General features: G+C 43.5%; 1 protein-coding gene across 5 annotated transcripts; it reads right to left on the bottom strand.

The window, feature by feature from the left end:
- Positions 1-714: 714 nt before the first annotated feature.
- On the bottom strand, positions 715-112,328 carry CD99L2 (CD99 molecule like 2). 5 transcript variants are annotated; one of them, XM_073641202.1, is made up of 11 exons: positions 111,941-112,318; positions 60,938-60,997; positions 56,753-56,797; positions 50,549-50,626; positions 48,544-48,603; positions 35,980-36,039; positions 32,736-32,783; positions 29,122-29,238; positions 14,570-14,689; positions 11,359-11,424; positions 715-5,440 (listed from the first exon to the last, which is right to left on the bottom strand). In XM_073641202.1, exons 1-11 carry the CDS (start codon positions 111,987-111,989, stop codon positions 5,376-5,378), a joined length of 768 nt encoding a protein of 255 aa, XP_073497303.1. In that variant the 5' UTR covers positions 111,990-112,318; the 3' UTR covers positions 715-5,375. The 5 variants fall into 5 exon arrangements, with proteins under 5 accessions (XP_073497303.1, XP_073497307.1, XP_073497305.1 ...); XM_073641206.1 differs by lacking the exon at positions 14,570-14,689 and having other exon boundaries at positions 111,941-112,328; XM_073641204.1 differs by lacking the exon at positions 48,544-48,603 and having other exon boundaries at positions 111,941-112,327.
- Positions 112,329-121,896: the final 9,568 nt, after the last annotated feature.

Genomic DNA, 121,896 nt, shown 5'->3' with positions numbered 1-121,896 from the left:
GATGAGCGCAAGTGCTCGTTACTAGAGTTTGCCTAGAGTATCGCGGGTGCTCAAGTGAGATTTTCGAGTCCCCGCCCCACATGTTTCACGGCTGTTAGACACCCACAAAACATGTGGGGATTGCCTGACATACACTTGCGCTTATCACTAGTGAAAACTTGTTTTCATTGGACAACCCCTTTAAGGGGTGGAATAAGATGCACAGGAGTCTGTATTCACCATGGCTTCATCATCAATATTCATACTTTTTGTGTAGGGTATCACAGGTCAGGATGAACTATTCGGAGATCTTCCTCACGGAACAAACACATTATAGGCAGGACGACTATTACAATTACCTGGACAAAGACGTCAGACTCCCATAAGTAAATAAAACACAAATCCATGAATGTCCCTCTGCCCATTAGCAACTATAACACCGATCTGATAAATGATTGCTAAGCCTACTAACACAACCACTATATACTTTCATAAAGAAAATATAAGACTAACCGCTTACTCCTAAAGAAATACCGGTATATGTCTATGAAGAAGCAGCGCTACATGGAAGCTTTGCCCCAAGAAGCCTTCACAGTATTGAGAATTTTTTTACTCAAACCAAACAGTAGGCATAGAGGGGCATTAGTATAAAATGTGGTGCAAACAAAACAATAGTGGTGTCAATGTGAACCAGACACGTTGGAAAATAAAAGCATCTGGTCACTAGATCATCACTTTTTTTTTTTTTTTTTTACAGTATTTTTAATACATTTCCCCCAGCAGTTGCTGAAATCACATCTCACCTATGATCATGATGTCAAATGCCACTCTTGTCAAGCCACAAAGTTTTATCACTCAGAAACAGTCCGTTGCCTACGACCAGGCTAGACAATTTGTTACACAAAAGCTTCTACCAATAGTTGTGAAACCTGAAGAGATTGTCCTATGATAAAATCATCATTTCCTGCGTCAGATCCTGCAGACCGCTATGGCCGTTACCGACCTGGTATTTCGCTCCCCTGCTATTTCTCTTTCAGAACACCCAGATTTCTGATAGAGAATCAAAGGAACAGTAACCGGTGCCACAACAAGATGTGATGACAGAGTCTAGAACAAGTGTCAGCGCCAGATCTAACAGAGAAATATATGTTACATATAATTGTGGGACAAGCCCTTTAGGGGCAACTTTCATCATCAATTCCTTTATTATTCAAATTCTGTTGCGCAATGTTCTGTGTTATTACTATTGGATTTGCCGGTCACATTACAAATAGTCTGAAGCTTCCATAGATATCAGCAACACTTATTTGAAGAGTAACTGTACATTTAAATTAAACTAATTTTTGATATGTCAGATTTGGGTGTTAAAGGCCAAAAACAATCACTAAACTAAAGGCGTGGAAGCACTCACCTAAACTCTGTATGGGGACTTCATTCTTTGAGGAGAGCAGACTAATTGTCAGCCAAACCCACTGATATTGACCCTTTCGGTCTAATGTGTATGGGGGGCCTCAGACAATTAATTTTGAAGAGATTTAAGGATCCGACAGGTCTACTGATCCATGAGATAATCCATCACCAGAAATATCTAGCAGTGGTTCTACCATACACAGGAGCGCTCCTGTGTTCTCTATGAGAGAGGTAGCCAAAATTAGCAGAACCATCATTTGTTCGACAGCCATCTCAATGGGCATAGCAGGCTTAATGTCAGATTCAATAGAAAATCTATGGAGTCCATCTTTATTGTCGAAAGATAAGAGTTTGTCCGCTTCTTTAGTTTAGCAAATAGGGGGTCTTAGGGAGACATGTCAGAAATTTTGATTGTTAGTACCCAGGAGCCCACCAAAGACTAGAGATGGACCCTGATCCAGCAGCCAAGTTGGTAGTTTGTGGCTGCCAGACCAGAATCCTGAGGCTCTCCTCCTTCTAGCCACCATCCCCGGTGCCGCCTCGGATTTGTAGGTGCAACATGGTCATTGTGATGTGATGCACATATGATGTCACCCTAGGCCTACAACTCAGAAGAGGCACCAGGGTGGTGCCGGCAGGTTGGAGGTTCACAGGGTTCTGGTCAGGCAGAAGCGGACTTACCAACCTGGTCACTGCACCAAACTCCTGCAAATCATTTTGCTTGACTCCTAAAAAGACGAAAACATAAAGAAGCATAAATTCTTCAATAAAGATGTAAAAATCTTTGATACCCAATGTCACTAATGGGGCAACAAAAGCATTGGAACAATCCAAATATAGTCCTAAGGTAAGATGCTCTAGATCAGGGTTCCCCAACTCCAGTCCTCAAGGCCCACCAACAGGTCATGTTTTCAGGATTTCCTTAGTATTACACAGGTGATAATTGCATCACCTGCACAGGCAATAATTCCATCACCTGTGCAATACTAAGGAAATCCTGAAAACATGACCTGTTGGTGGGCCTTGAGGACTGGAGTTGGGGAACCCTGCTCTAGATCAGTGTTTCCTAAACTCCAGTCCTCCTTCATGACCCCAACAGATCAGATTTTCAGGATCTCCTTGGAATAATCAAGGCAGCAGAAATTGCCCCAGCTTCTGTACAATACTATAAAGTGGAATACTAAAGAAATCCCGAAATCGGGATCGGCTGGTGGCCGTCAGGACTGGAGTTTGAGAAACACTGATTTAGATCAATGGTAAACTCGAGCTTACATATTTTGGCCAAAATATCAACGAATACCTCATATTATATTTATGTATTTTTGCACTTTTTTATTCCAGGGTGCAGCTGGGCCCATCAGTGCAGGCATTGTAAACTGGGGTGTCTATTCCCATGGGGGTGCACTTGGATAGTACCGGGCAGCCCGCCTAATCTAATAGTATGGGTGTTACTAATAGGCTGAAAGCCAGACACTGTGCACTACCCTAGTATGAACAGCGCCATATACAAGCCTTTTTGTGTGCAATTCAAATACTAAGCAGTCACCCCCTCCATGAAATGGTAGGTTGTGAGTGACTGTCTCATCAGTATTTTGCACCTGTGCTGCCTCCATCTTTATGTGGGTTTGCTGCACCCTGGTAGTGCATTTAGTTCTGAAGATCTGGGCAGGTAAACACTGCTGCCTTATTTTGCTGTGTTTTTTCTTGAATTTTTGGGGGAATTTTAATTCTCCTTAGTGTGGCTTTGCTTTATGTGTTTACTCGAGTAGAGACCTCAAATTTTTTTTAAACAGTACAATTACACTTCAGTATGTATGAGGAGTAGTTTCTCCTGCTATGGAGTTTGGATCAGGGACACTGCTCAATATTTTGTGATTTTCATTCTTTTCTTAATGATAAATATAAGATGTCTTATACCCATCACAGGATTACAGTGCTCAAAAAATGTCTTCTTCACAATCTAATGGGACATAAATTTAGCCTTAACCAGAATATCTATTTTTTACCCATTTATTTACATTTAAGTATAGAATGTGCTCAGAAAGAGCAGAGAAATTCAAGAATATGTGAGTGACACAAAATTAAAAAAAAATATTAGTGTTAGATTTTATCAAAATGATCAAATTAGCAAGGCACCAAATTTAGAAACACTCATTACTTAAAACAGGGGTGAAATCGATGACAGGTGTCAGGATTAGAAGAAAAGAGCATGATTCTTTTTGTGAAAATCAGCACGATACTACAGACCGTGTCTAGTAATGCAGCTCAGCCAAACTGAGCGAGTAAAATCTGCAATGCCGGTGTTAGCCCAAGGATGACAGCGGCACTGTTTCTGGGAAACGAGACCTTTTTTTTCTGATCCTGGACACCCCTTTATTATATTTGCAGGGCTACATCCAGTGTCAAACATGAAAGAAAATATACTTTGCGCTGTACCAAGTCTCATCCAGACAGACAGTGGTTTGAGAGAACACCGGAAATAAGAAAATTGGCAAAGTATTAAAAATGCTAATAAGTCTTTACAAGTCAAACACAATAAGTATGCAGGTTAGTGCATTAACAAGACATTGCTCAAGCAAATGCTTTCTTGGGTTTCCTTTTTGGTAGAATTTAAATATGTAACGTCAGCTTTAATAAATGTTGGTGGCATCGTCCGTAAATGTAAAAAGCATATTTCTACATTTACTACCTGGAAACCATCAACAAGCTGCATTGGTCTTATTTTTACGTACTCGTTACCTTTACTTCCAATTACTATCTTTCTCACTATGTAGCAAGAGTATGATGTATAGGAGCACGCATCGTATTCTCGGAGTGCTATATCAATACATGAAGTGTCACTGTCACACAGCGGCTTAATGAAATGAAAGTATAAAAAAAATAATAGTTCTGTACATGATTCTTATTATTACTGAGAAATTCTCTGAGGACCGTTATCTTCATAGACGGTGTAGCACAAAAGTGTGTGTTTTATGGCAGCTATAATGAGTGTGAGATAATGGTAGATGCCTACAGGGATATTGGTTACACCTTCATCTATGTGTATAGTGTTACTAGAGTCCCTACTGTTTAACTGTAATGAAATGACTCTGCTAACCCTGCCCCATTCTACACACTCAAGTCAGGCATTGGTTATTTACTTGGATGCTGAAGAGTAAATGAACATCGGCTATTATTGTGATATTGAGCAGAGCAGTGCTTATATTCAGTCATAATTAAAAGTAAAGCTATAATAAAAATGTGCTTGCAATATAGCAAATATTAATTAAAGGTGATGTTTCAATGGCTATGAACACCCTGAAAAGTATTTTTTTTATTGCTCCAATACATCCAAAATGAAAAAAATATGAATTAAGGGTACACATAGCTTAATTTTCCAATTGTTTTGCTTGCAACTCCATGGTAACAGACAACAGATGTGTAGTCAGATCTCACAGGTCATACTGTTCATACAAAAAACTTCCAAACCTAAATGACTGCAGGATCATACTATGGTGGTTGTCTCTTACCATAGATATATATGGACACTTGTTCATTCCCTACAGTTTCATAATGCATTGGTGCTATAAAAAATAAGTCATAAAGGTGCACATAGCTTTTAAATAATGTTGGTTTAGTAGCAACTCATATTAAATAAATAAAAAAATATAACCCTAAAAAGCTAAAATGTAAACTAGCAGCACATTAAAAGGAATTATTTAATACCTTGGACACAAATCCTAAGCTTAAGATGAGCGATGAAGCCCAATAAATAGGAAACAAATCTACAGTCCCCCAGAGAAAATGAAGGGGTAGCATTTATGTTAGAGGGTGGCAAGGAAACCAGATTTCCCACAGCTACCAGAGTCTGTCATTTTGGAAGTGAAGACAATTGTCATTGGCAGCTATGGGAAAGTTTACATCTTCCTACTCGGCTTTTTTCCACAAAGGTTCCCATAGGTGCAGCTGGTAATATAACTGGTGTGGGAATCCTAAGGCTATGGTGTTCACACTTTTGATGGGTCTCCTGTTGGCGTAGCAGCAGACTGATGTTCCAAAGCAGAATATTTCACTGAAAAAGGAACAGTAATTTCGTTAGTCCATGAGATAACATCCATCATATACTCATCACCAACATCTTATCAGGTGTAACATTCACATCTGCAATGGGCCATTCTGTGGAAAGTTCTGTTGCACTATACTTCAGCGAATGGAGTAAAAGGCGCTGGAGGCGCAAGAACGACAGCAAAGCCACTGGCGGTTTCCTGAAGCGACTTACCATGGGAAAACTCAGCGGCTGTGCCGGCGTCTAATAAATAGCCCAAGTAAATGAAGTCCATTGGGCTCCAATTTTGCATGTTGGATCAGGCGCACAGTTTTGGCTTTGGCTGTAAATGTACACCACATCATACATGTGAATAGATCCTCAAAAGGGATTCTCCGGTTTTGGAAAACCTATCTTCCTGGCTTTTATTCCCCCCTCCCTAGCGCTAGATCTAGCGCTGAGTTTCGCCGATGCTCCCGGTGTCTATTATTGTTTGGAGTGCCGAAGTCACATTGATAGTGCCGTAGCCAATAATGGAGCTCTGCCAGAGATGACGGCACAAAAACGCCTTTAAATTAAACATGTTGAGACCATTTTTTCTACTGAAACTAGAGGTACAAGTTTTATAGGTCCTAGAACAGCAATAAAAAAGCATACCCATTCTGTAGTACTCCAATGTGCCAGCACCAAGAAATAAAGCTTTGAAGCCGCATGCAAATTTACCTGGAAGTGCTTTGGGGGCGAGTGAGTGTATGCCGAGTGGCATATCAGATTACTACAAGTGTCGGTTTTATTGTTGGACTGGGAACCTTCACTGCTAGAGTCATTGGTAAAATTGTCCTGATAGGTTCCCTTTACGCTGGCTACACACATAAGATAACAGTGTTGCAGTGGTGTACGGACTGCTTGTTTGGCCAGTAGATTTCTTTACTCCCCCATACATATGAATGCTTGACAGAGTGTTCATGTGTTTTCTATGAGGAGAGAGGAGAAAGCCACTGCCAGAAGCTTCGGGCAGCAGCTTATTTCCAGGAGAACAAGGTGGTCAGTCATTTCAATTTAAAGTGAATGATCCTTACTCCCCCCCAACGCCATATAGAGTCAATGGTTGGCCAATCCCGCTGATATTGGCACGTTCTGTGGACTTTAATCAAATGTGTATCATGGCCTTTAGGAAACTGATCATTCAACCAGTCTAACTCTGGCAATATTCTACACCAACATTTTGTGACAAAACAGTCAAATGAATGAATGACCATTTATTATTTTACTTTTCTTGGCCAGGCTCCTTTTTCTGGACACTTTTCAAAATTGGGAAGGTGCATTAAAAATGTATTAGGGAATATTGCCATCTAAAAGTATGCTTACCCTGGCTAGGACAGCAGAATATTGGCGTTTCTGAAGCTAGTATTTGCCTGCAACTACGTGAAACTGGGGTACAATTCCGCATCCATGTTTGTTCACTCTTCCAAAGTCAGAATATTACACGTAGTGTAATGAAAGTTACTGGTTCCAATACAGACTCCTTGTGTACTAAAATGATCAGTGGATTCCCGCCTGACGAGAATTTTGTATCTCACATTTATCCAAACATAGAATTGATAAGTGAGGAAGAAATACTCCCAGCATATGCTTTGTGTTCGTAAACCCTTATGGGACAACTGGATGTCAAAACGTAGGTGTTGGTATACCTTTTTTCCTCCCCAATGTTTATTTCGTAGTAAGAAATTTTTTTTTTTTTCCAGGAACAGATTAACTTTGAAGAGGACCATTGAGGAAGGTCAAAAGTGTCCAATTTTTGCTCTTCTTTTATGCCTTCTGCTCCCCTGGAATATTCCCTTAGTTGATTTTTTTTTCAATCCACTTTACCATTCGAGAGATATGGGCTTTTGTACTTGGTGATAATTTTTATGGTCTTTACCAAGGGGGGGTTGATTACAGGGTAACAAAGCAGAGCAGCCTAAATACACGCCCCACATGATCCTCTGAGACATGCCCCCTTTGTAAATGACAAAAAATATTTGCACTAAATAAAAAGGCCAGTCTCCTATGGCAAATAAAAAAAAAAGGAGAGAATACTAGAGCAGCAAAAATAAAATAAAAGCAAAAACTGGTCACTTTTGATCTGGTGAAAGGTTCTCTGTAAGGTTAACAGCCCATAGTCACTATCTAAGTATAGTTAATTTTGGTTTCTTACATGCATGCAAATAGTCTACTGTATTCAGGACACACAGTCCATTTATATGGTAGACCGCCAATCAGAATTACATAGTGTTCACATGATTTAATTTTAAACATATTACAAAAAAATGCATATAATTATAATAGAAGCAATACAAAACATTTAAAATCTAAACGACATTTGAAGTGACATGTAAGATCAAAAACTTAGTAATGGAACATCAATTCTTGTCGCATGTTCAGTCCATTTGGGTGGCATGTATTTAAATAGTACATCCAATAAGCCTCCCGGTCAAATAGACGCCTTCTGGTATCACCGCCCCCGATACCAGAAGGCGTCCCTCGCTAACCTGGTATTGTCCTAACGGGAACTTGAATGTCTGTACACTCCAATTAATCCCTTTTTGCATCATTTGTTTTGGTATGGCAGATATATCGATGACCTCATCTTCATCTGGAGGAGTGATATGTCTGCCATACCGGAATTTATACGAAATATCAATGACAATGCATATAATTTGCTGTTTACATATGACTTTCCCCCTACATCCATTATCTTTCTAGATCTCAAATTGGAGGGAGCTGATGGCTGTATTTCCACTTCTTTTTCCAAACCATTATTGGGTAATACAATATTACATGCTGCGAGTGGACACCCACAGCATACCCATTGGAATTGCTTTGACTGTGAGTTCACCAGAATCAGTGTAACTGTAGTGACACAGGTAAATTAAATAGTGAAACTGCAGAATGCAATACAAAACTTAGAAATAGGGGACATCCATCTTGGACCATGAACATAGCATCAAATATAATAAAAAAAGAAAATAGGATTAAATCTAATTAAAATTCCTGACCAGAAAAATAATATTTCCACACTAAAAAAAAACCTGTGTTGTCTTTAAAATGAAGTCCTCAATTTTGTCAAATCAAAAAAATCATTATGAAATACTTACCAATTCTACATGAGGACATTACTATGTCCAAAATCTTAAATTCTGGTTGCTCAGTGGTAGCCAAAAGGGGCACAAACATTGGGAAATATTTTATCCCCTAGGCTTTGCAGTTCTACAAAGCAACGCCATACCTGGCTTAATTGCAAGGGCTTTTATAGATGCGGCTTTAGCCGCTGCGGTATGTGTTGCTTCGTTTCATTTACTAGACAGCAAATATAGTGAGAATCCAAAACATAACTTTTAATATATAATAGTGAAGAACAATAAACAGAAAATGCCACCCATAAAAAGAGATGGGTCTCAATGCTGGAATGATTACTACCATTAACACAGCCAGGGGACCATCTCTATATTAAATATGTGTAAAAATACATAAAGAGCTTGAAATCTGTCTTCAGGTGTGAAGACCAGGCTCTGGATAGAATCTGTAGAAGGAAGATGGTGTATACAGGGGAGACAATTAATCGCCCTCCCCCGAAACACCAACTTTTTAGACAGATCCATCAATTAAAGTAGGGGGAAATCTCTGTTCTTCCCTTTATTCCATGGATTAATCATTTATTTCTATCTCCAGGAATCCAGACACTTAAATGAAAAACAGAGATTTCTTGAAACACAAATGTGAGGTCTGAGTGCAGACCCTACACATTCAAAATAATTCATACTTGATTAAGTCAACAAAATGGAATTCTCTCACCCATTCTTTGTTTCTCAGGGATGGAGGTTGCTATCTGTGGAGTTCCTTCTTGACCAAGTAGTTATATAAGCTGGCCCCTATTGGTCCCTTTAGGCTCAAGATTAAACTATCCCCACAAAACTCCCGCCCTGACAAGGGCAGTCCACAGCTAGCCCTATATGGAGACCCTGCACTTTCCCTATTAGGTGTCCCTACGAGTTTCATCCAAGTGAAATCCTCAGGGGACTATTTTGTTTTCAGAGAAGTCACATGCTAAAGTGCTAGGTGCATAATCAATGAGGGTCCCTCCACTCTCTGTCCTGGTCTCCTAATGGTCTCCCCCGTATACACCCTCTGGTTGTGTTAATGGTAATAATCATTCCAGCATTGAGACCCATCTCTTTTTATGGGTGGCATTTTCTGTTTATTGTTCTTAACTATTATATATTAAAAGTTATGTTTTAGATTCTCACTATATTTGCTGTCTAGTATTGATCCAGAGTGAGAACATATCTCAGTATTGGTGGGTGTTACTCTCGCTGTTTTGCTTGTTGTATTATTTGTTTCAGTTACAAAAACAGACAGATTGCAGCGGTTCAATATACAGAATTACATCAATTGCAATAGTGACCGTGTTGTCTATGTAATTAAATGCGTTGCATGTAATAAATTGTATGTAGGATGTGCTATACGCAAATTAAAGAAGCACATTGTGGAACACGTAGCAGATATATACAATTTAACTGAGACTAAATCGCAATATCCCTCATGCTTTCAGGCCACAGCAAGGATATCTCCTCTGTACAGGTATATGGCATAGAAAGGGTGCCTGCTAACCCCAGGGGAGGTGATACCAGAAGGTGTCTATTGGACCGGGAGGCTTATTGGATGTACTATTTAAATACATGCCACCCAGATGGACTTAACATGAAACGGGAATTGATGTTCCAGAATTGATGTTCCATTACTAAGTTTTTGATCTTACATGTCACTTCAAATGTCGTTTGGATTTAAAATCTTTTGAATTGCTTCTATTAAAATTGTATGTATTTTTATTGTAATATGTTTAGAATCAAATGATGTGATCACTATATATGTAATTCTGATTGGCGGTCTGCCATATAAATGGACTGTGTGCCGTTATACATGCAGCCAGGGCTGTGGAATCGGTAAGCAAAACCTCCGACTCCTCAATTTCCATGACACAGACTCCAACTCCACGACTCCGACTCCCTCATACATGGCTCATGTTTAAGTGATAAATTTACTGTAGCACAGATTCATCTCAGCTAAAAGTCTAGACCTTTAGATCAAGAATAGGACAGACATATATAGGACATTTCATAACTTTCCCAAATTCTTATGAAAAAAATATTCCCAACAAACTGCATTGAACTACTGTACCCAATTTATTATATATTTTAGGAGTCGGAGTTGGTACATTTTATACCGACTTTACAACTCCGACTCCACAGCCCTGCATGTAGCTCTGATAAAGAACGCAGGTTTGGGGAATTCGAAACGCGTTGCTTCTTGACTATGGAATCTATTTTTATGGAATAAACGTTTTTTTTTTTGCAAAATTAATTTAGCTGAAATCCTCCCTTTCTTTTCTGGAATTGTACTACGAGAAGTCCCTCGAGTTCGGTGCTTTAAGATGCCGGAGTCTGGATGAGCTGGTGTTTTCTTTATTTTATTGCTACAATATTCATGCAAAGACTGATAGCCTTTGCTTCAATGGTATTCTGCCTTTTAAGAGGAACATAATGGCCCCACATAAGCAATAAATATCTGACCATCAAGACCCCCCCCCCCCCACAAACTGCTAGTCTAAGGTCTGTTCCTTGTCAGTGCAGAGCCACAGTAAAAAGGTGATTGAATGGAGTAGCATTTGACCATGCACTTTGCCACTTCATTTAGTATCTGTGGGGCTGGTGCATATATGGCTAGACTCCTTTTTCTCCATCAGTCGAATAGACATTGACAGGAGAGGCAGGGGACTTGTGTGACCATAGCTCCATCATGGTGGTCTTGCAGTGAGAAGGAAAGTGGGGCTGGTTACAGCTATGCTACTATGAGAGCTACATGCCGATCCATCTAGTGGCAGCTCAATATTGTCACTGGCATCTCACCTTGAGGTTCTTCTACCATCACAGCCTCCATGTTTTCTCCTTTCACATACTCAGCATTTAGTCCTTCTGTGGAATAAGTAGAGGACAATTATTCAGGGTCTGATCCAGCAGCTGTCTGCGGAAAACAGACCCACTGTTAATAGCCATTACGGGTAGAAAAGACCATCATGTGGGTAACTAAATAGAGATGCCCAGCAACGGTTGTATCCCTTCAGACGTGTCTACACCACTCTATACAGTTATCTACAAGAGCCATTATCTCCTATTCTGAGCCACATTAATACAGCAGGCCTTGCCTGCTTCACATATCATTTTCTTTGTCCTGGAGGCAAAAAAAAAAGAAAAGAAGCGTTTTTTCTGCACGGCTCATTTGATGTTTTCTGTAGCAGGGATACAATGATGCTGAGCTGCGGTGGAGACACCGGTATGAAAGGCTTCACTGATACGGGGGCTGCGAGGAGCGGTGCAAACTTTAAAGGATTACAGCAGATGACTGAATTGAGATAACATTACAAAACCAAGTCTCTAGCGAGGAAGTAAATGAGAGGATATAATTAAATCAGCAGCGAATTCACTAATGTTTGACTTTCTAAGCCCTTCGACGATGTATTAATAAACATTTTATACAATGATTGAGCCCAGCATTCACCAAGAGATTTTAGTCCTATGGAAAGGACGTGGTTAAAAATGACGTATGGGTTTAGGTAGGAACAGCGAGTTGGCCATAGTTGTGCTTGACTGTGACTTTAGTGATTGTCAGAGCAGTCATGTGACGGTCGCAAGTAGAAAACAAGACAGTTGGAAGCATTTCGCACAACATTTCTGCCAGAACCAAGGACTACACAGAAAGAACCATCTCTTGGGATTCAGGCCTTTAACTGAATAAATGGTAGATTATATTATTTGTATAATCTAAGTCTAGGTGACAAAAAACAAACAGTCATCATGGGCTGGTCCTGACCGATTTACAGACCAGACTAGTGCACGTAAATAGTAGGCAGCTCTGGCACTCATCCACTATGCGGAAGAGCACAATAAGCCGGGCACCTCCGCAATTTTTGGACATGACTGGTCTGCAAAGTTCAGCACTCGTCTGAATTTGGCTTTCAACTAAAAGAGCCTTTGGCCAGAAGAAGAGATGACTCCACTGTCTAGTTTCTTGCATCTGCCTCCTCCTCGTTACAACTACTGGTGTGTTTTTTTGCTAGACACCAAACACCTTGGCAGCTGTGTCATCAGGTCTTAGGCCGTATGTTGAATACAGAAATGATAATTTACACATAGTGAAGGGAAGCCGGCACCACGTGTCCCGAGAAGTGTTACTGTATAAACAGCTTCTGTTCTAGCGTATGGACTAAATGACTCATATGCCATGTGCCAATCCAATAATGGCATTCGTCTGGATCTGGCAACCAGGTCATTAGCATTCTGTCGGCACCCTTTACTAATTATTGGAAAAGTCCTAGAAAAAAAAATCTGAAATGAAAGCTCGTAGGTTAGTTTTATAAGGTTAGATATTAATATTCCTTGTCATTTATACACCCGCTCCAGCCTCGTCACTCAGCGCTCTAAACGTGTAATCCAGGATTCAGTAATGCAGCATTACCACTGGTCTGATCCCGCTTCTGTTCTCTACAGGTTGATGCAATTTTACTCTGGTGATGATTACATGGGAAAGAACGTTCCTCTGAACGTTTGTTCTGCCAAACACGATTAGCAATTAGCTCACTAACAAGCTAATCACAACAGTTAGGCTGTCAAAAAGGAGATCCACTGATGGCAGCAGATTATTTTTTAAAGAGGACCTGTCACCAAATTTTTCATGCGATTGGACACAATGCGATAGTGGCTGCTGAGGAGAATAAAATATATACCGTATTTTTCGGACTATAAGACACACCGGACCATAAGACGCACCCCAAATTTTGGGGTGGAAAATAGGGGAAAAAAATATTTTTTTTATAAGATGGTGTCCGTCTTATAGTCTGATTAGGTATCTTACCTGGGGTGTGGTGGAGCAGGAGGCAGGGTCCTTCAGGAAACCGGCCCGGTGGAAGTGGAGGAATGTTGCGGACCCTGGATACATGAAGCAGGTGCTCCAGCAGCTGTGAGTTGCGGTGATGGTGGAGCAGGATCACAGGTCCCTTATGAACCCGGCAGCAGCAGAAGAGGTGAGATGCCGGTGTCTGGCTGGGGCCTGTGGACCGGCTGGGGCCTGTGGACCGGCTGGGGCCTGTGGACCTGCTGGGGCCTGCGCACCTGCGCGGGACCTGCGCATCGGCCTGGGGCCTGCGCACCTGCCTGCGGACTTGCTAGGGCCTGCAGACCTGCCTGGGGCCTGCGGACCTGTGAGCGGCGTCCGGCAGTGAAGCAGAGGAGCCAGGTCCTGTGCCGGGCTGTGAGCGGCGTCCGGCGATGCGGCAGAGCAGCGTGTGTGGCTTCCGGTGGCCGCGGCCATCCTCCTGAGGTCGTGATCTACAGGAAAATGGCCGCCGGAGCTCCCAGTCAGCACATGCGCCGGCTCAGGCGGCCATTTTCCCGCCGGACACCACTCACAGCCCGGCATAGGCCCCGGCTCCAGCCGCATCTCACAAGTGCATCTTATGGTCCGAAAAATACGGTACATTTTTTTTATTATTTATTTCACCTCACCTTTAAGGATATATTAGCAATCAAATATTTGGCACGTGATGAGTTAAAATATTTGTTAAAGGGATTATATTCCATGAACAAAGCACATTTTAATTAATACATCTTGGAATCATAATTTGTTAGTGGGAAAACCCCTTTAAGTCCAAGTGGGTGTTAGATATTTTTCACTGGGGGCGTGTACTTCTGCCTCCTCTATAACACTAACCAATCATAAGCAGCCAGCAACATAGAAGTGCAGAAGGTCCTGTGGTGATAGGTCATGTGACCCTGATAATGAGTCCACTGGTCCTGCCAGCCAGTGTGTGAAGCCTATATAAGCTCTGAAGATCTATTATATATCGCTGAAACCCACAAGATTGTACCTTTCTTATTTTTTTCATAATGTACCTCCATACCAGCTGCTCTGGCTATAGTTCAGCCCATGAGTCAAGCCCTGTCTTGCCTATATAGAAGTTTGAAAATGAATGTATTTTTCTAGGTGACTCCTTCATTTCTACATATATACTAGACCACTTATACCGCCCCCCTTACTCCCCATGATAGATGAAAAAACACATACGCTGAATACTGAAGCAAAATTTCTTCTGTTGATAGGAGATATAGCTGGATACAGCCCCGACTAATGCCATCACCAGAGCGCTTGCAATCCCTGCAATGGTTCCAGTTTCGGCTAAATTTCCTATAAAGAGGAAAAGTGAAGATTATAATGTAAAGTTTAATCTAAGTAGCATTTCCCCCAAAAAGCAACCATAGCTTAATACTGACGTGTCATTTCTTATTTTTGGGAAAGGTGACAACCAATATTTCTACCTAGCTATGAGGGCTATAGAAACAAAGGATATGCTGGTGTAAAATAAGAAAGATTACAACTCCCAGTAGCCTAAGAGGGAATTTTCAGTTGACACTTAGCCTTTCTATAGACGTGTACTGTATACCCATAAACATGTTGTAGAGTGTTACTACAGCAAGTCTTGGAATCTAAGATAGAACAAAATGAACATATACCCTGCTATAAGTACAAAGCAATAGTGCACATAAACAACAGAGGGTACTTCGTAGACACAGTTTATGATAAAAAAAAAAAAGCGTAAAAGCCATCCCACCAGTGGCAAGGTGCACCAAATTAGGGATGGTCCTAGCCTCTGGTAAGACCTTACCATTTGTCAAAAATGACCTGAATGTGAATACAGGCCGAGCAGGACTGGGGCCCAACTGTGGACACCCAGTAATGGGAAGCTAAATAAGCGTAATGCCCAAAGAAAGGGAGGCTGCACTTTTTTTTTGGTTTTCCTTTAGGTTATTGCACACAAGGGTGCGGCCTCCCTTTCTTTGAGCTGAGCATTATGTTGATATAGCTTCCCATTGGTGGGTGTCCATAGTTGGTCCCCAGTTCTACTCGACCCTTATTCGCATTGAGGTAATTTTTGACACATGGTAAGGTTTTAATACTAGAGGTTAGGACCATCCTGACTGGGTACACCTTGGCGCTGGTGGGATGGCTTTTACACTTTTTTTGATCAAAAAGAGTGCTTTCCAAGTACGCCATGGTATATATATATGCACTATTGCCTTTTACTTACAGCACGGTATATGGTAATTTTGTGTCTATCTTAGGTTTTGTCTGTTTAACCCCTTAAGGAACGAGACACTTTGTAGGTTCATTAACCTACCAGGCCTTATTTTTTATTTCTGACCATTGTCACTTTATGAGGTAATACCTCTGGAACGCTTCAAAGGATCCCACTTATTCTGAGATAGTGGTAAAATTTATTCGACATGACTTGCGTTTATTTGTGAAATAAACAGAAATTTGGTGAAAATTTTGAAAATGTTGCAATTTTCAAACTTAGAATTGTTATGCCCTTAAATCAGAGAGAGATGTCACACAAAATAGTTAATAAATAATATTTCCCACATGTCTACTTTACATCAGCACAATTTTGGAAACAACTTTTTTTTTGTTAGGAAGCTATAAGGGTTAAAAGTTGACCAGCAATTTCTAATTTTTCCAACAAAATTTACAAAACCGTTTTTTTTAGTGACCACATCACATTTGAAGTGACTTTGAGGGGTTTATATGACAGAAAATACCCATAAGTGACACCATTCTAAAAACTGCACCCCTCAAGGAGCTCAAAACCACATTCAATAAGTTTATTAACCCTTCAGGTGTTTCACAAGAACTGAAGCAACGTGGAAGGAAAAAAAATTAACATTTAACTTTTTTTCACAAAAAATAAAATTTAGACCCAATTTTTTTTTTATTTTCACAAGGGTAACAGATAAAATGGACCCAAAATTGTATTGTGCAATTTCTCCAGAGCATGCAGATACCCAATATGTGGCGGAAAACCACTTTTTGGGGACATGACAGGGCTCGGACGAGACAAAGCGCCATTTGACTTTTTGAATTCAAAATTTGCTTGAATAATTAGCGGACGCCATGTTGCGTTTGGAGAGCCCCTGATGTGCCTAAACAGTGGAAACCCCGCACAAGTGACACCATTTTCACAACTAGACCCCTCAATGAACTTATCTAGATGTGTGGGTGAGCACTTTGAACCCCCAGGTGTTTCACAGAAGTTTATAACATAGAGCCATGAAAATAAAAAAAAAAAACGATTTTTTCCACAAAAAAATTATTTTAGCCCCAAATGTTTTATTTTCACAAGGGTAACAGGAGAAAATTGACCTCTCATTTTGTTGTGCAATTTCTTCTGAGTACATGAATACCCTACATGTAATTGGGAACTACTTTTGAGGCATAGTGCAAAGGTCAGAAGGGAAGGAGCACTATATTATGCTGCAGATTTTACTGTTGTGGTTTGCGGGTGCCATGACCCACTAGGAGATCCCCTGAGGTGCTATAACAGCAGAATTCACCATAAGTGACCCCATTTTACAAACTACACCTCTCAATGAACTCATCTAAGAGTGCAGTGATCATATTGACACCACAGGTGTGTCACAGAATTTTATACCATTAGGCAGTGAAGAAAAAATAATTACATTTTCACTGCAAAAATTTTGTTTTAGCCCCAGATTTTACATTTTCAAATGAGGATAATGGATAAAACTGGCACCAAAATTTGTCCCACAATTTCTGCTAAATGTGGCAACACCTTATATGTGGTTGTACAGTACTGCTTAGCCACACAGCGAGACTCGGGAGGGACGGAGCGCTATTTGCCTCCGGGAGCGCAGATTTTCCTAGAATAGTTTGCGGACTCCATAAACAGAGACCCTAAGTGCTAGAAGAGCAGAATCCCTCCCTCAAATGACCCCATTTTGGAAATTATACCCCTGCCAAACATGTGGATGCTAAATGTGGTTTAGGCACACACTGGAGCACAGAAGGGGGGGGGGGGGGGCAAGAGAATTTCAGAGCGCAGAATTTGCTGAATTTCTTTTGGGGGCAAGGAGCCATTTTGCTTTTGTAGTCTTTGTGCTACTAGTAACGTGGAAGTGTGACACCCCAGGGGTCTGGTTGCCACAGTAATAGAGATATTACGTCTGAGAGCAGGTGGGAGGTCTCTTGGTCAGGAATCCTATGCATGCCACACCTCCTGCCCAGTCCTGGGAGGGGAAGAACTTCCCCTATATAAAACTGGGGCTGAGGCAGGGTTAGTGAGTTGAGAAGAGAAGAAGCAGCTATAGGAAAGAGAGATCAGGAGCTCTGGGGAAGTCGTGCTAAAAGGAATCAGGGGCTGGCAGCTGTAGAGCTCGCCCTGATTGAAGAGTTACCACCGGACCCGGAGTCCGAGGCTGTGGGGACTAATCCTTACCCAGCAGCAGAAACCGACCGGCAGGGGATTTCAGGTCCTCTGGCCAAGAAACCCGAAGGCACGGTCACACGCGTGGGACCAGCACCGCCGTCGTGGAGCGGAAGCCACTAGAAGGCCCCGAGTCACCGGCCATACGGGTGAGCACCACACGGTACACTCAGGGACGTGGGCTACTTTTACCCGCCTCTAGCAAGGTAGCCAGAAGAGTACAATTAGTTGGGGAGGCCTACAACTCCGCCTGGCCAGGGGAAATCCCATCTGCTCAAAGACTGACCAGGCCCCGATCGCTAGCCAGTACTCCGGGAGGGTCTATCTTTATCACCAGTAAAGACCCTGAACTACACCGCATCGTCTCTGAGTGGTTCCTGCTACCCCCATCATCCACGTCGGCTGCCCTGAGGCCATACCCCTCCCGTTGGGGGTTATACCATCTACGCTGCACAATCGTACCACCGGCCTCAGCGGTCTGTCCTGCAGCGGCAGCTCCATAGCTGCATTCAACGGGTGGCGTAGTCGTCCAACATCTACTGCTAATACTCAGCCACACAGTTTGACTCCCTGGGCACGGACCGGGTCACCGCCACGAGACTACTACCCCCAACAGGCCCGGCTCCGGGTAGTCCCCGCGTGCGCAACGCTACACCAAGCAGGCCCAGGGGCGCGTCAGAAGCCCCCTATATTTCCATTGACAGATGATGGACCTGAGTGTGTTTTTTTTGTGGACTGATTTGAAGCTTTTATTGGGAACATTTTACATAACATTTGGGATCACATTTATGCAGCGCTCTACGCTGAGCAATTGCTTTGGGGTTTCCATCTAAATCTCAGAATGAATTGATTCAGGTGACACCCCCCCGGGGGATCCATTCACTATAGTGAGGCAGCAGAGTTAAGTCCCCGTCACACTAAGCGAGATCGCTAGCGAGATCGCTGCTGAGTCACAAGTTTTGTGACGCAACAGCGACCTCAGTAGCGATCTCGCTACGTTTGACACTTAGCAGCGACCAGGCCCCTGCTGTGAGATCGCTGGTCGTGTCGGAATGGTCTGGACATTTCTTTGATCGTTGAGGCCCTGTTGGGTAGCATGCTTCAGTGTGTTTGACACCTTACCAACGACCTTGTTGACGACTCAGACACAGAAACACATAGGCATGCATCGTTATACAGATCGTTAAGGGTCGCTGCATCGCTGCTGCCTCGTTGGGAAGATCTGACTGTTTGACATCTCACCAGGGACAACATAGCGACGCAGCAACGATCCGTGACAGGTCGTATCGTCGTCGGGATCGCTGTAGTGTCGCTTAGTGTGACGGGGCCTTTACTCTGGGCTCCGTCTGGCCTCTGTTCAGTGTTGTCCTTCTTTTCAGAGATTCACAAAACTTCGGCCGACCACACTTTTATGCACGCATAAAGACGGACACCACCGGATCACAGGTCAGACAGCGTCCACAGTGCCTCCATCTGCCTCATTATAGGGAATCTTCCTCCGCGACACTCATGTAAGGGCTTGTTTTTTGCGGGACGAGTTGACGTTTTTATTAGTACCATTTTCGGGCACATGACATTTTTTGATCGCTTTCTATTCCAATTTTTGGGGAGGGAGAATGAACAAAAACCGGCAATTCAGGAATTGTTTTTTTATGCCGTTCTGCGTGTGGTAAAATTGATAAGGTAGCTTTATTCTTCAGGTCAGTACGATTACAGCGGTACCACATTTATAGCGTTTTTTTTTTATGTTTTGGCGCTTTTACACAATAAAAACTTTTATAGAAAAAAGTTTTTTTTTTTGCATCGCTGTATTCTGAGAGCTATAACTTTTTTAATTTTCCGCTGATGGAGCTGTATGGTGACTTGTGTTTTTGCGGGACAAGATGACATTTTCAGCGGTACCAATTTTATTTATATTCTTTTTTTTTTTATTGCGTTTTATTCCACTTTTTTCCAGCGGTATGATGATAAAGCATTGTTTGCCTCGTTTTTTTTTTTTTTTTAACGGCGTTCACTGAAGGGGTTAACTAGTGTAACACTTTTATAGGTAGAGTCGTTCCGGACGTGGCGATACCAAATGTGTGTACTTTATTTAATTTTTTTTTTTTACTTAAAAATGTGTATTTATTAGTGTAATATTTTTATCATCATGTAATTTCTTTTTCACATATTTTAAACAAATTTTTTTTTACCATTTTTTTTTTTTACTTAGTCCCTCTAAGGGACTTTCACTTTTTTCCCTTTGATCACAAGGATAATGTATTGCAATGCACTAGATTGCAGCGCATTATACCTATAGTGAAACCTCTTGAGACCATGCTGTGAGCATGGTCTCAGCAGATTTCCATAGCTTGGTGATCCGGGGGTCGTCATGACGACCTGGTCACCATGGGAATGATCGCTTGGGTGCCGTTCTGATGGCAGAGGGAGCTCCCGTCCCTCTGTCTGCCTCCTGAACGCTGTGATCGCACTCACTCGCAGCATTTAGGAGGTTAACAGCGAGGGGCGGCGCTGACACCGCTCCTGGATGTTTACTGAAGGAGCTCAGCCACTGGCAGCGCTGACCTCTGGCACTGATCGGGCAGGAAACGCTGATATTACAGCATCTCCTGCGTGATCATGCTGAGATCGGTCAGTCAGGTTGACTGACTGATCGCAGCGATCTGGGTGCGGGGACTGCTGGCATGGGTCCCTGCACCTCTGCCCCTCACACGAAACTGCGTGTTTACATGCAGTGACAGTTCAAAGTCATGACGGGGATAACCCATCCTGGTGCGTGAACTAGCATCCTGCCATGATGAGTTATCCCCGTCATTCTTTCGGTTTTGCTTCAAGTCTTGGAATCAGTAGGAATTGTCTAATTAAACAATATTTCTGATGATACAAACAGATTTTACATGAACCCTGTTTAAAAAGAATTTCCCCAAAGAGGCAATTCTAATGGCTCATCATGGTGTACAGACCTAATAGAGGGGATCCCCTGCTTTATACCTCCTCTATTAGTCAGAACACAAAGCAACTGGAAAGAGCGCTCCCATGCCGGAGGATTCAATATGATCAAGTATTACATGGCTGCCTGCTCACATAAGTGGATGCCATACAGTTCTACATATCCCCTGGAGCACAATATTAGCTGACTGCCGAGGAGAAAATTAGACTTTATTCAAGGAGGGGTTGTCCTGTTTAGGTATCATTGGCTAAATGGACTCTATAATAGATGAGTCCACAGCAGGAGATAATATTTACACAGTAGTTGATGATATACTGTACATACAATTTTAGTAAAAAAAAAAAAAAAAAAAAAGCCCATTGAGTTAAAAATAAGAAAATCACTATCTCTTGCTGTCTACGACTTGTATCCTGCATTTTCACCAGTTTTCCCCCTCTGCAGGCTCTCTCCCTAAATTTCAGCTGGACCTGAACTAGTGGGCAGAGACTAGCAGATATGATGTCTCCCATACACAGCACACACAGACATGAGGGATTCCGGTGCTGCTGTCTATGTAGCACATGCTCAGAAGGAGCAGCAGTACGGAGAATCTTATTCCGCAATACTGAGCATTGTAGCTGTGAATCTGTCTCTCGCATAAGGGAAAACACTTACTAGAAAACTGCAGAAGGATCTGGATCTCACTGGGCGCCTCCCTTCTCTATGAACTTCAATTCACGGCTGTAATTTATAATCTCAGTGAGCCAGCTGCCAGTTTTTTATTACCAACAGATTTTAGTTGTTTTTTGTGTGGATGATAAGTACGGGAGATGCAGAGGGGAAGAAGTGTCTCATAAGTGGAGGGAATAAAAGCAGATATATCGTCTAAGATATATTGCAATGTTTCTTATACTTGCTTGTACTGCTGATTTATGCAAATTTTGTGCAAGTGACTCTCTGGTCTTCCCCTTACTTTGCCCATCTTATACTTAGATGAATAAACCTATTACTGTATAAAAATAATGTTCTCACTGGTGGCCCTGTAATTGGTCAATTATAAAAAATTCTACCCATGATTAGAAATCTACCTGGTGAGTAGACCGGTGATAAGCAGAGCAGCCAATCTGAGAAAGCAAAGCTACAGGTGGAAGAAGAGCAGTAGTGTGAACCAACGATGAGCCAAGTTGTGTTTCTGACTACTTTACATTGCCGCAGACGCTGTAGCCAAACTGCAGCCAAAAGATCACAGCTCTGTTCTACATTGATAGTTCATGCTTAATCTCATACAAAAGATAAAACCACTGATACAAGTGTCTTAAAGCTCTACTGAAAACGTATGTACACTTGGCCAAGTATACAGATGTATCCAAATTCGGCAGATAGCTTTTGTAAGCAGGGCTGAAACAGGTTACTGCCTAGGGCAATACCTAGTACCAGGTGTGGAGGAGGGATAATTTTATTAAAATGGACAAGGTAAGCAGGGGCAACATCGCTCACTACTCCTCATTCCCTATTTTGCCCACTGTAACATTGGGTGCTACACCAGTCCCGCACCCGAACACAACGTGCAAGGACACACAGATACATAAAACGTCCTGCAGTTGGCTAGCGTCTGGACCCGCTATACAGGTGTAATTGTAAACTTACACGAGGGCTTGCATGCATATTATTCAGCCATTACATGCATTTTAGCCTGCAATGCTGCTGATATGTGGTGCAGGTGCAGTTATTGACAGCGAGAGTTGAACATTTGTAACATTTTTGGGATGCACCACATAGCTAATCTGCCGAGGGCACCTGGATACCTTTCTTGGCACTGATTTTAATGAGGTTGCCCACTACTTTTACATTGATGGTCTATCCTTACGATAAGTCATCAATGTCTGATCAGTCGGGGTCTTTATTTTTCGGTCAACATGGCCATTTTTCAGTACACGATATGGTAAAACCAATGGTGTCGTTCAAAAACACAAGTGCGGTGAAATTGCAAAAAAAAGTGCAATTCCACAGGTTTTCAGCAAACATGTATAGGTTAATTTTTATTTAAGTGGTGAAAAAAAAAATCCAAAGTTTATTTAAAAAAAAAAATAAATAAATAAAAAAATCGCCATTTTCGGAGACCCATAGCGTCTCCATTTTTCGGGATCTGGAGCCGGGTGAGGGCTTATTTTTTGTGCGCCGAGCTGACGTTTTTGTTGATACCATTTTGGGGTAAATACGATGTTTTGATCTCCTGTTATTGCAATGACCAAGAAAAAACTAATTCTCGCGTTTTGATTTGTTTTCTTATTACTCCGTTTACTGATCGGATTAATTATTTTTATATATTGGTAGACTGGTCGATTCTGAATGTGGTGATACCAAATATGTGTATATTTCATTTTTTTTTTTTTTATGGTTTTATTTTGAATGGGCGAAAGGTGGGTGGTTTAAACTAGACTAGAAGCTGCGATTGTTGGATCCCCTGTAACAGAATTGCCCACTGGCTATGAGCGACGACCGATGGGCGGCGCTCATAGCCTCCTGGCAATGACAACCGCAGGGGTCTCCTGCAGAACCCGGGTTGTCATGCCAACCCATCGGCGAACCACATAACCAAGGTCATGTTGTAGCACCCTGAGGATTCGGCTGCTACAGGGGTATTGCACCTCAACCCAGAGGTGTGATATTCCACTCCCGGGTAAGGATGGAGTGTGGATCTGAGCTCGGTAGGCTGCATGCACTACACACATCCCATTTCCGAGGAGCAGACCGACGGTACTCCCACTTAGAAATGTGCAGGTACGACCGAGTCTGTTCCTGGCTGGAGTGGGAGGGGGGTGGTACATCCCAAGTAGTGTAGGGGCAGATAGGGGGAGCAGCCTGGGTAAAGTTAGGAGCTCATTGGGTGCTGGTCACCTGAGCTCACACATAGAGGGTGTATATAAGGTGGGCACCAACTAAGAACAGGGTCAGATGCAGAGAACAAGTCAGCGAGCAGAGGAGAAGGAAAGACCCAGAGTGAGAGAGGAGAGAGAGAGACCCAGAGGCACAGAAGAAAAGGACTCTAAGATCCCAAATTAAAACCCCGGGTGAAGAGTCGGCATCAGGGTACCGGAACCCAAGCTGGTGGGGGTAAAAACATTCCCCAGCCAGAGACCGGAGACCGTGGGCAGCGTTTGCCACGGTCACCCACCACATCCACCCCGAAGGCACACCACATGAAGGGTCAGGGAACCCAGGGCCAAGGGTGTCCCAACAGAAGGCCCGAGGGAGCTGGACCTAGGTGGATCACTGGTGGGGACGGCCAGAGAACGGGACAGAAGGAGAGCTCAGGGCCACGCTCCGGACTTGTTTGGGGGTTGGCTGGATCCAGGACCTGGTGGACGCAGCACGGCTCGGGTGGTCACTCGAAGCTGGAGTGACCAGTACAACATCTGCAGTAAGTAAACACCCTTAACTGCACAACCCGACTCTGTCTTCACTGCCGTCTGCACTGCACCACCACAACCCCCATCCTCTGCACCTGTCCCCCCTGAGGCTATACCCCACCCGTTGGGGGTTATATCATCACAAGCTGCACCTGCACCATCAGCCTCAGCGGACCCTGCTGCAGCGGCGGCCACAGTGACCGCATCACAACGGGTGGCGTAGTCGACACAAAAGAACTCTAAATAACATCTGTAGGACTGCCACATAACACTGAGCTTGACGCCCTGGGCACGGGCCGGGTCACAGCCGCTCGGAGACTACAACCCCCCATCTGATCCGGTGCCGGGTATTCCCCTCAAAAAGGAATATGTCCCAGGGGGCGCGTCAACTTTGGCGTAGTCGGCAGGATTACGTGCCCGCAACACCCGGGTACTGCGTGCCTGAAGAAAAGAGCAAGTTTACCTCAGAAAGAAGTCTCCCGCCGGTTCCGGAGGGTCCACGCCATCGGACCCCATCACAGGTCGTTTCCCGCCGATTGTCCGCCATTTCCAGCTTGTTCCCGCCATCTGCAGAGTTTCCCGCCACTGGGCGACGCTTCCCGCCAAATCCGAAGATTTCCCGCCTTGGAAGAGCAGCGGACGCCATTATGGGCGTGCCAAAGGAGGGCAAGAGGCCGCCTCCCATCGTGGGCCGGGACAGAAAATGGCGCCAAAAGTGGAAACCGCCCCCACCAACAGAGACTGTGATGTTGGAGGTGTCTGTCAGCGTGAAAGAACTACCCCTGGAGCTGACAGTCACCGAGTTGCCCCGGGACCGCCCTCGAAGTGGGAGGAGACGAGAGAAAAGAACGAAGATGGGTGCCGCCTGGAGCAGTCTGGAGTGAGCGCACCCGGAGGCAGGAAGCCTGGAGAGGAGTAGCAGAGAAGCTCACCCGGAGATGTCCAGAGAGCAGAGCAGCACCGGCCCGCTGGCCAGGAGCCTGCTGGAAGAAGAGCAGAGCAGCACCGACCCGTTGGTCAGGAGCCTGCTAGACACCACGACCCCACTAGGCCTAGTGGAGGTCCTTGCACAGCTCCCCCGAGACCGGGAGTGTGCACAGACTGCCCTGGAGGGCCTCGCACGGAGGATGGCCCGGGTACAGCGCGAGATATTGGCGGAATGGAGCCGGGAGATGGCCCAGCAAGCTGAAACCAAGACCCGGAGCACGCCAGCCAAGATGAGGAGACAGACCGCCTCTGAGGATGGCGCGGGAGGACCAAAGGCCGGAGACGGCGCCGAGAAGGGAGCCGAACGCATGGAGGCAGGTAAAGGGGACGTCTACACCCCAAGCCGGGACACCGCCCACCTGCCCCAGCTCCCCGTCGCAGAGCCCGAAAGTCCCCCTGCTGTGCCCGAAAACGCCATGTCACCGACGCAGACTAGGCCCCAACCGGAAGCCGCCGCCGCGACCCCTGTGACGTCACACGTCTCGACCCCGAGCGTGACCAAGCAGGAAGTACCACCAGCCTGGTCGCAAGGCCTAGTACCCCCGGGCGCCGCAATACCAACAGCGCCCCCTACCTCCGCGGAGCCTCCGGCCTGGCCGCAAGGCCAGGTAGCCCAGGGTGCCGCCGTCCTAACGGTGCCCTTCACCTTCCAGGTGCCCCAGGCCTGGCCGCAAGGCCTGGGCAACCCGGGCGCCACCACCACCGCGCCCGCACCCGTAAAACCAAGGGTGCCGCGTCTGGGAGAGGACTTGTTTGCCCAGCACACGTGGCCGGACGGGCAGCCTTTCATCTGGCCCCAGAAGTATTATGAACTGGAGCACCAGAGGAGAGTTGGGGCCATGTGTGCACCCCTGATTCCGGTTCCGAAGCCCGTGATAAGGATCTCGCCTCCTCTGGAAGAAGCCCAATTTGAGTGGGACCCCACCGGAGAAGACTTGATGGGGTTCACTCAGGAAACCAGGGCAGCTGCAGCAGAGCGTGCTGAGTGTTGCCGACAGCAGCTTGAAGAGTTTGCGAGGGAGCGGAGAGAGAGGCGGGTCCGGGAGCAACAGGCCCAAGTACGGAGCGCCGAGCAGAAGAGCCGAGCCAGGAGGGACCCCCGTGCAGCGCATTGTCCCCGCACCATCGGGACAGTGATCAAGTTCAACCAGCAGCATGGGTGGGGCTCCATCAGAGACCACAACACCCCCGGCGACGTTTTTGTAACGCGCAGAGACGTTGAGTCCCATCTGCCGGAGGGTCACAGAGGTCGTGACCTCTACATCGGAGACGAGGTCACCTTCACCCGGCACAAGTGTGCCAAAGGACCTTACGCCCTCCACGTACACCGCCTGACGGAGGAGGAGTTGCGGTGCGAGGAGGAGGAGCAAGAGGACCCGGACGGGTCTGAAGTTACCACCAGCTACAAGCAAAGAGCAGGAGGAAGACGCCGTTGAGTGCGGCAGAGCAGTAGATGTAAATAGTTACCCAACCGGGTACCAAAGAAACTGTTGCTACATATATATAGTCCCCGTTGGGACCAGCTGAGTGAACTGTTCACCCGTTTAACCCCTTAATCCCACAGGCTGAGGACTGTGAGCAGCCATTCCCTTTCCCTCCTTACTTGGCCGAGGACTGAGAGCGGCCAACTTCCCCTGTATATAGTTGCGCGTCCTAAAGCGCCCCCTACCGGTTTTATAGAAAACCAGTTTTTCTAAGAGACTGTCGCACTTTTCCCGGACACACGTTGCACAGTGTCCGGAGGAGGAACCAGAAACAAGAGACGACGAGAATGTTATATGAAAAGTTTTATATATATATAAGGTTTTATATGTTTTATATGTTCATATGAAAAATTTGTATGTTTTGGTGATGTTTTATGTCTTACAGCCCGAGGGCGTGCTGTGATTTACCAGGGGGGAATGTAGCACCCTGAGGATTCGGCTGCTACAGGGGTATTGCACCTCAACCCAGAGGTGTGATATTCCACTCCCGGGTAAGGATGGAGTGTGGATCTGAGCTCGGTAGGCTGCATGCACTACACACATCCCATTTCCGAGGAGCAGACCGACGGTACTCCCACTTAGAAATGTGCAGGTACGACCGAGTCTGTTCCTGGCTGGAGTGGGAGGGGGGTGGTACATCCCAAGTAGTGTAGGGGCAGATAGGGGGAGCAGCCTGGGTAAAGTTAGGAGCTCATTGGGTGCTGGTCACCTGAGCTCACACATAGAGGGTGTATATAAGGTGGGCACCAACTAAGAACAGGGTCAGATGCAGAGAACAAGTCAGCGAGCAGAGGAGAAGGAAAGACCCAGAGTGAGAGAGGAGAGAGAGAGACCCAGAGGCACAGAAGAAAAGGACTCTAAGATCCCAAATTAAAACCCCGGGTGAAGAGTCGGCATCAGGGTACCGGAACCCAAGCTGGTGGGGGTAAAAACATTCCCCAGCCAGAGACCGGAGACCGTGGGCAGCGTTTGCCACGGTCACCCACCACATCCACCCCGAAGGCACACCACATGAAGGGTCAGGGAACCCAGGGCCAAGGGTGTCCCAACAGAAGGCCCGAGGGAGCTGGACCTAGGTGGATCACTGGTGGGGACGGCCAGAGAACGGGACATAAGGAGAGCTCAGGGCCACGCTCCGGACTTGTTTGGGGGTTGGCTGGATCCAGGACCTGGTGGACGCAGCACGGCTCGGGTGGTCACTCGAAGCTGGAGTGACCAGTACAACATCTGCAGTAAGTAAACACCCTTAACTGCACAACCCGACTCTGTCTTCACTGCCGTCTGCACTGCACCACCACAACCCCCATCCTCTGCACCTGTCCCCCCTGAGGCTATACCCCACCCGTTGGGGGTTATATCATCACAAGCTGCACCTGCACCATCAGCCTCAGCGGACCCTGCTGCAGCGGCGGCCACAGTGACCGCATCACAACGGGTGGCGTAGTCGACACAAAAGAACTCTAAATAACATCTGTAGGACTGCCACATAACACTGAGCTTGACGCCCTGGGCACGGGCCGGGTCACAGCCGCTCGGAGACTACAACCCCCCATCTGATCCGGTGCCGGGTATTCCCCTCAAAAAGGAATATGTCCCAGGGGGCGCGTCAATGTGACATGGGTGCCGATGGGCGGGACTTTTGACGTCCTTCCGGCGCGGCCATGTTAAATGCCGCTTTCAGAGATTGACAGCGGCATTTAACATGTTAGGGGCACATGACAGCCGATCAGATCAGCTGTCATGTTCTCGGAAAGGTGCGGGCTCATCGCCAGAGCCCACACCAAAGGGAGAGACACGCCATGTGCCGTACATGTACGGCACATGTCTGAAAGGGGTTACCACCATTACCTAAATCAATAGGAGGCGGATGTGCAGTAACAAGCCCACAGGTAAGTACTTCCGGCCAGAGGCCGCCGAATCTGATAACAGTTGATCGACAGTGGTGCCAGGTGACGCCGGCCAATCAGATATTCATGAACTATCCTAAGGATAGGCCATCAATGTAAAAGTAGTGGACAACCTCTTTAAGTTTCACACAATCAACACTGACTGCACAATGTCCGAAGACGTATTCACACATTTCGAGGAGAAACATCAGAGAAATGGCACACTGCATTGTAAGCTTTGTAGGATACAGACTTTATTAAATATACATGACAATATAGTTGAAATTACTTATTTAAAGGAACAATACATCTTGATTCCACAGCCTTTAAAAGTGCAGGTTATAAAAAACAGTCTCTCAAATACATTTACATAGGTGGAAATGATACTAAACGGCTGCTTATTGCAGAAAGAAACAGCATGCTAATAACTTACTGTATCAATCAGAATAGATTTTATTGGTTATGGCCGGGCTTTCCGTCATCATGTGTAACACATGTATTAGTACTTTAGTAAGTTACAGTAAAATGTTTATGTCCCATGGGCACTTGGCTGGAGGGGTGGTGGTCGGTGGTGCATTTTGTAGGCAACAAGCCTGTAGGGACAAGTGATATTATTTGTAACTACACAATGGCAGACTCTACCTTGTCCTTGGTCTCGATCATCTGCTTGGTGTCTCCCGTCTCCTTTGTCTCTACCTCTTCCTTTGTCTGGCTTGTAGCCTCCATTCATTATATCGTCTAAATCAGAGTCCGAAAAATCTGCAATATGAAATAAATTGTGTTATTGGTCAAGGACCTTAGTGTTTTCGGCTTCAGTGTACAAAATCCGGCCAATATTATGATTTCCAGGAACACTCTCGTGAGTTAGTCCATTTGTAGCCACAAAAGCCTTCTGATCACACATTGAATATAGCTTTTTATAGCAAGAAAAAGAGGAAGAAGTATTAATAGGAAAAGCCACAAGCCAACATTACATTACCACCTGTATCAGTCACCAGGAAAAAAGGAAACGACTCCAGTAAACCCCCGCTCAGGCAGAAGACCCCTGTATTAGTTGCTTTCCCCAACTGTATATGGCTACTGTTATGTCAAGTGTTATAAACCACTCCACTTAATAACTTTAACCCTATAACAATGCGCCATTTTTTTTTTTGTTTTTTGCATTTTCATTTTTTTACTCCCTTATTCCAAGATACAGTACAGACCAAAAGTTTGGACATACCTTCTCATTTAAAGATTTTTCTGTATTTTCATGACTATGAAAATTGTACATTCACACTGAAGGCATCAAAACTATGAATTAACACATGTGGAACAACTGAAAATATGTCTTATATTCTAGGTTCTTCAAAGTAGCCACCTTTTGCTTTGATGACTGCTTTGCACACTCTTGGGATTCTCTTGATGAGCTTCAAGAGGTAGTCACCGAAAATGGTTTTCACTTCACAGGTGAGCCCTGTCAGGTTTAATAAGTGGGATTTCTTGCCTTATAAATGGGATTGGGACCATCAGTTGTCTTGTGCAGAAGTCAGGTGGTTACACAGCTGATAGTCCTACTGAATAGACTGTTAGAATTTGTATTATGGCAAGAAAAAAGCAGCTAAGTAAAGAAAAACGAGTGGCCATCATTACTTTAAGAAATGAAGGTCAGTCAGTGCGAAAAATTGGGCAAACTTTGAAAGTGTCCCCAAGTGCAGTTGCAAAAACCATCAAGCGCTACAAAGAAACTGGCTCACATGAGGACCGCCCCAGGAAAGGAAGACCAAGAGTCACCTTTGCTTCTGAGGAGAAGTTTATCCGAGTCACCAGCCTCAGAAATCGCAGGTTAACAGCAGCTCAGATTAGAGACCAGGTCAACGCCACACAGAGTTCTAGCAGCAGACACATCTCTACAACTGTTAAGAGGAGACTTTGTGCAGCAGGCCTTCATGGTAAAATAGCTGCTAGGAAACCACTTCTAAGGACAGGCAACAAGCAGAAGAGACTTGTTTGGGCTAAAGAACACACAAGGAATGGACATTAGACCAGTGGAAATCTGTGCTCTGGTCTGAGGAGTCCAAATTTGAGATCTTTGGTTCCAACCACCGTGTCTTTGTGCGATGCAGAAAAGGTGAACGGATGGACTCTACATGCCTGGTTCCCACCGTGAAGCATGGAGGAGGAGGTGTGATGGTGTGGGGGGTGCTTTGCTGGTGACACTGTTGGGGATTTATTCAAAATTGAAGGCATACTGAACCAGCATGGCTACCACAGCATCTTGCAGCGGCATGCTATTCCATCCGGTTTGCGTTTAGTAGGACCATCATTTATTTTTCACCAGGACAATGACCCCAAACACACCTCCAGGCTGTGTAAGGGCTATTTGACCAAGAAGGAGAGTGATGGGGTGCTACGCCAGATGACCTGGCCTCCACAGTCCCCAGACCTGAACCCAATCGAGATGGTTTGGGGTGAGCTGGACCGCAGAGTGAAGGCAAAAGGGCCAACAAGTGCTAAGCATCTCTGGGAACTCCTTCAAGGATTGTTGGAAGACCATTTCCGGTGACTACCACTTGAAGCTCATCAAGAGAATACCAAGAGTGTGCAAAGCAGTCATCAAAGCAAACGGTGGCTACTTTGAAGAACCTAGAATATAAGACATATTTTCAGTTGTTTCACACTTTTTTGTTAAGTATATAATTCCACATGTGTTAATTCATAGTTTTGATGCCTTCAGTGTGAATGTACAATTTTCATAGTCATGAAAATACAGAAAAATCTTTAAATGAGAAGGTGTGTCCAAACTTTTGGTCTGTACTAAAAATTACTTTTTTATATTTCCATCTATATAGCTGTATGAGGATTTGTATTTTTGACCAAAGCTGTAGTTCTGCATGACACCATTCACTTTTCCAAATAATATATTGAAAAGCAGGGGAAGAAAAAAAAAAAAAAAAAAAAAGAAGGCGGCGTTAAATGGTAAAAACCAAAAATAAAACATGCAATTTTACTATTGTTGGTTTTTATTTTTATTTTTACAACATTCATTGTGTTGTAAAATGACCTGGTAACAAAATTCTATAGGTCAGTACGATTATAAAGATATCAGGACTTAAAGATTTTTTTTTACTATTTTTAATGTCTTAAAAAAAATCATGAGACTCAAAATAGCGACACAAAACATTTTGATTTCTCCAGCAATGAAGATGTGTGATGGCTTATTTTCTGAGTGCTAATCTATAGTTTTAATTGGTGAAACATATACTACATGGTATCTAATCTTTTTGTGTTTTGCATCTTTAAAAACAGCTTTGACAACAAAAAAAACTACAGTTCGGGCATTTAGATTTTTTTCTTCTTTATGGCGTTTACCACAGGGGTTAAATAATTTTAGATTTTGATTGAGCAGACATGAGACCAAATATACTTATTTTTCATCTCTTTATTTTTGAATGGAAAAAAGAAAAGGCAATTCAGTTTTTTTAAAATATACTTTTAAAAGTAATTTCTATTTTTTTAGTTCTTCAAAGGAATTTAAACTTGCAGTCATTGATCAGTTGTACTATATATTACAACATTTCAGTATTGCAGTATACAGTGAAAAAAAAACAAAAAAACACTGTCTCCTATGAGGACCAGGAGAGGCTGGTGGCGGCTGTATAACACAGCTGGCTCCTGTCCTGTATGGTGAGGGCTCAGCTTCTGAGCCCGCATAATACACTCCGACCAGCTACATGATGGATATATTGTCATGGAGTGTGAACAGTTACAAATCACTGACTACCAGAATTGATGCAATTTGCCCTAATGAGTATGGTGCATGGTAATTAAAGTATTACTAGAGAATGCTACTGGCTGGGTGCCCATGGCCAAAAGAATATACAGTACATGCACAACAACTTTAAATAAATTTACATAGACATGAGATTTAGGTTAACAGATGAAGAAACAAAGTTTAGAAAGTTTGGGTTTTACGTTCCTAATGTTTTTTTCAATGTCCCTGCTTCTGCAGAAATAATAGACTGAAATTGGTAATTTTTTTCCGTAGGCCAAATGATTATAACCAACATCCTTCTTACCAGGATCTGCCCTGCTGTCCTATGACACATGCATTAATGTAGAAAAGCAAACAGCCATAAATCACCTGCCGTGCTCAGACAATCCAGCCAAGCTCAGAGATTGTTAAGCAAGAGAGCCTGCAAAGTTAGTACAGGAGACCTGATAAAATGGAGATTACAGAACTAGAAGAGACTGGAGTCAAATGAAGGATGTCTCACCTTTGTTTCCACCTCCCTTAGGTTTATCTTTATCTCCGATAGTAGAGCCTATGGTCATGGAAATGTCAATTGAAAATGCTTCTCAGGAATAAGCACAACACAAAGCACGAGTTCCAAAATCCTCACCTTCATATAGAACACATTAGATGCAGCAGAATATACACAATTATGTGTACTTCTGTATTAACTTCTTACACGGTCTTTGCGTCTATAAATGGCTGGTTTTCAACTTAGTGACTTATTATAAACCACTATCTAATAAATGTCTTTAAAGATAACTAAACTTTTATTTAAATTTTGATCAGCCTTTGCAAACTTCTGAATCATTGTAATATACTCTATTAGCAAATTTTGCAGATTCTTCTCCCAAACTCCATGTGAAAATGGTGTTGTAGCTGCCTTGCTCATGCACTTAAAGTAGCTCATTTTAACTGCAGCTCGACCAAGAATCCATATTGCTATGTGAGCTTCTGTCACCTCCTCCCCCGAGCTCACAGACTAATTTACAACACACTCTTACTATCGGTGCATGGGGAGGAGAGACACTCACATTGGAATATGGATTCTTGGTACTGCTGCAGTTCAAATCAGCTTCTTTAAGTGCATGAGCAAGGCAGCTAAAACAGCACTTTCACATGAAGCTGGGGCAGTATGAATTATACACTGGTGGCCAGCTATCTGCAGCATTATATACTTTTCTCTCCGTGACTGACTGGTCTTTAACTATGTACACACAACTTGAGTCGGGTTGGGAGAAGCTGACCAGGGACCTCATCTGACTAGTCAACCACGACTTTTTAAAGTATGCTTACTCTGAAATGCTGCAAAGTGTCAGAGTAAATATACCTGGCTGTAATCGGGCAGCCAATGTCTGACTTATGTTGCCCAGGGCTCAGGCAGCATGAACAGAATCATAACGTTCCCTCCGTGTGGGCACTACTTAGCCCTTCAAAGATCCTTGTTTCAAGTGAAAAAGCAGAAACTGCTTCACTACAGCAAATGTGAGGTTTAAAATCTAAGTGATCAGTTTTTCAGAAATAATCTTTATTATTTGAAATGTCATATTGACTTGATGTAATAAAGCAACCTCCGCTTTTTCACTTGAAATTGTGGGATGTGATTTCATAAATTGTATCCTGTAAAAAGGGTGCCCAGCTAAAAGGCACAAAGATTTCAGGCACAGCAAGAAGATAATTTGCAATGTGAGCCCCCATCAGCGCTCTACTAACAAAGAGGGGTCAGCTGAATATTATACAGAGAGTAGAGAATGTATCTAAATGTGTATAATTGGGAGTGGGGCACTCCAATACCTTATTAGTAAAGGTGTGCTTACATGGTCCAAAAAAACTAAAAATAATTAAAAAAAATAATAATAATAATAATAAAAAATTAAAAAAATCGACGAATAAACACTTTGATTGCTGATGATCACCTGTGGAAATGGCAAAACACTCATCCCATTCATCAGATGATTGGATCATTTACTCCAACATAAAAATCATCATTTTTGGTAGCACATCGCTGATGTATACAAGGGATATGCTGCCGATAACATGATGCTGTATGGGGACAGAATTCTCGGAGCACTGATCGTAGTGTTCCCATCAGTTATCATCATCCTGTGTAAACAGGCCAGTAAATGAGCGCAGAAAGACTTGTATACGGGCTAATGGACCTCATCACGTCTTATAGATGCCTTCAAATACAGATATATTCCAGATGACTCATTCATTCTAATTAGGAAAGAATTTTTGGATTATTTATATGGTTTTTACCATAATGGTTAAATCATTATATATTTTGATAGATCGAATTTTTGCGGACATGGCTATACCAAATATGCTTAATTTTCTTCTTATTTTTTTATACAATTTTTAATATGCACTTTGATCGCTTGTGTAACAGTTTTGCAGTATGTAGTAAAAATTAAGGCAATCAGGGTTTTTTATGAAAAATTATCAGGAACAAATCTAACATTTTTAAACCAAATCATATCCTAAGTCCATAAAAAAAATGCCAAAAATAAACATTTGGTATCACTACATTTGTGCTATGAAAAAAAAAAACACCTGAAATTGTAACCTGCATTATAAAGAAAAAAAATGCAATAAGAGTGATCAAAGCATAGCTTGTACCCCAAACCAAAGTGTGGTGCCTGCTCTTTTCACAGTCTGCGGTGCTGACAGGACAGCTACCACTCCATTCACACAGGAACGCTCATTGTGAGTGGTAGAGGCCATGTGGCTGTCCAGTCAGTCCCGTAGACTGAGAAAACAGCAGGAGTCACACAATGGATTGGACTATTTTTTTTTGTAAATGGTGGATGTCCCAGGGCATAGACCTTCAGCCACCATACTATTCACCTATTCTTTGGACAAGTGATATATACGTTACTTATGGGGAAAAAAAGTATTTTTGAAGACAAACAAGAAGGAAACTGACTTCTAATGCTAAACGCACCTTTAAAAATCCATAAACTGCAGATTTCGCAACCATACTTTTCAACAGTACCAATAGCTGGACACCTGAAATGATTTTCTCAGGGGAGCCCAAAGAGCCCCAATTTGGTGTTGTTTTGTTTAAAATGTTATTGTTATCAAACATGGATAACTCCTATTCTTTATGTTATTATAGGGAAGACTATTATAAAATATCATCACATAAGCGTCATTTCATTTCACCTGGGAGCTGGTTTCACTTGATAAGACAACTGGTAACGTGTAGGGTTAACCCCAAGAGAAAACTGATCTACCTACAAGAATAGTCATCGAAAGGGAGAAACTCCTTAAGAACATTGTTATAGATATTTAATAAGAAGCGGACAGGCAACAATACTTCTAAAATAATTAAATATCCCTTTACTCACCCTGTGCCCCAAAAGTCCCCAGCTGGTCCGGTGTTTATCTTGCCTGCAGACATCATGTCCAATTAGCTCACATGACCACAGCAGCCAATCACTGGTTTCAGTGGTGTATACCGATGAGGCCAGTAACTGGCTGCAGAGGTCAGGTGAGCTATACTGGACTTCACCACTAGAGGCAAAGTAAACAGAAGACCCCAGGTGCATGGAGGCATGGCACTGGAGTTCTGTGGAGTTTTACGGCAAGTACTGTACATATTACATATTGCTGCCAGTCATCTTGGACAATCCCCTCTAGTCGATCATCAGGATTAATAGACATGATGTAATTGAAAGGTAACAGACCATTTGGTCATTATGTTCTTGTACCAGCCCATAACTTACCTCCTTTATTCGGGTCATTTTTAGGATCTAAGGCGTCTTCCAAGGAGAAATCATGAGGGTCTTTGAAATTTAGCAAAAAAAAAAAAAAAACCTCAGATAAAAATTAAATCATAATGCAACAGCACAAAATCAGCTTTAAAAACAGGAAAGGCAATCTTTGGCGGCAAAAGCAGGGCATGCATAGATTTTGAAGGCAGCTTCATATATTATATTGGGTTACTCCCATCTCTGTCTTCCATGGTCAACACAGTAATAACTGCTGCTAGGTCTTGGCCACCAGAGGCGAGGCTACAAAATCAGTAGAGTCCAGCTGCTCTGCGCTCTTTATGTAAGGGTACAGTGGGTACGGAAAGTATTCAGACCCCTTTAAATGTTTCACTCTGTTTCATTGCAGCCATTCGGTAAATTCTAAAAAGTTCATTTTTTTTTCTCATTAAAGTACACTCTGCTCCACATCTTGACTTGCAGAAATTTTCTACATTTGTTTTTTTTTTCAATTTATTAAAAAAAGAAAAACTGAAATATCGCATGGTCATATACTTAACTCAGACACTCATATTTAAGTCACATGCAGTCCATTTCCTTGGATCCTCCTTAAGATGGTTCTACTCCTTCATTGGAGTCCAGCTGTGTTTAATTAAACTGATAGAGGACTTGATTTGGAAAGGCACACACCTGTCTATATAAGACCTCACAGCTCACAGTGCATGTCAGACCAAATGAGAATCATGAGCTAAAAAGGAACTGCCCAAGTAGCTCAGAGACAGAATTGTGGCAAGGCACAGATCTGGCCAAGGTTACAAAAGAATTTCTGCATTACTCAAGGTTCCTAAGAGCACAGTGGCCTCCATAATCCTTAAATGGAAGAAGTTTGGGACCACCAGAAGTCTTCCTAGACCTGGCCACCCAGCCAAACTGAGCAATCGTGGGAGAAGTACCTTAGTGAGAGAAGTAAAGAAGAACCCCAAGATCACTGCGGCTGAGCTCCAGTGATGCAGTAGGGAGATGGGAGAAAGTTCCACAAAGTCAACTAGCACTGCAGCCCTCCACCAGTTGGGCCTTTATGGCAGAGTGGCCCAACGGAAGCCTCTCCTCAGTGCAAGACATATGAAAGCCTGCATAGAGTTTGCTCCAAAACACATGAAGGACTCCCAGACTATGAGAAATAAGATTCTCTGGTCTGATGAGACAAAGATAGAACTTTTTGATAATAATTCTAACCGGGATGTGTGGAGAAAACCAGGCACTGCTCATCACCTGCCCAATACAATCCCAACAGTGAAACATGGTGGTGGCACCATCATGCTATGGGGGTGTTTTTCAGCTGCAGGGACAGGACAACTGGTTGCAATTGTAGGAAATATGAATGTGGCCAAGTACAGAGATATCCTGGATGAAAATCTCTTCCAGAGTGCTCTGGACCTCAGACTTGGCCGAAGGTTCACCTTCCAACAAAACAATGACCCTAAGCACACAGCTAAAATAACAAAGGAGTGGCTTCAGAACAACTCTGTGAACATTCTTGACTAGCCCAGCCAGAGCCCTGACCTAAACACAATTGAGCATCTCTGGAGAGACCTGAAAATGGCTGTTCACCAACGTTCACCATCCAACCTGAAGGAACTGGAGAGGATCTGCAAGTAAGAATGGCAAAGGATCCCCAAATCCAGGTGTAAAAAACTTGTTGCATCATTCCCAAAAATACTCAAGGCTGTACTAGCTCAAAAGGGGGCTTCTACTCAATACTGAGCAAAGGGTCTGAATACTTATGACCATGTGATATTTCAGTTTTTCTTTTTTAATAAATTTGCAAAAATTTCTACATTTCTGTTTTTTTTCAGTCAAGATGGGGTGCAGAGTGTACTTTAATGAGAAAAAAATGAACTTTTTAGAATTTACCAAATGGCTGCAATGAAACAAAGAGTGAAAAATTTAAAGAGGTCTGAATACTTTCCGTACTCCTTGTTTGTGCACACATCTAGTATTTCCAGCAGGGAAAAACACTGGGTAAAATATGTGCATTTTTACTTGTGATTTCTTTCCCATTCATTTGAATGGTTGAAATACACTGTATGAAGTAAAAAATAATGCCCTGATGGCTCAAATCAGCAAGAAAAAAAAATAAGGAGCTTGTGTATGAGATTTCAGAAATCTCATTCACTTTGCTGATACTATACACTGTGGAAAAAAAAAACGCAAGGAAAAGCGTAACTTGTGAACAAGCCCCTAACTCCCTTAGAAATTCATGAGATATGGAAAATGGGGGAGCAAACTGAACTATGTTGTTTTGGCGACTTGAGACTCGAAAGGCAGAAATGGGAATAACCCTGTAAAGAAAAAAGTGACCTGAACCCACCAATTTGGGCAGGGCTGGCAATCTTTCCAACATGTATCTCATGGGTCTCATTAATGCAAGTGCAAGCATCAGTCATATATAATAAAAACAATACAAAAAGGTGTAAAAAGCGCAAACGAGGCTGTTAATGTCACTCATCAGTCAGTCAGTGTGGAGGTTTACAGTTTACCCCAATCACAATAAGAAAATGCCTACATAGTACTCCTATACAGTGCACAGGTAATACCCAAAATATAGCTATTAGTTAATTAATGGTGCCAGTTAGTGATCGTAAACTGATTGTATAGTAATAGTATTTGCCATTATTTTATGATCAAACTTCTCAGGTGCCCGCCAATTCTGCAGCACTGATTGTTTTGAGTTATTTATTTTTTTCAAGCAAATGGAGCTGTGCAGCCTTTCCTGACACAGCCGGATGCTCGGGAGCGCTGCTCTGCAGGCTGAGGCTATGTGCCCACGATGCAGAATTGAAGCAGAAAATTTCCGCAGCGTTTCTGCATGTTCTTGGCAGTAAAAACGCTTGCGGATTTTACACGCATTTTTACATGCGGATTTGACTTGCGTTTTTCAAATGCATTGTGACCTCAAATCCGCATGCGGAAAGGCACAAATAATGGACATGCTGCGGATTTTTCCGCAAGGAAAATCCGCTGCGGAAAATTCCGCAGCATGTGCACAGAACATGCGGATTTTCATTGGGGACCATGGATCACGGATTACCAAGCGTTTTTAAAGCATTTACGCTGCGGAAATTGCGCATCAAAAACGCTTGAAAAACGCATAGTGGGCACACAGCCTAAATCAATCCCCTTTATTCTTAGGATTAACAGTTTCCATCTTCTCAAAGGCATTAGATGAAAGTCGGCTGAAAAGTCAGATTTCAACCAATGACTTATGTACATTTGTTCTTTTTTGCTGTTCGAGCAGGGTTGGATTTTTTCAGCCAATGATGAGCATTAACTGTCGGAAAAAAACTATCCAACATGGCCGATCCAGTCCAAGGTTTTTTTTTTCCTCAATCAGCAAGAAATGATGGTTTGCGAGCTACGTTTATTTAACCACATGGGAGGCTTTAGGCACCAAACGATTTCCTGTAAAGGTGGTAATATTATTATATAGTGTCAGTCCTTGCTGACAACACCAAACTATGTTGGATATTAACATCTGATCTTGATATTACAATATTGCAGGACGACCTGGATAAGATGACTGAATGGGCAAACACTTGGCAGATGAGGTTTAATGTAGATAAATGTAGAGTAATGCACCTAGGACGGAGTAATCCTATTGCCACATATACATTGCATGGGAGTATACTCGGGACTACAGAACAGGAGAAGGGCTTGGGTATTCTGGTTACAAGTAAGCTGAGCAGCAGTACTCAATGTCAAGCAGCAGCCGCAAAAGCAAACAAGATTTTAGGATGTATAAAAAGAGAAATAAAATCCTGTGATCCCAACATATTGCTACCCATTTATAAATCACTGGTGAGGCCACATCTAGAATATGGGATCCAGTTTTGGGCTCCACATTTTAAAAAGGATATTCAGAAGTTAGAGTCAGTTCAAAGGTGGGCAACTAGATTATTACAAGGGATGGAGGCCTCTCATATGATGAGAGGTTGGAAAAGTTGGGCTTGTTTAGCTTAGAAAAAAGAAGCCTCAGAGGAGATCTCATTTACATGTACAAATATATGGGTGGTAAATACAAAGGACTAGCACATGACTTATTCCTTCTAAAGATCATACTAAGGACCAGGGGACACTCATTACGGGTGGAAGAAAGGCGATTCCGGCACCTAAACAGGAAAGGGTTCTTTACAGTCAGAGCAGTAGAACTGTGGAATACCGACAACAAGGGGTAGTGATGGCCGACACTAACAGCTTTTATACAAGGGTTGGATGATTTCCTCGATACACATAACATTGTGGGTTATAGTTAAATTAGACAAAATGTACCATTGGTGGAAGAAGGTTGAACTTGATGGACATAGTTACATAGGTTGAAAAAAGACCTATGTATGGTAAAGCGCTGCACAATAGTTGGCACTATGATAATAATATAATGGCAATCCCGTATTCTGATGGCGTCCTCTAGTGGTGACTGGAAGCAGCCAGCAAGTGCATTTAAATCTAAGACTATCAGGGAATAAAGAGGAGAAACAGATCACTGGCCGCCATCAATATACATGAAGAAATTAACCAGCAAATAATAGTGAACCTAAAAAGTCATATTTCGGGGATTCATTGTAAGATGGATCAATGCTACACCGTCTTCTCACATTTTTCCTTACCTAAACAGTTCTATACATTAAAGGAACTGTACAAGATTTGATTTCTTACAAAACAGCGATATATCTGTCTATGTTGTGCTGTGGTAATGCAGATCAGCACCATTTATTTCAGTGTAGTTGAGTTACAATACATGGACAGGTATGGCGCTGCTTTGGTTAAAACCAGATTTGGAAGGAAAATGGAGTTGCGTCTTCTAGTCTGAATGTAGCTTACGGGGGGGTGGGGGTACAGCAGAGCGGGGTCACAGGAGGCAGAGTCGCCGCTGCAGGAAGCCAGTGGCGGCAGGAGTGGGGCGATACTGCGGGGCACAAGCTGGGAAGAGGGGGTGTCCCGGAGGTGAGCTTCAAGAAAATGTCGGAGGTGCGAGGCAGGAGCGGCATCTCCGCTCAGCACATTGCTCTCCCGGCAGTAGGCTTCAGGAAAATGGCCCCCAGAAACTGAGCATGCGAAGATTTAGGTCTCAGCTCAATGACGAGCCGAGCTCTCAATCTGCGCATGCACCAATTCCGGAGCCCATTTTCCAGAAGCCCACCACCGGGAGAGCAATGTGCTGAGCGGGGACGCCGCTCCTGCCTGCACTGCCGACATTTTCTTTCAGCCCACCACCAGGAGATCAGTGGCTCCTACCTCGCACTGCCGGGGACACCACCGCCTCCCTGCCCAGGGCTCGCAGCATCGCCCCTCTCCTGCTGCCGCCGGCTTTCTGCAACGGCGATACTGCCTCCTGTGACCCCGCTTCACCGCTGCCGCCCCCACCAGTAAGCAAAATTCGGACTTTAAGACAGACCCCTATTTGACACATTGAAAATGTTTTTTCCCTATTTTCCTCCTCAAAATTTGGGTTGCGTCTTATGGTCTGGTGCATCTTATAGTCCGCAAAATACGGTAAAAATAAATAAATAAATAGAAATCTTCCCAATTTTCTCTAACTTCCTGTTTCAGGAAACAGATGTACATAGCCGCAATGAACAGTTCCCCAACTTACAGCAGGTGAAATAAGTATTGAACAGGTCACCAATATATTTCTAAAAGTGCTATTGACATGAAAATGTTCTGTCCATTTTGTCTAGGACTAAGTTGACTTTGCCTTGGTTCACGGTTTGTGCATTCCAAGCAGCCATTCTATCAGCTTTATTTTCTCTTTCTCTGAAACCAATTGAGAGTTTCCTTGGCTGTGTGTTTGGGATCATTGTCTTACTGAAATGTTCACCCTCGTTTCATCTTCATCATCCTGGTAGATGGCAGATTTTTTTCAAGAATGTCTCGGTACATTTGTCCATTCATCCTTCCTTAAATCATATGAAGTTTGCCAGTGCCGTATGCTGAAAAACGGCCTCACACCATGATGTTCCCACTTCCAAACTTCACTGTTAGTATGGTGTTTTTGGGGGGATATGCAGTGCCTTTTGACCTCCAAAGAGTTCAATTTTTGTCTCATCTGACCAGACTATATTCTCCCAGTATTTCACAGGTTTGCCTAAATGTTGTTGAGCAAACTTTAAACACTGTAAGGCAACACTAGTCATCATAATGGGGGATACTCGCTGCACCGGGTAAATTAGGCACACGTGCAATGTCCTTCCGGTATTTTCTCAATACAGCAGTTTATTATCTGATCATAAACCGCATATCACACAGTCCTTCTTAGTATATCACCGGCATGTTTACACACTTCACATCCGGGAGTCTCTCAAGTAGCAGACAGGCCCAATTGGCCCAAGTTACAGCCTTCAGCAAGGTAACACTATAGCAATGTCTATATAAGTGTCCATATAACAAACTGTATTACCTTTGCCGGGTTTAGTTGCTGCAGTCCATTTAATTTGCCACCACTGTGGCTTTAAGGCTTTCCCAGGTGGGGGTCTCTAGCCGTCGTCCCATCTAAGGCTACTGGAATGTTTCACTCACACCCATCCAGTCTGCGCCTTTCCGGATTCTTCACCAAGCCGCTGCCTTCCAAGGCCACTGGCATCTACACAAGATCCAGGCTCGACCATTCAGGCTGCCAGGCTTCACGGTATCACGTTGTCCCACACACACAGAGAACAGGCCTCATACCGAACACACCTGTCTCCCATCCAGCAGGGTTTATATATGCATCCCGTGCACACACACACACACATACTGACAGGACCTTGCTGATGTCACAGTCATGTGATCAGACAGACATTCTGTGCGTGCAGGACCTGTGCTATGTCACAGTCATGTGACCAGTCACCTGAGGTGGAAGGTACATGGTCAGGTAAAACACATCCTGGACCATTACCGTAATGCCAGCAAGTCGCTGCATTACATATCCCCCCCCCCCCCCTCTGTTCAAACTTGTGGGGTTGAACACATAATATACACAAGCACTATAACCCCCAGCTCACATAGAGACCATGTACTTTACAATTGTGCTACTCAGCCCCTGGAACATTAGTCAACGACATTAGCCCATTCCTTAGGGACCTACCATTTGTCACTGTCACTGACTTCGTCAGGTCACCTTTCCGGGTCGTAACCTTGTCAGAGCTGCCCCGCTCCCAGCGGTCAGTTGTAACCTTATCAGGTCTCCCCCGCTCCCAGCGGTCAGTCGTAACCTTGTCAGGTCTCCCCCCGCTCCCAGAGGTCAGTCATACAGCGGTGTGACTCACATGCCCTGGTATCCAAGGTCCGCTTCGACTCCGTAAGGTCTCATCCTCTATTGGGTCGTTTGTATGGGCTGCTCAAACCTGAGTTGCTGGAGGTCTCACTACCTCTAAACCCACGCCCACTACTCTCAGGACATCTTGAAAGGTCCCTAACTCCAGCTATAGCTGTTCTGTTATTTAGGGGGCCCTTTCTCTGTCTGGTCTCATAATTTCTAGACGGCTGCCATCTTCTGTTACTCAGATGATGCTGTCTATCCACTCGCAGTCTAGCGAGATTCAACTGTTCTACCTCTCGCAGGTAGGTCACTCGGTACTCCAACAGCATGCGCATATATCCCAGGCTTTCTTCTGTTCCTACAGCGGAGAATGATACCATGCCGTCTTCGTCTGGTATCCAGTCCTGACGATCACGTGGACTGCTTACTTTCACCACACCAGACTTCTTGACCATCATCTGCATGGCTCGACCATTTCTCCCAATGAGCTTTCTCACCAGAACATGAGGCACCCGGATGACCTCTTCACGCATACTGTGAGCTTTCCTCATCAACTCCAGTTGTCTAACGGCTTGTTCCGTCTTCAACCGGAGAAACCGCTTCGTGTGAATACATCGCCAGTGCATGTCACTTAGGATAGCCACCCTCTTCACTGTGACTTCGGTCGTGGACAGGACCACCAGCTGTTTAGCTTCTGGAGGTCAAGTACACCTTACAGGCTCCCACGGCCTTCTTAAACTCCTCATGCACGGACTCACTGGTGCATTCTTCCCTCAAATCCTCGGGCACATCTACGAGGCACTTGTACCAAGACGTTTCGGTCTCACCAGTGGTTTCCATACGATCAACCAGCTCAGGTTACAGGGACAACTGACCTCCAGCTTCTTCACCCTGTATGCTTTCCCGGAGCTGACTCACAGCTACAACTTCACGAATTTCCGTCTTGACCACTTCCATCTCATATTTATCTGTGGTTAACACTCTCTTAGCTCTCCTCAGGTCCACCTCCTCATGGTATAAGGGAGTGAGTGCAACGTGCTCACCCTTTTCCTTCTCCAAGAAGGCCTCGTTCACTGAGTGATACTTTGTCAGGCGACTTTTGAGCCCGGAAACTTCTTCCTCTAGCTCCGCCACTCGCCTCTCAGCGGCCCGTCTCTGAAGCTCTTCCTGCTTCCAATGGGTTTGTAGCGACTCCTTGAGCTCCTTGATCTCGGCTCCTACATCCACCGAATCATCCGAGCTCACATCACTCGAGGAGGTATCTGCTTTATACCTCCCATCTCCAGTGACCAACTCCTGGCCCTGGTCTGTGGCTTCTCCAATAGACTCCATCATCATTTTCCGCTCAGCTTCCATCTTGCTGACAGTTTCCTTAAGGCACGTCACCGCCCTCTGGAGAGTATCACAGGACATCTGTAGCTCCTTCACCTGAGCTTCCAGACCTAGGGTCTTCCTGCAGAGATCACCATTTTCATCACGGGTGTCCTGCAGGGTGGTCTCAACCACTTGGCGCACGTGCTCTGCACCTGCCTTATCCTCCTCTAGTTTTACTTTAACCTTGAGGAGATCCTCATAATCTCTCCTACGTTGTTGCAGTTCCTTACCGAACTTTTCATCGCACTCCTTCTTGGAGTCACACAGTTCCTGGTGGAACTGTTCGCGCAGTCGTTCTAGGTCTTGTTCACGCCCAGCAACTTCATGCTGCAGCGCCTCTTTGAGGGCAGACAGCTCTAACTGTACCAGGGAGAAGCGATCTTTCACCTCGCATAACTCATCTTCACACACCGCTTTGTCAATCTCTAATTGAAAAACCTCCTCCTTGATTTTGCGGCGGTCCTCCTTAATTCCGTAGAACATTTCCTTCCACTGGTTAATTTCCGCGTGGCTTTGCTCCACGTCTCGCTACCAGTTCCTCATAAGCTGGTGTATTTTCTGCTGTTCAGACTCCGGGATCAACTGGTCTGAGGACACGTTCCCCAGGTTTTCACATAATTGCTGCACGTCACTCTGACCCTGCTGGCCGATAGGCTCCAGCTCTTGGTCACGACTGGCCGCCTCCTCTTTCAGGGCTGTCAGATCCTTCTGACTCGGTACCGTACCGGAGGTTGCTACTGGCAACGTCACCTCCTCTTCTACCTCTAATGGAGGATCCACACTTGAAGCAAAGGCACACAGTACTACATTCTCTTTATTTTCATTTTCAGCCAAGTCTACAGGAGCAACCTTTATGTGGCCCTTGCGCCGTCTACGAGAGGGGGACTTTCTCACCTCGTCTAGCCCCTCCTGACTGACCTCTCCTTCTACTTTCGTAGTGTCACCGTCAGCTACGGGGTCTGTGTCACTCCCCATGGTGTTGTGGACTAACAGGTCACCGCCCACTTTGACGTCACCCCCTTCTACTGGAGCTACCCCGTTATCAATGGTCACATTGTCATTTTTAGGAGGTACCAACCCACCACCAGTAATTTTTTTTGATTTTCTATCCTCCACGCTGTTTTGAACAACCGCCCCTTTTTTAGACTCCGCCCCCTTTTAAACAACCACACCGGCAGGGAAATTTTTACAAGAAAAATCAATAATAGTCTTAGGACTCAGTTCACAACAGCTCTTACCACCTCCCCGGGCACTCTGGGACAACACTGGCGCCCCCGGAGAGTTCATAGAATGGTCCACTGCCACCATTCTATACGGTGCCCACGGTTCCTGTGGTTCCTGCACCATGTCCAGTTTCAAGTCCAGTAGACGTTTCTCAAATACCTGCTCCGCTTTTAACAGGCACTTTAATCGCTCTAATCGCTCAATAGCTTCAGACTCAGTTGCTGCTCCTTTCACAGCCATTTTTATCTGCTCCTGCATTTCCTCAGGACACTATTCACACACCGCTCTCCCCGGAAAAATTTCGTGGCCCCGCCGAGCCACAGCAAAACCGGATTTGAGTGCGACGACAACCTTCGCAACCCTGCCGAGTTGCAGCAAACAACCGGATTTGAGTGCGACGACAATCTTCGCAACCCCGCCGAGTTGCAGCAAGATGCTTTATCCACACTCGTCGTCCTGCGCCGTTGCCCCTAGCAACCGGACATCAGTTGCCCCTAGCAACCAGACTGCAGTTGCCCCTAGCAACCAGACTGCAGTTGCCCCTAGCAACCAGACTGCAGCTGCCCGCATTCTCCACCACATGTAAGGCAGCACTAGTCATCATAATGGGGGATACTCGCTCCACCGGGTAAATTAGGCACACGTGCAATGTCCTTCCGGTATTTTCTCAATACAGCAGTTTATTATCTGATCATAAACCGCATATCACACAGTCCTTCTTAGTATATCACCGGCATGTTTACACACTTCACATCCGGGAGTCTCTCAAGTAGCAGACAGGCCCAATTGGCCCAAGTTACAGCCTTCAGCAAGGTAACACTATAGCAATGTCTATATAAGTGTCCATATAACAAACTGTATTACCTTTGCGGGTTTAGTTGCTGCAGTCCATTTAATCCGCCACCACTGTGGCTTTAAGGCTTTCCCAGGTGGGGGTCTCTAGCCGTCGTCCCGTCTAAGGCTACTGGAATGTTTCACTCACACCCATCCAGTCTGGCATTTCTGGATTCTTCACCAAGCCGCTGCCTTCCAAGGCCACTGGCATCTACACAAGATCCAGGCTCGACCATTCAGGCTGCCAGGCTTCACGGTATCACGGTGTCCCACACACACAGGGAACAGGCCTCACGCCCAACACACCGAACACACCTGTCTCCCATCCAGCAGGGTTTATATATGCATCCCGTGCACACACACACACATACTGACAGGACCTTGCTGATGTCACAGTCATGTGATCAGACAGACATTCTGTGCGTGCAGGACCTGTGCTATGTCACAGTCATGTGACCAGTCACCTGAGGGGGAAGGTACATGGTCAGGTAAAACACATCCTGGACCATTACCGTAATGCCAGCAAGTCGCTGCATTACAAGACGCTTGAACATGCTTTTTGCTCAGCAATGGAGTCTTGCGTGGCGAGCATGCATAAAAGCCATGGAGGGTGAGTGCATTACTTGTAGTTTTCTTTGAAACAATTGTACCTGCTGATTCCAGGTCTTTCTGTAGCTCTCTAAAGGTGGTCCTTGGATCTTGGACAACTCTTCTGATAATTCTTTTCACTCCTCTGTCTGAAATCTTGTGGGGAGCACCTGGTCGTGGCCAGTTTATGGTAAAATGATGTTCTTTCCCCTTCTAGATTATGGCCCCAATAGTGCTCACTGGAACCTTCAGTATTTTAGAAATTCTTCTGTAACCAATGCCACCACTATGTTTTGCAACAATAAGGGAGACACCTTTTTATAGGCCATCAGTTGAACCAGCTGATATTTTTCATTAAGTGGCAGGATTGCTTTCTAATTACTGATAGATTTCAGCCAGTGTCAAGATTTCAGCCAGTGTCATGACTTTCCATGGCTTTTTGCACCTCTCTTTCTTCTTGTGTTCAATACTTCTTCCCTGTTTCATTTCTCATTATCACACATTACTTAATTTAAGGACATCTATGATTTGATTTCTTTGCCTTTGTGGATTGGATGGATTTTTACAGACATCTGGTGAGAATTTCATGTTAATAGCACCTTTAGAAATATATCTACTTTAAAAAATTGGGAATGTGTTTAATACTTATTTCACAGGCTGTGTGTGCTGAAGAATCTAATGAGCGTGTGGAAAAATCATTGTGAAGGGGGCGGGAGTTGAGACATTGCCTATTGTGATTGGTAGATCCTGCGTCAATCAGCTGTATATAGAGGTGTTTCTTATCATTCTAATCCTGCCACCACTGATAATGAGACTGCTGAAACCACTTCCTGGAAGGATAGGTAGTAGGAGTCTAAAAAAGCCCCATTAGGCAGTGTGAAAATTACAAGATTAATAATTTTGTTTTGTTTTTTAATACGTATAGTAGTTTGTGGAAAAACAAACAAACAATAAAGCAGGATTATTTGTTACATGTATGTTTTAAACAATAGATTACCGTACGTTCCTTTAAGGCTGAGGCTACATGATGACTTTGGCCACAACACAGATCACGAGGCCAAAGATCACGCTGCTTGCAGCTGCTACTTCGTGACCCACAGGAATATATAAAAAAAAATTCTGACTAGTTCCAACTTTTTTTATCGCAGTCCTTCTGGGTTGAAATATGACCGTATTCACTTACATTCTGCTGCGATGTAATAGTGACATAGCACAATCTTGTATTGCGGCCAAAGTCACCCAAAAAAAAAAAAAAGTTCTAGTACCTGGTTGTTTTCGTGGCTTAACACTTGATACACGTGGCTTCTTAGTTGTGATAAATACATCTAAAAATGACATATTATAAAACATTATACATTAAGAATGGAAGTGTTCACTTGTTAATTACAAAAAGTTTTTTTTTAGGAAAGACAATACAAATTGTGGCTTTTAACCCTCTTCTTCTGCTTCTTCCTATCAGGTTCTCTAAACACACAATTATTATCTTAACCTCTTGAGTAACCACTACCTTCCTTGACTCAACAATCGGCACTACTGTGTACTACTTGGATAACTGGTCTGTGCACTATTTGTTTTCCTAACTTTTTTTTTTTTTTGCTCTTAAAAGGAATATGTCATCAAAAAAAAAGTATTAATGTTTTCATTTGGCATAAAATATGAAAAAAATTTTTAAGGAGGGATCATCTAATGAAATATGCCATGAAAACCTAGAGTACTTCTAGCTCGCATTACGACTGCAGTAAATGTGGACGGGGTCTGCTTACATGTGTCTGATGTCACCGCTTCCCTCCCCTTCATGGTGTTTGCAAAAGGAGAAGGGAGGATGAAGTTTAGGATCACAGTGCGGAGACATTTTGTTGGTGACTGCAAAGTGATACTGACATGTGGACGATATCACAGGACGGCTGGCAGCGCAGATTCTGTTAATTGGCTCGCACATGATAGACTGAGCAGAGCCACCTACCTAATCCTATGTAAAGCCTCATTCAGATGTCTGTGCAGCAGGGATGTCTAAATGAGGCTTTACTTCTGTAAAGTGCATCAGAAAAGGTTATTATGTGACGGGCATTTCTTCTGATGCGTTTTGCAGATGCAGTAGTATCACTAGTACAACACCAGGCTGCCCAGCCGGTGCTCACCGTCGCGGCCCTGGACCCCTTGTCACAGCTGAACAACACTGTGAGCATGGGAAAATTTGTAACTCAGAGAAAAGTTCTGGGCTACAGTAAAAATGGCGTCTTGCTCCCCCCACATCTGTGAACCGGAGAGCCTAGGGGGGCCTGCCCAGTTCACAGCACAGGAGATGCGGTCGTCCACTGACCGTAGTCTCCTACGGTCTGGGGGGTGCAGTGTTTAAGGTGTGTAAGTGTCGTGCTCAGACACACACCAGCAAATAAAAATGGAAGTCACCAGCGGGTGCAGAAAAAAATACATTTTAAAAACACTTGAATTTTGTTTTAAAAATAATAACTATACATTATAAAATAATTTGAATACAAAAATAAAACTTGCGACACATTCCCTTTAAAACCAATAAAAAGAAAAAGGGTTAGTAAAAGATAAAAGCCACAAACTTTTTTCATACTGCTAACGTAGCTCATACACCTTACAAAGCAAGCAGCCTCAATAGATAATTTGACAGTCAGCTATGACCCCTAACCCAAATATATACTTGGCCAAGCGTGCATGGGTTTTCAAATAGGAGTGGGAATTAATCCACGGCCACACCTCTGGGCATGCCTAATTTCTGTGCAAGCAAATGATTGAGCAAGCAGAAAGCTAACATGCACAATCCTTCTTTCAGTGGTCAGATGAGAAACACATGGTGAAAAGTTTCAACTGACATTCACCTACTGTGTAGGGTCTCCTTAAAAAGGAACTTCAGCTGTTATTAAAGTTTCAAATGAGAAGTCATCCCAATAAAGGAGGCGGGGGGAGGGGGGGGAAGAAACAATTACAACCCTCCCCACCCGCTTGCTCCAAAGCTGCCACTCCAATGGTCTCCACCAGACTAGAAGTGATGACATCACAACTACTGATGACATCACTGCTGGAGCCACTGACTGACTGCAGGGTCAGATGACTACTGGTCAGATATTCAATATTTCCAGGCAGGCTGAAACCAACAAGACTGCCGTGCTGGAGTAGGTGGATTTTGACGGTAAATATTTTTTTTCTTTAGTGGGGATGGCATTCCACCGGTAACAACATAATGGAAAACCCCTTTAACATATAAAGCACTTACACACATCATACAGCTTTTAGAATTACCTGGCTTCTTTGTTGGACGTTTAGGGACGACTTTGGGAGGGTTTGTGGTATCAAAAAAGTCTGACAAGTCGAAATCGTCTGCGTAAGAAAAGGAAAAGATCAGATTTATCTTGTATCAGTTATTTTGGTTCGTTAAATATGTTCATGGACAACCTATCACCCCGATTACCTCTACATCAGTACTTTTGGAAATGTCTTAGATCTCATGATGCATTACATGTAGGTTTCCTTGCCTTGATACGTACGCCAAGTGTGACATTTTTCTTGGGCCGGCAGCAAAAGCTTACACTGCAGAACTTGGAAACAGATCCACGACAGATCATCTTTACGCTCAGCTGCTGGCCAGTGTACATTCTGGGCGCACAGTCTGTGCCACTGCCCGGGATCCCGGCTCTACAGATATATATCATCCAAACCTCAATAACGTATGGAAATGGGAGGCTGTGCTTACCCCATTAACAGAGCAGAATGTCTAAAAGGTATTTTTGGGTGTTACTTTCAATGTCATCGTTCATGACCAAATCTCTTTTTATATACTCACCCAATATACATTTGTGGACATCCTCTGATATTTCATGGTTGTGCACTAACAGTGGCCACACTTACTGATATAATATATTATACACTACGTTCCAATTTATTATGCAAATTGGATTTAAGTGTCAAAGACTACATTTTTGTCTTTGCAGATAAACTCATGGATGGTATTGTGTCACTGAAATCAACCTCAAAGACCTGCGATAATTAGTTTTCCATGTCAGCCCAATAAGGGGAAAACTATTTAAGAAGGATGTAGCATATTATTAAGCAGGTCATAGGTTTCAATGAACATGGGAAAGAAAAAGGATCTCTTTACTACCGAAAAGCGTCAAATAGTGCAATGACTTGGTCAATGTATGAAAAGATAATTTTTCGTGAAATATCTAAAGCATGGTCATCGTATTGTGAAGAGATTTGTGACGGATACAGAGTACAGACGGGTTTGTGCAGAGCAAGGCATAACGAGGAAGGTTTCTGTCAGACAAATTTATCAGATTAAGAGAGCAGTTGCTAATATACCATTACAAAAGGACATAATTGAACATTATACTGACTCATTCGCATCAACCATTTTGGAAAATCAGTGCAAAAGTGCATTTGCATAATAATTTGGAAGAAAGTGTATATAAATATACCTGTTATATTGATATTTTATCAATTTCTGCACGCTGTGAGGATTCTCCGGTGGCAACGGCAGGAGTGTGACCACAAATATTCAATTTACATACATGCGGTCACATGCCGACTAGATGGGCGCAGCCTCATTAAATGCAAGTGTATACAAGTCTAGTCAGAATGTGGCTGGAAGTATGCAAATTGTATAGTTGCAGTCACATGAAAGCCGGCACCGAAGAATCGTCACAACATGCAGGGCGTGCGCTGTGTGGGTTCACAAGTCTGCAGTCACAGTGTGATTGCAGACTTGTACCCTAACGCCAGACAACCCCTTTAAGTAGACTTCGATTCTTCTACAGTACTTCTCTCTCTCTTCTACTATAATCTTTTCAATTTATTTTTTGCAATATTTATCATGTAATAATAAACATTACTATTTTCAATGGTCTGCATTTTCTTTATGTTGGTTATAGGCTTGTGCCACTTATATTGCAGTTTGAGTCACCCGAGGCCTGTACTATTGTGTTAATTTTACGAAGCTGAAAAATATTTCTAGAGGAAAAATAAAATAAAAAATAATGTATAAAAGCAGATATGGATGACATCCAGAAGCTTGTGCAGCCTCTGTGCTGTAAATCCGCAGACTCATCACAGCATTGCCTATGCTGTAGAATATTAGATCAGTGATGCGGCTCACCTCTAAGTAATAGGGGCTGGCTGCGGAGAGCTGCAGAATGAGGATGAAACCTCATGAAGATCGGGATCAAATCAGTATCTTCTGAACCAGTAGCTCCTTTATCACTGCCAAATGCAGGGAAACTAATGGGCTGCATTCTGGGTGTTGTAGTCGCTGGATAGTTATAGGGACGCACGACGGGCTGTCACTGATTTAAAATATTAAAGCTATTGGAATACTGTATAAAAAAAAAAACCAAACCCCATAATCAGTCTGTGGCCTCCTGACAGTGTGGAGGATTAAGGGTTTGTCCAGTGCCCAGTACATTCAGATCAATCTCATAAGTGGGAAGGATTTTGATAATATCCTATTATGATTGTTATTTAACAGAAAGCTCTTATAGGTTAGTAATAGATGATGCCTAGATGTACAACATGTTAGTGTCCGACATTATAAATAAGACCCGTCCAGTGCTCCTTAACGCGCGTCAGCTCAGCAATGACGTATCAATCACATGGAAGCACAAGTTTGAGATTCCGGCACATGCAGACACATATGCTCTTCTCAAATAGTCAATAACTGAATATTAGCAGGTGCCTCTTTTTCCCTATACTTGACTGTAAGAGTATATTCACACTGGGTCTTTCACCGCTCAAAATAAAATGAGGAAAAAGCACTAACAAACCTATCAGAGCTACGGTCTTATTAATTTATATGGAAAACGACTTGCTGTTCATATGTTCTGACTAGACGTGCACGGCCTCTATCAATTCACTTGTACTGAGTGAGAACAAGTAGGTCTAGTCCCAATATGGCCAGGACTATGTATATCACATACATGCAGTCACATAACCACTCAGTCTTGCAGCAGACACCGGAGAATCCTGTGTGACTGCAGACTTGCGAATCCTAGCAATGTATACCTCTCTCAGACCTTGTTCTCCACCCACTGGGTGTGAGTCCCACAGGCGGAGCAGCAGCCATACATTGCATACACTATCACACTCGTCAGAGTTGTGCCGCACAAATCCCGTCCAGGTGAACGGCTTATTGTCAGTTCACCCTCACATATTACCTGCGATATCACACTAGGAGAGCCTCTTTTCTTCCCTCCTTAGCTTATACAGAGTGACTGCAAAAACCCCGAACAACTCCGTTTAGGGCTTTCTCATATGAAGACATAGAAACAAGTTACTTTTTTTACAATCTGTTTTTTAATTTGTTTTATCTGTTAATTGCTGCTTGTAGAAGGAAACAGGGCTACTTCTTTCACTGTCTGGAAGGACAGCAGATGCTGATGGGTAGAAGGCAGGCTTTATACACAGGACATGTTAGGGCATACAAGTCAAACTCGGACCCGTGGGCCAAATCTGCCCGCAAGGTGGTTTTATTTGGCCCAACACCAGAACCGCCAACCCTATGTGGGGCCCATTATTCTGTATGGAGGACTATGTGGGGCCATTATTCTGTATGGAGGACTATGTGGGGCCATTATTCTGTATGGAGGACTATGTGGGGCCCATTATCCTGTATGGAGGACTATGTGGGGCCCATTATTCTGCATGGAGGACTATGTGGGGCCATTATTCTGTATGGAGGACTATGTGGGGCCCATTATCCTGTATGGAGGACTATGTGGGGCCATTATTCTGTATGGAGGACTATGTGGGGCCCATTATCCTGTATGCAGGACTATGTGGGGCCATTATTCTGTAAGGATGACTATGTGGGACCCATAATACTGTATGGAGGACTATGTGGGGCCATTATTCTGTATGGAGGACTATGTGGGGCCCATTATACTGCACGGAGGACTATGTGGGGCCCATTATTCTGCACGGCGGACTATGTGGGGCCCATTATTCTGCACGGCGGACTATGTGGGGCCCATTATTCTGTATGGAGGACTATGTGGGGCCCATTATTCTGTATACTGGTTGGCCTGCAACTTTGTCGAACTTTTTCATTTTGGCCCTCTGTGTGTTTGAGTTTGATATCCCCGTGTTAAGGGATTATTTATGAGGGTGCGAATAAGGAAGACTATAGCAGCCCATATGTATTGGATGGCTGTTGGTAGAATGATGCTTCGGCACATTACCCCTGAGGAAGCCACAAGGGTGGCGTAACGCGTAGGGTATGGTATCCCTTCTACCAGAAGCACTTCTGGAGGTTTGTCTTTGAGGTGTGTATATGTTTATAGCATTAGGATTATATTCTATACCTCTTCCCTCTTGGGTAACCTTGCCCCAAATATTCCCCAGTGACTTTATAGCTGACCTTTAACTATATTATATAGGTTGTATTCTCTTTCCATTGGGGATATCCAGTTATCTAATGGGATTTATTATTGTCTATATAACATAATCTACGTGTGCTAGTTACAACTTGAAGGGCACCTTTTGAATGGATACTTGTATTGTTATCATACATTCTTACTATTCTTTATGTAGGAGATAATTTCTTCTTATGTTTGTCATGTTTTAAGGGTTTTTAATTGTAGGTCTACATGTGTTTTTGAATAAAGACCTCTTTTTGCATTATACAACTCATTAAAGTTGTTATGCATTCACTTATTGCAGCATGACCAGTGCTAGTTCACCATTTTCTCTTTTCTTAATTATCCCATACATGTTAGGTAATCAATATCGGCAGGTTCGAGCAACACTAGTCCAATGTGTATGGGGGCCTGGACACTGTATACTATGATCATCACTATCACTGCCTACACCAAAGGGATGCAGGTCACAGTCCTACAGCAGTCAGGGTCACTATCAAGACGGTAAATCAAAATTGCCACCAAAATATCCTTATTGAAGAAGGTTAGGTGAGCAAATTCAACACCCAAAGGAATGTATTAAAAAAAGAATTATATTTTAACGAAACAACACAAGATATGTAATAAAACAGGTGCCTCCAGTGGGAGGGACAATGAAGTATACACTAATGCATACAGCGTTATTTTTAGAAGCAATAAAATCAATAATTCCCATGAAACTGCAAGTGCATGTAAACAGAATAACTTTAATATCACTGTTAAAAACACACTAAGGAAGTGTCACGAAACGCGCGTCGAGGCAGAGGGATGTGCTACTGGCTCTGCTACAGTGTGCACCTGAGAGTCTCTCTACCCAAGGTAATGTTTTTCCCCCATAGCAATTAGGCTATTTAGCCTTCCCATGCACTGACACTTTATTAACCATTGGCAACTATATAAAACTAGGGATTGCTTAGCCAATATGCACTTGCACTTTTGATATATATGCTATTTAAGGGTTCCTTACCTTGGGATATCTCCTTCCTGGTATTATGATACAGTTTTCTCTTTACATATACAGGCGTTGATACCCTAAGTATTTTCAACAGTGACATTGCACTTTTATGGGAATTATTGAATTTATTGCTATATGAGCTTCCGGCACGCTTCTAAAAATACAACTGTATGCATTAGTCTATACTTCATTATCCCTCATACTAGAGGCACCTGTTTTATTGTATATCAGGTGTTATTATGTATTGTTTTGATTATTCAATAAAATATCTTTTTGAAAGAAGTTGTCCACTACTTTTACATTGATGGCCTATACTTAGGATAGGGCATCAATGTATGATCTGCCGGGGTCCCGCACGCGGCACCCCCGCCGATCAGCTGTTAACGGTGCCAGCGGCGGCCGCAGGCCAGAAGTCCTTACCTTCCGGTGCCTGGCTGTCTAACTGTAGTGGCTGGCGCTTGTAACTGCACGTCCGCCTCCCATTCAACTGAATGGGAGGCGGACGTGCAGTACCCCGCGGCGGCCTCTACAGTTAGACGGCCAGGCACCAGAAGATAAGGACTTCCGGCCTGCGGCCGCCGCTAGCAGCAATAACAGCAGATCGGCGGGGGTGCCGCGTACGGGCTCCCTGCCGATCATACATCGATGCCCTATCCTATGGATAGGGCATGAGTGTAAAGGTAGTGGACAACCCCTTTAATACATTTCTTTGGGTGTTCACATTGCTCACCTAACCTTCTTCATGTAGGATATTTTGGTAGCAATTTTGATGTATAGTTCTATTAAATATGAACAACCACAGCAGACACCCAGACCCTGATGAGACCCCCTCAGTCCAGAGTCAGCGGCCGTCGCACATTCAAGGAATCTATTTTCTCAATGTAGCTTCATACCATGCTACCTATCTGAGTAACCTATTGCTAAGTGATGTTGGGACATGGCAGAAATAAGTGCAAGAAACAGAAACAGAGACAGTGGATATTATCGGAAGAAAATAAGTCACCAAATCTGCAATGTGAGAACAAGCCTTTAATGCTCAGGAACTCTGTACTCCCCGAAAATAAAATGCATCCAAGTGCACGAAATTAAAATAAATGTTCTTACCTGTGTTGCGTGTAGGAATTTTAGGAGGTTTTGGTGCAGGCTTAGCTATAGGGGAAAAAAAAAGTTATGAGTTCAAATATTTGCTATGTCCATAGAATGGCTGCTTGATGTATATTCACATTCATACATTTCACTCATGCAATATTCTATACACCCTGCTGTACAACAGCAGTTCAAGCAAAGTTATGAATATGGTAGCAATAAAGTTGGGAGTTGTGACCCTAAGTGCTCATTCAGGAGAGGGTATTTTCGATCAATGTGATGTTCAGGTGCTTAACGGACTGCACACTGGCCCAATAAGAACATCTGTTCCAGTGCACATAAGCAATCTTACATACAGACCAAAAGGAAAAAAAAAAAATTTCCAGATTACAGCAGGTCACTAAGGGTTCGTGCGCACGACTGTAAATCGGACGAGTGATATCCATTGTTTTGAAGGATAGCACTCCTACCCATATTATTCAATGAGGCAGTGCACGTTTCATCTGTTCCTCGGACCTTTTCGTTCCGAGGAAAAAGTCGCAGCATGCACAAGTTGTCTCCGATAACACAGGTCTGCAAAAAATAAAATTTCAAGAGCTATTTTGGTTATTCCACATAATCGTTATGTTTTTTGGTGCACTGAATCTCAAAAATGACCTCCGTTTTGTCATAGGACATCACGTTTCCTGACAATTTAGGTAACTATGTTAAATAAGGCAATACCGCGAAATAAATTAAAATAGGCTTACACTTTTCATTACAAATTTTTCATGAAAAACATTTTTGAACTGAAATGACCTCACTAAAAGTGATTTTTTTTCCCTTTGAGGCTCCTCACGATACATTTACGTTTGTGAGCAGCATCTGGGATGTCTCTCTGAAGCATCCAACAGTAGTCTGCCATCATTGTAATGCACAATTTTCCCTGGCATCTTCTTTCCATCTCTTTAATGTCCTGGTGGAATCGTTCACCTTGCTCTTCACTCACAGCTCCCAAATTTTCAGGAAAGTAGTCAAGGTGGGAATGGAGGAAATGCACTTTCAAAGTCATCAGGCAACCTAAAGCTTGAAATGCTTTCAGCATTCGTCCAACGATCTTTTTGTAGTCAGGATCTTTTTTATTGCCTAAAAATTTCTCTATGATCTCTTTAAATGCAATTCACCCTTCTTTTTTGAGGATCCGTCATGGTGTTGACAAACTCTTTATCAGCTATAAGCCTTCTAATATCAGGTCTGACAAACACAGCTTCCTTCAATTTTGCCTCCAAGAGGCTTGGAAACTTGGTGACCAAGTATTTGAAGCATTCCCCATCACTTGGAAGTGATTTTAAGAATTGCTTCATCAAGCCCAATTTTATGTGGAGAGGTGGTAGAAGATGGAAGGTACCAAAGTTTCTCGGAGGACATTTTTTTCACCGACTGTGAGCACCCTCGGCTTCCAACTCTTCTTGGTCCAATGATTTTGTCGGTCTCGACTGTCCCACAGACACAGAAAACAAGGTTATTTGGTATACCCAGCTTGTTGCCCAACAAGCATGCACAAGACCTTCAAATCCCCACACACTTGCCAACTGTGGTCTTCATATTTAAAGTTTACGAAGAACCAATTCCAAGTTCTCGTAGGTTTCCTTCAAGTGTACGGAATGACCTACAGGGATGGAAGAGTAAAAACAGCAGTGGAGTAAAACGGCTTTGGAGATTTCTTTATGAAGAATCTTTGAAAAGACGCCATTGCGCTGAATCATATTGGATTTTGAATTGACCCAACAAACCTTCGACATTGATGCAATAAACCAACTTGTCTTCCTGGGCAAAGTAAGGGACAAACTCCTTTTCACGGTATCAAAACCATGAAAAAGATGCTCCTGGTAACAATAAATTCCTGCTTTTGAGCCTTGATCAGAGTAACTCAGCGGCATCTTTGGGAAGATTCAAGTCTCTTACTAAATCCTTCTTGTATCATCTTCAAAGTCAAAACTTGATTCGTCATCTGGTTCAGGTATGATTCCACCTCCATCGGAGCTAGGTATCTCTTCCAAGGTAGCAGAGCCCTTGGGTACAGAAATATCTGTGCCATGGGGGATGGGACGAATTGCTGAGTGAAGATTGGGGTATGAAATGGAATGCTTCCATTTGGAATTATACCCTTTCACATTGCATGAACAAAAGTAACAGTTGTCACTATAGTTCTTTAGCTCTCGTCATACCATAGGAATCCCATAACGGAAAGCTTTTTTTTTTTTTACCCTTGAACCAATTTCGGAGGTTCTCAACACACCGTTTGCACACTTTGAGGCGCCAAAACTTTATCTTCATCTCCAAGTTTTAGTCTGAAGTATGCAAAGTATACTGCTTTCACAAAGTCTGTAATATTCAGCTGTTGATTCAACACTATATATTCACCACAAATGAAACAGAAATGGTCAGGAGAATAACGCTAATTTGGGGAAAGACGGTTGATGAATGAAATTCCAACGCAAGTTTCTTGAACACATAACGACCTTTCATTATGTCACTAACCACCTGACTGCCACCAGCCAATCACGCAGTTCCTATCGATGTTAATGGGGAAAGAAAATAAGCGGCCTGCCGATGATTCACACCAGAGTTTGCAGAAGAACCTATAGGTTTGTGGCAAGTCCTGACATTTAGGATTTTTTCAATATTTTTTTCGTTATCAAAACACCAAAATACATGGAAATTATATGAAAACCAAACAGATTTTTAGTCGCAGACCTGTGTAATCAGATGGCACTTGACCATTCACATCTATGGTCCATGGAAACATCAGACCGCACTCAAATGATACCAGTGTGCGGTCAGATTTTCACTGGCACACTGCATGTAAAAGATGGAGACCACACTCTGACCACACTCTGACCACACTCTGACCACACTCTGACCACACTCTGACCACACTCTGACCACACTCTGACCACACTCTGACCACACTCTGACCACACTCTGACCACACTCTTCTTGCATGAGAGAAAATCTATTTTGTGACCCTAGTCTTAATAGGCAGTTCCTGCACATGTCCGCCATGTGGACAACACAATGTGCTGCACACTGAGACACGCAATTTGCACACATGACTCTTATGCAAAGTTTAGCTTTCATCTGAACTTTGCCTCAGCCAGGAATTGAGACTAATTCATTTTTTAATCACAGATCCAGAAATTACGGCACACTCTAATTAACTGCAGACACCAATTTAAAGTTAAGAAATCCACCCTAAATTAGGACAAGGAGTTAAGGTTTCTACCCTGTCAGAGTTGGGCTTGGCCTACACACATTAGTTTGTACCAGGTATCATTCATCCTTTAGACTATATGGTTCTCTGTACAATAAGGCCTCATACATTAAAAAAAAAAAAAAAACGGACACATTTTCATTGTTTTGGATCAGATTTTCATCAGTATTTGGGCAGTGTGTCAGTTTTTACTATCAGAGTTTCATCGGATTTTTCTTCTATGCAAACTTCCCGCTACAAAAAAAAACAACCACCCACTAATGGAGGTTTCTTAAATTTCTATCAAACAGTCTGTGAAGATGAACAGTGCATGGCTGCAACCATGATGTCATCGGTGTCCAGTGCGAGTTTTTCATGGAAGTCTACGTTTTTTTGAGTAGACACTCCATTGACAAAAAAAATAAGACATAAAAAACACGGACATGTGATCTTCCCTATAGACTATAATGAGGATGTGCTCTAGTCGTGAAAAACAAAGAATATACCTGACTCACAGACCTCTGAATGAGGCCCAAGATGGATGACTGCACTCTACATAATGAGAAAACTTACTCCTTAGATCCCAATCTTAGCCTCTCACTCAGCCGAATAAGATCTCATACTTTGCATTGATGAGGGGCAATACCTTGAAACATCGGGTCTGCAAATAGAGATTCTGATTTGGCTTTTATCCTAAGTCATACTGCAAGCCTTGTTAAAGGGTTGATATTGACGTTTAGGATCGCAGCTTCCAACAGCTGGCATTAGAGTTCATGTTCTCTTCCTCTCTGAAGAGGCAATTTGCAGATTTCATTTCCCAGAGGAGCATGCAAGGCGTATAAGTCTCCCCATACTGGAACGCCAGACCTGGCATGTCACGCTCCACAAGGAGAAACCTTACCCCTTAGATGCTAAATGTGTAACATTCACATATTTTAACTCCATTGTGAATACTATATTAGTTTACTTACGCTTTGGAGTCGGGATATCATCGAAAGCATCTTCCAGACTGAAGTCACCTTGTCCATGAGCTAAAATGCAATAATAAATGTATATTAGCAAAACACAAAAAAAACACCTCGTTCTTTACCATTTACCAAAGGGCTAGAGGAGATAGCCTAAAGCGACCTTGTAGCTTTTGTACAATGTTCACATGTTGCATTTTTTTTTTTTACAGCATTATTCTTTTGCACCAAAAACCAGAGTGGTGGCAGCAAAACTGCTGTGAGCAGTACACACATTTTTTTTGTCACTTTTTAGGAGCGTTTTTTTCACGCAGGAGTGTAGAAGGCTGCAAAAACATTGAAAGAATTTACATCGTGTGTCTTGGCAAAAACGCCACAAGAATCAAAGTACAAGTGGGGAAAGAAAAAAGCTTCAGTATGAGATTTCAAATATATAATGTTTTACGCTGGTACTGTAAAACGCTGCATATATTATGCACTAAATATGCTGTATAAAACAAACGCCAAGTGTGAACATGTACTTTTGAGCATGTATTGCAATTAAGGAGATCACCCATTATGTATATGGGAATTGCATTATAAGCAATTCCCTAAAATAAAAATATCCTCTAATCACTATATCTTTACAAAGTACCAGAGATCCATACAATAGGAAAACGGACTGGAAAAAACTGCTCTCCCAGACCAGTACTGTATGCAAAGTGCAAAGCGCCTGACGTGGGTGTAATGTTCAGACCCTTTACTCCCCTGCAAAACACAGCCAGGCATAAACAGCGCTCATGTTCTGGGGGTAGTTCCTCTCTCAATAAATATGTATTCTTGTCTCATCTATTAGACATTTAGGAGGATTGGGGGGAGATATGATGGATATATTATTTAGATAGCCAAAAAGCTAAGGCTAGGGGATACAGCGGTATATACTGCTCGACAGCAATTGTCAGACAATATACACACACCAGGGGATAGGGCAGATACAGATCACAGTCATACAGCCGTTATGTCCTAACATGCAAAGCGTCTCGTATATTCGTCTTAGACTTAAGATATTAATAGGATTATTCCCGTTATCCAGGCCTCTAATAAATGTGTACAACCACAGCAGACACCCCCACACTGAGCTCAGCCTGATGAAGCCCCCTCACTACAGACTCGGCAGCCGCATATCAAGGAATCTTTTCTCAATGTAGCTTCAGTGTAAGATGAAGCAGCAGCTTCTTACCACCATTAATATGAATTATAGATGATTCCAACCTGCATACAATGTAATGTATTGCTAGGGGACGCCGGAACATGGCTGAAACGAGTGCCGGGAAACAGAAGCAGAGACCGTGGATACGATCGAAAGGAAGACGTCACAGTATCGGTATGGGTATGTTCATTTACACAATCAGATCTGAGATTAGTAAGAATTATCGGATTTATTTGGTATAGAAAGTCATTAGTTCTTCACTTTCACATCCCTTAACCCCTTCTCGCCGCAGTCATTTTACCCTTCCTGACACAGCCCCATTTTCAAATCTGACCTTTATCCCTTTATGTGGTGAGAACTCTGGAAAGCTTCTACAAGACGATTTTTTCGTGACACATTGTACTATATGTTAGTACTGAATTTAGGGTTTATGAAAATACATGAAATTTGCAAAAATAGGTAAAAAAAAAAAATTGACGTTTTCAAACTTTGGAAAATGATAGTTTGGGGCCCACTTTCCTGAAAGTTGACAACCCCTTTAAAACAGACATTTCTTAACTATTTTGTGGTATGACGGACATATACCTTGCCTACTTTACGTCAGTATCATTTTCCAAAGGTCATTTAATATTTTTTGGAAGATGTTCAAAAAAAAACTCAAAAATTTTTAATACAAATTTTTCATATTATAATGGAACACCCCAAAAGTGACATTTTAATAACTGCACCCCTAAAATGGTTAAAAATCTTACTCCTGAAGTTTATTAACCCTTCATCTGCTTCACAGGAATTAAAAAGTGAAAAAAAATTGTTTATTTTGCTTTTCATTTTCACAAGGGGCAGTAGGAGAAAGTGGACATTGCTATTAAGAACCCCATTCCTCCTGAACACGGCAATAGCCTGTACGTGGTTAAAAACTAGTGTTTGGGCTGAGATGTGAAGAAGCACTTTTTGGCTTTCACAGCACAAATTTGGCTTTTAGAGTTTTTAGACACCATTTATTTAGGGGTGCATTATACTACATGGATGACTATTGGAAGTGCATTATACCATATGGAGGACTATTGGGGGTGCATTATACTATATGGATGACTATGGGAAGTGCATTATACCATATGCGGGAATATGGGGAGTGCATTATACTATATGAAGGATTATGAGGTGCAGTATGCCATATGGAGGATTATGAAGTGCAGTATGCCATATGGAGGATTATGGGGGGTGCATTATACCGTATGGAGGATTATGGGGAGTGCATTACACTGTATGGAGGATTATGGGGAGTGCATTACACTATATGGAGGATTATGGGGAGTGCATTACACTATATGGGGGATTATGGAGTGCAGTATACCATATGGAGGATTATGAGATGCAGTATACCAAATGGATGATTATGGGGTGCAGTATACCATATGGAGGATTATGGGGTGCAGTATACTATATGGAGGATTATGGGGTACAGTGTGGGCCATTATAATATTTGGTGGGCTATGTGGGGGCCATTATACTGTATGCAAGCAATTATACAGTGTGAAGGTTTGTGTGGAGTCCATTATGCTGTCTGGAGGGCTAATGGAAACATTATACAATATGTAGGCCCATTATACTGCATGGAGGGCTGTGATGGGGTCACCATACTTTGCCGGGGGAGTTGAGGTGGGGTACAGTAGGGTCATCATACTGTGTCTGGAGGGTACTGTGGAGGAATTCACTGTGGGGGAATCATACAGTTTTAGTGTGGCACTTTTGGTGGCATCATACTTCATGGGTGCAATGAAAGGGAAATCTATGACTTCAGTAGGAGGAAAATTACTTTGTAAGGACTGCAATGTTTTGAGATATGCTCCTCCGTGAGCCCGCTCTTTATATAGCTCCATCACTTTTCCTTGTAGATGCATGGTAGTAATAAAAATGGTTGCAAGGGTGTATGTACATTAATAAGAATCTTATCAAAATATCTTTAGTATTTTCTGTATAGCCATCTGCATATAAAAGCTTAGAGCTAAAAAAAAAACCTATCATAAAAAAATCCTGAGCATTTCTGCATCGTGGGCACATAGCCATACTGAATTTTTTTTGTTTTTTTTTCCAATTTGGAGGAAATCGCTTCAGCTAAACCCAATATCACAATTCAGCTTTGGACAAATAACATTTGTGGATATTAATTAGGGAAAGCAGAAAGTGATCACATGTGTACATAACAAGCCGGCGTCCGGTGCTATGCAGGGCGAGTCCCCGTTGTCCCTGCACCATCTGCACACCCCTTCTTCTGGCAGAGCTCTTCAGACGAGATTTTCTGTGGGGTGCCGTGTTCTACCGTAATGGACTGTGACAGAAATAGAGATTTTTATGGTCTTATCTTTGCTTGCAGCAGTGATAAACAGAAAGGTTAACATCTATTTTCTCCTCCAATGCTTTCCTGTAATTCACACAGACAAGAAAACTGAATCTATCCAGTTGTTCTGCAACTACTACAATCACAAACTGCATATTTAATTTCCCAGAGGACAACTGAATTGCTTATAAGCCTCCTCACACTAGCATGCCTAGTCCAAGCATGTCACTATTCACAAGGAGAACTGTTGCCCCTTAGATCTCACTAAGAAGCCTCTTATACAGCCAAATCAGATCTCACACTTTGCACTGATGAGAGACAACAACCTGAAACACCCTGTCTGCATATTGAGATTCTAGTTTGGCTTTTATCTTTAAGTCATATGGCAAGGCTTGTTAAAGGGTCGATAATTGACTTTTAGACAATGCGCCCACGATGCAGAAATTAAGCAGAAATTTTCCTGAGCATTTCTGCATCTCCTTGGCAGAAAAAACGCATCTGGATTTTACATGCGTTTTTTCTGCCAGAGATGAGCGTTTTTTAAGCATGTTTGCATGCATTTCCTCATGCGTTTTTTCAAGCGCTTTTCCATGCGATTTTGAGCATCACTTTTAAAAGTGCTTGACAAGTTGGTCACACAATATAAATCCATGCAAACGGCATGGATTTATATTGTGTGACCAACTTATTCTGCTTTAAATGTAGCATCAATAGTAAAAAAAAAAGAAAGAATTAAAACGTAAAAAATAAAAAAATAAAAAACATTATACTTACCTCTCCTCCGGCGGCCCCCGATCTCCTTCTCCTGTGGCGTCCTCTGTCCTCAGCGTCCCGCGGTGTTCTGAAAGGACCTGCGCTGACGTTATTTAGTCAGCTGACAGGTTACGCGACCGCTGTAGTCAGCAGTCGTGTGACCATCACATGACTAAATGACGTCAGCGCAGGTCCTTTGAGAACACCGCGGGACGCTGAGGAGAGAGGACGCCACCGGAGAAGGAGACCGGGGGGCTGCCGGAGGAGAGGTAAGTATAATGTGTTTTTTTTACGTTTTCTTTTTTTTTTACTAATGGTACCCGTGTCGGATGAGAGTCTCCTCTTCTCCAGACCCGGGTACCATCCGCGCATTGAACCGCATAACATCTGCATGCATACATGTAAACATGGGATGTTATGCGGTTCAATGCAAGTCAATGACAGCGATTTCACCGCGTTTACGCACAATAAATGGTTGTGCTGCGGATTTTTACACAATGATAATCCACAGCAGAAATTTCCGCAGCATGTGCACAGCACATGCGGATTATCATTGGGAAACATGGCAGACAACTTAACAAGCGTTTTTAATGCGTTTTCGTGGCGGAAACGTATTAAATACGCATTGTGGGCACACAGCCTTAGGATTACTACTTCCTATAGGTGACACTAGAGTTCAAGTAGTTTTCCTCTCTGAAGAGGCAATTTGCTATAGGACCTGAAAATAAGGTGTTATATTCTTCATATAGTTAAAACACAAGAAAATAACACTGCGTTGAGTCCAGAAAGAGCCTTTTTATGCACCTACAGAATTTAATGATCACTTTGCCTTGTTATATTGAGAAAATAAGCAGCAAGACACGGATAATTCGCTTCTAGAAAAAGGGGGGAGGATTATCATTAAAATTTATCTGAAATTGTATTTTTTTTGCCTTTGGAACAAAAAAAAAAATAAAAAAACAACATATATAAAATTGTAAGGATTCCTGTGAATGAATGCAAAAATCCACAACAACATATATTCAAAGTTTTTTTGTTTTTTTTCTACATTGATTTTGAAGTGGATCTGCCACAAAATCAGGACTGTAACGACCACGGTCGCAGTGGTCGCCACTGCGACTATGTCTGGTGGGTCAGGGGCCCACCAATGCTAGCACGTACTTCAGCTGAAGTGTATTGCTGCGTACAGACTCATCAGGTCCATGCCAGAGGCCAGCAGCTGACGTCAGCGTGCACATGACCAGGGGCGCATGGTAGTAACGTCATGCACTCCCGTCACTTGTCAAAGTCAGCTGCCTAACAAGAGGACGCGGTGCGGCGTGGGTGCGCTAGGAAGGTGAGGAGCGTTTTTGTTTTTCTGTGTATTCGAACCACATCGGGGCCATATACCAAGATGGGGGCCAGGATGAGGGCCATATATACACAGAAAAGGGCCATATACTAGGATGGGTGCCATATACCAGAATGAGGTCCAGGATGAGGGCCATATACCAGGATGAGGTCCAGAATGAGGGCCGTATACCAGGATGGGGCACGAATGAGGGCGATATACTTTGATGGGGCGACATATACTGAGGCTGTGCATTATACTATATGGATGACTATGGGCTGTGCATTATACTGTATGGAGGGCTATGGGGGACATATTGACACATTATACTGTGTGGAGGAGTATGGAGGGTGCATTATATTATGTGGAGAACTATGGGGGGTGCATTATACTATATGGAGAACTATGGGGAGTGCATTATACTTCTGCTATGGGGCCCCATGACTTCTATGTTCACTCCTGGTGAGTATAATGGTTTACTTTTTTCTAAACATTAAAGAACAGCGGAGATATATATATACCTAGAGTCCGATGGGCCTCCGGTGCAAGATTTCGACCGGGGATTGCATCGGGGCCCATCAGACTCTAGGTATCTGGGTACGCCACTGTACAAGTCCAAAACAAAAACCTGTGAGAGCACACAGTCTACTGTTACGGATCCAGGTGGTGGGACCTCTGTGCTGCGGTGCAAGGAGGGACCAGAGGGGAGTAACTAAGTATTAACTCAGACTGACCAAGGTCGCACGGCAGCTCAATCGACTCCGTGACTAGGGAAGGACCAAGCAGAGGGACCAGATGCTACTCTGGGCCAGACCTTGTATGAGAGCAGGTGACTCCCACGGGTCAGAAGGCAGGGACTGACCTGTACGGCAGGTAACTGGCAGGAGCCTCGAGGTAGGCTGACAGATAGGCACGGCAGGTAACTGGCAGGAGCCTCCAGGTAGGCTGACAGACAGGCACGGCAGGTAACTGGTACGTTCTCCGGGTAGGCCATGCAAGCCAGGCCCATAGACAGACTGGTGGGTTTGGATCGTAGGCAGACCGTCGGGCTGGAGAGTACACTTGGCTGGCGGACTGGACCGGTAGTCAGGCTGGCGGACTGGACCGGTAGTCAGGCTGGCGGACTGGACCGGTAGTCAGGCTGGCGGACTGGACCGGTAGTCAGGCGGGCGGACTGGACCGGTAGTCAGGCGGGCGGACTGGACCGGTAGTCAGGCGGGCGGACTGGACCGGTAGTCAGGCTAGCAGCGGGACCTGAGGGCTGAAGCAGAGTTTAGGACACAAAGCTACAACCTTGCACGGAAACCTCCATTTTGGAGGAGGTGCCTTTTACATGAGGGGACCTCCGGCCAGTTGCCGGGGACTCCTTAGGACGGCGTGCGTGGCCCCTTTAAGAGGGAGGGAGCGCGCGCGCCCTAAGCACAGTGCCCGAGAAGCTGCGCATGCCGGCAGCAGCAGGAGCGCCGGGGGACGCCGGGCGGGGTGCGCGGAGGTAAGAGGAATGGCTTCTCTGCCTGTCAGGGGGCAGAGACGCCGATACTACAGTACACCCCCCCCTTTACGCCCCCTCTTTTTTAGGCCTGAAAGAAATTTAAGGAGAAGCGGGGTCTGGATGTTCTCCTTGGGTTCCAAAGTTCTCTCCAAACCCCTTCCAATCCACCAGAAAAAAGGCTTTTCCTCTTACCCTCTTGGTGGCCAGAATGTTCTCTACCTCATTGACGTCCTCAGCGGAGACCGGAGCTGGGGAGGTACCTGGATTGTCGGAAAAAGAATTAAGCACAACTGGTTTGAGGAGAGATACGTGGAAGGAGTTGGGAATCCGTAAGGTGGCCGGAAATTTTAACTTGTAGACTACTGGGTAGATTTGCTTGAGGACTTCAAATGGATCGATGAACCGTGGACCCAACTTATAGGAGAGTATTTTGAGACGAACATGTTTGGAGGAGAGCCAAAACTTGTCTCCCGGACGGAATTGAGGCGATCCAGACGTCTCTTATCAGCATGTTTCTTCATCCGCTCAGAGGATTGAAGAAGTGTGGACCTAGTGTCTTCCCAAATGGTGTTAAATTCGCTGACCAGAGACTCCGCGGCAGGGTTGTCCACTGAAGCGGAAAAGGGAAACTGAATCCGGGGATGCTGACCGTAGACCACAAAGAACGGGGACTTGGAAGAAGATTCGCTCTCATGGTTGTTATAGGAGAACTCGGCCCATGGTAGGAGCTTCACCCAATCGGTATGGTGATCGTTGACCAAGTGCTGGAGGAAGCTGGTAAGGATATGGTTGATAAGTTCCACTTGGCCATTGGACTGCGGATGGTAAGCAGAGGAGAAATCCAGGGTGACCTCCAGCAGCTTGCACGTAGCTCTCCAGAAGCGCGAAGTAAACTGGACCCCACGATCAGACACAATGTGGAGGGGTATGCCGTGGAGACGAAAGATGTGATGGATGAAGTCCTTAGCCAGCACAGATGCAGACGGGAGACCAGGCAGAGGGATGAAGTGAGCCATTGTAGAAAACGGTCAGCGACCACCCAAATGACAGTACAACCGGCAGAAACAGAGAGATCAGTAATAAAGTCCATAGCAATGTGTTTTCACGGGGCAGCAGGCACGGGAAGAGGCAGGAGATGGCAGGCTGGAAGATGTCTGGGAACTGGGAACCTTGTTGCGGGCACAGGTGAACAGGCCGTGACGAAGTCTACCACATCCTTGCGCAGGGTAGGCCACCAGTAATGCCAGGTAATGAGCAGGAAGGTCTTCTTCTGGCTAGCATGGCCAGCTAGTTTGGATGAATGACCCCAGTGAAGAACCTTCTTATGCTCCAGAACTGCTACAAACGTCTTACCGGGTGGGAGACGAGACAGGTCCAAGGGGGCCACATTCATCACTTTGGAGGGATCGATGATATGCATAGGCTCCTCCTCTTGATCGGAAGACAGGAAGAATCGGGACAAGGCGTCGGCCTTAACGTTCTAGTCCGCCGGGCGGTAATGTAGGGTAAAGTTGAAGCGGGCGAAGAACAAAGACCACCGGGCCTGACGCGGATTGAGTCTTTGGGCATTCTGTAGATATGCCAGGTTTTTGTGGTCAGTATAGATGACCACCGTGTGCAGAGTCCCCTCGAGCAGGTAACGCCACTCCTCCAGCGCCAATTTGATGGCTAGCAGTTCTCGGTCTCCTATGGAGTAGTTGCGCTCAGACGAGGAGAAGAGCTTGGAGAAGAAGCCGCAGGTTACCATTCTCCCAGATAGAGATTTGTGGGTGAGCACCGCTCCGGCTCCGGAAGAGGAAGCATCAACCTCCAGAAAGAACTGTTTGTTGCTATCCGGACGGTGCAGCACTGGGGCAGAAGAGAAGGCTTGTTTTAAGGAGAGAAAGGCCTCCTCCGCTTCGGACGGCCATTCCTTAGGATTTGCTCCCTTTCTGGTGAGCGCAGAGATGGGAGCAGTCCGGGAAGAGAAATGTGGGATGAAGAGACGGTAATAGTTGGCGAAGCCCAGGAATCGCTGAATTGCCTTCAACCCCTCCGGACGGGGCCACTTTAAGACGGCAGAGACCTTCTCGGGGTCCATCCGTAGACCTGTCTTAGAGAGAATATAGCCCAGGAATGGAAGAGAGGTCTGCTCGAAGAGGCATTTCTCAAATTTTGCATATAGGTGATTCTGCCTGAGCCTAAGCAGGACCTGACGAACATCCCTCCGGTGTGTGGGAAGATCCGGAGAGAAGACCAAGATGTCGTCCAGGTACACCACCACGCAAGAATATAAGAGGTCACAGAAGATGTCGTTAACTAATTCTTGGAAGACGGCGGGAGCATTACAGAGACCGAAGGGCATCACACGGTATTCATAGTGACAGTCCTGGGTATTGAATGCCGTCTTCCACTCGTCTCCTTGGCGGATCCGGATCAAGTTATACGCCCCACGAAGATCGAGCTTGGTGAAGATCTTCGAGCCTTTAAGGCGGTCGAACAGATCAGAGATGAGCGACAGGGGGTATTTGTTTTTGATAGTAATTTGGTTGAGTGATCTATAATCGATACAGGGACGTAGTGAACCCTCATTCTTTTTTACGAAGAAGAATCCGGCTCCAGCCGGGGAGGTAGATTTCCGGATGAATCCCCTAACCAGATTTTCTACAATGTACTCCGACATGGCCTGGGTTTCGGCCAACGACAACGGGTAAATATGCCCACAGGGTGGAGTGGCACCGGGTACCAGGTCGATAGGGCAATCATATGGCCTATGAGGTGGCAGTGTCTCTGCCTCCTTCTTGTCGAAGACATCTGCATAGGACCAGTAAGGTGCCAGTAGACCAGGTAAATTAGCCGGAGTAGATTGGAGGTCGAGCCGGGTGAACAGGAACCAGGCAGGTCTCATGGCAATCCTGCCCCCAACGGAGCACCTCACCGGATTGCCAATTCAGAACGGGTTCATGTCTCTGTAGCCAGGGTAGACCTAGCAAAAGGGAGTGAGAGAGTCCGGAAAGCATATGGAAGGAGATCCTCTCTGAGTGCAGCATTCCCACCTGCAGGTTTACGGGCTCTGTGACGAACAAGATTGTCACCGGAAGGAGTCTTCCATCCACGGAAGAGACTGCCAATGGTTCAGCCAGAGGTTTGGTAGCAATCTGATACTTCTCTACAAGAGACTGGGAAATGAGATTCCCAGCGCCTCCAGAATCCAGATGTGCGGTTTCAAAGAAGCGGTTCTCTCCACAGGAGATAGAGACGGATAAAGTCAAGAATGGAGAGGATTTACTCTTGCCTAGGACGACCTCTCCGAGCGGTCCTAGACACTGGAGTTTCCCGGCTTCACCGGGCAGGAACGGATAAGGTGCTCCTTACTACCACAGTAGAAACAGCTCCCCTCGGCTCGGCGTGTTTCTTGGCGAGACTTTACCATCTTGGTCTGGTCGATCTGCATAGGTTCGGGCGAGCGTGCCCGGGGAGTTGCTGGTCAGGAAGCAGGTTTCTGGAAAACAGGAGCAAGACGAGAAAATCTTCTCTCCCGGGTAGTCTCCTTAGCACGTTCTAGGAAACGGATGTCAATCCGGGTAGCTAATGACAGCAGGTCATCCAGGGTGGTAGGATTGTCCCGGCCGGCTAACTCGTCCTTAATCCGACCGGAAAGACCCTCCCAGAAGGTGGACACCAGGGCCTCATTGTCTCAGGCAAGCTCAGAAGCGAGGGTACGGAACTGTATGGCATACTGGCCCACGGTGAGACTCCCTTGGCGGAGTCGGAGCAAAGAGGAGGCAGTAGAAATCCTTCATCCGGGTTCATCGAAGACCCTCCGGAAGGCAGAGAGGAAAGCCGGAAGATCGGACACCAGGGAATCCCCTCTCTCTTAGAGGGTTTAGCCATGACAATGCTTCCCCGGTGAGGTGAGACATGATGAACACCACCTTGGCCCGTTCGGTGGGAAACTGATGTGTCAGAAGTTCAAAGTGCAGCGTTCACTGGTTCAGAAAGACATGACATAAGACGGGGTCACCTCCAAAACGGGGAGGCGCAGAAAGACAGGGTCCTAGGCTGGAAGCCGTGGTACTGGTAGGCAGCGGCGCCGCCGGAGCGGGTGTTGCTCGACTCGAGGCGGGCACAGGTGGGACAGACAGCGTGTCCTTGCGAGAGTTGACAGACCGCAGGTAGGTCAGGATGGTCTCCTGTTGGGATCTCTGACGAGAAACCTCCTGGTACAGGTCAGCAAGCGAAGGGGCCTGGGGGCCACCGGGTTCCATGGCCCATGCAAACTGTTATGGATCCGGGTGGTGGAACCTCTGTGCTGCGGTGCAAGAAGGGACCAGAGGGGCGTAACTAGGTATCAACTCGGACTGCCCAAGGTCGCACGGCGGCTCAATCGACTCCGTGACCAGGGAAGGACCAAGCAGACGGACAAGGTGCTACTCTGGGCCAGACCTTGTATGAGAGCAGGTGACTCCCAAGGGTCAGAAGGCAGGGACTGACCTGTATGGCAGGTAACTGGCAGGAGCCTCCAGGTAGGCTGACAGATAGGCACGGCAGGTAACTGGTAGGAGCCTCCAGGTAGGCTGACAGATAAGCACGGCAGGTAACTGGCAGGAGCCTCCAGGTAGGCTGACAGATAGGCACGGCAGGTAACTGGTACGTTCTCCGGGTAGGCAGACAAGCCAGGCCCATAGGCAGACCGTCGGGCTGGAGAGTACACTTGGCTGGCGGACTGAACCGGTAGTCAGGCTGGCGGACTGGACCGGTAGTCAGGCTGGCGGACTGGACCGGTAGTCAGGCTGGCGGACTGGACCGGTAGTCAGGCTGGCGGACTGGACCGGTAGTCAGGCTGGCGGACTGGACCGGTAGTCAGGCTAGCAGCAGGACCTGAGGGCTGAAGCAGAGTGTAGGACACAAAGCTACAACCTTGCACGGGCACCTCCATGTTGGAGGAGGTGCCTTTTACATGAGGGGTCCTACGGCCCTTGGCCGGGGACTCCTTAGGACGGCGCGCACGGCCCCTCCCCTTTAAGAGGAAGGGAGCGCGCGCGCCCTAAGCACAGTGCCCGAGAAGCTGCGCACGCCGGCAGCAGCAGGAGCGAAGGGGGACGCCTGGCGGGGTGTGCGGCGGTAAGAGGAACGGCTTCTCTGCCTGTCAGGGGGTAGAGACGCCGATACTACATTCTTCTTCACGCATCACATTTTTCCCCGCCAGTTTTCCTTTTCGGCAAAATATTCAGCATTTTATTGCCCCAGCAAAGTAAAAGATTTCTGATATCTCATGCACATGTTGCTTTTTATTTATTTATTTTTTTGCAGATGTGAGTTTCAGATGATTTACAGGATGTTAATTCTTTCAGAGTTCACTCATGCTAATGCATGGGAAAACCACATTAGAATACAGCATTTTTTTAGGCAGCATTTTTCCTGCCAAAAGACAAGTATTTGCTGCACACATTTCAACAACAAAAACGCAACATGTTCACATACCCTTAGGCCTCATTCAGACGTCCATGTTTTTCCACGTATGCAAAAAAATGGAACAAGTGTCAATGTTTGGTCGGGGTGTCTGTTTTTGCCATCAGGGATTTTCATGTATAGATAAATGAATAAATAAACAAGCTCATCCTACCGTTTGTAATAATTACAGATAGCACACAAATGGAATACATGCGCTGTCCATAATTTTCATGGACCCATAGACTTGTATTGGTATTTTTTATCCATGTTGCCGGGAATAGAAAAACACTGACATGTGAACAGCCCTATAAACTATAAGAGGTATGTGAAAATCACGGACAGAACACGTATGGGCAATAAGGACATCAGTGACGCCAAAAAGAGTAGGGTCAGTTAGTAATTGCTAGCAAGTCCAGAGTCGGTTGCTAATTTCTAGGGAAATTAACTGTAAGGCTCCTGGACTTCTGTTGCTGTGGGACTTTAGGCACATGACCGGGTTTTCCATTTACAATGAAACTAGTGGAAAAAAAATTGCAAAGAATTCCTGACATTTAGAGAACAAAAGAACTTGTGTTTGTAGGACTAAAGCAGAAAAATTACAAAGTTTGTTTCGGTAAGTATACATGGCATATGGAGGATGAGAGCAGATTTGGGAAGATGGCTTAGGTTAAAGTCCCACAATGAGTTTTTGGTGAATTTTTTGATGCTGTGCAAAAACGCATTGTCTTACAGTTCCAGCAAAGTGGATGGGATTTATAGAAAACTCATGCCCACTGTGCTTATTTTTTTACGTTGCACAAACTGATCTGCGGGATGTTTTTCAAATCCAAAACATACATTTTTCCTGCGGGCACACTGAGTTTTATGTGCAAATTTTCCCCTAGATTTGCATTACATGCACAAAATCTACAGGTAAAAAAACAAAATGCATTATGCATTTTGTTAGTTAGTGTATATCTGCTGCAGAAACATTTAAAAACACATGCAATCCATTCAGTAAAATGGCGCTGATGGCGAGGCGAACGTGAAGATTAAGATCTCGGCTCAATTAAATCTTTAAAGTTATCTGCTTAACAGCGCCATTATGGCCATAATTTAACATGCAAAATCATGCGGTCTAACTAAATTTTCTATCCTAAAGGCCCACATAAAGTCGGCCAAACTAGCTGGTATCGGTGGGATTAGTCCATAGTCTAATGTATAGTGTTTCCAAACTCTCCCCTCAACAGATGATGTTGGGGTGAAGAAGAATTTGACAAGTCTAATTTTGTGTATCCAATCCTTTTGTTCTGTAGGAGTAAGCCGCTGCCAGATGACTGACAGTGGCCATTTCATAGAGAACACAGAAGCATTTGACTGAGCCAAGTGTATGAAGGGGGAGGGGGTCTCGAGAGATAGTTGTCAGCGAAATGAGAGGTATCTATTGTTTATGGGGGCTTTACACCTGGGGGAGAATATAAAGAGGGCAATTTGGGTTCTTGTTGTGGGCCCAGGGCCATATTGGCTTCATTATAGTCTTTTTAGCCACCATTAGTGTGCATAGCCATACAAGGAGCAACTCTGCTGCCTACATTAGAAAATACTAGCTTTGTCCCCCACGCTATCTCCATGGCTCAGGCACCGCGATAACATCATTGTACAGCCTGCTTCATGTACATGGCTTATCAACTAATCTTGTGAATGGTGGGTGGCACAGTCCCTAATTGTATATTAATGTTTTGGTGCATATTTGTATTCAGGGGCGCATTATGGGGGATTTTTTATTTTTATTAGCTATCTATATATACAGGGTGGTCCAAAAGTAGGTGGACTAAATTGCAGCCGCCTGTCTGGATCATCCTCCAATAAACCATGAATTAGACGTGGACGATAAGCTTTCCACCCAATAGATTTCAGGATTCGCATGATAGAAGCTCGTGAAATTCCCAATTCCAAAGAGGCTCTTCTGGTGGACTTTTTTGGACTCTGAACAAATGTTTCAGCAACAAGTTGTTTATTATCTTCTGTACAGACTGTTTTGGGTCGACCAGTTTTTGGAGCATTAAGGATTGAGCCAGTGGAATTGAATTTGTCATGATTGCGGTAAATGGTTTGTCTCTTTGGGGCTTGAGTACCAAATGTTTCAACCCAATTTGCTCTAACGGTTTCAGCATTTTGAGATTTCCAATACTCTGTTAAAATCCATTTTCTTTGATCTGCATTTAAATTATTTGCCATTATGTATTATCTGAATTATCTGAAAAGAAAACAGATTTGGGGGAGATCTGTGAAAATTAGATCTGTGAAATTGGCTCAGTTGCCCTTAGCAACCAATCAGATTCCACCTTTCATTTTCCAAAGAGTCTGTGAGGAATGAAAACTGGAATCTGATTGGTTGCAAAGGGCAACTGAGCCAGTTACACTTTACACCATGTTTGATAAATCTCCCCCTTCATAACCTTATTACACTTTATGTCCACCTACTTTTGGACCACCCTGTATATACACACACACACACACACCTCTATCTGAAAAGATGTCGACATGAAGGTCTCACCCAGAAAGATAAAAAAAAAAAAAAAAAAAGATTAGAATCAGATGAGACATCAGCAGTAAGTTACTGGGTGTATATATCTATTCTGTATCTACACTGTATGACTTGCAGAGAGATGATGGGGAGTAATAATTGTTTGCAAAACAAGCTCCCTTATTAAGCAAAGTGCCCTCCTTTATTATCTATTGTATTGTCTCTTATTACATAAAGTCCTCTTGTTATGCATAGAGCTGTCTATATCGGGGAAAAAAATCTCTGTACCCTGCCATCTGTAAATGTGCACCAGAGAACCTGTGTGTCCATCACGTGACGCCCACGATTACCAGCACCACCGCATTTGTTTATAGGCACCATTACTATTTGCTTTTTCTAAAAATGTATCTATATGTGGTCACAACTGGTTAGTAAGGCTGTGTAACACTTGAATTTAAACTGTAAAATTGTTCAGACCTTTCCAGGCAGAAAAGCAGAAGTGCGGTAAATGTAGACTCAGCAATAATGCACAATTTTTTTGTTTTACAGGAAAGGAGAATAGAAGTATTTACTAAAGCAGATGTGTTGGCTCTTTAAAAGAATATTGTCAAGATGATGCATCAGGAGCACAGCGCTCCTAGTCCCCGGCTTAACTGCTGGGAGAACAGCGCGCTCCTGAAGACTGATAGTTCTGGCCAGCGACATGGTCACACTGTTGATTTAATGTGTTCTCCCTGACTGCTAGCAGAAGTAGCTTTGCCTCTGCAGCATGAGAGAAGAGTGCCAGGGTACGGACGGAGGATAGATCCAGCGCACTGAACAAGCTCCTCGTCTAGTAACCGGCCAGGCTGGAACTGCAGCGTGTCCGGTAACCGAGTCAATGAGCTAAAAATCCCTCAGTTCTTGAGAAAATAGCAAATTTTTAATAAGCAATAAATTGCAAAGTTGATTGTTGTAACAAGCACTTTGCAATTTTACCCATTTATGAACATGAGACAACCCCTTTAAAAGGATGTATGTATTCAAAAATAATACTATAGTACAGCACTTGTACATTACTGAAGAATCAGCAGTAAAATGTCGAGAAGGGGAAGCACGGTGCTTTTTCCCCATCATGTCTAGGGAGATTACAGAATATAATGGCTTTTTAATTTATACCATAGAGAAAAGGTAGCTTGCTCTCATTTGTCACAGTGAAGGGCAGAGCAGTGCAGAGCGATGTGGTATGACGGTACAATGAAGTATTAATGATTTCAGGCTGATATGTCAGAAGGCGTTGCTGGGTGGAGCAGGCAGTAAACAGCAGACATAAGACAACACTTGTATATACGATACATCATTATGGTGTTCATCATGAATAATGCCGAGCGTCCCTGAAATCTATCTGGCAGTGTGCACGGCACTAATTAGAGGTTTACAATAATGATTTACCAATGAGCGATGTGTGTACTCAAAAAGCAGTGCAGCGTCAATGCAGCAAGTCTCAACGGATAAGCTGCAGTGCTTTACGGCAGACATATGCAACCGGTTCCTCTGCATGCAAGGGGTGGTCCGCCTTAGGGAACCCTTGTAGGCATGCATTAGTAAAGCTGAGGAGTGGATATATAGAGCAGCTCCCTCCCTGGAGAACAAGCCTCGCCTGTGAGTTACGTTGCCTAATGCACAGATCTGAAAGGGCATCTTGAAATGGGTTATTCCCATCTTCATGAATGGGTATGGTTGGATAGTGCTCGAAAAAACAATTTGCCCAGTCTCTTGGTATTCAAAATGTTATTGTTTAGTGCTCGCTGCCAAGGGACGCAGCCGGGCACATACGATTGGGCTGTAAGCACTGTCCTGAAGCTTGCCGGGATCGCTGACCTGTGCTTTTAGCTTGTAATCCCGGAGAGAGTCAGTGACACTCCTCTTCCCTATTCTGAAGAGGAAAAGTGGCTTCACGTGCCAACATCGGAAGTGCATAGTTCAGGCCAGCTTCATGGCAACAGTGTGCTCCTGAAGAAGGAGCATGGGAATCGCCCTTTAAAACTATCAAAATAGAAATGCTCTCGTATTTAGTGATTGTGCACACTTTATAGTCACATGTCAGATTATCATTCTAAAATGAATAGGATTCTGACACGTGACAAGTTTTACTCAAAGGACTTTTGATGCCAAGACCCCAATCATCGTAGAATAAAGAAGAATGAACAACCAACTTGTCATACGCTCAACATTGAAACTGCAAACACCAAGAAGGAAATTGAGTCACTGAAATCACAGAATCGATCAACGTTAATTTTCAAAACCACTTGATTGACTCAGTATGGAGTATGAGTGCCACGCACAGAAAGAGACGCACTTGCACACCTTGGCTGCTATCAATAGTTGTCTGATGAATGGTCTGCCAAGCTGAATGCACTCAAATCATCAAGATCCACTGCTGGCAGCTCTCTCTGTACTTGGCGATTAATGATGTCCCAGATGTGCTCGATGGGGGACAAATCTGGAGACACTGCAAGCCGCGGTAGCACATTTAAGCCACGGAGGCTGCTCAGAGTAGCACAAGCAACACGCAGAGTGGTATTGTGTGGAAAAACAGATTGTAGACACTGGAGAAATAGCCACAATACTGGTTCCAAGCCAAAAGATTATTTCACCAGCAAAGGAAGCAATTTGCCCACTCATCGGGTGATTAGTATGGCATAATTATTGGGAAACTAGCCTTCCTAGGAATGCCCATTGCAAATAATCGTGAAGTATTTTCACACTAACCATTAATCTGTGGTGTTGGTGCCAGGGCTGTGGAGTCGGTATAAAATGGACCGACTCCTAAAATATAAAATGAATTGGGCACAGTAGTGCAAAGCAGTTTGTGGGGAATATTTTTTTCACAAGAATTTGGAAAAGTTATGAAATGTCCTATATATGTCTGTCCTATTCCTGATCTAAGGGTCTAGACTTTTAGCTGAGATGAATCTGTGCTACAGTAAATTTATCACTTAAACATGAGCCATGTATGAGGGAGTCGGAGTTGTGAAAATTGAGGAGTCGGAGGTTTGGCTTACTGACTCCACACCTCATTACTGCACTAAATGCTCTATTCCGGGTACCGCTGGCTTCATGTCCTATGCTTGAAACAGACAATTTCCTGCTTTGGCACATGACCTAAGCAGTGCGTTAAGGGGGCTGGCAGACAGGTAATTCCAACATATACAGTACACACCTTCTCATTTAAAGATTTTTCTGTATTTTCATGACTATGAAAATTGTACATTCACACTGAAGGCATCAAAACTATGAATTAACACATGTGGAATTATATACTTAACAAAAAAGTGTGAAACAACTGAAAATATGTCTTATATTCTAGGTTCTTCAAAATAGCCACCTTTTGCTTTGATGACTGCTTTGCACACTCTTAGCATTCTCTTGATGAGCTTCAAGAGGTAGTCACCGGAAATGGTCTTCCAACAATCTTGAAGGAGTTCCCAGAGATGCTTAGCACTTGTTGGCCCTTTTGCCTTCACTCTGCGGTCCAGCTCACCCCAAACCATCTCGATTGGGTTTAGGTCTGGTGACTGTGGAGGCCAGGTCATCTGGTGTAGCACCCCATCACTCTCCTTCTTGGTCAAATAGCCCTTACACAGTCTGTAGGTGTGGTTGGGGTCACTGTCCTGTTGAAAAATAAATGATGGTCCAACTAAACGCAAACCGTAAGGAATAGCATGCCGCTGCAAGATGCTGTGGTAGCCATGCTGGTTCAGTATGCCTTCAATTTTGAATAAATCCCCAACAGTGTCACCAGCAAAGCACCCCCACACCATCACACCTCCTCCTCCATGCTTCACGGTGGGAACCAGGCATGTAGAGTCCATCTGTTCACCTTTTCTGCGTCGCACAAAGACACGGTGGTTGGAACCAAAGATCTCAAATTTGGACTCATCAGACCAAAGCACAGATTTCAACTGGTCTAATGTCCATTCCTTGTGTTCTTTAGCCAAAACAAGTCTCTTCTGCTTGTTGCCTGTCCTTAGCAGTGGTTTCTTAGCAGCTATTTTACCATGAAGGCCTGCTGCACAAAGTCTCCTCTTAACAGTTGTTGAAGAGATGTGTCTGCTGCTAGAACTCTGTGTGGCATTGACCTGGTCTCTAATCGGAGCTGCTGCTAACCTGCAATTTCTGAGGCTGGTGACTCGGATAAACTTATCCTCAGAAGCAGAGGTGACTCTTGGTCTTCCTTTCCAGGGGCGGTCCTCATGTGAGCCAGTTTATTTGTAGCGCTTGATGGTTTTTGCAACTGCACTTGGGGACACATTCAAAGTTTGCCCAATTTTTCAGACTGACTGACCTTCATTCCTTAAAGTAATGATGGCCACTCGTTTTTCTTTACTTAGAATTTGTATTATGGCAAGAAAAAAATCAGCTAACAGTCTATTCAGTAGGACTATCAGCTGTGTATCCACCTGACTTCTGCACAACACAACTGATGGTCCCAACCCCATTTATAAGGAAAGAAATCCCACTTATTAAACCTGACAGGGCACACCTGTGAAGTGAAAACCATTTTCGGTGACTACCCCTTGAAGCTCATCAAGAGAATGCCAAGAGTGTGCAAAGCAGTCATCAAAGCAAAAGGTGGCTACTTTGAAGAACCTAGAATATAAGACATATTTTCAGTTGTTTCACACTTTTTTGTTAAGTATATAATTCCACATGTGTTAATTCATAGTTTTGATGCCTTCAGTGTGAATGTACAATTTTCAAAGTCATGAAAATACAGAAAAATCTTTAAATGAGGTGTGTCCAAACTTTTGGTCTGTACTGTATGTACATCCTTCATAGAAGGCTTCGCTATCGAAACTAGAAGTCACACAAAACAACTACTGCAGTGCAAACTGATAAAAAAAAAAAAAAGGTCAGAGGGTCCATGCTGACCGCCGTCCATATGAGCATCAAAACTGGATAATGAAACAAATCAAGACAGCAGTCTAGTCTGATGAATCACATACTTAGCAGTTAGCAATCCTCAGAAAATGGTTTTGGCTAACCAGTACTCCCAATCAACAGAAGCCCAGTTTGGGTGGTCGATCAAGGTAGAAGCCCCACAAAACAGGCTTCAACATTGGACATCTAGCTCGTGTCAGAACAAAGAAAGTGATTTACTATTTGAGCCAATCTTCGCAACTGACAGTCTTAATTTCAGGGGGGTTAAAACTGCACTCACACATGCAGGCTGCTGCGCGTTTTTTTGTGCACTGATTTTCAGAAATCATGGCAAAACTGCCCATTTTGTCAGCCTAAAAGTTATTAATATTGTATAAGGCTAAGTGCCCACGATGTAGAAATGCTGCATATTTTTTCCGCTTCTCCCTGGCAGGAAAAACGCATGCGGATTTTACACGCGCTTTTCCCGCCAGGTAGAAGCGTTTGGCAAGCATTATTGCATGCATTTCTGCATGCGGGTTATCAAGCGTTTTTCCAAGCGATTTTAGCATCATTTGGAAAAGAGCTTGACAACTTGGTCACACTATATAAATCCATGCAACTGACATGGATTTATATAGTGTGACCAAGAAATAGTTAAAAAAAAGAAAAAAGAATAAGAATGGTAAAAAATAAAGATTATACTCACCTTCCGATGGGCCCCGGTGTTTTCTCCCCTGCACCCGGTCTCTTGCACTGCTCACAGTGGTGTGAAAGGACCTGCCATGATGTCATTTAGTCATGTGACAGGTCACGCGACTGCCGACGTCAGCGGTCACGTGACCTGTCACATGACTCAATGACGTCATGGCAGGTCCTTTCACACCATGGCGAGCAGTGCAAGAGACCGGGCGCAGGGGAGAAAACACCGGGGCCATCGGAAGGTAAGTATAATCTTTATTTTTTATTTTAAATTCTTTTTTTAACAGGTTCTATGGTACCCGAGTCTGGGGGAGAGTCTCCTCTTCTCCAGACCCGGGTACCATCCGCACATTGAATTGCATAATATCCGCATGTGCACATGTAGTCATGAGGATATTATGCGATTCAATGCAAGTCAATGGCGGCAATTATGCTGCGTGTATGCAAAATTAATGGACATGCTGCGGATTTTTCAGAAATGATAATCCGCAGCGGAAATTTCTGCAGCATGTGCACAGCACATGCGGATTATCATTGGGGACCATGGGGCACGTATTACCAAGCGTTTTTTAAGTGTTTTCGCTGCGGAAATTCTGCGGCAAAAATACTTGAAAAAAGCATAGTGGGCACACAGCCTAAATAATTGTATTAATCATTGCTTAAACCTGTTCTATACAACACGTGACCGATCTTCTCTCATCCGATTGTGCTAATCACACTCTGATCCGATTTTCTTGGATGAGAAGAGGGAAAAAAAAATAAAAATTTGGACATGTGCACTGCCTTACTGGATAACATGGTGTCCAGTGGTATCACTTGGCCAAGTACGGTTGTGTGCACGAGCCCATAATCAGTATTACATTGTGCAGAGCGGTCTTTAGATTTTTTTTTTTGTCAACTGGGTTATCCAAGAGTTTGAGAAATTAGCAACAAGATGTGATGTAAAAAACTAAACAGAAACATTACTTGTTTGTTAAATCCCTTTCAAGCTTCTTTTCCATTTTTTAACCATGCAAGAAACAGGAGTTAATTTTATGCGACAGTCCTGTATGACTATGGTGATGGCTAAAAATCATACTTTTTTTGTGTTTTAGTCATCTTGCATAATAAAAGCACTTATGGTAAAGTCACGTTTGTGTAATTGCACTGGAGAGCAATAACGTTTTTATTAGTACAATTTAAAAGTTCATATAAATTATTGATTATATAGAATTTTTTTGTTGAGGATGATAAAAAAAAAGAAGCAATTCTGGCATTATTTTGTGCTTTTTTTCTAATCTGCTTAGCATGTGGTTAAAAAACCCCAAAACAAACAAAAAAAAAACACAAGTCATCTTTATTCTACACGTCATGATTGTTATGGTAATAATCATCATGTATTTATTAAAGGTAAATGTACACTGTTCAAAAAAATAAAGGGAACACTCAAATAACACATCCTAGATCTGAATGAATGAAATCTTCTCATTGAATATTTGTTCTGTACAAAGTTGAATGTGCGGACAACAAAATCACACAAAAATCATCAATGGAAATCAAATTTATTAACCAATGGAGGCCTGGATTTGGAGTCACCCCCAAAAATTAAAGTGGAAAAACACACTACAGGCTGATCCAACTTTGATGTAATGTCCTTAAAACGAGTCAAAATGAGGCTCAGTATTGTGTGTGGCCTCCACGTGCCTGTATGACCTCCCTACAATGCCTGGGCATGCTCCTGATGAGGTTGTGGATGGTCTCCTGTGGGATCTCCTCCCAGACCTGGACTAAAGCATCCGCCAACTCCTGGACAGTGTGTGGTGCAAGGTGACGGTGGATGGAGCAAGACATGGTGTCCCAGATGTGCTCAATCGGATTCAGGTCTGGGGAACGGGTGGGCCAGTCCATAGCTTCAATGCCTTCATCTTGCAGGAACTGCTGACACACTCCAGCCACATGAGGTCTGGCATTGTCCTGCATTAGGAGGAACCCAGGGCCAACCGCACCAGCATATGGTCTCACAAGAGGTCTGAGGATCTCATCTCGGTATCTAATGGCAGTCAGGCTACCTCTGGCGAGCACATGGAGGGCTGTGCGGCCCTCCAAAGAAATGCCACCCCACACCATTACTAACCCACTGTCAAACCGGTCATGCTGAAGGATGTTGCAGGCAGCAGATCGCTCTCCACGGCGTCTCCAGACTCTGTCACATGTGCTCAGTGTGAACCTGCTTTCATCCGTGAAGAGCACAGGGCGCCAGTGGCAACTTTGCCAATCCTGGTGTTCTTTGGCAAATGCTAAGCGTCCTGCACGGTGTTGGGCTGTGAGCACAACCCCCATCTGTGGACGTCGGGCCCTCATACCACCCTCATGGAGTCGGTTTCTAACCGTTTGTGCAGACACATGCACATTTGTGGCCTACTGGAGGTCATTTTGCAGGGCTCTGGCAGTGCTCCTCCTATTCCTCCTTGCACAAAGGCGGAGGTAGCGGTCCTGCTGCTGGGTTGTTGAACTCCTACGGCCCCCTCCACGTCTCCTGGTGTACTGGCCTGTCTCCTGGTAGCGCCTCCAGCCTCTGGACACTACGCTGACAGACACAGCAAACCTTCTTGCCACAGTTCGCATTGATGTGCCATCCTGGATGAGCCGCACTACCTGAGCAACTTCTGTGGGTTGTAGAGTCCGTCTCATGCTACCACGAGTGTGAAAGCACAACCAACATTCAAAAGTGACCAAAACATCAGCCAGAAAGCATTGGTACTGAGATGTGGTCTGTGGTCCCCACCTGCAGAACCACTCCTTTATTGAGGGTGTCTTGATAATTGCCAATAATTTCCATCTATTGTCTATTCCATTTGCACAACAGCATGTGAAATTGATTGTCAATCAGTGTTGCTTCCTAAGTGGACAGTTTGATTTCACAGAAGTTTGATTTACTTGGAGTTATATTCTGCTGTTTAAGTGTTCCCTTTATTTTTGAGCAGTGTATTACATCCCAATTTCTACACTTGTCCCTTCCCCCTCCTGTCTATTGTTAGTCTCGTATGTCTTCCCATGTTTTCAGATTGTGATAATTCAGAATTTCTAATTAATTCCATAATTCAATGTTTGGGTTATTTTTTTTATACAACCATTTTAAATTGTCTTCAGTGAAACCTATTATTTGTCTACATACATATATTTTTATTAAATTTTATATTTTGTAAAACATGAAAATTTGGCAATAAAAATAAAAGTAAATAAATAAAAAAGAAAAAATTACATTGTATTGGGGGGGGGGGGGTTTAGGTTGAGTTTAAATAAAATGTGACTAAATTGCATTGTATTTTCTTTGTCTTCCTAGGGTACTTTAAAGGGAATAGGTCATCCTAAAATGACCAATTGTTTAAATCTGATTTTTGTGTAACATGTATTTTTAAAAAATTGTTGGCAATGGGTTTTTTATTTTTGCATACGCTCATTAGATGCTTCAATGTAAAAGATTAGAGTCAGGATATTAGTGCTAATGTATGGATTTCCGGAAATCATAGGAAGAATAAGTCTACAATGGCAACAGGGCCAGTGTGAACATATCAAGATTTCATTTTTAATAAAGATTTGTGATATGGGGGAAAAAAAAAAAACCATACATTAACGGAAAAACCTGATTTAAACAGTAGGTTATTTTCTGTTGACAGGTTCCCTATTAATTATACTTTTTAAATGTTTAGGACTACCTTGAATATAATGCAATTAAAGGGGTTTTCCACTATTAGAAAAACTACTTTTGTGTTAACGAAAAACTATAGTCCAAGCGGGGCCAAGGTGCAAAAAGAGATATGGCCACAAACAAGAAAGGGACGGTTCCCGGGTAAAACACAAACCTTTCCTTGTAAACCTGGACATCTTTATTGTTTATAAAGAATTGATCCTACTGAAATATTTATATGGCTTTGAAACCGTAAAACGTGGATAAATATCCGCCACTGGCTTAGGCAAGGATGAGCGTGACAAAAACCTACAATTACGTTGTTTAGTTTAGTTTTCGGGAAGGGAAGGATTTTCTCTGTTTCTTGTTCCCACAGTATTTACAAACCTAAGCAATAGTTTAAGATTAAGCTAAAACCTACATAATCTATCTGCGATCAACAACTATTACAAGCGACATGATGCATTCCCCGGAACGGGCAAGACTGGTTATCATGGCAGCAGGAGAATCTATTAAACGGCTGCGTGGTCTCGCACTGAATAACATTTTGCCTAGGGTTGACAGCTAAAATAACTTATTTTTCCTCTGTTAAACAGAAATCTACTCCCACATGCTGCCAGCCTAAGATAACAGACTGTTAGAAAAATGCAAGCACAGAAGCGTTAGCCCGCTCAGCTGGTATTAGTTGGCGGCATTTTTTTTTTTCATTCCTAAAGCTAGTCTTAATGGGAGTGTAACCATACAGTCATATGACTATGGTACACTATGTGATGTCACCGATGTCACAGGCGGCCATATTGATCACATAGGACTTTTTTTTTTTGCTTCCCTTGCTTCCTAGATGCAAAGTTAAAGCGGTTGTCCACTAATGGACACCAACTTCTTAAATGTTAAAGTGTCACAGATAAAAATCAGACAACACACTCCCAAGACTGGCGCCATTCCTGCAATGCCATTAAGCAGATCGGTTGCAGCCTTCATACGTCCATCTGACGGATGGCTACAGCCGATGTACCTAGTGCTCTTGGGATATTCACATGTATCATGTAATATTATTAAGAAATAAACCTCAGCCTGGCCCACAGTGATAAACATGTACCCCCTTGGTGAGTACACTATTCTCACATGGCTATTGGTGCATAAGTTGCCTTCCAAGGCTGGTATTGGTCCGTAGATTGCCCAACATGGACAGTAAGGTGCCTATATTGCCGGCCATGGTGGTGTATATTTACAAATTGTTTCTTTTTTTTTGTTAATTGGAAATAAAAAATTATAGGCATCAAAATATTTCAAAATGCACTAGCACCAAATTTATAGAAGCTTTGGGTCGTTGATTTCTTGAAGTTGTCCGGTCCTGGCTTATAGGCTGTGTCTGCATTGCCTGCCCTAGGCCAATGTCAAGTAGGCCCGCACGGTTTGTGCGCTCACTGGTTTGGGCTCAGATATCTTAAAATGTTCCAGTCCGTATGCCAACATTGCGCTGAATGCAGCCATCGCAGGACTGAGTAGAAAGCTTTGCGGAAAAAGACTTTTCAAAACAAACAAGCGCTATAGTTCAGTGCACCTTCCCACCTACTTGTTCTCCATACATCTCCGCACCACTCTTCCTTGATGGTCAGATCTGGCTTTGCTGGAGCCAGAGAGTGACTTCGCCATGGGTGCACCAAGCACCTGTGCTTGATTTGAACAGTCATTTTGTGGAGGCTCCCTATAAGGGGTCTGCATACTACTTCATAATACCTTTCTTAATGGCTTGGTTGAGAAAATAAAAAAGCTTTAGACTTGCATCCTGGACCCGTACTGTTTCAGTGATGTTGACAGTGCAACATGCTGCCATGTGGCTGCCGACTGGCTGTAGCCTTCACTATGCGATCAGAGCGAACTTCCATGCAGATGGAATACGGAAATGCTGCAGATGATCAGCGGCTGCTTCTGACTGCAGCGGTCACAGCTCAGACATTGAGAGAGTGAATCCAGGCAGAGAGTTATGGGGGTTTCTTTTTTTATTTTACCTGTGGCACTTTAGCATTTAAGAAGGGGGTGTCCAGTATTTAAACTCTTCTAGCAACTTTCTAAATTGTCTGTACACTTAACCTAAAGTATACAATGGGAGCTATTCCAATATGTTCTCCATACACACAAATTCACCAGATGGAGGCCAAAAATGTGTTTTGACCTCAGTCTGGCCAATACGCGCCTGCAACCAGCTTAACTGTATAAGAAGGAGCAGCAGAGTATGCGGTATATTTTAGAGAGTCCCATCCTAACTGCTGTATCCACTGTCAAACGTATACATCCTGAGCGTATGTGCCCAACAGTGGTCAGAAACAGTGTCCAAAGCCAAAACCCTTTATCTAAATCAGTGCTGCGCAAAAAGGGTACAAGCCCATAAGAGCCCTGTGCTCCTCCCTACCATCTCTCACAGTGCTAGAGATAGTCTCAATCAAGCCAGAGAGAACAGCATATAAAAAGGAGGAAGTACATGAAGAGGAAATGAGTGCAGGATAGAAGCTGTGAGGATAGATGAGCAGTAAAGACAGCAGCATCATAGATATACATACAGCTTACATCCAGCCTTTATTACTGGGAGAGGCACTCACACAAGAAAAATTTGAACCTTACGCAGTATTCAGTCTTATCCATCAAGGGGTTAATAAAATTAATGAAAAAAAAAATGAAGATTGCAGAATGTAACCACTAATTTTGTACAGTATAAATCATTTTTTACCATGTCAAAAGGTGGGCTTAGCTTGAAAGAGCTTTCACAGTTTTATTTATTTTTTATTTCTGCTAGGAATACTGAAGCAGTTTTTGCCATTTTTTTCCAATGTTTTTGTGTATGGAGAGGGGAGGAGCTTTTTTTATTCTGCGTTTAACTAAAATTCAGTGGCTAAGAATTAAAGGTCTGGTCGGTGCGTGTAAACAGTAGTACGATACGACCGCCCGTTTACTTAGGCAGACTAACGATGTGCAGTGAGCAGTCTATGCAATAGCCCTCAGCGCTCATAAGCTGCCATAGTTCTCGGCAGTGCCGGTCCTGTTTACACACTGTGACTTAGGGTATGTAAAGTATGGCCTCAGCTTCTGGCATGTATGTAGAGGTTCAGTGCACATGCCTGAAGTCGTGGTATTCACAAGCGGCCGCAGGATCCAAACTTGTGGGAGATGAGAGCGAGGCTGGATCAGGGATCATAGTAACAACTTAGGGGGCATGCTACCGCCAGACAGGGCAGGACTGATTTGCGCCTTTTTGACTAGTTAAGGACATTTGGATATGCAGTGAAATAAGTTTGAAAAGTTGAGTATATATTCTAAACTTTCCCTACACAATGGGGTCACCTGTAATCAGCCTTACAAGAGAGACGCAGCTATATAATTTGTTTGTAGGTATTGATCCAGCTGTCAGGTTCCCTTTAAAGGGTTGTTCCACTACTTTGATATTGATGACCTATCCAGAGGATATCCCCGGAAACATTTACTCTCAGCCCGGCTGAGTGAGGTTGCCAGACACTTCCCACCCTGCAACAATGGATCAGTCATGTTGGATTCTAAGGAATGAACTGGCATGCCCCCATACTACATTAAACTGTCAGTAGATCCCATGATAGTCAAAAAAAAAAACCTTCAGAGAACTCTACTTTGACAACCCCTTCTTATATCCTATAGTCCCCTTAGTGAAATAAAACACCTTATACTTATCTTCCACACAGACAAGTGTCCCAACTATGTCGGCACTTGCAAGACATTGTTATATCACATCTGCTCTTCTCAAACTTCCTTTGGACGAAACTCGGACACCCAGGGGAGGTGTGAGTGCTGCAGCCCATTAATGGCCCCTGATTGGCTGCAGCGCTCACACTTCCCCTGGATGTCAAAGTTTTGTCCAAGGGAAGTTTGAGAAGAGCAACCCAACAGCAGCTGCTTAATGAATGCAGAACTCACGTGAAATAATGTCACACTTCCATTCCCACCAGAATAAAATGTAAGACCACCAGGGGACCTGAGGACCCTTGGGAGAAGAAGAGTAGGCAAGTAATATTTTTTGTGGGTTTTTTTTTTACTATGCTTTGACTTTTTTTTTCCTTTTTTTAAATGGACAGCTCAGATCAAAGCCCAGGTAATGAAATCTTGGAACGTTGGTAGAAGCTTCAATGTGTGTGAAGTTGTCTAGTTTATTTATTTTTTTTTTTTTTACCAATGCTAAATTCCCCTACCTTCTGTCCTCTGGGTCCATAGTGCCATGGACAATCATATCCACAGAACAGTTTTAGTCCAATTGTCATTTTTGCAGACATTTAACACAGTATATGTTAGAGATTTAAACAGATTAGTAGAGGATTATTAAAAACGTGCACATTTACACTGATATTCAGTTTGGCAATTATAACATTTTAGTTACCGTATTCACTAGTACACATGTGAAAATATTTAGCACACAGCAAAATATCTATATACAGCCATAAAAATAACTCAAAACTGTGTCCAATCTTCAGTTGGGAGATTTAAATCAAGCTGAAAATGGCAAAGAAGAGCATGGTATGATTGAACTTGTTCTAAACAGCCAGCCAATTTATTTTTATTTATGCCAGCATATACAGTGTTACCAGCATCATATTTCCCCCCATGTAAATGGGATGTGCTAATGTCATAATTCTGGCTAATATAGGGTACGATCGTTCTGACCCCATAAAGGTGCAATTAGGCAGGTAGATTTCTGCTGGTAAACACATGCAGATTGGCCATATACAAGCACTTAATAACTATCTGAGCAAATTTGTTTAAGTGGATATGGGTTATTACTTGGTCAGGGTTTTGGCTAATTTATAAAGATACCACTTTTGGGAAAATTGCAAAAATGTCAGAAATAATCAGAAATACAAAGCCAGATCTAACATACCAACAAAAAAAAGTTTCCACTTTAGCCAAAAAAAATAAGTCAGAGATCATACATTTATTACATGTGTCACTAAGTTAGCTGAGCTTTAAAAACTTAAGACAAGGACAGAAAGCAATAAAACCACTTTTGATACATGTGGGTCAGTCAACAAAAGTATCATCCACAATGGAAAGGTAATATAATAAAAAGCACGGAAATGCAATGAAGGCTCCAGATTATAAAGATCTCCTCTTAATAACATAATTCCAAACCCAGATCTGAAACCACAGCCGCAGATAAACTGCTTGATACGGTTACTACATAATCCCAATGCTATTCAGCCACTGAAGGATTAGCTATCTTGTTTGCAGAGAACAAAGCAAATGTTGATGCAACAGATTTCCTCATAAGTGGAAACAATAATGAAATGTCACAAGCCCCTTGTAGTTGTGTCCATCACCCACACTGCTCACATGTTGTTATCTGTCACAACCCTGAGAGTGCCATCAGCCAATAGACACAGACAGTAAATGGATACTTGTCAACTTTACCTAGATATCTACACGTTAAATTGGCCACAGGGGGAACAATTTTTCTAGAAACCACAAGACTGGGGTCCCAATTAGTGTTCGGCACGTGCATGTAGCGAGCGCCAGGGGTGCGGCAGCTAAGAAGCCGCTTCATAAAAGTTGCAGTGGTTTCCTGCTGTATCATTAGAAATCTACTGGAAATTGCTTGTTTCAGGTTCAGAAATGGGTAGAATTACAGAGTGCTTGTAAAAAAGTATTCATACCCCGTGAACTTTTCCACATTTTTTTCATGTTACACGCACAAACTTAAATATATTTTATTGGGATACATCAACACAAAGTAGCAAGTATTTGTGAAGTGTAGAGGAAATGATACATGGTCTTCTACTTATTTTACAAATATAAACTGGAAAATTGTGATGTGTGTCACAGATATACAGCCGGTGGTGGTGGTGGGGGTGAGGTAAATCAGGAGTGATGGACGAGGCCGCGGCAGTTTGCACTACTAGTCCGATTATTGGGGAACTAACAGTGAGCGTATGGTATATACACCTCCGATTCCAAAGAGTGGAGTATACAGGTGCATCTCACTAAATTAGAATATCATCAAAAAGTTAATTTCAGTTCTTCAATACAAAAACTGAAACTCATATTATATAGAGTCATAATAAACAGAGTGATCTATGTCTAGTGTTTATTTCTGTTAATGTTGATGATTATGGCTTACAGCCAATGAAAACACAAAAGTCATTATCTCAGTAAATTAAAATAATTAACAAAGAACACCTGCAAAGGCTTCCTAAGCATTTAAAAGGTTCGCAGCTGTTATACAGCAAAAAAAAACACACATGGGGATTGCCTGCCATGCAGAGGCAATACCTGCATGTTTTTTTGGGGGTGTCTAATAACGTGAAACATGTGGGACGGGACTCGAGCATGCCACTCGAGCACCCGCGATACTTGGTGCATACCCGAGCACCCAATGCAAACTCAAGTAGCGAGCACTTGCGCCCAAGACTAATGACAACTTATTCAATATGATGACCTAATGCTATCAAATTCTGTTGTACCTCTGGGTTCAAAATGTTCACTATACCCCTTGATAAAATCCTTGAGGGGTCTAGTTTCCAAAATGGGGTCACTTGTGGGGGGGGGTTTCCACTGTTTAGGCGCATCAGGGGCTCTCCAAACCACGACATGGCTTCCGCTCTCGATTCCAGACAATTTTGGTTCAAAAAGTCACACAGTGCTCCTTCCCTTCACCCAAACAGTGTTTTTTCTCCCACATATGGGGTATCGGCTTACTCAGGAGAAATTGCATGGTGCAATTTCTCCTGTTACCCTTATGAAAATGCAAAATTGGGGGCTAAAGAACATTTTTTGTGGGAAAAATTTGAAAATTTTATTTTTACGGCTTAAGGTTATAAACTTCTGTGAAGCACCTGGGGGGTTCAAAGTGCTCACTACACATCTAGATAAGTTCCCTGAGGGGTCTATTTTTCAAAATGGTGTCACTTGTGGGGGGGTTTCCACTGTTTAGGCACATCAGGGGCTCCCCAAACGCGACATGGCGTCCGCTAATTATTCAAGGAAATTTTACATTCAAAAAGTCAAATGGTGCTCCTTCCCTACTGAGCCCAGTCGTGTTCCTAAAGAGTGGTTTTCTCCCACATATGGGGTATCTGCGTGCTCAGGAGAAATTGCCCAACAATTTTTGGGGGCCATTTTTCACTGCTAGCCTTGCGAAAATGAAAAAAAAAATTGGGTCCAAAGTAACATTTTTGTGAAAAAAAGTTAAATGTTCATTGTTTTCTTCCACATTCCAAAAATTCCTGTGAAGCACCTGAAGGGTTAATAAACTTCTTGAATGTTGTTTTGAGCACCTTGAGGAGTGCAGTTTTTAGAATGGTGTCACTTTTGGTTATTTTCTGTCATATAGACCCCTCAAAGTGACTTCAAATGTGATGTGGTCCCTAAAAAAAAAAAATAGTTTTGTAAATTTTGTTGGAAAAAATGAGAAATAAGCTGGTCAACTTTTAACCCTTAGAAAGTGTCAAAAAAAATAAAAAATTTGGGTTCCAAAATTGTGCTGATGTAAAGTAGACATGTGGGAAGTGTGATTTATTATCCATTTTGTGTGACATCTCTCTGATTTAAGGGCATGAAAATTTAAGTTTTGAAAATTGCGAAATTTTCGCCAAATTTCAGATTTTTTCACAAATAGACGCAAGTCATATCGAAGAAATTTTACCACTATCATGAAGTACAAAAGGTCACGAAAAAACAAACTCAGAATCAGTGGGATCTGTTGAAGCGTTTCAGACTTGGCCTGGACATTAACGTGCAAACCACATTCTGAGTAAAGGGTATAATCACCTGGACAATGCAGGAGGTCTCTGCTTCAAAGGGAGGTTGAAGCTCTTACTATGTTTCCAATTTCCTTATTTCCCTTGTTATAATTAGTTTCTCTCTTCCCCATAGATGTTCAATGTGAGATCTTACTTCAAAAAAGTAGGTTGAAATGCTCTCCCTTCTGAAGATGTCTTCATGGCCATTAATTTTTCTCTATGACAAATTGCATTTGTATTTAGTCCCCGAGTTAATACTTTGTAAGACCACCCTTCACTGCAATTACTGCTGCAAGTCTTTTGGAGGTAGGTCTCTACCAGATTTGCACATCTAGGCTGAAATTGTTGCCCATTCTTCATTGCAAACTACGGTAGCTCTAGCTCAGTGAGATTGGATGGAGCAGTCTGTAAAAATTAATTTTCAAGTCTTGCCACAGATTATCAATGGGATTTAGGTCTGGATTTTTCCAAGATTTCCTTAGTATTGCAAAGGTGATGAAATTATTATAAAAGCAGCAGAAACTGCCATAGGTTCTTTCACCTGTGCAATAATAAGGAAATCCTGAAAACATGACGTGTTAGGGGCTTTGAGAATGGGATTTGGGAAACACGGATTCAAACCATTCCATTGCAGTTCTGGCAGTATTTTTAGGGTCTTTGTCCTGTAGGCAGGCAAACCTACGCACCCAATTTCAAGTCTTTTGAGGCCTCTAACTGGTTTTCCTCCAGGATTGCCTTGTATTTTCCATCCATCTTCCCATCAATTCTGACCAGCTTCCCTGTCCCTACTGAAGAAAAGCATCCCCACGGCATGATGCTGCCACCACCATGATTGATGGTGATGGAGTTTTCAGATTTTAGTTTTCCGTCACACACAGCGTGTTGCCAAAAAGTTCTACTTTGGTCTCATCTGACAACATCATCTTTTTCCACATGCCAACTGTGTCTCCCACATGGCTTTTTGCATACTGCAAAGGGACTTATGGTTGGTTTCAAAATTGGCTTTTTTGCCACTCTTCCACAAAAGGCCACATCTGTGGAATATATGACTAATAGTTGTCCTGTGGATCTCTGCAGCGCCTCCAGAGTGACCATGGGCCGCTTGACTCCTTCTCTAATTAATGCTCTCCTTGTTTGGATATACATTTGTGTGTAAATACACATATATAAATAATATAATTATTATAATAAATATATACATACATACATACATACATACACACACATTATATACATACAGTACAGACCAAAAGTTTGGACACACCTTCTCATTTAAAGATTTTTCTGACTATGAAAATTGTACATTCACACTAAAAGGCATCAAAACTATGAATTAACACATGTGGAATTATATACTTAACAAAAAAGTGTGAAACAACTGAAAATATGTCTTATATTCTAGGTTCTTTAAAGTAGCCACCTTTTGCTTTGATGACTGCTTTGCACACTCTTGGCATTCTCTTGATGAGCTTCAAGAGGTAATCACCGGAAATGGTCTTCCAACAAACTTGAAGGAGTTCCCAGAGATGCTTAGCACTTGTTGGCCCTTTTGCCTTCACTCTGCGGTCCAGCTCACCCCAAACCATCTCGATTGGGTTCAGGTCTGGTGACTGTGGAGGCCAGGTCATCTGGTGTAGCACCAGATCACTCTCCATCTTGGTCAAATAGCCCGTACACAGCCTGGAGGTGTGTTTGGGGTCATTGTCCTGTTGAAAAATAAATGATGGGCCAACTAAACGCAAACCGGATGGAATAGCATGCCGCTGCAAGATGCTGTGGTAGCCATGCTGGTTCAGTATGCCTTCAATTTTGAATAAATCCCCAACAGTGTCACCAGCAAAGCACCCCCACACCATCACTCCTCCTCCATGTTTCACGGTGGGAACCAGGCATGTAGAGTCCATCAGTTCACCTTTTCTGCGTCGCACAAAGACACGGTGGTTGGAACCAAAGCTCTCAAATTTGGACTCATCAGACCAAAGCACAGATTTCCACTGGTCTAATGTCCATTCCTTGTGTTCTTTAGGCTGCGTGCCCACGTAGCGTTTTTCAAGCCTATATGCTGCGGAATTTCCGCAGCGTAAACGCTTGAAAAAAGCATGTATATCCGCACCCCATGGTCCCCAATGGCATTCCGCAATGTCAATGCCCATGCTGCGGATTTTTCCGCAGCGTATATGCTGCGGTCAAAAATCTGCAGCATGTTCATTAATTTTGCGGAAGCGCAGCGGAATCAATGTGCGGATGGTACCCAGGTCTGGAGGAGAGGAGACTCTCATCCAGACCTGGGTACCAAAGAAAAAGGAAAAAAAAAGAATAAAATAAAGTTTATACTTATCTTCTGATGTTTTCCCTCCGTCGCGCTGTTGTCTGAAGGACCTGCCACGTCATTGAGTCATGTGACCCACCACATGACTCAATGACGTCACCGCAGGTCCTGCACACAACAGCGTGAGCCGCTCAAGACTCCGGACGGGGCAGAGAATGCATCGGAAGGTGAGTATAAAGTTTATTTTTTTAATTTTTACCATTCTGAACAAGTTGTCAAGCACTTTTCCAAGTGATGCTTGGAGAAGTGCTTGAAAACCCGCATGCGGAAATGCATGCAAAGACGCCTCACAAACGCTTCTACCTGGCGGGAAAACCGCATGTAATATCCGCATGCGATTTTCCCGCCAGGGAGAAGCGTAAAAAATATGCTTCAGGTCCGCAACGTGGGCACATAGCCTTAGCCCAAACAAGTTTCTTCTGCTTGTTGCCTGTCCTTAGCAGTGGTTTCCTAGCAGCTATTTTACCATGAAAGCCTGCTGCATGAAGTCTCCTCTTAACAGTTGTTGTAGAGATGTGTCTGCTGCTAGAACTCTGTGTGGCATTGACCGGTTCTCTAATCTGAGCTGCTGTTATCCTGCGATTTCTGAGGCTGGTGACTTGGATAAACTTATACTCAGAAGAAGAGGTGACTCTTGGTCTTCCTTTCCTGGGGCGGTCCTCATGTGAGCCAGTTTCTTTTTAGCTCTTGATGGTTTTTGCAACTGCACTTGGGGACACTTTCAAAGTTTGCCCAATTTTTCGGACTGACTGACCTTCATTCCTTAAAGTAATGATGGCCACTCGCTTTTCTTTACTTAGAATTTGTATTATGGCAAGAAAAAAGCAGCTAACAGTCTATTCAGTAGGACTATCAGCTGTGTATCCACCTGACTTCTGCACAACACAACTGATGGTCCCAACCCCATTTATAAGGCAATAAATCCTACTTATTAAACCTGACAGGGCACACCTGTGAAGTGAAAACCATTTCCAGTGACTACCCCTTGAAGCTCATCAAGAGAATGCCAAGAGTGTGCAAAGAAGTCAAAGCAAAAGGTGGCTACTTTGAAGAACCTAGAATATAAGACATATTTTCAGTTGTTTCACACTTTTTTGTTAAGTATATAATTCCACATGTGTTAATTCATAGTTTTGATGCCTTCAGTGTGAATGTACAATTTTCATAGTCATGAAAATACAGAAAAATCTTTAAATGAGAAGGTGTGTCCAAACTTTTGGTCTGTACTGTACATACACACACATATATTCAGCGCTGGCAAAAATTAAGAGACCACTGCACAGTTTTCTAAAAATCCCCATCTCTACATGTCTGACAGCCATTCCATTCCAGTGTCAGTTGAATTCCAACCACAGTCCACCTCATTCTACTTAATGTGCTTCTGATTAGGTGATCACATGAACCAAATCTTATGTAATGAGGGAAAGTATAAAAAACACTGCTGTGGTCTTCACAATCCTCTTGCAATAGGAGAAGCTGGATGGCAAAACAAGTGCTAGGAATAGCCTAAAAGTAATTTGAATGAAAAAATAACTTAACCATGCCAAAGGAGGTAAAAACAGTTGAAAAGAAAAGTCTTGAGTGAGGAAAAGAAGGGCTCAATTCTGGCTTTACTAGCAGAGGGATACAGTGAGCGTCATGTTGCCTCCATCCTTAAAATTTCGAATACGGCAGTCCATTACAACAAGGTCAAGCAGCAGACATTGGAGACAACAAAGCTACAGACCGGCAGAGGGCGAAAGCAACTCTCCACTGACCGGGATGACCGTCATCTTATTCGAATGTCACTCAGCAACCGCAGGATGACATCAAGTGACCTACAAAAGGAATGGCAACTGGCAGCTGGGGTGAAGTGCATGGCAAGAACAGTTCATAACAGGCTCCTAGAGGCCTCAAGTCATGTAAAGCTAGAATAATAATAAAAATGTTTATTTTTATAGGGCCAACATATTCCGCAGCACTTTACAAATTTTAAGGGGGACTTATACAGACAATACAGAATAAGCATATCTCATATCGAAAGGAGTGAGGGCCCTGCTCGCAAGTTTACAGTCTATGAGGAAATGGGGGAGACACAAAAGGTAGAATGTACATATATTGTATAATGCAGCCTTAATATACTAAATAGGATAAATAATACATGGACTGGTCGCCAGCCAGTATGTGTACAGTCCTGACAGAAGCTATTAAGTGCATGGTTGGTATGAACCTGAAATTGAAGATTTTAATATGGGGGAAAACTGGAACGGACAACTGGGATGGATGTCCTGGGTAGTGCAATCCAAAGAATTGGCGCCCTTCATCAATAACAAGCAAAGGAGAGCCAGGCTGAAGTTTGCTAAAGACCATAAGGATTGGACCATAGAGGACTGGAGTAAGGTAATCTTCTCTGATGAGTCTAATTTTCAGCTTTGCCCAACACCTGGTCGTCTAGTGGTTAGACGGAGACCTGGAGAGGCATACAAGCCACAGTGTCTTGCACCCACTGTGATATTTGGTGGAGGATCGGTGATGATCTGGGGATGCTTCAGCAAGGCTGGAATTGGGCAGGTTAATCTTTGTGAAGGATGTATGAATCAAGCCGCATACAAGGTTATCCTTGAAAAACACTTGCTTCCTTCTGCTCAGGCAATGTTCCCCAACTCTGAGGACTGTTTTTTTCTAGCAGGACAATGTCCCATGCCACACAGCTAGGTCAATCAATGTGTGGATGAAGGAGCACCACATCAAGACCCTGTCATGGCCAGCCCAATCTCCAGACCTGAACCCCACTGAAAACCTCTGGAATGTAATCAAGAGGAAGATGGATAGTCACAAGCCATCAAACAAAGAAGAACTGCTTACATTTTTGTGCCTGGAGTGGCATAAGGTCAACCAAAAGCAGTGTGAAAGACTGGTGGAAAGCAGCCAAGACGCATGAAAGCTGGGATTAAAAATCATGGTTATTCCACCAAATATTGATTTCTGAACTCTTCCGGAGTTAAAACATGAGTATTGTTGTTTCTAAATGAATAAGAACTTGTTTTCTTTGCATTATTTGAGGTCTGAAAGCACGATTTATTTTTTATTATCTTGACAATTTCTCATTTGCTACAAATAAATACAACATTTTTAGCTTTGAATTTCGGAGACAGTGGTCTGTCAGTTGTTTGTTTTATGCTATAATGTACATTTTACTCAAAAATATACCTATAAAAGAGAAAAATCAGAGAAACTGAAAATTTTGCAGTTGTCTCTTAATTTTTGCCAGAGCTATCTATCTATCTATCTATATACTACATACATACATATAAACTACCGTTCAAAAGTTTGGGGTCATTTAGAAATTTCATTATTTTTGAAAGAAAAGCACATTTTTTTCAATGAAGCTAACATTAAATGAATCAGAAATACTCTATACATTGTTAATGTGGTAAATGACTATTCTAGCTGCAAACATCTTGTTTTTATTGCAATATCTACATAGGTGTATAGAAGCCAATTTCCAACAACCACCACTCCAGTGTTTTAATGGTACATTGTGTTTGCTAACTGTGTAAGAAGGCTAATGGATGTTTAGAAAACCCTAGAAAACCCTTGCACAAGTATGTTAGCCCAGCTGAAAACGGTTTGGCTGATTTGAGAAGCTATAAAATTGACCTTCCTTTAAGCTAGTTGAGAATCTGGAGCATTACATTTGTTTGTTCTATGAAACTCTCAAAATGACCAGAAAAAGAGAACTTTCATGTGAAAATCGACAGTCTATTCTTGTTCTTAGAAATGAAGGCTATTCCATGCGAGAAATTGTCAAGAAACTGAAGATTTCCTACAACGGTGTGTACTACTCCCTTCAGAGGAGAGCACAAACAGGCTCTAATCAGAGTAGAAAGAGAAGTGGGAGGCCCCGCTGCACAACTGAGCAACAAGACAAGGACATTAGAGTCTGCTAAATGAGGGAGTAAAATTTAGAGCCAAACTCATTGCTGGCCACTTCAGAACTCTCCAGCGCTTTGTTTCCATCCATTTTGGGTACTTCTTGAAGCATGTTTGGGGTCATTGTTTTGCTGGAAGACCCATGACCTAGGCTGCAAACACAGCTTTCTGACACTGGGTACTTAATTGCAACACAAAATCCTTTGGTAATCTTCAGATTTCATGATGCCTTGCACACAGTCAAGGAGCCCAGAGGCAGCAAAACAATCCCAAAACACCTTTGAACCTCCACCATATTTGACTGTAGGTACTGTGTTCTTTTCTTTGAAGGCCATATTCTGTTTTCGGTAAACCATAGAATGATGTGCTTTATCAAAAAGCTCTATCTTGGTTTCATCTGTCCACAAGACACTTTCCCATAAGGATTTTGGCTAAATCATGTACATTTTGGCAAACTGCAGTCTAGCTTTTTTAGGTCTCTGTGTCAGCAGTGGGGTCCTCCTGGGTCTCCAGCCATAGCGATTAATTTCATTCAAATGTCGACGAATAGTTCGTGCTGACACTGATACACCCTGAGCCTGCAGGACACCTTGAATTTCTTTGGAAATTTGGTTGAGGCTGTATATCCACCATCCGGACTATCCTGAATTGCAACCTTACATCAATTTTTCTGTTCCATCCAAGTCCAGGGAGATTAGCTACAGTGCCATGGGTTGCAAACTTTTTAAATATGTTGCACACTGTGGACAAAGGAACATTAAGATTTTTTGGAGATGGACTTATAACCTTGAAATTGTTGATATTATTTTTCAACAATTTTGGTTCTCAAGTCCTCAGACAGTTCTCATCTCCTTTTTCTGTTCTCCATGCTTAATGTGGCACAAACAGACACACAATGCAATTATTCAGTCAACTGCTCCCCTTTTTATTTGCTTTAAAAAGGTGTGATTTTTATATTGCCCACACCTGTCAATTGCCATAGGTGAGTTTGAACAAGTATAACATGGTTGAAACAAATTTGTTTACCCACAATTTTGGAATGGTGCAAACAGTTTTGTCCGGTCCATTTTGGGGGTTTTGTGTGAAATTATGTCCAATTTGCCTCCCCCCCCCCCTCTGTTTTTTGTGTTGTTTCAATACACACAAAGGAAATAAACATGTTTATAACAAAACGTGTAATTGCAATTATTTTCAGGGAGAAATACTTCAGTTTCTGGAACAATTTCAATGGTGTCAACACTTTCGGCCATGACTGTATACCCTGCTTTAGGCTTATCCACAACCTTATCCCTGATCTGTCTGGGGTGTGCCTTGGTTTCTAATGATGCTGTTTTATCCCTAAATGTTCTCAAACAAAGCTCAGAGGCCTTCAGAGAACAGCTGTAGCTATACTGAGAATAAATTACACACAGGTGGATTCAATTTACTAATAATATGACTTCTGGAGGCAATTGGTCACTTTATTTAGGGGTGTCAGACTACAAGGGTCTGAATACAAATACACGTCACATTTTTCAGATTTATGTTTTTAAAATAATTAGAAAAAAAATGTATCATTTCTTTTACACTTCACGAATACTTGCTGCTTTGTTTTGGTATATCACATAAAAGCCAAATAAAAAAGTACATTTAAAGAGGTTGTCCACTACTATAGAAAATGCCCCCGTCGATTTAAAAGGTGGAAATAAGATTTTTGGTAAGTACCTTGTGTTGCGCAGATTACAGATGGCCGTAGAAATTTTCAAGCTAGTCATATACACAAATTGCAGATGTGACTGGCGCTGTGTGCTCGTCCATGTCATGGACAGGCTGAGCAGCTTGTCTGCTAAGAGATGCATAAATCTGGTCTGTAGAACAGACCAGACTACGGCCTGTTGTAATACTCTCCCCTCCCCCACACATAGATCATTAGACTACCATAGACATGGACAGTAAATTCACTGAAAGTCTGGCGGACTGAGACCTAAAGCAGTATGCCCACGTTCTGAGTTATCTGAACTCTCTTTATAAAACCTTTTCACTCCAACAAGTCCAGCACCACACAGACGTACCCAGCTGCCAATGCACTTAGCATGATCGTGGCACACTCAGCAGGTATTACAATGCCATCTGGACACATTGAATGGATTTAGGAACATCTGGGGATGTGGCATCTACATCACTGCTCCCATCCACATTAATAATGGAAAAAGAGCATTAACATTGAACTGTACTTAGGATAAACTCATAGAATACAAAGTCATCGAGGAACATCATGCCACACACCGAGGTCCACAGACATCGCTACTCCTACGGGGGCCTTATTTGTGAGTAAATGGCACTTCTGTGGCATCACAGTGATGGTTCCTCATTTGACTTGTCAGAGTTGCTTCACACGTACGGCAGCGGCTCATAGCGCATGTTATAACACACTGTAAATCAGTGCTGCTTGGCGAGGGGGAGCTGAGAAGGAACTTTTTTTTTTTTTTTTTTTTTTACAGAATTGATAGACTTTCTCTGGCTGCAAAAATCTTAGTTTTACCATCATTATTGAGTCATTGGGTGCAAACATGAAATAAGTTTAAGAATTCAAATTTTTTGTTAAATGTTTCAGGCTGTTCTAAATTAGTAAATTAACAGATACCCTTCCCTACTTGATGGCCTGCAGGTCCCCGCTGGTCTCTTCTTCTGGTCACTGTAGCCGAGGCTAAACTATTGACCTAGTGATACATTTCACTCAGCTCGGAGAAGAAAAAAAAAAAAAAGACACTGCACTCCACTATGCCTTGCAACACAACTGTATTAGCCCTCATTTTTTTAAAATCTTTGCACTTGCCTTCTTATTAAAGCCATACAAATAAAAGTTAAGAAAAAAAATGTAAGTAGACATATCCATATGAGGGCTTATTTTTTTGCCGGACAAATTTTTTGCTTTGATTGAAACCATTCATTTTACCATAGAAATGTAGAGAAAAACATTAATTTTTACGGCATTCACTTGGCGATAAAATTGAACGTGGACCACGACTGTTGCAAGTCAGCATGATTATGGTGATACCAAACACACACATTATATACAGAAGCCACATACAGTCATCGCAAAAAAAAAGTGTTGGCACCCTTGAAATTGTTCCAGAAAATGAAGCATTTCTCCCAGAAAATAATTGCAATTACACATGTTTTGTTATACACATGTTACAATACACACAAAGGAAATAAACAAACAACAACACAGAGAGAAAAAAAAGGGAAATTGGACACAAATTTCACACAAAACCCCCAAAATAGGCCGGATAAAATTGTTGGCACCCTCAGCTTAATATTTGGTTGCACACCCTTTGGAATAAATAACTGCGATCAATCGCTTCCTATAACCATCAACAAGCTTTTTATAACTCTCAGCTGGAATATTGGACCACTCTTTTGCAAACTGCTCCAGGTCACTCATATGTGAAGGTGCCTCCTCCCAACAGTAATTTTAACCCCTTCGCGACCTTGGGAATTTCCGTTTTTGTATTTTCGTTTTTTGCTCCCCTTTTTCCCAGAGCCATAGCGTTTTTATTTTTTGGTCAATATGGCCATGTGAGGGCTTATTTTTTGCAGGACGAGTTGTACTTTTAAACTCCATCACTAGTTTTACCATATCGTGTACTGGAAAACGGGAAAAAAATTCCAAGTGCGGTGAAATTGCAAAAAAAATGCAATTCCACAGTTGTTTTTTTTTCTTTCCACGTTCACTGGATGCTAAAATTGACCTGCCATTATTATTCTCCAGGTCATTACGAGTTCGTAGACACCAAACATGTATAGGTTCTTTTTTATTTAAGCGGTGAAAAAAAAATCCAAAGTTTGCTAAAAAAATAAATAATTTTTTTTTTTAAAAATGGTGCCATTTTCCAAGACCCGTAGCGTCTCCATTTTTCGGGATCTGGGGCCGGGTGAAGGCTTATTTTTTTGCGCGCCGGGCTGACGTTTTTATTGATACCATTTTGGGGTAGATTCAATGTTTTGATCGCCCGTTATTGCATTTTATTGTGGCAACCAAATAAACAATTCTGGGGTTTGGAATTTATTTCTCGTTACGCAGTTTACCGATCGGATTAATTATTTTTTATATTGATAGATCGGGCGATTCTGAACGCGGCGATACCAAATATGTGTATGTGGGGTTTATTTTTTATTATTTTATTTTGAATGGGGCAAAAGGGGGGTGATTTAAACTTTTATATTTTTTTAAAAACATTTTTTTTTTACTTTTTGCTTGCATCTATAGTCTCCATAGGAGACTAGAAGCAGCAACTGTCCAATCGCCTCTGCTACATAGAGATGATAAGCAGATCACCTCTGTGTAGCAGAAATGGTCCTGTGCTATGAGTGCCGACCACTAGGTGGCGCTCATAGCGATCAGTACATGACAACCACTGGGGTCTGCTGCAGACCCAGGGCTGCCATGACCACCCATCGGTGACCCGCGATCACGTGACGGGATCACCGATGGGCGGGGCTAATGCCGCGCTTCCGGCACGGTGATGTTAAATGCCGCTGTCAGAGATTGACAGCGGCATTTAACATGTTAACAGCCGAGGGTGCATCGCGATTCCACCCGTGGCTGTTGGCGGGCACATGTCCGCTGTAATAATCAGCTGACATGTGTCCGGTTCAGTGCGGGCTCAGATCCGGAGCCCTCACTGAACCGGGGGTGATGGCCATTCGGCGTACTAATACACCCTGGGCCAGTAAGGGGTTAAGATCTCTCCACAGGTGTTCAATGGGATTTAGATCCGGACTCATTGCTGCCACTTGAGAGCTCTCCAGCACTTTGTTTCCATCCATTTCTGTGTGCTTCTTGAAGTATATTTGGGGTCATTGTTCTGCTGGAAGACCCATAACCTAGGACGCAAACCGAGCTTTCTGATACTGGGAACTACATTGCGACCCTAAATCCTTTGGTAATCTTCAGATTTCATGATGCCTTGCACACAGTCAAGGAACCCAGTGCCAGAGGAAGCAAAACAACCCCAAAACATCTTTGAACCACCACCATATTTGACTGTAGGTACTGTGTTTTCTCCTTTGTAGGCATCATTCTTTTTTCGGTAAACAGTAGAATGATGTGCTTTTCCAAAACGCTCTATCTTGGTCTCATCTGTCCACAAGATGCTTTCCCAGAAGGATTTTGGATTATTCACGTACATTTTGGCAAACTGCAGTCTAGTTTTTTTTATGTCTTTGTGTCAGCAGTGTGGTCCTCCTGGGTCTCCTGCCACAGCGTTTCATTTCATTCAAATGTCAGATAGTTCGCACTGAGACTGATGCACCCTGAGCCCGCAGGACAGCTTGAATTTCTTTGGAACTTGATTGGGGCTGCTTATCCACCATCCGGACTATCCGGCGTTGCAACCTTTCATCAATTTTTCTCTGCCATCCACGTCCAGGGAGATTAGCTACAGTGCCATAGGTTGTAAACTTCTTAATTATGTTGTGCACCGTGGACAAAGAAACATCAATATTTCTGGAGATATTTTTCAACAATATTGGTTCTCAAGTCTCTATACGGTTCTCCTCTTTCTGTTCTCCATGCTCAGTGTGGCACACAAGGACACAATGCAAAGATTGAGTCAACCTCTCCTCTTTTTATCTGGTTTCAGATGTGATTTTCATATTGCTCACACCTGTTAGGGTAGGTGCCCACAATCAGGAATAGCAGCGTATTGGATGCAGCTCACCTGCGCTGCATTCTACAGTAGAAGCACAGTGGATAGATTTATAGAAATCCCATGCACACTTGCTTCTATTTGACGCTGCGTAAACTCACCTGCGGCGTGGCTTTACGAGTAGCAGCATGTCAATTTCTGTTGTGGAGACGCTAGTCTCCACAACAGAAATTTTCACAATAGATTTTAAATTTCAATGAACATATGCAGAGTTACCTGCGTGATTAGAACGCAACGTTTTGGAAGCAGCAAAAATACGCTGCTTCCAGAACACTGCTATATCCTGATCGTGGGCACATAGCCTTACTTGACCACAGGTGAGTTTGAACGAGCATCACATGCTTGAAACAAAGTTGTTTACCCACAATTTTGGAAAAGTGACAATTTTGTCCAGCCCATTTTTGGGCTTTTGTGTGAAATTGTACATAATTTACTTTACTCTTTTTTCTCAGTTTTTTCTTGTTGTTTCAATACACACATAGGAAATAAACTTGAGTATAACAAAAGGCGTAATAGCAATTATTTTCTAGGAGAAATACTTCATTTTCTGGAACAATTTCAAGGGCGCCAAAACTTTTTGCCATGACTGTATATTACATACACACATACAAACTTTAGTGGTACGAAAAAAGCAGCTTTAAATTTTCCATTGACGAGGCTGTATAAGGACTTATTTTTTCTGGTGTGCTAAGCTATGGTTTTTAAAAGGTACCATATTGAGGTATAGATGACATATTGATCACTTTTTATTGGAAGTGCAAGGACAAAATAAACTGGCAATTTTGACTTTTTATACAGTAACCATAGGGTCTTGAACCTATCATATTGCAGTATTTAGTGCTAATCATATTCTCCTAAGAAGCCAAGTGACATTCTGGGCTTATAGGTGTACCAACATGGCAGCAGAGGCCACAGAGGGGCTGATGGGTGCACAGAACAGACACTCAAGCAGGGTAGCGCGGTTTAAATACTGCGGTTACTCATTGAAATTGGCTTTTAAGGGGTTAAGAGCAGCTATCAGAAGTAGTTCTGGTATTAGAGATTAAAGGGATTTTCCCATGACCAAAAGTTCATTTTAATCAATAGATTTTGGAATAATAATAAACACATCCAATTGTAGCACTTAAGTAAAATATTCCTGTGCTGAGATAATCTTATAAATGTGCCCCTACTGTGTACTGTGTAATGGCTGTGTCTGACCGTGTACAGGAACATGGTCTGATCATACCACATCTCCTGGGCAGGGAGGAAGCAAAACAGTATACAGACATTACAGCAGGGGATCACAGCTGATTCTTTGAAGTAAAAAAATTGCTTAAAAACAGGCAGTGAAATGTTTTAACTCAGAAAAAGAATCAGCCGAGACATTGTGCTGTAATGTCTGTAATACTCTCGTTTTTCTCCTCCCCTTCCCAGGAGCTGTGGTATAATCAGACCATGTCCCTGTACGGTCAGACACATCCATTACACAGTACACAGCAGGGGCACATTTATAAGATTATCTCAGCACAGGAACATTTTACTTAAACACATCCAATTGTGAAAGTTATCAACATCTATTGATTAAAATGAACTTTCGTTCGTGGGAAAACCCCTTTAAGGCCAGCCTAACAAAGAAATAAAGAAACAAAAAGCAAAACATAACTTTCTAAAAAATAAGTGTATAAGTGATATAAGACAAAACAGGATATTGAGGGTAGATAACACATTCACATCTCTATAGCAGGAGCGTAATGATCGGTGCGAAGACCCGGGCTCTTCAATGGGCATTATACTACTCAGACAACACAGGTTGAGGGTAAAACAGCTTGACAATACTTTATTGAACCACAAAACAGGCAATAAACACATAGAACAGCAAATGCCCAAGATGGTACAACATTACACAGTCTCATCCTTCCGCTGGCCCACCTGGGATAAAACAGCTGCAACTTTGGGACTTCCAGGGAGAACTACCTCAACCAGTGGCCCCCACAGAGAGAAGGTAGCGGCAAGCTTAGAAAGCTAGCAGTCCATCGAGGTGCAAGGCCAGGAGACCCGAGGGTCCCACCCTGGCCTCTCCGAGAGTTATCATGGGTCCAGATGACTAGCTGGTCCCAATCTGGCTTCTCCGAATGTCTCCATGGGTTCCAGGCGAGCGGAGGGTCCCACCTGGCAACCCCAAACAAGATATCCATGGGGCAAGGTGACTTCATCGTCCCAACCTGGTCTCTCCAAATGTATCTATGGGCTCTCTGATGGTCAATGGAGCAGATCAGTATCTTCACAGTCAGGGCCATATACCCTTAGGGCGGAATCATGTAGAATCCAAATCTGTGTCTCTTTGGGTAAAGCCATGCTACCAAGCTGATGGTCTGAGAGAGTCTGATCTTTGATTCTCTCTGCAGCAGGACAGAAAAACCCTTTTTATAATTACATATGTGGCTATGTTCGTCAGTCACAGGTCGGGGGGGGGGGGGGTGCAGCGCTCAGGTCTCATTGTTTGAGCATTTAATTAAATTTGCGTAGTTTTTCCTCCTGTTCTGTGAGTCAACAAGCCACAGGGTCCACACAATGGTTAATCAACATATTTAGCAAACATTCATTGTTCCACAGATCAATAGAAGACAAAAATCAGGGTTATACATATAGTATGACCCTCTTGACCAGCCACAGAAATACACATACATTTACAAGTCAACATAAACACAACAGTGTATTTCTCTTGGCTTAACAAATCTAATCGTCTGGCTGATTAAGATTATAAGCTGTATCGTCACAATTGCAGTTACAGAGGGTGCGACCACAAAGAAGGTGGGCCAGCGCCTACTTCACCTGGATGTGTGTCCGTGGACGCAGATTCAGCGGCAGTGCGCTGCAATGCATACCGCCAGCCAATCAGAGGCCGGCAGATGACGTCGCCATTCTTGTCACGAGTGGCGTATGGCAAAGACATCATGTGCAGCCCGGGCCGGCACACTGAAGTCAGCTGCATGCTACAGAAGAGGATGCCACACGTCGTGGGAGAGTAGGAAGGTAAAATATGGTAGGGTATGTTTTGGAAAGCAGAACAGGCATTATACAAGGAAGGGACCCAGGATGGGGGTCATTATACCAGAATGGGGTCCATCAGATCAGAATGGGTGATATTATTACAGGAATGTGCCATTATGGAAACACTATTACACAAATGTCTTTACAGAATCTACAAAGGACCTTACATCTGACCAACATGGAGGTGGAGAACAGGGTCCAAATTTTGCACCGGGACCCATGGGATTGTAGCTAAGCCACAGCTCTATAGGCCAAGACTGTATCATTGAGCCAAATTGCCTAAAAGTTTGTCACTTGTGGCTTTTGAAATATTTTTGATTCCCAGGAAATTTTTTACTCAGTCAACAAAAACTAAAAGAATACAATTGGAAAACATATGCAGTCTTATCCACCATGGAGGGCAACATAACCACCCCTCACCCTACCAGCCATGCCAGGCAAAGTTCAAGACCCTACCTGGCAGCATACACATCATTACCTGGGGTGTAATTATAGTGGGTGCTGGAGATATACTATATGACCGGTGACAATTAAGGTTTTCTGTTGGAGATTTTGCATTCAAGTTATACTATTGACCCTATCAGCCATGTACGCAGCCCTACCAGCCATGCAGGACAATATATTCACCCATCTGCCACACAAGGGATTACATGTTCACCCTTATAAGCCAAGCTCAGGTGTTCTCCTTTATAACAGAGAATACATGGTGCACCTGAAATCACAAACACATGCTAGAATATACAGTTGTGATCAAAAGTTTACATATCCCGGCAGAATTTTTCCTTTCTTGGCCTTGTTTCAGAGAATATGAATGATAACAAAAAAAAAAAAACTTTTCTCCACTCATGGTTATTTGTTGGGTGAAGCCATTATTGTCAAACTACTGTGTTTTCTCTTTTTAAATCTTAATGACAACCAAAAACATCCAAAGGACCCTGATCAAAAGTTCACATACCCCAGTTCTTAATACCGTGTATTGCCCCCTCTAACATCAATGACTGCTTGAAGTCTTTTGTGGTAGTTGTGGATGAGCTTCTTTATTTTCTCAGATGGTAAAGCTGCCCATTCTTCTTGGCAAAAAGCCTCCAGTTCCTGTAAATTCCTGGGCTGTCTAGCATGAACTGCGCGCTTGAGATCTCCCCAGAGTGGCTCAATGATATTGAGGTCAGGAGACTGAGATGGCCACTCCAGAACCTTCACTTTGTTCAGCTGTAGCCAATGACAGGTCGACTTGGCCTTGTGTTTTGGATCGTTGTCATGCTGGAACATCCAAGTACGTCCCATGCGCAGCTTCCGGGGTGATGAGTGCAAATTTGCCTCCAGTATTTGCTGATAACGTGCTGCATTCATCTTTCCTTCAACTTTTACCAAGTTTCCTGTGCCTTTGTAGCTCACACATCCCCAAAACATCAGCGATCCACCTCCGTGCTTTACTGTAGGAATGGTGTTCCTTTCATCATAGGCCTTGTTGACCTCTCTCCAAATGTAACATTTATGGTTGTGGCCAAAAAGTTAAATTTTGCTCTCATCACTCCAAATTACCTTATTCCAGAAGTTTTGAGGCTGGTCTCTGTGCTATTTGGCCTATTGTAGGCGAGATACTTTGTGGCATTTGTGCAGTAATGGCTTTCTTCTGGCGACTCGACCATGCAGCCCATTTTTTTTCAAATGCCTCTTATTGTGCATCTTGAAACAGCCACACTGCTAGTTTTCAGAGTCCTGAATTTCAACTAATTTTATTTGTGGTTTTTTCTTTGCATCCCAAACAATTTTCCTGGCAGTTGTGGCCGAAATCTTTGTTGGTCTACCTGACCGTGGTTTGGTTTTTATAGAGCTCCCGATTTTCCATTTGTTAATCACAGTTTGAACGCTGCTGACTGGCATTATCAATTCCTTGGATTTTTTTGTATCCCTTTCCTGTGTTATACAGTTTAACTACATTTTCCTGTAGATCCGCTGACAATTCTTTTGCTTTCCCAATGACTCACAAACCAGAAACGTTAGTGGCTGGATGAAGGATGCAAGAGTCTGTCTGGATCCCAGAAACTCACTCGGCTTTTATGCACACACACTGATTACAAGCAAACAGGTCACCGGTGAGGATGTTACCTTTAGAAGTCATTCAAACCCATTTGTGTCAAATTCTGAGCATGTTATCACCAGGGTATGTAAACCTTTGATCAGGGTCATTTGGATGTTTTTGGTTGTCATTAGGATTTACAAAGAGAAAACACAGTAGTTTGACAATAAATGTCTTCACCCAACCAATAATCATGAGTGAAGAAAAGTTTTTTTGTTATCATTCATATTTTCTGAAACAAGGCCAAGAAAGGAAAAATTCTACCGGGTATGTAAACTTTTGAGCACAACAGTATACACTCATATACATACACCCAATAATCTGTGCAACCCATATAATGATCTGGAAAATTCAAGAACATACAGCAGACATGGTGGAGAATGGCAGGGCAGGACCTGTAGCAGACATGGTGGAGAATGGCAGGGCAGGACCTATAGCAGACATGGTGGAGAATGGCAGGGCAGGACCTGTAGCAGACATGGTGGAGAATGGCAGGGCAGGACCTGTAGCAGACATGGTGGAGAATGGCAGGGCAGGACCTGTAGCAGACATGGTGGAGAATGGCAGGGCAGGACCTGTAGCAGACATGGTGGAGAATGGCAGGGCAGGACCTGTAGCAGACATGGTGGAGAATGGCAGGGCAGGACCTTAGCAGACATGGTGGAGAATGGCAGGGCAGGACCTGTAGCAGACATGGTGGAGAATGGCAGGGCAGGACCTGTAGCAGACATGGTGGAGAATGGCAGGGCAGGACCTGTAGCAGACATGGTGGAGAATGGCAGGGCAGGACCTGTAGCAGACATGGTGGAGAATGGCAGGGCAGGACCTATAGCAGACATGGTGGAGAATGGCAGGACCTATAGCAGACATGGTGGAGAATGGCAGGACCTATAGCAGACATGGTGGAGAATGGCAGGACCTATAGCAGACATGGTGGAGAATGGCAGGACCTATAGCAGACATGGTGGAGAATGGCAGGACCTATAGCAGACATGGTGGAGAATGGCAGGACCTATAGCAGACATGGTGGAGAATGGCAGGACCTATAGCAGACATGGTGGAGACTGGCAGGACCTATAGCAGACATGGTGGAGACTGGCAGGACCTATAGCAGACATGGTGGAGAATGGCAGGACCTATAGCAGACATGCTGGAGAATGGCAGGACCTATAGCAGACATGCTGGAGAATGGCAGGACCTATAGCAGACATGCTGGAGAATGGCAGGACCTATAGCAGACATGGTGGAGAATGGCAGGACCTATAGCAGACATGGTGGAGAATGGCAGGACCTATAGCAGACATGCTGGAGAATGGCAGGACCTATAGCAGACATGCTGGAGAATGGCAGGACCTATAGCAGACATGCTGGAGAATGGCAGGACCTATAGCAGACATGCTGGAGAATGGCAGGACCTATAGCAGACATGGTGGAGAATGGCAGGACCTATAGCAGACATGGTGGAGAATGGCAGGACCTATAGCAGACATGGTGGAGAATGGCAGGACCTATAGCAGACATGGTGGAGACTGGCAGGACCTATAGCAGACATGGTGGAGAATGGCAGGACCTATAGCAGACATGGTGGAGAATGGCAGGACCTATAGCAGACATGGTGGAGAATGGCAGGACCTATAGCAGACATGGTGGAGAATGGCAGGACCTATAGCAGACATGCTGGAGAATGGCAGGACCTATAGCAGACATGGTGGAGATTGGCAGGACCTATAGCAGACATGGTGGAGAATGGCAGGACCTATAGCAGCTGTGCTGGAGGATCCCTGGCACGCCCTAGGAGATGAGCTAGAGATAACAAAGCGGCAGCTGTGCGGACCGCAGCATCTGTATAAGGGCCATTGTGCCCCTGTATGACGGCGCACACGGAGTGCCACTTACCCCTCCACACCAGGGCCACCAGCACCAGGGTGAAGCCGAGTCGTGCCATCCTGTAGCTCCTGTGAACGGTCAGCGGAGGAGAGGCCGGGGAGCTGGGCGCAGCATGCAGAGGGTGCACGGAGCCGCGGCCGCAGGGCAGACAGTCAGCAGCGGTGTGATTCTCTCTGGTGGCGGGAGGGGGAGCTCTCAGTCGTCCCCGCCCAGCGCTGACAGGATGCTGATCACGGTAACTAGAAACAGCCGCACCGCAATACCGAGCGTGCACCGAGAGTGGGGGGAGCGGGGGCACGCGTGTAGTGCAGGGCTGCAGGGCGCCAGCTGCCGAGGGCACACGCCGGTCACACGCACATACCGGCCGCGGCTCGTCTATAAATAGCAGGGTCAGGGCGCATGTTCCCCGCGCTCCACAGGGCGGCCCAGGGCTTCTGCTACAATCACGGCGAGAAAGCGCCGCCGAGCAGCGGCCAGTAATGGCCTCCCTGTGTTACCCACTGTAGAACTGCATTATGGCCCCCAGGGTTCTCAGCTGGTGTAATTCCACAGTGCGGAGAAATCCACGTAGGGAAGTAACACTGCAGATTCCAGAAAAGGAACCTCTCACCCTTTACATTGCAAAACAGACACCCTGACATCCACAGGAATGGACACTGCTGAATTTCCCTCTGCAAATCCTCAGTGGGAAATCCACTGTGTAATTTACTCCACTCATGTCTGCGGACTTTCTGTGCATTTTCTATGTGGCATCTGCTTATGTTCTGATTTGCTGCAGATTTTACCCTTCGCAAAGCAAATCCATGATGGTTTCCACACAAAGAACTGCAGGTATTCTGCATGGAGAGCCGGGTAGGAAATCTGCAGCGCATCTGCAATGTATGAACATGTCCTAACAGGTCTCAAAATCTGCAGCATATATGCAACGTATGAACATACACTGAGATCAGAAAATCTGCAGTGTGTCTGCAATGCATGAACATACACTGCAGAGTTTGAGACCTGTTACTATGTTCACACGTGTTTTTTTTTCATTGTTTGTTTATGCAAATTTCCTGCTGCATTTTACAGGACCAGCAAAGTCTGAGATTCCAGAAATCTGATGCACACACCTTGGTTTGTTTTTTATCATGATTTTGTGCTTTGCATGTTTTTTTTGCAAAAGAGAATGGCACTTCAGCGTTTTTCACCCACTGAAAGTAATGGGTAGTGAAAAAACACCTAGTGTGAACATAGCTATTAGGTTTTGCTCCTTTTTTAGTGAAAATAAGCAAATACAACAGTATGTGAAACACATTTATTTTTGTGATTTTACCATCTTGTCTTAGGTCATTGAGATGGTAGCTTGTGTTAGGAGAGTTTAATTAAATTAGTGATGTGTAAATATTGGCTGAGCCAGGTGTGAGGTTGAACAATACCTGTGGCCCAAGGAGGTGTGAAATTGGTCAATGCCCTGAGCAACTGAATGGCGGACCATAGTGTGAAATTAAATAGTGTCCTACAAACTCAATTGACTGCCAATTAGTGATGAGCGAAAATGCTCCCACTGCTCGGTACTCGCCCGAGCATCTCAGTACTCGAGATGCTCGGAGCTCGCCGAGTACTTGCGCGATGGTCAGGCAGGAGCTCGGGTCCCCGTCCTGCATGTTTGGCGCTATTTAGAGCACCAATCATGCAGGGATTGTCTGCCACTCACTGTAATGCCACAGCCATGGTGGTTGTGGCATTACAGTGATTGCCCAAATCGATGGGAACAGTGCCAACAGTGAAACATGAAAAGCCGGCAATTCAGCAGCGGCATACACCGGTACCCGACAATGTAGAACAGAAAGAATAGAGCATCACACATAGATTAGATAGATAGAAACATGTCAGTCACATATATAATAAGTACAGTGACAGTGTTGGTTACTGTACTTGTCGTTTAGTGTTAAAATAAAGGATTTAAAAAAAAAAAAAATTGGCGTGGGGTTCCCCGTAATTTTAGTCTCTAGCGGAGGTTAAGCAGACGGCTGGGGCAGATGTTTGAAGCCTGGGAAGGGGGTAATACCCACAGAGCTTCCCAGGCTACTAATATCAGCCCCCAGCTGAATACATAGCCTTTACTAGCTATTAAAATGGGGGACCCAAAAAAAAATGACGTGGGGTCCCCCTTATTTTAATAGCTAGCGAAGGCTAGGCAGACAGCTGGGGGCTGATATTAATAGCCCAGGAAGGGTGCCATGAATATTGGCCCCCTCCCAGGCTAGAAACACCAGCCGTCAGCCGTCCCAGAAATGGCGCATCCATAGGATGCGCCAATTCTGGCACTTAGCCTCGCTCTTCCCACTGCCCTGTAGCGGTGGCAGGGGGTAATAGGGTTGGGGTTGATGTCAGCTTATAATGCCAGCTGACATCAAGCCCAGGTTAGTAATGGAGAGACATCTATAAGACACCCCCATTACTAACCCCATAGTGAAAGTTCAAAAAAACACAAACACCCAGAATAAAGTCCTTTAATTGAAATAAAGACACAATACTTTAATGTTCTAAATTAAACTCTACTTACCGTATCGCCCATTCCAGCTGAAGCCAACGATCTCCTGCAATAAAAGTAAAATAATAAACCAACCTCATCCTTACCTTTCCATGGTTCCCAGGACAGCTTCAGCTCTGCTACATTCACATGACAGGCTGGATATTGTTTTGCTTTACCAATCAAATATGTAAGAACTATCTCTTATACCCTGTCTGCGAACAGGTATCTGATTATCACCTTAATCTGGTATGTTTTGTTTTTCTTTTTGAAAAAGTTAATAAAAATTATATATTAAAAAAAACAAAACCATGATGTGTCTAACTACTAAAACAATCTTATAGATAGATTAGATAGAAATATGTCAGTGAGATATAATTAATGCAGTATGTGTGTAGCTTACTGTACATGTACTTAGGTAATAATTAAATAAAAGAAAAAATGGCGTAGGGTCCCCCTTAATTTTCTTATCCAGCTGACGGAAAGCCAACAGCTGGGGACTGATGTTTATAGTCTGGGAAGGGGTTAATAAACCTAGAGCTTCCCAGGCTATTAATATCAGCCCACAGCTGTCTACTTAGCCTTTACTTGTTATTAACCTGGGGGCACACCCCAAAAAAATTACGTGGGGTCCCCCTGTTTTTGACCGTCTGCAGCTGCCTGCCTAACCTTTGCTGGTTGATATTAATAGCCTAGGAAGGGGCCATGAATATTGGCCCCCTCGTAGACTAATAACATTAGCCCACATCTGCCCCAGAAATGGCGTATCTATTTCCATAATTGGTATATAATGAATGTGGGCACTCCCAACACATATGAAACCTACAAAAAAACGGAGTCATGTACCCAAACAAAGATTACTAAATAATGACAATGGAAGTGAAACTAAAACATGAATTTTATTAAACATACATAAGGAAAGACACAAAATTTAAAAATAGCAGGTCAGATGGAGGGGAATACACAAAGGCAGAATGGTAACCCTTAAGGTCCACATGGGGTTATTTGTAGGATTGTGTACATGATTCAAGGTATACAGATAGTAGACACATACATAACTCAGTCATAATAAATGTTGATTTCTCTACTAGTCAAATGGAACACAAGTGGAGAGTAGAAAGTAAAGAGTGCCTGTCTTCAGAGCCTGCTTAGCAATACTAAATGTTCAACCTTGAATAATAGGTATAGATAAAGTGGAAACAGTAGGAGGAAGTTAAAGTAACTACCCATCTACCAGCCTGTGTGACTCACCCATGCTTAGAATAGATACCCGGTACCACGCTGGAGCCCCGACGCGCATTTCGCGTATGCTTCCTTGGGGAATCTTTGTTTGGGTACATGACTCAGTTTTTTCGTAGGTTTCATATTAATATCAGCCCGCGGCTGTCTGCCTAGCCTGTGCTGGTTATTAAAAATAGGGGAGACCCCCACACACTGCACTAATTATATATCTCAATGACTTCTTTCTATCTAAAAAGGAAAAAAAATCTGTGGCCGCTGAAAAGAAGCCCTTAAAACCTCCTTTTAGGCTGTGTGCCCACGATGCGTTTTTTAAGCGTTTCCGCAGCGGCAAAAACGCTTAAAAAAACGCATGGTAGAAGGCCTGCCATGGTCCCCAATGATAATCCGCATGTGCTGTGCACATGCTGCGGAAATTTCCGCTGCGGATTATCATTGCGGAAAAAAAAACGCAGCACTACCAGTTATTTTGCGCCATTGACTTGCATTGAAACGCATGGATTACGCATCACTGCATCTGTAGATGCGCATTCCCCGCGTTTCAATGTGCGGATGGTACCTGGGTCTAGAGGACAGGAGACTCTTCTCCAGACCCGGGTACCATAGAACCTGTGAAAAAAAGAATAAAATAAAAAATAAATATTATAGTTACCTTCTGATGGCCCCCGCTGCGCTCGTCTTCCCTTGCCGGAAGATCGCGGTGGACTGAAGGACCTGCGCTGACGTCATAGTCATGTGACGGCAGGTCCTTCAGTGTACCGCGAGCTGCCGACAAGGGAGAAAAAGTGAAGCAAGACTCCGGGGGCCATCAGAAGGTATGTATAGATTCATTTTTTTTATTTTTAACCATTCTTTAAGGTCACACTATATAAATCCATGCCGTTTGCATGGATTTATATAGTGTGACCAAGTTGTCAAGCACTTTCCAAGTGATGCTAAAATCGCTTGGAAAGTGCTTGTCAACCCGCATGCGGAAATGCATGTGAAGAACGCTTCACTTCCGCATGTCCCGCATGCGTTTTTTTCTGCCAGGGAGATGCAGAAACGCTCAGGAAAAATCCGGAGCATTTCTGCATCGTGGGCACATAGCCTTAGATGCTGGAATCCCTGACACCTCTGATTTGTAGGTCTGGCAAAAAAAATCATCTATCTATACATCTACTACCTATCTATCTACTGTATATATTCTATTCTGACAGTTCACGCTGTGATTTTACACTGTGTGCAGAATTATTAGGCAAGTTGTATTTTAGAGGATTATTTTTATTATTGATCAAGAACTATGTTCTCAATCAACCCTAAAGACTCATAAATATCCAAGCTTAATATTTTTGGAAGTTGAAGTGTTTTTTTTTTAGATTTGGCTATCTTAGGAGGATATCTGTTTGTGCAGGTAACTATTACTGTGCAGAATTATTAGGCAACTTAATAAAAACCAAATATAATCCCATCTCACTTGTTTATTTTCACTAGGTAAACCAATATCAGTACACAAAATTTAGAAATAAACATTTTTGACATGCAAAAAACAAAAAAAAATAGTGATTATTATAGCCACCTTTCTTTATGATGACACTCAACAGCCTTCCATCCATAGATTCTGTCAGTTGCTTGATCTGTTTTCGATCAACATTGCGTGCAGCAGCCACCACAGCCTCCCAGACACTGTTCCGAGAGGTGTACTGTTTTCCCTCCCTGTAGATCTCACATTTTATGATGGACACAGGTTCTCTATGGGGTTCAGATCAGGTGAACAAGGGGGCCATGTCATTTTTTCTTTTGTTAGACCTTTACTGGCCGCTGTGGAGTAGTTGGATGCATGTGATGGAGCATTGTCGTGCATGAAAATCATGTTTTTCTTGAACAATACCGACTTCTTCCTGTACCACTGCTTGAAGAAGTTGTCTTCCAGAAACTGGCAGTAGGTCTGGGAGTTGAGCTTCACTCCATCCTCAACCCGAAGAGGTCCCACAAGTTCATCTTTGATTATACCAGCCCATACCAGTACCCCACCTCCACCTTGCTGGCGTCGGAGTGGAGCTCTCTGGCCCATCAAGAGTCACTCTCATTTCATCAGTCCATAAAACCTTTGAAAAATCAGTTTTAAGATATTTCTTGGCCCTTTCTTGACATTTTATCTTATGTTTCTTGTTCAAAGGTGGACATTTTTCAGCCTTCCTTACCTTGGCCATGTTCCCGAGTATCGCACACCTTGTGCTTTTTGATACTCCAGTAACGTTGCAGCTCTGAAATATGGCAAAACTGGTGGCGAATGGCATCTTGGCAGCATCACGCTTGATTTTCCTCAATTCATGGGCAGCTATTTTGCGCCTTTTTTAGCCAACATGCTTCTTGTGACCCTGTTGTCTATTTGCCATGAAACGCTTGATTGTTCGGTGATCACGCTTCAAAAGTTTGGAAATTTCAAGACTGCTGCATCCCTCTGCAAGACATCTCACAATTTTGGACTTTTCAGAGCCCATCAAATCTCTCTTCTGACCCATTTTGCCAAAGGAAAGGAAGTTGCCTAATAATTAAGCACAACTTATATAGGGTGCTGATGTCATTAGTCAACACCCCTCCTCATTACAGAGATGCCCATTACCAGATTTACTTAATTGGTAGTTGGCTCTCAAGCCTATGCAGCTTGGAGTAGGACAACATGTATAAAAAATACCATGTGATCAAAATACTCATTTGCCTAATAATTCTGCACACAGTGTACTGTACTCGGCTGATGAAATATCGGGTATCCTATGAGATGGGTGCGTAAAAATCGCACGGCCCACGCATAGTCAGTGTGCCATGCAATTTTTTTTTCTCTCACTAATTGATTTGGCCGTTTTACGCGGCATGCTGTGATTTTTTTTTTTTCCTCACCCCAATTCCAGGTCTGGAAAAACTTGCAGATAAACATTGCCTAATTGATTAACATTGTAGCGAGTGCAGTGCAAGGTTTTTTCACATTGCACTCGCCGAGTTTAAATTCAGATGTGAGCGAACCCTAAAGGTCAGAAAATCTGCAGCGTATCTGCAATGTATGAACACACACTAAAGGTCACAAAATCTGCAGCATATACAGTGCTGCTCACCATTATTGACACCCCTTCATTTTTTTAATAGACTGTACAATATCTTTAGAAATAAGTTGAAATGTACCAAAGTTATATCCTCAGGATTTTTTAATTAGTGGTCCAAAGCAATACAACAATAAAAAAATTCTTAAAGTAATGATGGCCACTCGTTTTTCTTTACTTAGCTGCTTTTTTTCTTGCCATAATACAAATTCTAACAGTCTATTCAGTAGGACTATCCGCTGTGTATCCACCAGACTTCTGCACAACACAACTGATGGTCCCAACCCCATTTATAAGGCAAGAAATCCCACTTATTAAACCTGACAGGGCACACCTGTGAAGTGAAGACCATTTCCGGTGACTACCACTTGAAGCTCATCAAGAGAATGCCAAGAGTGTGCAAAGCAGTCATCAAAGCAAAAGGTGGCTACTTTGAAGAACCTAGAATATAAGACATATTTTCAGTTGTTTCACACTCTTTTGTTTAGTATATAATTCCACATTCATAGTTTTGATGCCTTCAGTGTGAATGTACAATTTTCACAGTCATGAAAATACAGAAAAATCTTTAAATGAGATGGTGTGTCCAAACTTTTGGTCTGTACTGTATTTCCCAATGGCAGATTTTAGCTCACCCCAAAGATTTTCAGTGGTATTGAAGTAAGCGCCGAGTATTGTGGGTGTTTGAGTGACATATTAGAGTCCCCGCTCCCGCATGCTTTGCAGCTGTTAGACCGACACAGAACATGCGGGGATTGCCTGACATAAACAAGCAATCTCCACATGTTTTGTGGCTGTCTCACAGCTGCGAAACATGCGGGCGCTGGAACTCGAATATGTCACTTGAGCATCCGCAATAGTCAGTGCATACCCGAGCACCCTAGACAAACTTGAGTAACGAGCACATGTGCTCATCACTAGTCACAAGCTCTCAATGCAAGTCTGTGAGATCCAGAACGAGGCCGGAATGAGGCTCTCATAGAGAGATGTATTGAAAAGTGACCTCCGGCGCGCTCTATGAAACACTGGAGCTGCTGACAGGTCACTTTTCACCAGAGACAGATGGGTGCGACGCTGGAAAACGATGAAGGCGGCGGCAGGTGAGTATCAGACAGGGGGCAGTGGACTTACATTTAAAGCACCACCGAAACGGTGCAATAAAAAAAAAAAACAATAATGTGAATAACCCCATAGACTACCATGGGTATGAGCTCTATCCGTTGAAAATGTGGATAGATATGAAAAACAGAGGTCTGAAGCCAGGTTCACATGGCCGTACTAAAACTTGGACCAGTCACGTCTGTAAATTGCAGATGTGACAGGCTCCGTATGCATCTCCATGTGCTCATCCGCATAACACATAGATGCAAGAACTACTTTCAATTGACATGCATTAGGCCAGGTTGTAAAATAGACCAGACTGGTGCATGCTGCAATTTTTATTCACATGGACTATTGGCCTGTTATGAAAAATTTCTGGTGAACACTGGCAAAGAAGTTATTATTGGGTCAGTATACTGGCCGTTGAGTACATTGGCAGCACACAGACTGAATATATACTAATGTGAACAAGCCCAGATAAGGATGGAGCGCATGAAGTCGTGTACATGCATGGTTATATTTTTGCAGTTTTGCTGCCTTAGGTTAAGTGCACACGTAGCGTTTTTCGGTGCAGAAACACATAAACGCTTGATAATCGGTCTGCCAGCTATTACAATGGTAAACCTGATGTGCTATGCACATGATGCGGAAATTTCCGCTCAAGATTGCCATTGCGGGGAAAAACGCAGCATGTCCTTTATATGCATCGTTTCCCGCCCATTGACTTTAATTGAACTGCAGCAAATCCGCAGTCATAATATTTATACCTGCGGATTTGCTGCGTTTCAATTAAAGTCAATGGTCGGTGAAACGCTGCGAGTGGTACCGGGGTCGGCAGAGGAGGACTAGTACTCCCCTCATCCGACCGCCGCTCCCGCTGATAACAGCGAGAGCAGAACGACTGACGGGAGTAGTAGTGTGCTCAGCTGAGCCGGAGTGCACGCGGTGAAAAAAAAAAAGTAAAAGAAAATCAAAAACATTATTCTCACCTGTCCGGCGGATCCCCGTGTCCTCGCGATGCCTTCAGGCCGGCGGTACACTGCCGGGAGCGCGCTCGCTCCAAGCAATGTTCTGCGCTGCCAGGACCTGCGGTCACGTGAGCTCTCAGCTGAAGAATGTTCCCACCAGTACTGGTGCTGAGGTCGCCGGGGCTGATCAGCTACAATTAAAAAAAAAATTAAAACCATGTGTCATTTTATTTAATGGGTGCGTCTTATAGTAATTGACGCCCTCCATTAGTAACCTGGGCTTCACGTCAGCCGCCAATACAAGGATGACATGAACCCTAACCCCATTACCCTACTCGCCACCACTACGGGCAGTTGGAAGAGCGGAGGCTAAGCGCCAGATTTGGTGCATCTTATGGATGTGCCATTTCTGGGACTGCTGATGGTGATATTATTAGCCACGGAGGGGGCTAGTAACCATGGCCCCTTCCCTGGCTATTAATATCAGCCCGCAGCTGTCTGTTTAGCCTTTCCTGGTTAGATTTTATAGGGCGACCCTACCTCAACCCCCCCCCCCCCGCCTCTTTACAAGTGGCCTCAGGACCCGGTTTCTCAGGAAAAAAGGTGTGGAATGAGCGAAGCAATTTGGCAGCGTTCACCTCTGACGCTGAAACCCACATCCTCTCCTCTGGACCATAGCCTTTCCAGTGCACCAAGTATTGTAGAGAACGATGTTGGAGACGAGAATCTACAATCCTCGAAATCTGGAACTCCAGATTAACATCAACCATTACTGGGGAGGCGGTAGAGGTGAGGGCTCAAGAGGTTCCACATACCTTTTCAGTAAGGACTTGTGGAACACATTGTGGACCTTAAGGGCCTGAGGAAGTTCAAGACGAAATGCTGCTGGGTTAATAACGGTGGTTAGTTTATAGGGACCAATAAACCTAGGTCCCAGCTTCCAAGAAGGAACCTTCAATCTTATATTCCTGGCAGACAACCACACAAAGTCATTCACATTCAGGCCCGGACCTGGCAAGTGTTTCCTGTCAGCCATACGTTTATACCGGTCTCCCATGGTCTTTA

The sequence above is a fragment of the Phyllobates terribilis genome, unplaced genomic scaffold (genome assembly GCF_046119375.1).
Source record: "Phyllobates terribilis strain yellow unplaced genomic scaffold, ASM4611937v1 Scaffold_7__3_contigs__length_470593459, whole genome shotgun sequence".
In the NCBI taxonomy this organism is placed as follows: Eukaryota; Metazoa; Chordata; class Amphibia; order Anura; family Dendrobatidae; genus Phyllobates; species Phyllobates terribilis.
Note: the sequence above shows the minus strand (reverse complement) of the source record. Positions and strands in the feature narration are given on the sequence as shown.

What these genes read in the sequence shown, in the direction of transcription:
- CD99L2 (XM_073641202.1), bottom strand. Translation starts at nt 111,989, where the DNA reads ATGGCACGACTCGGCTTCACCCTGGTGCTGGTGGCCCTGGTGTGGAGG. An exon ending in GGTGGCCCTGGTGTGGAGGG is followed by an intron (nt 60,998 to 111,940) that starts GTAAGTGGCACT and finishes ATTGCATTTTAG; the next exon opens with CTCATGGACAAGGTGACTTC. An exon ending in AAATGACCCGAATAAAGGAG is followed by an intron (nt 32,784 to 35,979) that starts GTAAGTTATGGG and finishes CCATGACCATAG; the next exon opens with GCTCTACTATCGGAGATAAA.